Source organism: Betta splendens, chromosome 2 (assembly GCF_900634795.4).
Source record: "Betta splendens chromosome 2, fBetSpl5.4, whole genome shotgun sequence".
Taxonomy (NCBI): Eukaryota; Metazoa; Chordata; class Actinopteri; order Anabantiformes; family Osphronemidae; genus Betta; species Betta splendens.
In genome coordinates this window covers 2,422,669-2,566,847 of record NC_040882.2, presented here as the reverse complement: position 1 = coordinate 2,566,847, position 144,179 = coordinate 2,422,669, and the positions used below count along the sequence as shown (strand labels likewise).

Genomic DNA, 144,179 nt, shown 5'->3' with positions numbered 1-144,179 from the left:
AATGCACAGACAAATGGGAAACTGTGCAAAAAAGAGTTTCAACACAGTAAAATTCGTTTTTTCGCCCCCTGTTGTGCAAAAGAACTCTGAAAGAAAGTCCATAAAACAGCTCACATTTGTTTGGTTTGGAGCCTGTTGAGGACTAACATCCTAAATTCTCCTCGCATGCGTTTCTTTAGTCGATTTCTAATTTCTGGCGTCGTTCTGTCATTTTCTCGTTCTACCTAGAAGATCTTTTACTTTTAAAACCACATTTACTCATGTTGGACACACTCTGCTTTTTCCCACTGCCATATGTTGTTTTTCTGCAATTTTTTGTTGTTCATGGTGCCGTTCTCTGCTCCGTTGAATAAAAATGAGCTTTAGCAAATGTCACAAAGACTATTTGGTTAATTAAAGGGTAAAGAAACTTTCTATTTGGTTTGCGTCGTCGTATCTAATATGGAATTAGCACCATCATACTTCTCTCTTGTTTTAATGGATCTGTGAAATATCTATACTTTACACCAAATGTATTGCCATTCTACAAGCTGTGAAACTGTGGACGAGAGTAAAGGTGAATATTTGCACTTCAAGATGTGCTTAATTTGGTCTAGAAACAGAACAACATAAAATATGGAGTTCACTCTGAGCAAGGCAGGTCTTAGGGCTGGTTCCCAAAACATGGCAGTTCTTTAGCTATGCATGGCTGGCTTCCCCCTTCATGAACCTTACATTTACATATTAGTGTGTAGTACCTGAACATATAATGTTACAGAAACTTCCTCCTCGGCGCTAAAAGCCTTCGGTCTCTCTCAGGTGTGTGTATCCAGCTCAGCTGTAATGAACAAAATACAAATGCATATTTCATTAAACAAAAACCTCTAAGCCAAACCTAGATATTAGTCACTTTAGTAATTAAAAATGTATATTGCTCTGTGCCGTCTCACTGCATTATTAAAGACGGATTTTTTTTCTCTCTCCTCTTCTCAAACTTACAACGGCTCAAAAGGATTTTTTAATGCAAAACACTCCCTAAGAGTGTCTGTGTGCACTTCGCTTCACTCCTGCGGGTGAATTAGGAGACATGTAGCAGATGAGAAAAACACGGTGAATTTGTATTGGCAGGAGTTGCTGCACAGGTGCCTCAGACAGGGTGTAAATACAGCAAGTTGCATTTGCGGAGGTGGAAAAGCTCCAGATTGTGAAATGCAAAAGAAAGACAGAAAGGAAAATGCAGGTAGTGTCATAGTGGCTTCATCAGTCAGAATAAAGGTTATGGTTGCCCGCTACTGTTTTGTTTTAACTCTTCAGACATTCTATGAAATTATTACTATTATGAATTTCCACTCTCCTACATCCTCACAAGGACCAAGGACTTGATACTGGTAAAAGATAAAAGGTAAATGTGCTCATGGAAAAAAGGAAAGATCTTAAACCAAAAGCTGAAATTAATGGATGAATGATGAAAGAACCTACAGTATTAGAATCAGTTGTCTTCATACAGCAAGCTGTGGAAACCAAATTAGTCAAAACATTGTGTAAAACGGAAAAAAGAAAAAGATTTGTAAGTGCAACAAATGTGGAAGTTGTGGAAGTGGAAAAAAAATGATTTGACTTTCAAGACAACGGTGAATAATAAATTAAAAAGCTATTCTAACACTTTTTAATAAATTGTTTATTAATTATGTCAAATCATCTATTTTTTTATTTTATGGCCCTGATTTGGCTCCATAGACCCTGCAACAATTCTATCTACAATAAATTCCAAATGAATTGCGAATGTGAAATGTGAGGTTAATATAACTGTGTTAATGCACGCTAACGCTACAGTTAAATGCTGCCATGTAAAATCTAATTAAGTTCTACATATCTTTGCTGTGCATTTTCAAATTAAAGTATAGAATTACAAGCTGCTAATTCCTTCAAAAGACGACCAATTATGAATCAAAGTGAGCAGAGCAGCACAGATGCTGGCACTGAATCTACTCACTTAACAAAGAGGAGGTGATAACACTCACTCTCTCTCTCTCTCTCTCTCTCACACGCACACACACACACACACACACACACACACACACACACACACACACACACACACACACACACACAAACACCTACAGAACTGAATGATGTACATGTAGTGTAAATGAGTGCACGTGCATGAAAACACACAGCAGTTTTGCTGCAGACTTTTCATAGCGTCACATTAGTCATGAGGCGTCTTCCACATAAAGTTTACACAGCCTAATCTATTACCCTCTAAATGGGATTTTAATTGAATTGGCGTCAAAACGACAAACAATGACGGCTCTGTTGCAATTAATAAAATCACAGCACAGAATCTATGAGGCTTGATATGAACCTCCATTCAAATCAAGTTCATTAATGTAAATGCAAGCCATTCAAGGAGGCTCCCAATTTTTCAATCTCACCGCCCTCCCCTCTGTGGTGATTTGGTTTTTGTAAAGAAAGCCCAACAACACGGGGAAATGTGGGGTGATCACATGTCACAGCTTGGTTTTGATAAAGCTGAAAAGAAGTTTATGATACCTTTTTATCAGCGTTTGGAGAGTTAATGCGATATAATCAAAGGAAAAATACATAATTAAACCAGATTGATAAAATTCAAAATTGAAGTTATTATTCTTAGAAAATAATTCAAAGTCCTAATAAATTTCTGATTTAAAAAAGCAGGCTGCTCCATCAAAATTGAGAAATAACTATCATCACTCTTCCTCCAAATCAGTTAGTGTTTTTTTCCTTAATGAAAGCCCTTCTGCTACCGAGGCCTGAGTAAATACAATGAGGTGATTAAAAGGGGGGAATGCTTTAAGTACAGCGCTAATTAAATGGCTATGCTAATGCTGTCATACTTAGCAGATGGAAGAAGAATCACTTAAGTGTAATGCACATGTTATGGTATTTTCTACATGACGTGACGGCCCCTCGCGGGATCAATGCCTGTCGTCATGTCATGTTTCACAACTACTCTAAACGGCATGAAACACACACACACACACACACACACACACACACACACACACACACACACACACACACACACACACACACACACACACACTACAGCGACACTATTCAAACTGCGAACTTGTGAGCATGTGACTGTAGCTGATTCTGTGCCTCATGCTGTCGCATTGCAACTTTTCTGTATGTCTTTAGAAGAAGGCATCTTTGTGTGAGAGGGAAAGTTACGTCAGCCCCAGTGTGATTAGTGGCATGTTTCATAACACACTGGGTTTTTGTTCAGTTCTATTCTCTCTGTAAACCAGAACTAGCAGTTATCTGCTAATTTAAACTCAAGTGTGTGGCATCAAAACCGTTATTACTTATTTAAAGCCAGTCCAGGCGTCACCAGGTGCTTCGGTTTGTGTGACATGCTTCATGTCTTAAGCATCTTGCTTTGTGTTTCGTTTTCAGGAGGACTTGTTCATGTATGTTGATGTTTCCTCAAGCAGAACCCTGAACCTCATATTGTTCCTGGTACATGAAAGCAGCAATTGACTAACTAAATGTTTACCAACTACATACAGTAATGTGCAGCAGTCGGTTCAGAATTTGACAGTAGGTTTTTATCTGTGACTGAGTAAATGTATATTAGCAATAAAAAGTTTGTCCACGCTTGTTTTAATATTGCATGTAATATATGAAACAAGTAGTCATTGTATATATTATACAGTAACTTGGTCTATTTTAGCTTGATCAAAGTATCGTTAATTACATTTAGTTTAGTCGCACTCTTGGCAGCCGCTCATCAGGTTTAAAGCCGCCTGGAAGGGTTCTTTAAACATCATTCACAAACTACCTTGTTCATAAACTAGCAAAGCAAGAAATGCAATTCAGTGTGCTTTACATCAGTTGTGTACATCAACTGTAGCGCACTAATAATCTAAAATATCAAAGGCGAAGCTGTCACCAAACTTTTTTGTGATGCAACAAGACAATTCTCATTATTTGGCTGATAGAAAAATTGATTGCAACAAAGAGTCCAAAACATGAATACAGATGTCGATGGGGAAGGAGATGCACCTGTTAAGCGGTTCTGTGCTTTGGTAAAGAACACTAAACATGCACAGATGTGTTAATTTAAGCTAAATGCTTCTCTCTACTTCCACGGAACTAAAAAGTGTGAGTGAAACTGTTATTTTTGTGCAGACTCAGCTCTGTCATCTGGCTTTAAAAGGTCTTTTTGTTACTGTCTTGCCTCAATATGCACAATTTGCATTCAGAAGCAAATATCAGAGGCATTTTAGGCCGGTTTATAGAACAAATAGGCAGCGCGACAAACCTCAGTGTTGAATTCTGGCTTTAGATCAGTGACCCGGATTATTAAAATCAGGTGTCATTTTTATAGGCATCCAATATGATGCGCAGTGCCTCCACAGATACAGACCCACACTGGCCACATCTAAAGGCATAAAGAACAAAGATAAAAGGCAAAAAGAAAAGTCTGAAACCTCCTAAGGAGTCGAGGAGAGCCAGGGGTCCATCAATCCACTTTTAGTCCAAATTTAATACGCCTTCATTATCGCCATTCCCCGCCCTGAGACCAGTCCAGTCGGCCCACCATCATCACCGCTCATCTGCGGTATCTGCATGTTTTCCTAATTATGGTCCATGTTTATTCCCTGGAAGACCAACGTCCAACAGAGATGGCAGGTTGTGTAATCAAAAGTCTTACTCTCGGGGCTCCCAAAATGTAACCGCCTGTAAATGAAAATTGAATATTTTGGAACTTCATCTGGGGAGACACCATTAGCCTTAAAGTATTCTGACATGTTTGTTTATTCGTGGAGTTTCTCCACACACTGTTGCTGTCAGATGAGAAGCCAAGCCGCCGCAAAAGGTACACTTCTTTTAATAGCAGTTTAAAAGCTGTTAGGGAATGAGGGCGACACAAGACAGTTAATGCACTAATGACCGCATCACGTTCAAGTTGAGCTAGAAAAGAACATTATTATAACGATTGTGAAATTTGTGCGACTCTATATATTGTTTAGACTTAAGCATCCTTAGACTATACATTACACTATTTATACAGAAAACAGTCCAGCTTTAATTGTCCAGCACTCAACCACTAAAGCCTTTTTATGGTTTGTGTTTCTCTTTGAAGCTTCATCTATTCTCAACAAGACAAAATCCTATATTCGGTGAAGTTTAATTAACAACAGAATTTCTGTTCACACTTTAAATCTTATCACATTTTGGGAAAACTGTAGAATTAATAATAATTTAATTCCGACTCAGTAAAAGAGATGTTTGGACAGTGGACAGTGCGTAGGTAGTCTTGTGAGACAATTTGATCCCTAATTGTATCATTTATAAATAAACTGCTGTTTTGATGACCTATTGATGTTTGTTATTTCTTCTTTCTTCTTCTACTATTTTTTCTTTTTTCTATCTCCTAACTTATGTTTCAATAAAAAAGTAAGTAAATAAATCCTGTTGTTCAGCAGTTGCACACTGCATCACACGCTGTGTTTTGTTGTAACATGAACCACTAGAGTTTTAACACGTCCAAACTTTTGATTGTTGGCCTTGAAGTGAGTCGATTTCCACATAACATACGTAACAGAAACAAACTTCTTTTATTATCATCGAGGTATTTGAAATGTTATAGCTAAAACTGTCAAAGGCTGCTTTGATAACTTTGCTGGAGAACAGATGCACCATAATGTCTGCATCCTCCAGCCATCTGCTGCACTGTATTATTATCTTTTCCCTCCATCTTGTTCCTTTTTCTTTATAAAACTTACAAGAAGAGAAGCCATGTTTTCTGTCAATGCTTAGAAGAAACTTTGTTGGAGCACACAAACCTGTAACTCTAGGGGGCGAGGGGAGAACACTAATTATACCAGATTCATTAAAGCGTCTGCCTGCCTTGACACTTGGACCCGATTTTGTTTTCTGGGACAGTTTTGCAATTGTTGAGGCTGAACGACACTTATCAACGTTGCCATTTTTTTTATTTATAGCTCTATTTTATACATGTTCTTCCCACAGTGATTGGAAAAATACAGACAATGAACATTTTACTTCCATCAATTACTGCGGAAACACTGGCTCAAGCACAACACTCTCCTATCAAATTGAACATCACAGACTGATGAGATCAAATAGTGGATGACAATCTGAGGGTGGATCTTTTCTTTCAACTGTCAAACTCTGGGTGTGCACTTTGTCACAGCGTTCGCTCCCACACAAAGCGAAATGAAAGGGAAGCAACGCGAATCAGAGACGGGGAAGCCTCCAGCGCTGTGTTTTTGTTTTGTTCTCACGTCGCGAGTACAACCTGGAACAGAGGCTTAACGCGGTCAGATCAGCAGCTGCCTCCGTGTTCGGGATCAAACGAGCGCACAAGGTGAGAGAACTGCAGTAGCGCTGGATTCCCCCTGAAGAAGAATCGCCTGAGGCAAGAAAAGGGATGAAGAAAAAAAAAAACTCACAAATTGAGGGGGCAAAATGAAGGCACATTAAAAAAATGTCACGTTTTTAAACCATTTGGAAGGGGAAGTTAACTAAATATGAGTGTGGCGTAATGTTCCTTTAAGATGTCATTTAAACTTATACCTATCATCACTCGCGGCCTCAGCGTGCGCGGGGGTACTGATGATCCAACAAGGAGCACACAGTTGATTAACTGCGCCCCATCCAAGCGTTGCTTTCTCTATTTCTGTCAGGCCTAATGGCATTAGATCAGTAATTATAAGATTATTCACAGTTCATGCGGGCCTCACTGTTAACTTTTGAGATATGACACCATTATCTTCTTCTAATCTCTTTTTCTCCGAATTACAGCGCACATTCATATCACAGTTTTGACGGCTCGTAAGTCGCACTTGTCCTCAGACTGCGTCTCTGTTCAGGTTTCCTTTCACAGCTTTTGATCACGGGCAGCTCCTCTTTTTTAATGGAGCCGCGCAGAAACGAGGGGAGTCTCTAGCGTCAGATTTACAGTCCTTATTGTTAACCGTTTAGCCCCTTATTATTGCACTTATTATTGATAGGCTTTACCAGGAAAGATACTAATAGGGGACATTATGTGTAATGTAGCTCAACTGAAGCACCCAACAGAACTCATGAAACATATTCAGGTCAAAATCAGCTTTACTTTATGAACGATTACTGGCTTTTTACAGCATTTTTATTCTTGTAAGAGTTAAAGTGCCTGAGTTGTGGCTTTTGCTGCAGTGTGAACAAGATGAAGCCATATGGGTGTCAGACTTGGTTCCTGTTTTATGTTTCAGGAATGTGATTTGGACTAAACTACTACCAGCCACATTATCAAGTCCTCAAGAACATTTTTCATTGTGTGAAACAATCTGTGCAGAGTAAAGGTTGACACTGACCTGCAGACATCAGCAAGTGATGAGCTTCATATCATGGAAAATGTAAGCAGTAGTTCCACAAGCTGATTTCTACTGGGGAGAAATTCAAATGTCCTTGCGTGACCAGATGTTTAACCTGATGTACAGTGAAAAGCAACCAGCCAAGGTGTAATACTGGCATAAGTCTGATCATTGTCAGGTCAAAGGTCAGGGAAGGTGCAGGCAATGGTCTTTTCACTGATGTGATTTTTCCAGCAGCCTGAAACATATGTAGCCTCTTTCAACCACAGGACTGTAACAGCTGAGCCCAGAGTCAACATGAAAGACCCAGAGGCAGCCAAAAGCAGAACTCGGGGAGGTACTGTATGGGGAGACGCCTCATTTCACTTAAAACCTACCGCAACTGAAACACAGGGCCGGTCAAAAAATGACAAAGCTTGGACGGGAACAAACGGAGCCTCTGAACGAGCTCCAGCTCCATCCACTCGCTCACACAGCGCAGGTTAAGTTTAAGGTCACCCGCTTTAAGCCTCCACCTCCACCACTGAGCCCCACGCTTCTCATTTATCGACTCACGAGAGAGGAGGCAGGCTTCTCAGGCTCCCCTGTAATTAAACACCCAAGAGTAGCACAGTGGGGAATGGCGGCTTGTCGCTCCCTGGGGTGAGGCAGAGCCACCACCCAAGGACGTGGAGGAGAGGAGGAGATGAAGGAGGAGGCTGCAGCTAAAGGCACCCTCGAGGTTTCCACAAATGCACGGGGCTTGAAGACTAAGGTGAGAGTCCAGGTCTGCACATTGTTGTGATTTGACAAGTCCCCTTCAAGAAGCATGGAGTAAGGTGCTCAGAGCGAGTGCTTCCAGGCTCCAGCGTCTTGTTTATGTTGATTATGTCTTTCGCTTGAACCCTCTGTCCCTTGAGTCACCCCTCCAGAATGGCCTCTTCACTCACGGCCGGGCGTCAGCCGCGGACACCGAGCAATAACAAAGAAAACACAAGTATTAAAATGAATATGTCCGCGATGCTCTCCGCGGACCTCGGCGAGTGAACACGTCTCATCCGTATACTGATACAAAGCAATTAAGCAAATTACATTAACAAAGGGCTGGAGGGCAGTTTTGCTAATGGTGTATCTGACAACCTCTGGGCAGACACAGGACTGATTCACATGTAATTTATGATGCTACGTCATGGCTTGTAGCGTAACAGGATCAGCGCCTGTTTAAAAGCATTATGAGGAGATAGATAGATATATAGATAGATAGACAGTGTGTCCTCAGGGACATCCAGTGGCGCCTGCAGCATATTAAAGCGCAGCATAATGAAAGCAGGAAGTAAACACCACTTTGGCCTCGTAAGGCTACTTTACATTGAAGTAAAGTGTTTACAAGCCTAATGGCAGCAGCTGACTCTCTGTGAGGTTAAATGCCCTCAGAGGCAAATAAGCGAAGGCCCTTGTGAGAGACCGAAGGAGGCGAAGAAACGGGTGAAGGTAAATCTTTAACAGCTCAATCAGCTCTGAACACATGTGGGTTGACAGTGCTGGTTTGTCTGTGGGGCTCGGCTTAATTAGCCTGTGCTTTATTGTTAATGAACTTCATGCAGTTGTTTGCTTGTATAATCAAGGCGAAGAAGCAGAACTGCTAGCTAAGGTGCCAAAAATAAGCTGACAAAAGCACCGGGGCCCTCCTCGATTACCCCTCCCCCCCCCCCCCCCCCCTCCTCACCCGCTCTCAAATGGAAAAAGCCAACTGCCTGCTTCATAAAACTCGCTTAGCAAGACACTGAGACAAAATGGACTGTAAAGTTCGTTAGATGGAAATATTAAAAAAGAATTAAGCTAATGGAGATAAAATTAAAAGAAATGAGGCAACAAACACTCCGCACCAAAAATGGCATCACCATGACAGCTAGGATTTCTAATGACGAACTGCATTTGGGACGGAGGAAAAAAAATTAAATGGCATGCCGTGCTTAAATTTCTTTGAGGAGTAATGATCCGAGAACAATGCTCACTCCTGGCGCTCGTAGGGAAGAGCAGGGAGGAGGAGGGAGTGAAGGAATCGGAAAAAAAAAGCAGGAGTGTGTCCTGCAGTGAGGTCTAGGTACCATGTGTAATATGAGATCCAGAGTCTGGAGGATTCAGCCCGACAAAGTGGATACAGCAGCTTGTGTGGCAGACAACAAAAGATAACAACGCAGGGAATAACGCATGAGGGGTGGCTGCTTCTCAACATGGGGTCTGGGGGCTCCCAGGAGGCCTCCCGGGAGACAAGGAAGGTCTTCTCCCGGTGGACTTCTGTCAGTGTTTGCTTAGTGCATCGCTCCTCAAACCAGTTTGTGTGTCTGTGAGGGTGAACACAGGCGGATCATCAGTCAGAGGACAGTCAGGAAACAAAGCGAGCAACTTAACTCATGTTCCTCTTCTTCCAACTTGGTGGAACTTCCTTTGACTGTCGCCACACAAGCATTTGCATAGGAGGAAGCGGAGGAGCTTCGGAGGGAGGCCGTCCTTCTGCCGTCACCGCGCAACTTTCCCAGTCTCTATTAAAACAGGCCAAATTTATTACCAAAGTTTCTGAAACAGGATTTCTGCAGTACAGCAGAGGGATTAGGCCACTCCTGCTTTAGGATCAAATTGCAATAATTAGGTAGAACACGAAGCCAAAATACGTGGAGCACGTTGGAACTTGACACATGCACAGACGCACAGCACAGCACGCACACACAAACACACACAAATCAAGGAAAATATTCCATTTCAGGCAGATTCTCGGAATGGGCGAAATCCCGGATACTGCACGGCCTTTTCAGCGTTGCCAGTTAATCTCCTCAAGGAGAAATGCAAGATGACAATGGCAAAGCACCTCCAATAATTGGTTCCAACAGGCTTACCGTATTAAAACCTGAAATGAGTTCTTCCCCTTTTAAGTATGATCCATTATTTCAATCCGGGGGAGAAAATTCTGTCTTTGAGAATATTAATAACTCCCAACCACGCACTAACGTGACAAAAACAGCCCCCTCGTCCTCACCCCCTCTCCCTAAAAGCTATGTACCTGGCACCACGGCAAAGGTCCCACCAAGGACGGGCACTTGAAAGCCTCGGCCCTCCTCCTTACCCCCCCCCCCCTCTTTTTTTTATATTTTCTCCTCTCCGGCTTCAGAGCCATCTTGAAGAGGACCTTGAGGCCCCCTTTGTCGTCTTCCCTTGAAACAAAACAAATAGAATTCAGGTCTTTTGATTGGCTTTAGCAAGCAGATCTCGCCACGTCTCCCTCCCGTCATGTGAGCCAGAAGTTGTGACTTCAGACGAGAGCCCCGATGCTCCTATCTCTGCATTGAAATGAGACCGCAGGTCTTGAGAGGATGTCTGCTAACTTTCTTCCCACATTCAACCTTCTTACAAAAATACAGAAAGTCTTAAAAACTTAATGCTGTTGCTGTTTTTACTTTGCGGCAGAATGGCAGACGGCTTATTATATCGTCCTAGAAAATACACCTTTGCAGGATTGTTCTCCTTTCCCCGTCTGACTGGAGGGATATTTGAATATTTTTGATTATTTCTTGCATAGAACATACCGCAATCTCCTTTAACCTCCCCAGGGAAATTTGAGCTTGAAAAGGCTAGGACAGAATTGTTTCTTCCCATTCCGGTGCATGGATTGAAGACTGTCCTTTTCCTTTGCACCTCTGCAGGAGCAGACCCAAAGTTAATCCTGTGTTTAGATCCAAAACAGTGAAGATGAAACAAGGGCTAATGAAAAGGAAAAGAGAAAACATTAATAAAAACATCAAGCACTGGCATTTGTTGTTTGACTGCTGTGTACATCTTTACACAAGCCTGCATCATTATGGTTTGTTTAGTCTGCAGATCAAGCCAAAAATTGTTCAGATCACCAGGCATCTGAAAAGCTTTTAAGCACTTTATTTGGATAAGCCCTCTTTGATAGAAGATCCATGCATGAGCGAAGGAAAACCGCAGAGATAAACACAACAACTGACATCTGCTAACCAAGTTTTTGTCTCCTTTTAGTGGCAATGTTGCCAGCAGAAATTGTCAGTTTTGTTTGTGTCGGGGAACCAGTAGCGTCAGTACCGACGACGGCGCACGCTGCTTATTTTACTTCTGTGAGAGGAAGATTTGTGTGCTTTACCGTTTGATCTAATCTAACGTAGTGTAGAATACCTAGCGGGGGTGGAATGACAGGAAAGCTAATTATTGGCTTCAGAGTAAAGTTGCGTTTGGCAGCAGCTGAAGAAGAAAGTGGACTTTACAACTAATGATGCCATTTGATATCTACTGATATATTATTTGTACATGTCTTTGAGCCAAAGGCAAGATTTTATGTGATTTAAGATATATTTTATATTCGTGCTGGATCCTCCAGTAATGTCAGCTAAGATGCAATTTACAGAATAGAATTTGACTTTACAAGCCTTTAACAGACAAAAACAGATCTCTTTCATAGCTCGCCTACTTTGTGGTGCCAGCCAGCTGGTTAATACGTGGCTGATTGTAAACAGGTCCCTTCCACTTGGGTCTCGTGTAGGAAGACAGCAGGATCCCTGTCCCCGCTCCAGCGAGTTGCAGGTTCGTGGAGCAACGGAGAATCTACTCTACTCTATTAAAAACTGGCAGCGATCAGCTTATCATTACACCAGGCGGGCGAAAATTAAACACTCCAAACATTAACGCCCAGAGAGCAATTAAGCACAATGTGGTTGCGCGCGCTATACCCTGCCTTGCACCAGGTAGGGGACGGAACCGAGGGGAGCTCGATGGCTGCACACTCCGGAGGGTAATCGGCCATGTTATCTGCAAAAAAAACACGGGGACTCCAATCTGCACAGGTGCTGTCCTCAGCTGTGCTATATTGGTTAATTGAGCAAATCTCTTATTTCTTACCCTCCTATAACTGCAATTATCCTCTGGCACGAAAGCACAGTCGGCTGCTTATGGCCTACGTGGGAGTTCCGACATCTGAGGTGAGCGCGGCTCGGGCTGAGCGAGTCTTTGTGTGTTAGCAGCGCCAGCACCTGCCGGTTCAGTAGGTTACGAACGCTAAAAGACAACAAAGTACCTGTTTTCAACGGGTTTCGTCTCAAGAAACAGAAAGGTGGAGCGCAGCAGAGGTGGGGTCACTTGGCTACTTAGCCTGTGGTGGAACAATGCCTAATTTTTCCCATGTGAATCGACTCTAAAGGCCCAAATCGCATTACCAGCAACAGTAATTTAATAAAGCCACAATATGCAATTGCTTTTGTTAATCAAGCTAGTTGTAGCATGAAACCCAGTATCACCCAGAGCATCAAACACTGACCCTGGATGTACGGTCAAACCTAAGGAAGGATCTAATGTGAGGGGACAATGGTGGAGAACCTTCCAAAGTGTCAAACCCAGTCACAACATTGCTCTCCTTCCACCCAGACGTAAGTGGCTCTGATTGCAGCGAGCGAATTCTCCACCACCTTTCGAGCAATGCTCTCTCCGAACGGCGGCGCCGCAGCCCCCTTCTTCCTGCCGGCGCCGTGGCCGGGCTGTCACATCATATCAGGGCATCACAGGGACGAGATAATATGTCAGATTAAATATGTATGGGTGAATTAGGGCTATCTCCAGTATTGTATCATTTAAATTCAAATCGCTCCGTCTCTGGGTACCTTCTCATCATGATACTTGAGAAATTAGCAGATAAAAACACTGTCACACAGGCCTCGCATTAAGGCTAATTTGCCCCCACCCCACTTTTTGCACGCTGTTAGCACTTTATTGTAGGATCTGAGAGAAGAGTTACCTATCAAAGCTGCTTCATAGTCCAGATTTGCTCCCAATTGAGACGTCCGACATGCTGAAAATTTGTTTTCGTTCCTCAACCCAAATCAATCCCCTCCGCAGATTATTAGTCCCTTTATGTCTGAAAACCTATTGTGTGTCATGCTGCGAGGCCCACACAGCCCGTCGCTCATCGGCAGCTACGTACTCGTCAAAATCCTGACATTTCCACCTCCGTAGGAGGTTTAACCTCTTCTAGTCAACGCGCTGTTCTGTGCTACTTTGCAGCCGGCGTGCGTGTCTGAACTCCAATTATAGGTACGAGAGCCGGGATGTTTTTTTGCCTGTATGAAACAGGAATTAACATCCATTAATAAACAATTAGCCTTGCTCATTTATCATGAGTTTTGCGCAGACAAGGCAAAGAGAGAAGTGAAGTGGTCTAATGTGAGTGAAATGGTGGATGGAGAGACTGGCTGATACGCGGTGAAGACGACTGACCTGCTTCTCAATCTGGGTGACGTCGCTTGGAGTTTATCCTTTCTAACAGAACACTCGATGGATAGATTTGTATCAACTCCCTTCATAACATGTGAATCACTGCTTCTTCTTCTTTTTCTCATCTCCAGAATCCGTTCCAACAGAGCCCCGACCCCTCGGATCTCCCTGGACGGTCACGTGACGGCGCCGGAGCCTCCATCCGTTTCAGCGCTGCCACTTTACCCACCAGCGCTCCTTTCCAAAAGGTCACACAGCCCGTGTAACAGCTTAGTAATAAAGTCCACAAACAAATTACCAGCAAAGAGCCGCGGTTCAGCCGGGTACGGCTCCAGCTCCTTAAGGTGAGGTATTAGCAAAGCTTATTTATTTTCATTTCCGTGGCTTTTATTTGCTCCTTTCCCCCACGGTACAGCAAAGGCTGATTTTATGCCATGATTCCCTCCTTAATTTTAATACCCTTTTTACTCATCATACAGACATTACACCCCCCACCCCCCACCCACCGATCCCTCCCACCCTTCATCTGCCTGAAATAATGTAACTTGGGCTCACACAGGAACACGGGACGACCACAGGGAGGACTGTAAACTAGCTTTCTTTTCCTTTTTTCCCCCCTCGCAATTAATTGGTGTACAGCCATGTGCATATATGATAACAGAGGTTTTTTTTCTCAACCTCCCCCCTCCCCTGCACGCACACATCTCCCCAACAAGGAAAAGGGAGGTTAATTAATGTAAGAGGCCGCGTGTTCACCGAGATGCAGAGTTTACTACGCCGCTGCCATCGACTCCCCTCCTCCTCCTCCTCCTCTTCCTCCTGCTCTTCTCTATCAGCCCCCCTCTACCCCACATCCCCTGCCGCCTTAAGAGCCTTGATTCTTCGCTAATGACCTAGTTCTTTTAATGAGCGGTATTAACCCCTGGCTACAGTCGCCCAGGTCTTAATTGTCAAGCCAGGCTGAAACGCAAGGAGACGAGTCCCTCGCCCATCAGCAGGTAGAGGCAGCGCAGGCGGCGAGCTACATTAACGCGCCTCATCATCAGGGCCCCGCGAATAAATAATGAAAAAAATAAATAAAATTAAAGAAGGTTGCCGAGGCAACTGTCAACCGGCATCATCAACTACGTTACCCCGCCTCCTCCACTTACTCTCACCAACATCCTTCTTTTTACCCCTCGTGATGATGGTGATGATGATCACCTACCTCACCCCGGCCTCACTCCCCCTTCAACCATCTCTCATTTTGGACTCTGTCTCCTGCTGAGACAAGAGTGGCGAGGAGATACAGTGCGCACAAAAAAATATAATCAGTGTGTGTATCTGCTTAGGAAGAACTTGCAAACTCATTAAGACACATTTTGAGAAAAAAAGAAGAGGAAGAAAAAGCAGATCGGGTCCTTTCATTTACAGAAACGTGATTAAAAATTCCCCTTTATGTTGCACCCAAGAGGTGTGTTTTAAAATTCAAACACTATTTACTATTAAGCACAATATAAAATAAATTCAATAGCAAGATATAGAAATATAGACACCTAATTAGCACAAGGATGCTGCACAGCCTCATGAAACACTAATGGCTTTAATGAAGAAAAGTCCAAAATAGTCCAGGATTCGTTCAAATGCAGAAACATGCGGGTGCAGCCTCGCTGGCTGCAGGTTTGTTGTCAGATACATTTGGTTTTGTTCACAACCAGAAAAAAGATCCTAATATGAGTTTAATTTTTTTTGTAACAGTAGGTTTGATTGCTTTTATTTTTTAAATTAAGATTTGACAGATCTTTTTCTATTTTGTATCTTTTTGTCTTTCATCTTTCCTTTGTGTATTAGAGATAAAAACAAACTATCGCAAATCCTAAATGTTGATCAACTAAAAAAAATGGGCAGTGCACACTTGGACCAATAAAGAGAAGGTCAGACAGATTAACCGCCCCCGTTGACCAAATATGGGCGTGTGCTGCACCATTATACTTATCATGTTAGGAAATGAGTCCATTTCCCATTAGGATGCTGCTGCTCTGCCTTTACAGCTGGGAGTATTAGCTGCAATAAACATCAATGTCAATCCACAGCAGAGCGGGGGCTAGTGTGTGTGTGTGTGTGTGTGTGTGTAGTGTAGCAGCAGTCAATTTGTGTGTGGATTTCGGTTCTTTCAGTGGGTGTGTATTGTAGGTTGTCATTGGACCAAAATAAAATGCATGTGTGTGTGTGTTTGCATGAGAACAAGCCTGAAGACTCAGCCAGGGGTCGAGCGGTTGACGTGACAGCCTGTCGGTCAGAGCAGGGGAGGGGAGACCTTGACCTGTGCTGTCCAACCAGCAATGAGCCCTGCAGCACTGGGACCAGTATGACAAGGGCAGTGAGAAGGGCAGCTGAACACACACTCGCATGCACACTCGCAGACAAGCGCAGCGCTGTTGTGCATGTGGGTTAGAGACAGAAATGACTCAAACAGTGAATGTCAGTCCTCTTCTACTGGGAACAAAAGCTGCCTCACAACTGGGCAGCACAAGAAGACACATGGAATAATGGGTGAAAGAAGACGAGCCTTGTGTAGGCTAAGGCACAGACGGCCATGATGAGCAAAGGCTCCATCATCACATCCTGGCAAATAAAGCTGAGTCTGATACTGTACAAGAAGCACAGAACACTGGGAGCAGCATAAATCAGCTCAGAGCTGTTCTGCTGTGAAGGTCTACACAGGCCTGTTCTGCAGGGCCTCAGCCTGATGTGACGATGCTGCGGTTCTCATGCGTGACTCACCTGTAGCCACGGGGCCGCTTGATCCCTCGTCCTGTCAACTCCTCAGCTCTTTCTGACTCGACAGCTGGACGACAGTTTAATGTGAGCAGCAGCTGTAGTTAGTTATATGTAGTCTCCGCTTTAACAACACAGAGGTCGATTCTGGCCCACTCAAAAATACTGAAGGCTTTTCAGCATTGATCATTGAACATGTCGTTCATGTGATCGCATGCAACAATCAGAACATTAATAACCAAATCTATTTTTTTATTTCTATTATTTAGCCTTGATTTTGTTATACTGTCTAACAATTTCTGTGACAATTCATAAAAGGAAAGTTATTGACAGAGATGTTATGGAAGCTGTACACATCTGACAGGGTCTAAGGGACAGTAAAAAAAAACACACAAAATGCTGCTCAAGCTTGTTTTTATGACACATAAAATAAATCCATATGTAATAAAGTAAAAAAAAAGTTTAACTGCCTCAAATTGAGCGAGCGAGCAGGAAGCTGCCGTGATGTGCTGTTAGTTCATTCGACTAAAGCTTGTCCTCCTGCATCGCGCTCTCTACCTAAATTATCAGCTGTTGTGTGCTGCTTTCCGTGACACATAATAATTCATAAGCGGGGGAAATAAGGCCTTCTCTGTGACACCGTGCTCCTCTGGGCTCTGCGCTCCAGAATCAATGACACTGTACTTTTGTGAGGTTTGTCTTCTAAAAGCAATAAACGGGAATATCCTGCTTGAATAGCGAGTTTAAGAACCTTCACGGTAAATTTAAGGAGGGGAGATCTGCGGATGCCTCAGGACCCACCAAATGCCTTTCCTTAAGCCCTTGGCATTCAGGGAAACAAGGAGGGGTGAAAGAGAAGGAGACACTATTTCCTTTCAACCCCACCCCCCCACCCACCTCACACACACCCCCTCTCCTCCTTCCTTCCTCCCGACCGCTGCCTTTTCATATCTGTTTGAAGTAACACAAGATGAAACAGCGCGAGGGCCATCATTACCGCCATCGTCACCGCGACTATCATCATCATCATCATCATCATCATCACTGCCGCCGCCGCCATCAGCATCATCATCTAGGAGACCCCTCCAAGTCCTGCCGTAATATTGCCTGTCATTTTTCCCCCGATTGTCAGCACAGGTTACAATCTGTAATCCATGACTGCCTCCGAATTAGAATGTCCCTCCTGAGTTGTATTCTTCGTTCACCTTCTTCTACTCTTTTTTTTTCCCCTGTTTTTGTTGTTGTTGCCCTAAAGGCTTTACCAATGCTCTGCGGCCCCGATGTTTATTCCTCCTAATCTCGGTCTCATCTCCAGGCTAGCTGTGACAGATGGTTATAGGCACACAATAGTATTAAGAGTTAGATTTTTTTTCTCTTCTCTCTCACCCCTCTGCCTCCGCTTCCTCCCCCACGCTGCCTTTTTTTCCTTTTTTCTCCATCGTTTGTACAACAAATAGAAATCATACAAAGAGGCCCGAGTCTTGTGTAGGTAAACTCCGCTTTAAACAGCTCTCCGTGCACCGTCTGTCAAACGGTGCCCCCCTTCCTTCCCCCTCCTCCTCCTCGCGCTGCTGTCGGCACTCCAAGGTAAGCTGCATTAACCTCACTGACTGTTATTAAAAAGATGTATTTCCCCAGGTTTTCCCTGTGCCTCTTCTCTTTCTCTTCTTCTCTGATGTATTTACTACACACACACACACACACACACACACACACACACACACACACACACACACACACACACACACACACACACACACACACACACACACACATCGAACAAACAAATACTGGGACGAAGCCATAAATTCTCTGCGCCAGCCGCAGTCGGTCTAATTTCAATCCCACCGTCACTCGTGTCAGATGAGAGCCGCTGGATGATGCATAGGGGTAAATAAGGTGGGTAAAATTAGCCCCGCCTGTCATTACCTACCTTTTATACCTCAAGGCATCCTGGGAAATTGACTGCATGCTAGATTTTGAAAATTAGGCCCTTAATGTTATCCAGACAAGCGGGGTTGGCAGGTCTGGGTAATGCTTTGCCGATGTCACCCACAGCAGATTAATTACAATTTTTCACCTCATTTTGCATTTATATCATTCACCGCATTCTGTAGAAAAAGGAGGAGTAATTAAATGCAGGTAATGCATGAACATTTAACCCCGTTTGCTTTTCACGCATGAAAAAGAAAAAAATAATTATTTTTTTCAGCATGTCAGCAATAAAAGAAAAAATAGTAACACATGGAAAAATGGGAATGAACTGTATATGGGTAGAAGTTACAGTAAATGATGTCAGTTTACTCAGCATCATAGAAAAATTGCTGGGTGTGAAATCATGCAGGTGAGGAGTTTGCAGTCTCACTCTTCTTACCTTTGCTTCTAAGCTTTTTTTTAAACATCCGTCCACCTCCACCTGCCTGACGGAGGGAAAGATAGTGATTTGATGCACTGATGGTGGGGCGGAGTACAGAGGTCACAGAATTGGATGTGGGCCTGCCGGGACCTGCCAAGGATTAACACAAGCGCTGTGCTCAGGACATATGGCATTTGTCATCTCCCACTGGGAAGGAGACTGTCCCTTGGCTCCGCCGCCCCCCCCGCTCTCTCGCTCTCTCTCTCTCCTGTTGGGATTTAAAGGCTTGAAGTGCTTTAGTTGTTTACTGTGCATTAAATGACCCCTTCCTTCACCCCCCCCCCCCCCCCCCCCCACCCCCAAACTTCACAGTGTTAGGAGAAAATGGCTCAGCGGAGGAGAGGCTGCTGACGCAGTGAAGCCCGGTGTCATCACAAGAAGGTGGGAGCTTTTAATTCCATGTGAGGAAGTCAACAGGGCAGGCGTGGCAGAGACACCGACAGACACAGCAGCTGACGTGGAGCCGCATGCGCTGCGCCGCTGAACTCAACAACACTGTTGCTGCTGTGGACCGGCACATTTGTTAAACACCTGAAAAGTTAACGCTTCTCATAATGAACTGGCAGCTAATTAGCAGAGTGGCGTTCATGCTACGTAACCCCGCGTCCCTTCCCCGGCTGTGAATGCTATCGTTCAGCTTCACGCTCGCAGGCAGGTGCGCTCTTGTCGTCCTCCATCTCCATAAACAGGCACGTCATTATAACATGATGGAACGCCGCGCTCTTCCCTCAATACATTCTTTAAAGGGACACCATAATATGCTGAGAATCAAAGCTTGTAATTCGGCAGTTGATGTTTATTGTGCGCCTCCTGTGTCTAGAGACATTTGATAAACAGCATGTTGCAACAGCAGAAAAAAGGTGTTGGAGGATCTTGTGGGAGCGTGCCAAAAAAATACCCCATTCAGCGCAGTTACCGTGTGAAAATACCTCCCCGCACTGACTCATATTTCACCGCCAGAACAAGCGCTTTGCCGTATGGGCCCAGTGATGAATTACACCAAAGCACATTCCTTATGGGAAATCTGGATGGTGCAGGAGAGAAGGGGGAGCGAGCTCCAGCGACAAATTGCCTTCACTGCCAGTTAGTCCAAGTACCTTTCTTCTCTGTGTTGTTGTTGCTGGAGGTACAGGGTTGAGGGTTTTATTTTGTTAGGTGGACGTTATTTTGTCTTGTGCGACATTTGGAAGTCTCTGCGCTAGAGACTGCCAGAACAGGAATTTCCAACCGTCATGGGAGCGAAAGTAGGCAAAGCAACAGCAGCAGGAGAAAAACTATGATAATATGCCCCATCGGCTCCGTCGATACCTGTTAGTAGCAAACAAGCAGCGGTGGGCCGGGGGCCAGACGAGCTGCCTAGCTGGTTGGTTGGAGGGTTGCCAGTTTGGATCTCTGGGCTGTTTCTGGGAGGAAGCAGTGCTCACCCACTCTGATCCCACTAGCTGGAGTGCCAACGAGGGCCGAAGGCCACGAGAGTAGCCCGCAATCTGGAGGATGAACTCTGCCTCAGAGCTGGGCTCAGGAGGAGATGAATTCAGGAGAGACCCAAGGGTTGAGTCTCTCCTCAACCTGATGGAGTGTCCTTCTGCAGTGGACTAATTCTCTATCAATTCCAGACGCTGACCCTTGACCCCAGTGTTAGAGAAAGGTAAAATGACCTGTCTGCTTTCAGAAAAGGTGTTCTGAAGACTCCTGTTCCTTAATGTATCACCCTAAAGCAACACAGCAGTCATGTGCCAGTTGTTTTGTTCATGATTCAAATAAAGATGCTGTTTGTTGCATTGCTTTTTTTTGCAGATCCCAACCTGTATCCTGCATTTGGATGTTTAACACACTGACAACAACAAGCTTATAGGCCCCATGAATGAGGAGGGATTACCAGGCAGGGGTGCTTTCCCCTTCAATCCCAATTTACCTCTCACTAAATCCTAATTTATGAGCATGTTACCAGCCTGGGTTTGCTCGTTGCAGGAACAAGAGTGGAAGGATTAGCAAGCGGGTAGTTGTTAGCGGCGCTAGAGGAGGTGGCCAACAAAAGCCAGAGAAACAGTAAAACATGCAACAGTGCCTCACGTGAGGCTGATGTAGCAGACGAAATAGGTGGTCTCCACTGTTGGATTGTCTGATTTATTGATATTACTCACTGGGGAGCTTTGTCTTTCGTCAGTCTGTCAGGGCGCACGGTGGTGACGAAAGGAGGGGGGAGATGGGAGAAAGAGAGAAAAAGAGTGGTTATTTCTGCTGATGGGGCATATTTTCTGTCAACAGTCTCTGGCAGATGAGTGTATGTGATAATACCGCTGCCAAGAAAAGTCTCTCAGCTCTTCAGCCTCCGGTAGAATATTTCTGTTTCAGCTCAGGGCCACCGCTCCTCTCTCTCCTCCTTCTGAGCATTTATATTTCAGCAAACTGAAGTAATTACCACAAAGGCATGCTCGATAATTACAAAACACTCTGTCACCGTCGTGTAAGTAATGGCGTGTCCCGCTCTGCTGGCTGTGATAACACAGGTGAGACGAATCTCGCGAAAACAGATCTGATAGCAATGTTATGCTAAAGAAATGTCATTATGATGGAAGGTGGCGGCGCAGCTGGGGGGTGCACCGAGTGCAGCAGGTACCGCAAACAGCTGAGTGACAGATCCGCCATACACTGTTACAAACCACAGGCCTAATATTAAACAAGTGAATCGAACGGAATACAAATATAAATTAACATAAATCTGAACTAAAAATATGGCAGCAAAAACAAGACTAAACATGTACTATAAAAGTGCAAAAACAAACTGTAATGATGATGATGATGATGATGATTATGGTGATGATGATGATAAGGTGAACGAGGTTAGTATGAGAATGAACCAGGCTGTTATCCAGCTTATTTAATATCTCGCCTTCAACAAATCAGCATGGAATTAGTTTAATCATTAGCTGCATATCGCCGAAACATTAGGTGTTGTTGACTGTAATCCCGTTTAGCTTAGTTGAATTTCCTCGACTCTTCTTCCAGCGGTGTGTTTACTGACGATTGGACACGGCGGTGTCCTGCAGATTCGCAGCCATCCCGAGCAGCTTCCGCGAGACAGTGGCAAAAAATGCGCCGCGTAATTAGCAAAATGTGGCTCTAATGCTCGTCTCCTTGAGAGTTTGACCCTATTTGTTTATGCCGAGGTAATTTCATTACGCCTGTGCGATTCCCAGGAGCTGCCACGAGTTAACGCTAAATGCTCACCAGAGAGAGGATAAGTATTTGGCAAGGCATCAGCAAAGAGAAGAGAGGGAGCGGTGGAGCTCAATAACTTCTTTAATGTTGACAAATTCCATTAGTGCCCAAAGGCTGGTGTTTGGGCTCTATATTATTTATGATAATGTTCAGGCTTTGAGAGGAGTGGTATTCATCACCCATGCCACCTATGTGGCCCGACAGTGTGTGGCAGACGTCTGTGATTTGTACCAAACACACTCAATAGTCTATGAGAAAGCGTTTCAACATTGTTTCTGTGCTCGCGCTGAAGTGCTGCATTTTGACACATGAACATAGATGATTAACTTCAAAAGGTTCTTTTTGTATATGATACGTTTCCTAGAAGGCTGTAGCTAATTGTTTAATGGTGTAACATTTTATGATCTACCAGATAAAACTACACATGATGATACATAAGACACTGGAAAGTGAACGACTAGGACGAGCCTAGAGGGAAGTTGCGCGACTGAGCTCTTACTGGATGAGGGAGGAGTTAGAAGGTGTAATAATCAACGGCACCATGTAAGTTCCAGGAAAAGGATGAATCCTAAAAAAAGGGAAGACCAGGTGATGAGTTTGGCAAGTGATTCCTCAGGCATAAAAACAAGATGGGAGGAATGCAAAGCTGTGTGGTACTGAGTTATTGGGGTCAGGTTATGACCAGTTGATCGGCGAAAGAAGATCCCAAAGAGGAAAGGAGTGATGGGAGGAGTGATGCATGCGCATGCATAGCCACCGCACTCGTCTTCTATCGCTAACAATCAAGATGAAATGCTAAACACACCATGACCTGACGATAATGGGCTGCATATGCCTGTACTGGCATCCAGAGCGTGCTGCTGATGAGGACCTATGGACAGGAAGCCTTTCAGCCGCCTTCTCACCCTGGCTGCATGTTTCTGCATGCACGCAGGTTCATTCCACTGTGTTTCTGCGCATAAGCATGTTTGTGGGTAACTGGTGGCATCCCATGTGATGGTGTGTGTGTGTATGTTTTTGTTAGGGGGTGCACAGACACACACACACACCTACTGTACACACACACAACACACTGAGGTTGGAAACATTCTGATGTTGAGAGCAGAGCAAGAAATAGGAAACGCATTTAAATCTCTGGCGCTGGGGACGGGGGGTTCAGGAGCCAGACAAAATCACCGCACAAGCCCGGCATCGCGTGTGACAGGGTGCATCATGGGATAGCTCTTTATCCTCTGCGCGCATAACAGCAATCCAGAGAGGTAGGTTCCATTTGAGGACACAGAGTCGGCGCAGGTTGTACCTATTAGTGCAGCTTAGTAACTCAAGAAGCCACAATTTAGGAGCGAGAGCAGGGGAGGGAGGACCGGCGAAGAAAGCAAAACTAATGCCGTAACTCCGAGGGCTCTCGAAAGACAGCTTTGAGGATTGGACTGGATGACAGAGAAGCTCGTCATCACAGAGGTGGGCATGAGCCGTGGTAACGTGGGGCCTGGTTCCAGGGCAGGGATGCCCAATAGCCTGCTGTACGCTACAGCAAAAACAGGGAGATGTGACATTTGGCAAAATGCAGTTTCAGTATCGAAACGCTTGTTGTCAGGCACATGGAACAGTCCAGTCCACAGCAAAGGGGCACAGCAGATACGTACAACCTACTGCGCTATTTTCCCCTTTCAGTGTTTTGTGGTTGGCAGTAGGAACATAACCCAGGAAACAGTATCCTATCACTTAAACGGTTAAGTATTTTATGAGTAAAACGCTTCCAAATGTCGCTGGAAAACCTTCCAGACCACACCAAAGGCCAAATGAGGTAATATTACGTTTCTGAAAAGTCCCCAGTATGATACCCCGACTCTGCCGTAATTGCATCAGAAAAAGGGCGCACGCGTCTCTCTGTTACATGTCAGGCCGCTCGACTCGGCCAAAGCCGCGCTCGTTAGCGAGCGTGGGACAGAAAACGTTGAGGGCTGCGTCGCACAGTATCATCCATATGTCATCAATATACGGTTGGATCAACAACAACGGTAGCTTTAATGTTAATGCCCGCGAGACAAAGGCAGCCGACGCTCTGTCATTCGAGGGCTGCGACCCTTTAATATTAGCTGCATTTCTTCTTTTAGCTTGTGTGCACATGTAATAGGAGCCCGTCGCTGCCACCTCCTCGGATCAAACCGTGAAGGCCTGTTACTGTACCAGTAGCGGTCGTCCAGAAGCGTGTTCCGACCCTGTCTGCACATCTGTGCTAATGCTCTGTTTAACAGCTGGCGTAGGGCGGGCGCTCCCGTCTCCGTGGCAGATTCATGTAGACAGGACTCACGTGGGGTTTTAGTGAAACGTCATGAAGAAGGATGGAGTGGTCTGTCAACAACGCTGAGTTGGTCAGAATCAGGCCATGGACTGTATCACTGCTCCTTTTGTGACGAGCAGAGAAATCCTCAATTGTTTGTTCTAACAGGAAAATGCTTCAAACTGTTCAGTGGCGTCTTGTTCTTGTCCTGTGACATCACTTCCTGTCCCATGCGGTATTAGTTAGTCAGTCACCACGTTTGAATGTGTATTTGTTGGTATTTCATGCATGTTCCTGCTGAATACTACTTTGTCATCTATCACTGTCTTTGTTTATCAGTGTCATTTACTGAAACCATTTCTCAGTATCGGTCCGTTGTGGTGGTCGCGGCATGCAGTGAGCTTGTCAGCTGCTCTGTCTGAAACACCACTTCTAAACTCCCTGGTGTCTGTCTACATACACCCAGAGCTACAGGCATGTATAAATGTGTATATGATGTAACATAAACTGAGGTCAACAAAGCAAACAGCAACTCCAGCCCTTAAACAAATATAATTGACCTGACAATTAACAAAAAGGAGGCTATGCAAAGACAGCAGGGGGTCTAGGAGAGTGTATACAAACTAGCATTAAAGGTAAATATTTACACAATAAAACAAATATGAATCAAATAACACTAGTAAACCAGTGCTTATATGAGTCTGGTCAGTTTCCCCTCTTGGGCACAGGGAGTTGGCCCCTTCCACCTCCTGTTCAGTGTATAAACACGACGTGGTCACAAATACAGATCTCAGTGAATCTCATCTAAGTTTTTTTGGAAGGAGAGAAACAGACACTAAACGAGAGCAATGCAGAAATGTGAAGAACATCCACAGTCCAGACAGAAAGCCATGGTTTAGGCTGAACCTGCATGCTGTGTCATGTCTCCACCTGTGGACCCACCGTCGCCATCAAACCCTGGACGGTGGAGGTGACACCAGCAGATGCATCAGGGCTGCATCTCAGTTGCAGAGTGAACAGCCTAATTCACACAGTAAGTCACTTAGAGGCTCTTTACCAAGCATTGCTACTAAAACACTGTGTTACAGTATATGAATCTTTAATAATCCTCTGTGATTTAGAGGTCCCACCCCACCCTGCCACCAGCCCCCTCAGTCTCTATGGCAGCCTAATCTACAGCAGATTAAAAAAATGGCTATCATGAAACAGGCTTTCCCTGTAAGTAATCCTCTCGTCTCTGAAAGGGAACGGGGGGAGGGTGGAAGGGAAAAAAACCTGCAGCAAAGAGCCTTTTTTTGCTTCTAGTTATGTCAGGCTGTATTTTAAACAGTGCTAATCATATACCTTTGTGGACACTTAATTAAAATTACAAAACCAATTTTAATCGGTGGTCCAATTAATATGTAAATGAATGCAAATGTACTAAAACAAGGTGGTGATTAAGTTAAGGACACTCTATTTCATGTCTTCCTTAAGTGTGAAAACAAACCTTCTTTCTCCCCCTGCCACCGCCCCCCAACTCATGTTTACTGGCCACGAGAGGAGACATTCTGGATGCAGCTGCTATTTCTCGTCTCCGTTTTAAATCTGTGCAACAAAATAAAACGCCCCGTTCGTCCACTCAGCTGAGGTCAGTGCAAAGTTACCGAGCGCGCTGCGGCGTCTGCCGGCGCCGGGCGGCGTTTGAAATCCACCGGCAAAAGTTTTCAGGGCTGAGGTGAGAGTTGACGATTGTAAATGAGACGACTTTCAATTCTAATTAGGCCTCGGAGATACAGCGCGGCGGCCTTTCAAAGTCGTATCTGGCAGGGCTAAGAAGGTGGGAGGGGGTGAGGGGGTGAGCAGGTAATAATGAAATGGATTGGATATTAAATAACTTTGGGCAGAAAGGGGGAAAGAGAAAGAATAAGAGGAGGAAATTAATTTACTTTAGACCAGAAGCCTGCAGTGCCAGAGCCATCGAGGTGCAGGTCATTAAAGTCGGTTGCTTCTGAATTTATGCGCTCAGCTAAATAAATACAGTTAAATAATTCTTAATGGATCTAGTTAAAGGTTATGCAACGCTACTGATGCTATTTTTTTTCACATATGTGCCATTACAAGAACATTGGCGGGTGAACTTTTACCGCACAAAATTGTGTTTATACTGATTCAGGTGTTTCGTTTGTCATTAGTCTCGCACGGCCATGAAAAGAGCAAGGAAAAACTAAGGAATTCGGAGACACTGAACCAGCAGTGATGCGTGGGAATCAGGGCGGTATCTGTGCATCGCTGCAGTGCAAGACTGTAATGCTTGCTGTGCATGAGCGTGAGGTTACTACTGTACATCTGGATGCAGCACGTTTGTGGGTTCAGTTCACACGAACGACATCTTACAGCTCGTGTGTACAGGTGTGTGTGTGTGCGTGTGCGCCTCAACCTGTACTGCACCAGCGAATAAGTCCTCGGCGCACGAGGTGGGCGAGTGGCTGGAAACAGCTTGTGTCATCAAGTGTTAGCAACCTGTAATCCCATCTGAGCCACGGGGAGGTGCCCCCCACACCCCCACCCCCCCGCGCTCGCAACACTGCGCCCTGCTGATACCTCGGCTCGGCGGGCCTTCCAGGTGCCTGACACACATAAACACTAGGCTCAGCTGTTGGGGAGGTGAAGCTAGTCCCAGAGCAGAGGGAGATGATGCTCACCATCACAGAGGACGAGCAGGTAGCGGCGCTAGCAGCCATTATTCTGCCTCGCGAGGCTGCGAAGAGGCAGCTGTGTTAGAGGAATGTAACAGCGCTACGCTTTAGCTAGCATCCTCTAAAAGGACTTAAATCAAGACTAATGGACAGGACTACACATCTGGAATGACTTTAGGGAAAGGGGGCTGGATCAAGGTGCTGCTGTATTTCCTTTATTTACTGGCAAGTGATGCATGTGAGCTGAAACATGCAGGAAGCTTCGTTGCACATACGTCCTGATTGTCTGATGTGACTAAAACACAGGAATGACTGAGATCTGTGAATGCCTCACCCCGGCAGCAGGTTGCTTGAGTCAACTGGGATTCAGGAAGTGGCCTGGATTTCATCTGTGTTCTGAAATTCTTTAAGCAGAATTTCATAGAAACGCTTTTGTAAATCAATTAGGACCGAAGGAACATGTAAACGCTCATCTTTCCTCAGACACGTGTAATAAGATAATATAGTTTTGAATTAAAGCGGAGGTGATGTTTTATTCAACGCTGCCATCAAACACACTGACAAAATTATCACCTGCAAAGAGACACGGCGTGGTGAGAAAAATGCCGCGGTACGAATCACAAATAGCAGAATTGTTGCTTTTCTCGAGTGGCAAGTGTTGAAAGGTATTCTTCTGTCTCCGAGAATTAAATGTAAAAATGACAACACTTTAAGAAATAGACAGCAGCGAAGTTATTCCGCCAGGAAAAAGCACCTGAACATATGGAGCCGACTTGAGCTCGCTGTCACAGAGTCCTACTGATTTCTGAGCCGCTTATTATAACACCTCCAATAAATTCCACTTTTTACTGACGTTCAGCAACAATCCCTTGCTCCTACAGTTTAGATACATTTATGGCATGTTTATCTATGAAAAGACTTTATGTGCCTGGGGTAATGAAACGGTGCCTGCACGTAAACACAGACGCCATGATTTGTATCTTTTGACAATTAAATTAGATGTGGATGTGCACAGCGCAGAGTAAATACCTTAAACACTTCCTCAGTGAAGAAGCTGCTTGAAGGTGATACTGCTGGTAGGCCGGCGAGTCCGCAGAGATATCCACTCAATAGGCAATTTAAAAATGGGGCCGAGAGGTTTGACTAAGCAATAAAAGTGTTGGACTGCCAGCGAGAGCAGGAACACGCGGCGGCGGCGTCGGGGAGGGAGCAATTACCTTATTTATAAATCAACGGCAATTCCACTGATGACTTGATCTTAAATTTGATCAAGCTGCACGTTTTTGAAATCCCCTAACCAAGAAGTCATTGATCTAATTCCCTTTATTGGTAATAATCACAAGTCTCCCCTTGGCCTGCACTAATCAGAGTCGCATTGATTTCCGGTGAACTTGAGGACCGCGAGAAAGAGAGGCCGATCCGGCTGACTTCACAGCGTTAACCAGGACCGGGCTCGTGTTGGTACAACACAAGCTCAGCTGCTTGGACTGGAGATTTAATAAATGAATAATCCATCTACTAGTTGGATTGTTATCATTCTAAAAGCCAACTTAGTGCAGAAGTAGAAGCAATTTGCCAGTACTGATTGGATTCATCCTCTGGGGATCATGAACGGTATGGTTATAGAGAATATAGAACATATACTGTATATTAAAATGTAAAACGATATATGAAACCTTTAAGTACTGTTTGTTACTTGAGTATAAAGCCACCTTCATGCATCAACAGCAAACAACTAAAACGCTCATTCTGGTAAAGGAGGTTACCAGGTTACCCCAGGCTTCATTATGCAGCTGCGTGTCACTCTGACACATCATCAGCGGCATCACCAGCCTCATTAGCGTGGTTACTTCTACAGGTGATGTTACTAGATCAAGACACCACGATTCCGCCATGAGTGTGACGGTGCTCGGCCCGGAAGAAAAGGAAGCACCCGAGACAAACAAGAGATCATTAGAGCACATTAAAATCCACATTACAGCTTTTACCGCCTCCTCGGGAGTCAAACGCTGTGGGTGAGTCATCAGCAGGCCTAGCCGCCGCTCCACGGCCTAATGGCAGCTCGCGTGGACGCCTGCCCGCTGATTGCAATTTGGCAGCAAGACCAAGATCAGGAGCCCACAGAGGTATATGATGCTCCTGCATGTGGGCAAACACGGATCAGCGTGGCGAAACGGAGCCTTGGAGCCAAACGAGGGCGAAACGTGCATCTTGAGCTGACCCTGGGTTTTACGCGGAGCAATCACGGCCACAGAGAAGAAACCCCCCACTCGCCCCACGTGTTCTCTGGAGAGCTTTGTGTGAGGAGAGGTTGCAACATGAGGGGGAAGGAGCATCCATGCCTTGACAAAGTCAACTTAAAGACTCAACAGGAAAACAAATCTTAAGAATTGACAGAAGTTTTATTCCTCTTAGTGTATAAATGGCGCAATGAAAGTTCATATCTTACGGTAAACGGTGCCTTCAGGAACACAAACTCATATTGCTGTAGTGCAATATGAACTGTGGGCCGCGCTACGTGTGTGAAGACATCCCACAACCGGTGCAGCAGCAGCCACGGGTTCAGAGGGAGAATCCAGAGCAGCACCGTCGCCCCCCCTATGATAAATGAGTTTGTATTGTCTGTCAGGGCAGCTTCCTGCAGCCCAGGTCACTGCTTATTAAATTACTTCTTGTCAATGTCCTAAATCCTGATTGATGGATGAGCATGGCAAATGAAGGACTCCTATGACTTTTGTTCCCCCTCCCTGCTCACCCGCTGGAGTGGAAACCTATACCAGATTGTTATTGACACGTATTGAATGGAGGCTGGTGGCCTGGCTTTATGTTTTATGATCATACCAAAGGAAGTTTTCTTTCATTCTTTTAAAACGATTCTACACTTTTGTTTATTTTAATCTAACTAACTGATTATTGAGGTTTCACTTGCACTGCTGACGTGTTTGGTTTTTGTTTTTGCTTTGACCACAACAGACAACAGAAATCCAGGCGACTCTGTCCTTAACCGTGTCCTCGTGCCTGGCTTTGTGCAGCCCCTGATAGCGGCTGGTGTGTAGTCATGTGGGATATGTGTGTGTGTGTGTCTCAGGGGCGTGCTCAGGGTTAGGGGCATTGATGAGTCTGTGGTTGACATTTGAGTGTGATTGAGGGGGAGCGCAGCTACTAAATCACTGCATTGTTCTGCTGTCTGCGCGTCCTGTCGCTGCTGCATTTACTGACCAACATGATGCCCCTAATGGGATAATAAGCAATTAAATAGAAGCACAGAAACTTGGCACTTTGATTAGAAAAAAAACAAAGCCCGAGGTGATCACGAAAATAAATAAATGAAGGAAAGGCAGAAAGATTGCCAAAAAGTGGGGAAGTAGCTGTTGAAAACGATTAACTGTGTCTTTATTCAGTAGTCACAAAGAAGTTTTTTTTTTTTTTTTTTTGGCTGCAGAGCTCCGATGAAGGCGTTCCCTATGAACAAGTATTAGCTGGCTGTGTTTTTTTACCCACTCATTGTTAACTATGCCACATTTGTGTCTAATGATAAGGTAAATGAAAGGATATTTCAAAGCGAACTGCTCCCTAAGCATTCTTTTTTTTTTTTTTAAAGACTGGACAAACTGGAGCAGTTTGGAAAAGGACCGCAGGCGTGCCGAATGATTGTCAGCCATGCAAATAATCACTTACTTCCACTCAGTGAGTTTGCTTGGGATAAGGCAAATTACCATTTGAAAATGAGCTGAAAAACACTCTGGGCGAAACACTTGCATCATGATTCTTAGTTATATTACTGCGGATATGTGAGCACTGGCGTATGCACACAGATGCTGACAAACACGTCCAGCCTCTGAACTGGCTGCAGGGAGAATATCTGAACGCTCCGATCGGAGGGAACGCTCGCTTGCCGCCACGTCCAGAGTCCATTGATTTAACCAATAAGTGGCTGCTGCAGGTTTGAGGCATCCTCTCGTACATGCACATACACACGTAGTGTAGTTACTGTGCAACCAACCACGCTTTCAGGTTTCTCCTTGAGCTTCGAAGTCATGTCATGCTCTTCAAATGTTCACATTTTATGTCACATTTATTACATTTTATTGACACCTGTAAATAAATGTCTTCAGCTTGTAGCAGCAAATCAGACGAGACGTCGTCACACCGTCGTTAGCCAAGAGAACCAATCTGGAAAGCAAATATGATTAGGTTGGTGCTAATGAGAAGAGTTGATGCGCATCAATGCTTGAGAAAGAGAGCAACAGTGTGCGGGCTTGCAAAACAAAGGGTGTTTAATGAGAGAGACCCGGCTTTCGTACCTTAAGCGAGAGAAAAATACGAAACATGTAATTCGCCGTCAACAAATCTGCTGGATTTGGAGACGCATCTTCATTTATGCGTCTCCTTTGTCCCCGCGCTGCCTCCGCTCCCGTCCAGATGCTTCACACTGTCTCCTGGACTCACAGTGTTTTAGGGTCAATAGCCAGGTTTTAAAAAGCACTTTAAGCCCATCTGATCCTTTTACTTGCTGAGTCTCTGGTTGAATTCAGAGCTACTGTCAACAATATGAAGTTCCAGGCCGGTAAGCAAAGTTTAAGCTACAGTGGTGAACTAATGCCAGTTTGATTAAATGCTCTGGATACAAACAGCGGGAGGCTCTGATCCTTTCACCGTCATAGTTTTCAGGGCTTACAGAGCTTCCCTCATCTCTTTTTAACCTTTTTCAGCGGAGCCTAATCTATTATATCATCTGAGAATAACTATAGTGTATGATGTGGAAATACAGTGGGCGTCGTTTTAGGTTGACGGCTGTGAAGCTCATTTTTATTTCTAGCAGATGCGTGACAGAGAATGAACATTTGTTTACATCCCCAGATACATTAAGCGTTTATTTGATAGCAAACACAATCCAAATTGTCACTTAGTAATGCCAGCTCCAAGTCCAATAAACCGCGGGTCTTTAAAAGTCACAAAGTGCTGCCATGTTAAACAGGGTTAAATACACAAACAAAGATGGATTGAATGTGTAATTTGGAGCATTCAAATTCAGTTGGAGGCAGAAAAAAAAAGCCAACAATACTTCTCTGGGAGCATGCCTTGCTGCATATTAATTCTTATCATGGCGATGAATAATCATGCTGCTTATGAAGAAGAGTCAGTAGAATACAGCAACATTCTGAGCTGTCATAATTAACAGACTCACTCAACAATGGGCACATTCTCAAAGCGACTTCTTATTAACACAGACATAATGGGTAAAGTGCACATTAAAATGGGTTTTTAGAGTGGAAGGGATCAAAACTACCAATGGAAAGGCAGTTTTATGGGCGACATGTTTCATTGTTTCGGCGTCAAACGAGCGCCATACTGTACGGCCGCCCCGAGGAGTCCGAGAGCGTCAGCGTGACACCGCCATTACCCACGGGCCCAGTGCACACCTCATTAGCGACAGAGTATCCTTTGGCCACCCATGGGCGAGACTCAGTCCCTCGGTGGCTTAACAAGATCACATTTAAATCTGCAGCAAGACCGGGAGTCGCTTCCTGATGAGCGTTCATCAGCAGCACGCAATTATTTCCAGGCAGCGGATTCGGATTTCTGATCTCGCTCCTGAGAGATGTCCTGGCAAACACGTGTATGAGAGGGATTTGCGATAAATATGTTCCCATGTCCTTTCGGCAGGATGTTGTGTGGAATGAAAGGTTGTCTGCAGATGTGGGAACTTCAACGGGGAACTTTTTCTTGTCCTTGAGCTAATCGTTAACAGAATTAGGCTTTTTATTTTTGGTAGAGCTGAAACACATGCAGGTAAATCAACCTCCATTGAACAATGAAGCGTCTTCTAAACGTTCTTTTGCATCACGAGAGACATGATTAAAGTCCATAATTCAGCGATGAGCCCTGGGTTCTGACTGAATAGCATGTTCCACAGTGTGCCTGTCATGGGTGATTACAAGCTTAGCAAGAAAAATGAGAAACTGGTTGACCTATTTCTAAACACTTTGTTTCACGCGCCCCCCTCAACTCCCCCCTTCCTCCGTTCCCATCCTTTATTCCAACCAAGTTTGCCCATTCCTTTGATTTTTTTTTGTATTGCAGCCTTTTTGACCACCAGCTCTCCTTTAGTGGAGGTCAGGTCAGAGGCCACCTGGCTCATCCATGTAGCGGAGAGTGAGCAACCTGCAACAAAGACCTCTGCTGTTGAGGATCTGTTGCCTGGCTCCAGACTTTCACCTTCACCCCCCTCCCTTTCAGCCTGTGTGTGAAGCAGACCCCTGCAGGGACGCTCCGGCGGGGGGCCGCGAGCGCTCGCCCCGCCGAGGGGGCAGAGTTTGGATGCTGTCACGGAGGAGTCACACTCATCAGGAAGAAAAAGGTGGGACATAATGGAGGCGACGCACCTCTGCGGACAAAGACGCCCAGAGACGACGCAGCGATTTTTATGGTCACCACTTCTCAGCACCTCTTTGAAGAGCAGCCTCATTTTCCAAATGGTCCAAACTGCCGCTCGACTTGCTGTTGTTTTTATTGTTTTTTTTTTTATTTTCTAATCAAAACCAGATTTTCAATCAACTCATAAAAACTGCTTAATTGAAACAATGCGCTATGAAATTAGATGAAAGTGTATTAGTTTCTCTGCGCCACTGATGTCCTCAAAATCCTTGTGCGTTGAATTTTGCAGATAAGCGCTAAAGAAGTGCAGTCTGGCAGCGGCGCCTTCTCGCCTCACATCTTCAGCAAAGCAACATGGGAGACCAAGGGTTTGGTCTTAAGAAGAAGTAAGTAGAGTTTGTTATTTCACCGCCTTTGACTAAGGTCATACCAAATTAACAGACGACTGCCTGAATAAAAATAGCATACCATTAATTCTTTTTTTTCCTTTCTGCTCATAAATCTTAAAGGTTGACCTGATTTTTAATGTTAAACTATGTGGAGAAATTAAAAAAAGAGGAGGAAGGGGGGAAAACATTCAAATAAGCAGCACAGACTAATTTTAACCGTATCGCCAGCTCAGGTTTCATGTGGGATCTGCGGGCACTAAAAATACTTTTGGTCTTTTGTGGGGAAACAATTTGAAAAATCTCACGAACACAATGGTCGGTTGCTGGTTTAAAATGGGCATTTTTCAATTACGGTGGCAGAGATTTTGAAAGTTTATGGTCAAGCAATGCTGAGAATTATAATCAATTTTCAGGTGATAAAAAGCATAAACAGTGGTGGTGGTGGTGGTGGGGGGCATTTAATTGGCACCACATTCGTTAACAAGCTTAGCTCTTGTCTCAGTGCTGCGCATCACACTCAGCATTCAAATAGATTCTAATTATTTCTAGTTGAAGGTCTTAAGATTGTCAACTCTTGTGTTGGCCGACGATAAAACATGGCTCTTTCAAACTTAATCATTACAAGTACATTCAACGAGCATAAATGGCTCAGAGGTTAGAGCGGCATTAACTGGCGTGGCCATTTTTGCTTGAATGGCCTGGCAGCCGCAGAAGCAGATTACATCCTCGAATCAAACCCTAACTGATGATCGCGCTCCTGAACAGTCAATTATAGAATGTTTACAGTTGTGTTTTGTGGCATTATTTGTTTCTGTTCGCTTGATAACGTGCTAGGCCGACTTTAGATTGACAAGGATTTATGGGGGGAAAGCGGCGAACAGAGTAAAAGCCAATCATGTAAACACCAATTACAAGTCCACTGAGGAGAATTAAAGCAGCTGAATCACGTTGTTTTAGTCCTTTTCTGAAAACGGACGAAAAGAAGGAGAGATATCGAATGTTTTAATGAGGAAAAGGGATGATGGGCACTGCTCGCATCATAATATGCAAATCAGCCATCTCTGAAACTGTGTCTGATGCACTTCTGTACAACAGTGGATATGAATGGAGACCACTGCTGGAAAGTTATGATGATAATTAAGGAGTTTGTGGAGGCTGAGTGTCACCAGAAGAAGGGAGTTTTGGTGTCAGTGGATCTTGTCCTAAAATGACGCTTACGCTAACGTGTGACTGGAAATCCACAATGCAGGACATGAAGAAGCGTCGGAACTTGCTGGTTGGGGACGCTCTGCAACGCTGTCCACGTCGCTTTAACACTCGCAGACTCTGGCTGTTAAAGGCAAACCTGGATCATGCGCACAATCATTCCCCACATGAAACGTGCATGTTGTCCAGCCAGAAATAGAACTGCAACTTATGTTCCAATGTGCAATAAAAACCGCCTGCATTCCTCAAACTGTAAACTAATCTGAGTTTCAAGTTCTGGGCCAGTATCAAGTGTGGGAATAGATATGTCACTGAATCTAAGCACTGTAAATGGGTTTATTTAAATTCCTTCATTCCTTTTCTTCAGTTATCATCTTACTAATAATTGACTGAAAAAGCACATACAAGACCTCGTAAAACCCTGTTTGTTAACTTTGCAGCAAGGACATCTTTAAATGCACTTGTGCTGGGCTTTTAACAAGGTGGCAAGTGAACCAAAGTCTAATGAAAACAAGAACAATTCAACAGTAAGTCCTTTAATTGCCTCCCTCGCGTGTAATCAAGGTGTATTTTGCTCTCGAGCTTTGAAATGACTCTTTTCATTCTCCCCCCACATGTAATGACTGCAGCACAATGGAAAAAGTTAAGAGGAGAAACAACTGGCGAATGCTATTAATAAAAGACACATCTCGTCACTCTCAATATGGCAGGCCAACCTAGCGGGCTTTGAAGTCCTCTCACTTAACTTAACCCAGTCTCTCTCATCTCCTGCTCAAACGCTGCCTTTAATGTGGCCTCCTCGTACCGGCCCAACCATCACGTCACTGGACGTCTTCACAACCAGGATTATTTGCATTTCCTGGTCTGTTTGAGCTTCAATCACACAAAAAGGACCCAGGACCACCGAAAAATAGCGGGGGGGGAACCCACCCCGAAAGTAATGTGGTGCTGCAGAACTCAAACCAGATGAATCTTCTCTATTTTTACCTTTTCCTTTGCCAAGGAAACATCAGGCACATCCTGTACGCTCCGCTGAAGACGGCCTGACTAAGGCTTTCTTAAGAGCAGAGGGAACAAAGATGTTTAATCCCCCCTGCACACATTTCTCCTTCCAATGTTTGCTTCATTCTGTTGTGTATGATCTTAGAGTCGGGGATATTGAAAATGATATGACGCAAACACACACTCACGTATTCACACACTCACACGTTGGGATGGAACCAAATGCAGGAACTGCAACAACTTCCCCTGCAGCTTGAAAGCAAAACGGCGCAGCTGAGCAGCTGCAGGGTCGGAACGAATCCGAGCAAGCGCAATGCACCTTCATGCACACTTCATCTCTTTAGAGCTATTTATTAGACTGGCAGGTCAACTTGATGCAAGACCTCAAAACTCTAAACGATTCCAAGACCTTTAGTAGTTCTGGAACTCATCCTCTATTAAGATGTCTGCCGTGACTCAACTAGTATCAACAATAAAAGCCTGATGAGAAACAAGAAAACTATGAGTCATTAAAAAGAAGTTTCAATCTTTAAACAACCTCTTAACACATTTAAAACAAATAATGTGAATGATTTTGACCTTGACATGCCGGTACTGTGTAACAAACAAAGCATTCAACCTAAAACAAGCCTTGATGATGAATAAGTCATTCAGTAGAGGTATTAAAGCTGCTTGATTAGCATCATAGCGCTTGTGAGCTAGCAGGTCATCAACAGGCACTTAGCCTCCTGTACTAACTAACCACTGTACGACTACTAACTAACTAAAGGACCCAGTGAGAGAAGCCTCCAGCTGTGGCTTTTTAGCACCACGCCTGGTGGAAACGCTGCCGCCGGCCTTTAAGTCACGCTACACAGACCCAGCTCCATGTCCCCGCCCAGCATGGCTTGACTCAGCCAATCAAATCGCTGCTATTTCTGTAAAATATTTGTGCAAATAAAGCTCCATTCTGCTAATGACCACATAACACGCTCGCGTTGAATACACGTTTGTGTGCTCTCCTCCGGCACACTGGAAATATAAAAGGCCTGCTTGATGCGAACAACATGGCACCTGTGACTATTCAACAAGGGCACTTTCCAATTGCCTGTCATCAGTAAAAGCTGCAATTTCTGTCACAAAATAGGGAATAAAGACGCAGCGTCGATGAAAACACACACAGGCCCACGTCGCTGTAATCAGGTGGAAATTGTGAGGCGTTCGCACACCTGCCTGCTGCTGATGGCAGCGCTAATATACAGGCTGCGTCGCGTGGATCCTCTGAGGATATTAGGATCCAAATAATTATTGATTTTTATCTTTGTCTTGTCATATTTAGATTAACCCAGTAGCACAGAGGAACCTTCCTCCATAGAAACACTGACTGGAAATGCACACACTCATTCCTATAATTGCTGTTTCATACTTTGGTAAATGGGAACATTAAAGAAACACACACGCATAAACTCTCATATCGATAAAAATGCACGCGAGGAGCAGAGATTAATGTGTTGTGCTAAAGCCTAACCTTTTTTCTGTAAGTCAAGCGTTCTGCTGGGTTATTTCTAATTTAAAACTGGAGCTATACCGGCCCCTTAACATTCTCCTCCTTATTAAAGACATTTCAGGACGCGCTGTAGCCAGGAGGCACAGTTCAAATATATATGATTCAGAGTCATTTGCAGAGGAAATCTGGCTTTTAGAAGAAGATAATTCTGCTTTTTGCGACTGCAGCAGTGACAGATGTAGTCTGTGCTCCAGAGGGATTTTTTTCTTACTGTTCTAAAGAGATCCATGTTGAACCTGTGGTAATGATTACTTGTGTCATTTAGATATTTTTATCAGGGTCCTACACCTGGTCAGACGCACAAAACAGCGCCTGGCATTGTTAGAAAAGCTGAAGTTTAATGGCTTAAACGCTGCATTCTGCAAAACCAGGTGGATTTTGTGCTGCCACAGATTTTCTTTATGTTCGGATGAACAAAGACCACAGGCTTATACTGAGGTCAGAACACAACCTATGCTAATGAGTTTCCCTGCAAGCAAACTAGTTCATCACATCAACAGTATGTATGTGGATACTGTGGAGTATGTGGAGAACTTCTTGACTATTGCAATGGCTCACAGCAGTGAGCAGTGTTTCAAAGTCAAAATTACTCATTTAATTTCTCTAATCAATATTAACATGTATAACTAACAAGGCCAGGGGTCTTCAATGGACTTAAGTATAGTGTTGCAGCAGCGGCTTCGTTATGGATGTTATCATGCCATTCAATGGTCATTATTAGTGGTTATCAGCCCATACGTATGGGCCGGTAGGTGCCCACCTACCTGCTGACAGTGGTGAATAGGTGCAGTAGATCGCTGTCATTGATTCGTAAGGTAGATCACGGCTCGGATGATTTAACCAGCAGAGTCAGTAGGGGCGCTATTGAGCGGATGTTGTTCAGACGGGAGGATAAAAGTTTTAGATTTTGATTTATTAGCGAGCATAACTTAGCAAATAGCTAGTTGCTGTATATGTTGTATTGTGTTAGCTAACCGTAACCTGAACCCCCCACCCGTTATCCAGCCCTAACCCTAACCACAATAACGTCTGAAGCCGCTGAACGTAGCAACTTAGCTAGCTGTTAGCAAGTAGGCACAACAGGCACCTACTGGCCCGTACGAATGCGCTGATAAGTTCTGATCAGCCCATTCGTTATGGCTGATAACATCCGAAGCGGGTGGTTGCAGGGTCTTGACTGATCAAGGTTTCCAGAAGCTGCCAGTTGTTTTCAGTTCTGATTTACGCACACTGTTTGCCACATACAAACCAAGCAATGACCTGGTGGACGGTTTACACACACTTGGTGTCGACCAGAACAGAGCCATAAAAAAAAATAAAAACTAAACTTGAACACTTGTTTTGAGTCTTCTCAATGTGTTTAATGCATTCAATAAATACATTTCCCCTAAAGTGGCAAAAAATCAATGAATGCAGCTGTAACTAAAGTGTAAAAGTAACAATATCAACTACATGCCTCACAGCACTATATACAGTAAGATAATACCTATAATAAAAATGAATATAGTGCATTATTAGTAGTAAAATGAAGTACAGTAAAGATGCTTGACCGCTGGACTGTTACTTTCCACCTCTACCTGACAAAGAGCGACTCAACTCCTGGACCCCTTTGAACACATGCTCTGAATTATTTGCAGCTCCTATTTGTCCCCGCTCTGGTACAAACCCAGAGTGTTTATTTGAAGCTAAAGGGTGTGGCAAAAGCCGGGTAATGAAAGGCAGCTGTAGGACACAAAGACACTGGATGGCTTCTCGCACAATGCCAGCCAGAGAGCGGGGGGGCGCGTCTCAGAGCATAACACAACAAGTAAATCAAAAAAATACAAACAAAACGAGTGATTTGCACACAAACCAAAACTGAATCAAGAGATGCCCATACACCAGAGAGAGGTTCCTGTAAACAAGTGGCCGTCCTAAAACAATACAGCTGGAGTTCCTCTTGGTAAGCGTTGATAATCACCACTCAGTGTTTACCACAGTGGAGAGAGGTTCCAGCCCCAAACAGCCTCCAGTCCCTCAGTAACAGATTCACTAACATTATCTTGACGAGGATGCGTTTCTACATGACGTTCTGGCACAATGTGTTTTGTTACCGTCCAAACAGATCAGGAGAAAAAAGTGATTCATGTGTGATTTTTTTCTGCATTGGGGGGAAAGAAAGTTTAGGCTTGTGTGCACTTTTAATCAGGAAACCTGGGTTTAAACATGATTTTTGCATAACTTACCAGCTAAGTATGACAAAATATTTTCTCTTTTTTTAATGTATTCTAAATGTCCTTAATATCCGAGAGCCTGAAACACTTATTCCCCAGCAACATCTCCCAACCATTCCAAAACTAATCATTCCTCTTTATGGAAAAGGAGCTTATCATATGCAAAGTGCTCAACATCAATGTCTTCATATTCTCGTTTGAGAAATTCATTGCGCGGTGAATTCCCTCAGGAATGCTGCAGCCAAGTTTCCGCCTCGCAAAAGTTTTTTTTTTTTGTTTTATTCTCTTACTTTAATTCAACTTGGCACGTTATTTCTCAGAAATACCATCAGGCTCAAGGGAGAAACTTAGACGTGGTCTCAGTTGTTAGTGCGGGTTTTAGTGCTGAATAAGGATCAGACAATGGCTGAGGGGAGCGGGGCTGCAGCCTAGCGAGGTATTGACACAGGAGATATTGCCTGAACAAAGTGGATCCATGAGAAAGGGGAGCGAGCGAGCGTGAAGGGAGAAAAAAAGAGAAAGATTATCTTAATTATCATTCAGGAGCTGCTTAGTGCAGCACCTGTGCATGAATAATGTCATTTATAGACACATTGAGATGTGCATAATTCCCCCTTAAATCATACACATTAGCAGCATAACAAGGGATGAACAAGTCGGCCTCTCACAGGCTCAACTAAGAGCGCCGGGGTTCATTGTCAGCTCCTCACCTCCTCAATGAGAACGTATTTCTTTATTCAAAGGCCCCACTCCTCCCTCATTTAACACTTGCTATTCGGTCGGCAGGAGTTGTGAGGTTACATATCTTGCTTCATATTACGGCGCCGGGCTTCATTTGTACACCATATGACTTCAAAATAGAGGATATGGCTGGCCTCAAAGTGTGCGTGGCACGTGTTAAGAGACTCCAGCTCATATCAGAGTAATGACCTGGATTTGCCTACGTATTGAAGATTTTCTTTTTCCAACAGGCTTCATTGTTGCCTTGCTTGAACTATTATAGAAAGTATTATAGGCCAGAAAAGATTGCAAAGTTCTAGTTAACCCTTCAAAGACAAAGCTATGAACTGCAGGAACCTGAGTAAATAACACAGTGGCTCCATCATTTTAATAAAATAAAGCATTTATTCACTTTTTTAAACTTTAGGCGTTTTGTGTGTTAGTTTCCAATCGGCATTTTTTTTTAACCTTAATGTTCGACACCATTTGAGGCTTTGGCCTCATTTTAAGCAACAGGTTGAAGCTATCACTAAAATGTAGCGTCGAACTCCCACTGGAGTCTTTTATACTGTATACTGTCCTATATTGGGTATATGGTATAAGCTGCAAACCTGTTGTAACAACTTGATAATTGTTGTGTAACTGGCACAGATGAAGCCAATACACATTAAAGGCTAGTGTAATTCCAAACCTATGTAATCAGGGGAGTCATAAACATGCATAATTACACAAACAACAAACATACAGACAGAGAGTATATATAGATTTTATACAGGTTTCAGGTTTTAAAATCATCAAAACGTGAAGTGTCATTTGTTACGTCAATCATTCCAGTGACGTGTTTTTTGCAAACTAGAAAACGCTTCCTGGACTTTTATCCTCACCATGTTCACTGGTGCGCTGAGGAATACGACCACGCCTTGCATTTCTCAAATGATGCTTGGAAATAATTGTTCAGGCCTTGATCGAGTTAAAGCTAGGTGGAGTTTCCAAAAGCAGTGGACATAGTCTCCACAGCCGGAACGTATTTGTCATCCAAATTGGATTTGTTGATGCCATTAGAGATGGGGGTTCAAACAGAAAGGATGCACACAGTCCAAGATTGAACAAAGTTGAGTACTAACAAAGCTGTCATCACGGAGAAATGTCAAATATTCTGTCTCGCTGCTGACTTTTCGGTGCAGCCTGCTGCTGTTGAGACCCAGCCCACGCAGTCAAAAGTTCACCATAACAACAGAGGGCATTGTGGGTTTCGTCTAACCATAAGGGCCTTCTCGTTTGAGCTAAGCACTTGTGAATTCTAACTATGCCAAACGAGATAGTGAGTAGGATTAAACTTGTAGTGAGTGGACCTCCTCTCTGCTGGGGTCAATCGAAAAATTTAAAACACTTTGAGCGAGCATTTGTAATCAGGGTGGGGGCTGGTGGGCAGGCGTTGTCATTTTCTGGAAATGTCAGTTGGTCACTGCAAGAGTTTTGATTGGATCTTATATAAACTTGCAGGGGACAGTAACACCTATTCTCTTGTCTTATTCTGAAGGCCTATCACCAAATCAAGCTTTTTCCGAACCCAACAAATTATCAGCACATTCCTTTTTGAATATAAGCAAAAGACTGTGGCAAGTTGCACCAACTGTCTTATTCTTCACTTCAGAGGATAGAAGAAGAAAAAAACAAGCATTCAGCCAGTGATACAGTTTCTCCTAAGATGTCAGAATAACCTCTCTGCTTTTTGAATTTGAAAGTACAACCAGGAAAAAACTGAAATGTAAACACAGAGAATTTAAACAGCTGTAAACAGTTTGGACTTAATCGTCCAGTTATGATAAGGAACACTGGTGTGCTGGTGGTACAGGACAAATACTCACAGGACATGATGCAAAGGTTATAGATTTGGGTTCAAATTAGTCGGTTGGTAGAACTAAATTTTTGTGCAGTTGCGGCGACAGAACAGACTGTCACGGTTAAAAGGAACATCGGATCTTTTGAGACCAGAAACGAGACCCATGTTTTGTGGATGTGCCTTTTCGCACCAACCTCTAATGTTCTTTCTTAGTCCCCAAAGTAACACCAACCTGTGTTTACAACTCAGGTGTAAAAGCCCCATTTTATACCTAATAACATAGAAATTGGACTCATCACTAAACACTCTCCCTCCCCCAAGATAAAACCTGACTGAACATCCTGAAGGAGCAACATAATAATTCATATTCAGATCATTATTCTTAATACCTCTGAGTATTCGGGTAATATTTGATAATTGCAGTGGAGTGACCTTAGGACAAATGCCATTATAAGTTTAAAGCATGACGACTAATCTGAAAGATGTAATTCCCTCTGAATATTCGGAAGACCCTGTTGACGCTCGATATCATGTTTGAACTCAAGTTTTATTTATCCACCGCTATTTGATATCTTTAAGATACTGCAATACAAATAAATTATTCATGTCAATTAGCTTTTCATCTTCCAAGATACGAACTTGTGTGATCCCTTTAACAACTATTTATTTCATGCTAAAAAAGAGCTCTCCCTGGAAGCCCACTGCTATTGCCTGAGGACATGTCTTTTAAATAAAAGCATCAGAGCTTTGCATACCTACAATTTGCATATTAAAGGCACTGGGAGACAGATGATAGAAGAATTGGATGAAGCAATCTAATCATCGCTCAACTCTGACTAGAATCCCAAACTCTTTTGGTTTGGCCTTCAGAGACGCAGCAGCCGCAAAGAAACGCACACAAATTAGCAAAAACCTTTTCAAGTTGTTATTGTTGGGCTTCGTTGAAACTGTCTCGGTTGTTTCCTCAGTTGTGTTGTTTTCAGCAGCCTTTCTGACAACTCTGTTCCGTTAGCTGCAAGTTGAAAGCACACGTTTTTGGGTGGATCAAAAGAGACAACGTGTCAAAAAATTTCAAATCAAACCTACTTAGAAAATCTTAAAAGGGCATTTTCCAGTTTGTTACACTGGAAACACAGTTATGATAAAAAAGGTGACGGCACAAAAAATGTCTGACAAAGTGCAATTATGTAAAGCAATATGCTGATTTTGCACAAGAACCACCTGCCTCGCAGGCTCAGGGAAGAAAAGGAACAACACAATTTTATTTGTCAAGTTAAAATCAGTCTATTATTTCTTCATCACTGTATGTCCAACATGCCAACTGCATATGTTGCACCACCAGTGTTTGGATGCCACCGCAGGTAAAACACATTTAAATGTTTTTTTGTTATGAGCATACAAGCTATTGGTTGGAATATGACATGGTGACACATAGAACAGCCACAGTTAAACACCGACAGTGGCTTCATTCTATGTCAGTGTTCTGCAAGTAAAACAATGTAATGACATCTGGGACACGGTCCATAGAAGCAGCCTGTGACCTGCTGAGGTGTCTAATATCATAGAGCAAAAGTATTATTAATCTATACAAACTGCAATTTGAGTTAAGTCTTGGTAGCTACAGTAAGTGAGAGAGGTTGTTGAAAAGTGCCTTGACGTTATTACATTTATTACTTTTAACATATTATTCTAACCAAGGTTGTCCATTTCTGCACAGATTCTAAATTAAACGCTGCAGCAAACGTGAAAGCGTGACTGTGTTTGTGTGTGAGTGAGTGTTTGTGTGCCCTCTCAGTTTACATCATGCTATTCACCTCTGATATGCTGCTGCCCTGTGGCTACACATGCCCTGTTTAGGCCGAGGCAAAAAGACACCAGCTAATATCATGGTCAAAGACGTCCAGCTCTGCAATGAAGCCAACGCACCTCAGATCTGGCTGGAAAAGAACACATTGATCCTGACACTGATGTAAGCTTTATATTATTCTAGGTTGTGTTTCTTACGTGTTAAGGCATCTGACTCCTGTGCTACATAAACACAACAGGAAATCAGGTATAAATGGAGCGAATGATGGAAAGGATTGGACTTCCTCAATGCCTGCACCAGAAACCAAAACAGAAGTTTAGCACTTGGGACACTGGTCACCAGCACAAGTGATGCTCATTACGCTTTAAGAGAAACTACAACAACAATGGGAAAAAGCGAGAGTCCACTCCAAGTGCGGTGAAGTGCAGAGCAAACTTTTGTGCCAGTGTCACGCTGTGTCCCTCTGATTTATTTGCCCTGTGGCTGCCGGCGTCCTGCATCGACTGAGACAGACAGGATGAGCGATACCCCGAGTCCATCCAGCCCACTACTAACGGGTCACATAACATGCCTGTGTCAGTCGTTGCCCACTCACTGCAAACCTGACCCACTTCATCCAGTCCAGCCACCGCTGCTACGCCACCATCACCATCATCATCATTATCCTCTCCGCCTAAGCCAATAGACCCTGACACCCAGCAATCTGAGCTATGCAGCTAATTAAAGCCTTCATACTCAATCAGAGGCACAGGCTATTTCACTGACATCATTTCCGACAGCAGATTGATGCTTGGTGAGATCACGCAAATGAGGGCGGCGGGTGTTTATGAGAAACAGATCATTGTAATGAAGAAAACTTCACTGACAAACTTCTCCGAGGAGGCCGTCAGTGATGGGCAATGATGAACCTGGATGATGTCGTAACGTAAGGGCCAAATACGAAGACACATTGGCGACGTCCTCAGCACACATGGTGTCAGGTTGCACCCCCCCCCCCCCCCACCACCCCTCCCACCCCCCATCGTCAGTGTCCTCTGCGGCTCCGTTGAGAGGCCTGATCCCGGAAGGTTCCACCTCACTTCACCCAGGAGACGAATGCGAAGCCTTACAGTGAGCCCGGCTTTGTTACAAACACTTCGCTCTCACTGCTAGCACGCCGGCTGGGCCCCGCTGAGCGCCGGTGGCCCTGCCAAGGTGGGCCTGAACACACACACACACACACACACGCACACTCCTCCTCTACACAAGATGAGAGCACAACTTTAAAAATCTGATGGCGATGTCATCTGATGACTGCGACTTTGATGTTCGAATGAATTGAATGACTCAATTCAAGTTTGACAGGATGAGAGACTTCCACTGTGCAAAGATATTTAAGTGGTTTTGTGTTTAAATTTAAAATCATATGCACAAACAAAGTCAGTAAACTTTGCATTCTGCACATTTACTGTGCATTTTATATACTTTGGCAGAAAGTGTATTTCCTTCCCTAAGCCAATCATTACTTTGCTTGAAGAAGACAGAGGAAAATGTGTTTTAGCTCAAAAGGCTTCGGGAGGTGATTTGGATCTTGGGCATTGGAGATCGGTGGTAATCAGAAGTGTGTTTTGTCGGAAAAAAAAGCAGAAAACACCCACACGAGTTCACATGGCTCTCCCCTTCCCCCTGCCTTCCTGTGCAAATTTGGACATGACTACAAGTGAGAAAAGCCGAGGGGGGTCTAGCTTCACAGCAGAGATGGAAGATACCACAAGTGTGTGTTCCTACGCATGGGTAGTTTTGCATGCGGGTGTGTGTGCGCAAGAGGAAAAGAACCTTACACATGCATACACGTGCACTGCAGCCACACGGAACACGCAGTCCCAGGAACCAAATTCCGAGCAGATTTAATATGCACAGTTGCACAAATGGCATGACTCGGAAAGCCTCCAAACCTCGCTTTCTGAGGTGAAAAACCTCCTGTAAGTACTTTAACAATGGCATTTTCTGGTTTAACATACCAGTTATGATTGAATAATACATTCTCGTGAGTCTTTGATCTCGGAAAAGCAAGGCAAACCTAAATTTTGTACAGATTAAGGTTGTTCAAAGCCGCAAAATGATGGCAGCTTCTTTTTTTTCATTTCCCTCTCTCCCTCCACCTTTTAAGTCGCCTGAGTGGAGAATCATTACACTTCAAAAGTCCTGGGCCTCCCTGTAAAATCATTAAATAAAAACTCAGGGAAGAAATACACCTAATTACGGGCAGACAAATGCTCATAATTCTCCAATTTCTTTAGAGCTCAGAAACGCTTTAAAACGCATGTTGTCAACTGTTTGGAGGATTAAAACCTACAAGTGCTCCAGCAGTTTTCACTTTACGTGTCGAAGTTTCAACTGGTTTGAAGAGGAGGAACTAAATCCATGGAGGACAGGAGTGGTAGTCAGGCACGTGCTTGGAGAAGTGGCACAGCTTGAGCCTCTGATGAAGCTCGTGGCTGACTCATCTGTTCATGCATTCAGACAGAAAACACCACCAACAACAAGCCTCAAAAGTTAGCGTTACTTTAACTGAAACAAATCATTGCATGTGACGCGCTCAGCCCAAAATGCTAACGTTAGCATAGCTCTACGTTCCTAGCCGCTCCTAAACTATGCTGTAATTCACGGACAAAGCGTCCGTACTGCTTCAGACTGGGCTGAATGTAAATCATTTGAACTGCAAGGTCAGCACCTTCTGGTCGCCTCTGACCTCTGACCTCTGACTCACGGCGGCGCGTTGTGGTGGTTAACAATGTTGCCTCTCAGCAGGACTGGTCGCCCAGTTTGCACGTCCTCCTGCGCCTACGTGGGTTTTCTCTGGGTACAGTGCACCGGTTTCCTCCCTCAGTTCAAAGGCTGCAACCCTCGCAAGGACAAAACAGTGAAAGGTTTTTCCCAGTGGGGCTAAATAAGTGAAAAGATACAGTGAAAAGAAACTAGCTCCCTGTTATCAGGCAGGAGGTGCAGAGCTTGATTATTTCTAAAAGTGCTCTCCTCACTCAAGCGACATTTTAATTAAATGTTGGACAAACACTTGCCTGTGTCTTACAACACACCATGTGCATATCACAGTATTGATTTCATCCATGGGCCATTAACCTCTGAACTCCTCAAAGTTCACCTAACCCATTATTCCTAGCCCACATGCCCGTTTTTTCAAGATATTAAGCAATTTAATTACAGTTAAGAGCATTAAGGAGCAATTTTAAGTATAATTTGCAGTTCATGAACTGTTTTTGAAAATTACTCTTAATATAATTAACTTCTGTCATTAGGCCTAATCCCTGCAGGCTACAGAGGGAATGCTTCCTTTAAGAAATTACATACATGTAACGCTGCATTCATTCCTTTTGCACAGGAACGATGGCCTGCAAAGGTTCTCCTCCTCAATGGAGTAATTATCTGTTTCCAGCAAGAGAGTACAAAACAGTGCTAAGTCCATTAACGGCTGGGACTCTCTCTAGCATGAATAATCATAAACCAACAAAAAAAGTAATTGGCCTGTTCAGAAGACAAAAATACAGAGAGCGCGCGAGAGAGAAAGGACACATTTGAACTTCATTTGCTGGAGAATTTAGTGGAAAAAAATGCAAAAAAAACGAGGGCAAAGGGCAAGAAATCATGGATTTTTTATGACCACATTAAGCTTGTGTTGAATTGCGCTGTCTGATCATCCTCTGGTGAAGTATACCGCTTAATTAGAGCAGATATTTCCTTGTCGAACATAGTGGGGGCCAACATCTAATTAAATCAAGAGGACAGTCCCATATTAGTGATGGGAACGCCCAGGCAGCCATCCACCATCGGCCATGATGCCCTCATAAAAAATGCATGCGGCTCCGTGAAAAGAAAGCTCTAATTCTGCAAAAAAAAAAAAAAAAGTTGAAAGAAATTCATTGGTGGTGGAGGGTCTCAGTGGGGCGAACCTTGCACCTTGACGGGTAAGTGATGGTTTACTTAACGTCTCCGCTGATGAGGTTAAGGACTTGTCACTTTGTCTCTGGTCCAGCTTTAATCAGGCTCCGACCTGCCCTCTGGAGGCTTCGCCTGCGCGGAACTGACCGGTGATTTAGAATTATATGATTACACCTTCACCGGCACGCCGCGCAGCGGTGTGAACGAGCCCCCCTCATACTAGAAAATGTGTAATGAGCAATGTTCCCTGCGCCCAGCTGGGGCCTCGTGGATTCGGCCATGAGCCGGCATCCTAATCAGCTGTCAGCCAAAAAAGCTGCTGTTGCCGGCGCATTAGAATCTGTGTTTGTGCATATCAAAAGATTTTCCACAAACGCATTGGCAAAACACATAATCGCTTGCCCCTCAGAGGGAGAGGAGCGGAAGGCTGGCGGAGCGGCGGATGGAGCGGCGGACGGAGCGGCGGAGAGCGTTCCCTTTGAGTGCTGGGAGTCGCTGTCAGCTGATGAGCCCACTAGTACTGGGAGCGTAATGGAGGGAGTCCGAGCGACACAAAAAGCAGAGTCAAGACAATAAGAGCGCGAAATACTCGGAAGGACTGAAAACATGATGTTTTAGCAGTAAAGCCTGATTTCTTTAGCTGATCGATAGCGCCAACGTGTCAGCCAGCAGGGGGCCGTCGCTAGGAACAGGCACATCGCATGCCTTGTTGATTGGACGCCTCTGTTTTGTTTGTGTCACTCTTTATGTTGAGACTCTTTAAACCACATTATTGTTTTTTCCTGTTTGTCTCGAGCCTCTGCAAAGACCGCCAAACCTGGCGTTTCGGGAGGAGCGAGGGCACAAAACGATAAATGCAAATTAATAATATTCCACACAGGGGTCTTTACAGAGCTGTCCAACATCGCCACAGTGCGCCACACCCCCTCCGATGGTGGCACCATTGTTGTCTTTGTGACGCTCTGCAGCTGCTGTATTCACTGGAAGATGCAGCGATGGCTTTCTGTCCCTTCAGGCTCTCGCTGCACCTCCACTTCCCAACTCATGTCTACATGAAATGTTGCTGCTTTTCTTTTATCCAAACATTACGACTTCTGTGAGTTTTATTAAATACTGTTAATACACAGTTGAAATTGTACAGGGCCCTATTATCAGCATTCTGGGAAATGTAGGAATGCTGATACAGGTCTCATTTTCATCAGTTTTAAAAAGTAGCTTTTATGTATGTATTTCATTTTTACATACATAAAATATGAGGGGGGGGGGGGTCTCTAAACACAAGGTTTCCTCCAGGAGATGGTGGCTCACCTCTGAGGAAACACTGATATTCCTGTGTCCATGGAACATGTATACATAACAATCCTGGACAGGCACAAAGTAACAAACCCAAATCGGGCAAGGGTGAGTTTTTTATCGTCATCTTCTTCTTCCCCCTCCTCTGTAGCACCGCTGGCATGGATCGGCACCACCTGCTCTGGGGCTCTTTTCGCTCTGGCCAGAATGAACAGCTGGCTGCTCTTCTGACGTTCTGATTGGCTAATCCCTGCTGGTCACTTGCGCTTTTCCTCCCTGCATGTCATTGAACTTTCTCTCGCTGAGTGCCAGGTCCAAGGAGTGCTCTCTCTCGCTTTCTCTCTCTCTCTCTCTCTCGCCTTTGCCCAGATCTGTCCTTCATGTGCCCTGCGAATGGTCGGGGTGGCATATGGGGATATGTAAATAATTTAATGAGGTCAAAAGTGTGAGAATCGCCTCTACTTTAGTTTCACCGTAGGTTGCAATAAATAAATGCAGAATGGTCTGAGGGCATAATGTGGAATCGGTTCTCAATGGGTCCCAGTGAAACTTAAAAAAAAGTTTTACATGTAATCTTCAGCATTTCGCGCACCCAGACGTATTCAATGCTGCCAGTCTTCTTCTTCTCTGCCGTTAAAGGTGCAGCTCTACACCCACATGGTTCAAAACAGCAGAGGCGCCGGCACGCAAACATTTCTCCGCAGCGCTACCAGTGATCACAAATTCCATGTTCTACCTTGAATGTGTTGTGAGTCTCATTAAACAAGCAGCTGTGTTTTGGCTGACTGATGTTTGACCCAAGTATTCACATATTCAGTACTGGCAATTTCAGTGCAGAAATATTGACAAATTCTGTCCTAAAATTTTAAAGTCTGCTTTGGTGCATCGTGGTGATAGTGTGAAATTAGGGAACACATAAATGCTTAATGAAACAAGCCAGTAACACTTGGCCACTACACTGAGACACAAAAATAAATGGAAAATGAGAAGATACCTACAGTTACAGTATAATAAGTAGACTAGGTAGGACCAATGATGCTTCCACCCACCGTCCACACTGCAGATATTGGTTTTCAGCAGGTAGAGTTGTCTCACTTGCATTAAAGGTAACTAGTCTAGTCACACAACTTAAATATAAACCTTAGGTCACATGACAACAAGTGGGCTCAAATGTTTCTATGACAACAGAGCAAACCCCATCTGTTGAGGAAAATCACAAGAAGCGGGAAAGGTCATATATTTATGAAATGACAAGCAACTTGGCACTGAAGTGGAGTGACAGCATGGACTGGCAGGAAGGCTTGTTTTAAGCAGGACACGCTGAACGAAAAATATATTAATCCGCAAACCTGTTGCCTTGGATTGGTTGCAATCACCTGTGAGCAATTTCTTTTATTGAGTCACTCACTTTTTTATATCTCTGGGGCGGACGCGTTCTCCAGTGCAGCAGGAAACATCTCGTCACGTCCTGAGCTGCAACCAAACCTCAGACCTATTTCCACTCATTATAATGTTTCTCTCACGCTCTGATGCTGCTGTTTTGTACTTGTTTTTTTACGTGCGTGGCCTTTTTTCCCCTCCTACGTCTTCTCTCTTTAGTTGCTGATCTTTCCTCGCTCTCTAATGTCAAACTATGCGAACTTTTCTCGGTCTAAAAATGATGATAAATGCAGGTGGAGGAGTACGACTGAAGACGTTGAATAAAACATGACAGAGGTGTGTTTTCAATGCAAATGAGTTGATGCTTCTACTAAGAGTGTCTGTGGAGGCAGCGGAGTAGCCCCAGGCAAAATGTACACTTAGCTTTGGTCTATACAAGGCCCAGCAGTGAATCATCAGAGCTCAGCTGTCCAGAATACACCACCAATCTGGCCCGGGCATATGGCCGCATGACACTCATATGAATTACTACTACATGCTTGTGTTGTTGTTTGTACTCCCCTTTACATGTTCTAAGATCTGGGCAACCTTTGCGTTCCCATTACACGGAACGAGTCTGGTGCATTTTAGCAAAGGTGAAGGTTTCATCTGACTTCTTACGCTGCATATGTATCCAGAGACACACAATTATCTAATCTGTTAGGAAATAATTATTTTTAATGCATAAATGTATTCAAATTGAGCTCATTTCAAATAAACATCTATCAAAAGCGATTCAGTGGGCGTCATTTTGGAGTTTGGTTGGAATTAAAAGCCATCCTTAAAGCCAAGCAAACAGCCTAAGACAGTATTGATTAACACAGCACATGGATGACTAGACTGGATCAGCATCAGCCAATATTCAATTCAAGCAGTGACAACTGGAATTGATACAGAAAGCAGAGAAGTAGTGGGGTTATGCAGCTACCTTTAACAAATAAGTGACATTTGATCAGCATAAACAAGTTTTTTTTTCAACTTTTCCCTTTACATGATCAGTACGTGTCATTTCTCACTGCTCTCTCTTTTTTAACTGCATCCTAATTCAGCAATTCCCCCTCCGCCTGCATTACTCTTGGGTTGCAGGAATGTTTCATCACATCCATCTTGACCTCTGACCTTCCCATTAGTTACTTGTGAAGTTGGAAACTATTGAATTTGAGCTTTTAAGCGAGTCAAATGAATGTAAAATGTAAAAGCAGAGGAAGGTTGAAATTCCTCTAATAGCCGTGCACTCCAGAGGATTCCCTCGTCGTGCTCATTTTTTGCATGTGTAATTGTCCAAGGGGTTCACAGCACATTATCAGATTCATCAGCTAATCATTTAAGACCCCCTCTTTTATCTGAGAGATGATCCGATGGCACGCAGATCGATAGGAAAATTGGAATATGCAAAGCGCGTTCTGATGTTTGGTATCGTTCAACCTTTGCCACTTTCATCTCTGCCTTTTGATGTTGCTTTGAATCTGCATGATGCTGTGTGAGTCACTAATGGAGTTGAGCGTATCCTTCAGCGTGGAGCTCCGGTGCTGGAGTTCACCTGTCAGGGCCAAGTAAAGTTTCAAAACGAGATTTGAGAAAGTTAAGTATTGGTAATGGTTAAAAGAAATGAGAACATCCCTGTGTCGGGCGAAGGGGAGATGAAGACTCCCTGGGCTTCATTCATCATCATCACCTTTTTCTTTTATTTTGCCAGTGTTTTGGTTTAATTGTATCAAATATTAATACTTGTAGTGATACTACTGAGAACATTTGCTTCCTTGCTAGTATAACTATACTATACTATAATATTTTAAACGTCTAAGAATTTGCCACCAGTTGTTGCTAAAGGTTTATCAAACATTAGTTCTAACAGTAACACAATCATGAACTGAGAAAAGTGTGTTAACTTCAAAACAAAAACTATAATTTAGCCCTGTAAAAATAATATATAATAATAATAATAATAATAATAATAATAATAAACATAATAAAAAGAACCATTTTTATATTTAGTAATTAGGGTTTCATTTTTATTCTTCTATGAAAATGTAAAAACCGATTCTGGCTTAATGCTTAAACTTTTTATAATCTGTAAATGTAAATTATAGTGTTACATAATCAGAACAGATTCTGTATGTATGAAAGTATGTCCCAAAAAAAACTTCTACTACGACACATTTAGTGAATATTCCAAGCAGCAAGTTGATGCATGTAAAATTTAATTCTAAGTAAAAAAAAAAAGGTTGAGTTCCTTTTAATGAGATCTGCTGACTAAAACAAATAGAAAACAAACCCGCCTTGTCCTGTTGTGTATTACAAACCCAGGTGAAGCACAGCACATCTAAATGACCTAAATGAGACATAATAAGCAGCGAGGACGGGGTCAGTTCACTTTGATCCATTTGGAAATGTGAATTTAAACCGTATGTAATTAACATAATAATGTGAAGCACTTTGACTTGGTCCTCTGTGGTTTCTGGAGAAACTAGATATGAGAAGATTTTCTCTGAAATTGAAGGGAATTTAAAGTGACTCCATCCTGACGTTGCCAAGCAAATATCACAGTTAATTCTCTGTGAATAAACATGAAGCGCTGACGGTTTGGTACTCTGTAATTTGGCTACTTTTATTCGAGCAGGGTCATTTTCAAGAGAAATTACAAATTAAGAATTCAATAATACTTTTACAAAGACATTTCAGGAAAGATTCTTCTTCAGTCATGATATCATACATAGTATTTAACAGTCCCTCTTCATTTTTTAGCTTAAAAAAAGAAACAAAGATGAAGAAAGTGGAATTTTTTCAGTCGAAAATACAGTGTTTTCACAATTGTATAAAAGTTCCCAAATTTGGAATTTTCCAGTAAATGGAAAATAAAGGAAATAAAATAAGATTAAACTTCGCATTTCACAATGTTTCAAAACACAATAAATGTTCTCTTTACGTAAAATTTGCCCCTATGATTGACACCATGTTCCTTTTTACTAAAATATATCTATATATTGAAGAACTATAGTACTGTACACAACAGTAGGAAATAAATAAAATTAGGAAATATCAAATGGGCCACATAAATAATGTTTTTATCAACCTACAAATAAAATGAATGCAATTGGTTGTTTTCAAAAAAAATGGTTTGGTGTAATACTGACGAAGTAAAAAGAAAAGAAACTGAGAAAACATTGCACAACATAATGTAAACTAAGGAACTGCTGCCTATAAGTCTTAATACTGACACAGGTGCTTCAAAGAACAACGGTGAACCATGTTATAATACTGAAGCTGGTGAAAAAAGTAACCTTCCTTTTACACAATACGAGGGTGGCACTTGCAGAAAACACACAGGTTAAAAGGTTTGCATATAAGGCTTCTTTTTTCTTATCAAAAACACCTTACAAAGGCTTTGTCCTTCTTTTTTTTCCAACATACCACTTGTCCATAAACTGTATTTTCCCTTAAAACAAGGTCTCTTCATCTCAAAAAAACAAAACCCTCGAAGCTCCGTCTGGTGAAATTCCTTCATGTGAAGTCGATTAAAGAGGCCTAAAACAGTGTGGCTGGAGATGGTGGAGTCCGGGCAACATGGCAAAACTAAAGACAACACTGCAGGTAGGTAGGTGATAACGAAGGTAATATCGAAGGACTGTAGTGCAGACACTACTGCTCTTTTCCAACACTGTATAAATATATACATAGGCGATACTTTTTATTATTTTTGTTCATGACTATAGAAGCGGAGTGCAATTTGTACAAGTCACTAGTTGTGCTATAAATACTATGGAACACAGGGGGTTTATTTGAGGAGGTTAGCACCACACATATTTTTAGGCCTTAGTACTGTACATTTTTTTTGAAATGTATTCATTTATTAATAGTTCGGTTTGCATAATGCAGCTTATTTCACAAACCCATGCCTCCCTTCCCTCAATGCCTCCTCCAGATTGATTTTTGTGTCCATGTCTTGTTCGGCAGACATCGTCCCACCTCCCCCACGTTGAGGAGTCTGTCGAAGAAAGCTTCCCGGAAGCTTCAGGCACGTGCACGTACAGCTCAAAACACAGCGTGTGTTTTAAACCGAGTCGGTAAGAATACTGAACTCAAAGAGACAAACTTAAAACGTTTTAAGATGGGAAGCGTTTCACCTATTACATGCCGTCCTCAATCGCGTCCTCGTGATCTGATTTGGTTTCCGTTTTGCCGTCCAGCGAGCTATCGTCCATCGAGTGCTCCCCGTTCTCCTCATCGTCCCTCAGTGTGTCCGGGTCCGTGTCCATGCTCTTGCTCTCCTCCTCCTCTTCCTCAAACTCGTCCTCCCTCCGACCGATCTTCGCGTACGTTCCGTCTACTTCCTTGCGTCCCTCTCTGATCCCTCCGTTCACGGCGTCGTGCCTCAGGATGGCCTCGCGCTCGGCCAGCTCCGGGTAGCCCTGAGGAGTAATGCCCTGCAAGTACGCCCTGCTCATCAGCAGCTCCGTGGGCTCCAGGTGGCCCTTCTCGCGGGCTTCCCTCTCGGCCGCCTCCCGCTCCTCTGCCTCCCGCTTGCAGTAGGAGTAGCGGTGGTTCATGTGCTGCGAGTAGGAGCCCGAATGGGAGAACCTCTTCCCACACTTGTCGCACTGGTAGGGCTTCTCCCCCGAGTGCAGCCGAGAGTGCTCGATGAGATGGTGTTTGTGTTTGAAGGCTTTCTTGCAGATCTGGCACTGGTGTGGCCTCTTGCCTGCGGAGACACAAAACGCAGAATGGGGACGTGAGTCGGCTGCCTCGCACGCACACTACACCACAACAAGTCACACAGTCAGTCAGAAGAAAGCAAAGACATTGAAGAAAAACTCGGATGAATTGAATGGCATGGAGCAAAATGATGTCACAGAGTTAAAATCCAACTTATAAGTTAGCGCTATTTGTTTATTCCAATCGCGAGCTAGATGTGAAAGTGCGCTCGCATTATGGAAATTCCCTCCCGTGGTTAAAGCACGGAGAAACTCAACCATGACTACTTAATTTTAGGCCTGCATGCCGCACCGATGAATGCAACATAAATAAAGTACGGCAAAGCAAACAAACAGCGAAGGCGCGACCGAGGAGTAAACACATCCGAAAGGCTCCGAGGGGTCGCCCCGTTTATCTGGGAGCACAATTCAAGTTCACGGGTATGAATGGCTCCCCGCTCTGCTTTGGGCCGGGTCTCCTACGTCTACCAAATATGACAGGACGCTTCAAATGCCAAGGCAGAAATGAGAAACCCAAGCTGGCCACAAGGACAGGGTGAGATAGTTTTATGGCACGAGGCTATAAACTGTCTGGCTAAATAAAAGTCCTCTGGCTTGTAATGTGGCCACACGGATGCTGTTATAGTTAACAGTTTGTTCCTAAACACTTACTGCTCAATAACCTAAACTTCACCACTCAGGACTTCTTTTAAGACCCAAAGTTACCTGTTGCTTTTAAGAGCTTCCACTGCTAATAAGTCTCCAAACATTAAAATTTGGCATCATTTTGCCATTCACTGCTGCTCACCACGTGTGGAAATATGGCCGCCTGCCGCGCACAAATCACATGACTCCCCTCTGACACTCGCGTCCACCAGCCAACGGGCTTTTAAACTGCACTTCTGCTCAACATCTGGCAAGTTCCGCTGCACTTCTGAGCGGCGCGATAGTGTTCGGAGCAACATGTGGCGACGCGAGACGTGAAAGTGTCACGTCCTGAGCGAGGCGCACAAACGCGGCGGAGATAACATCCCCTGCTTTAAAGGGTTCAGACCGCGCGCCCTCCCTCTCTTTTATGTTTGACCAGATAACATGAAGGCTGCATAAAGTACCGAGCGCGCTGCTACAGATAGCAGATAAAATAAATGATGCAACCTAGTGAAAGAGGATCTCTGTATAATAACTATAATGAAAGACTTTTTATCAGGGCTCTGAAACTTCTGAGCGCTACTCTGCTGATGCGATCCATCGCCAATAATTGGGCCGATAAAAGCATCAGGGCCTCTCTATATATCTAGGTGTATTGCCTTTAAAGATAGGAAATGGTTAATAAAGCATGATATGATGAAAATAAAGTATAGATTCACTAATAACCCCCCTTTGCCTGCAATAATTACACCTTTCACTTTTCCAAAAGAGCCACTGCCACTATTTAAGCCATCAAAACTTCTGATATTGAAGGAAAGAACACACACATCTTTGCACATATTACAATGTTAGCAAAAGTTAACTTTAAAATTGGAAAACTATTCATTCGCTGGCATTTCAACCCTGTCAATGAAGAAGCACGTTAGGTGTTGGTTTACATACAACTGAAGGGTTCAACAGAGAAAGAAATAAAGAGAAGAAAGGGGTAACATAATAAATATATATATAGAGAAAGAGAGATATACTTTCATACTGATAGAATTTGGCAACACAAACATTTAAAACATAAAAAAGCATGGGGTTTAAAATAAGGGTCTAGAACAGTATATACCTGTGTGTTCATATTTGTGTCTTAGAAGGGAACTGCTCTTCTGGAATGTTTTGTCGCACAAGTCACACGCGTACATACCACTTTCGGTCTTCTTAATCTTCTTCCGCGACAGACAGGAGTCGGGGTCTGTCATGTCGTCCAGCCCTGACATGTAGTCGGGTGTACCGTCAAGCAGGTCCCCCTTAAAACACACAAACAAAAAAGGGGAGAACAACAACAGTAATCAATTACATGCATTTATTAATAGTGAGGTGTTATTTACTGTAATTTATTACATTATTTTTTTAATCATTGCTAGATTAATTGAGATAGGAGAGATGCGTTTACATGCTAATGCTTAACATGTAGCGAATGCTAAACGCTATTTTTTCCTTCCAAGGTTTAAAAATTAACACAAAGTTACGTACATGTTTTGTTAAAGAGTACTTGTAACATGTTTACTTGCATTACAAGACAGAATGGTGAAATCAGACAGTCACAATATGCTCCATGTTCTCATGGATTTTTGATTAGCAGAAGCTATCAGCGTTAATTTCTTAAAAACTTGCAGCTGTGGAGTAATATCGCCCATCTGTAACTGACACGCTCTTCATTATGATACTCAACCATAATGGTGTATTCAGTGTGGTCTAATTTTGTACATGAGTGTTAATTCTGCACATTCCTTTAAAATTCTCTTTTATGATGAGGATTAGTCCAGAACATGAATTGGTGAAGAACAATATTACAACATTAGAGGAGGCACAGTGAGCCATTCTTGAAATTGCGAACTCATATAATGATTAATATCAGAAGGTGCACCTTAATGGCCAATACTGAGCCACCAAAGCTTCCTTTAATGAATATGTGTGTGATAATGTGAGGACAGCTGTGCACTATGTTTTAAGAAGGGACCACTATCACTCTGCAATCAATTTGAACTAAACGCCTGTAGCTGTATTTTTAAAATCTAATTTAATAACTTAGAATAGGAAACATTATTAATACTTTTTTTTCATCAGAATGGTTCCCTCTATGTTAAACAGCCTTCAGCACTCACTGGTAATGAACATGGAGGCTGCATTATTAATCCACATATAGAAGCTCATTTTGGATTTGGCTGTGTTTAAAATGCGAAAAAGTTGCAATGGGGAAATTTGAGGCAAGTGCACGGCTCCGGGGCTCACCTCTGTCATTTTTACAAAGGCCTTTCACCAATACTTAATAACAAAACATGTGAGTGCAGGCCAACACTGCAAGAGGATTCAAGTCAAGAGGAGTAATGTATTCCACACATAGCAGCGGGTGAATTTTACAGTGAAGAGTGGTTACAATTAGATGTGTTCTGAGATGGGCTTTTATTGCCAGTATCCCTGTTCTTTATTTGAACCTGATGCTGTGTGATTATTAGTACCAGTGCATTTTGCTTAAATTGGAAGAGATTGAGATAATAAATAAAATAAGCACACAAACCACAAGGAAGTGATTTAAATCCTTGCTCTAGAAAAGATTCGGCCTTTTTCATTGCTGGATGGACGACGTTTTGTGTCTGTTTAGTTTTACTCTAAAAAGAAACTGAAGAATATTAAATTTAGTAGCTCACTCCATCTATCATTTACTAATCTTAGTAAACTATCACTTAAATACTGCAAACTTTCTACATCAGTCCCAGCGCACTTCTTTCCACCTTCATGTCATTTCACAGCTGTTGCTCATTGTCTACCTCAGGTGAGCGCGTCTCTCTCCTGACGACTGTCCCTTCTTAATTAGAACAGAAATGAGTTTATCTCATTTTAGGGAGCCGGAGTGAGCTTGGGGTTCACAAAACCGCAGGTGGCTTATTTACCTGGAAACCTGGTTTTCGCTGGTACTTTCTTCTCTGCTGCATCTCTGCAAAGGTAGCTGCCCCTGCTGCATAAGTGTAGGCCATGTGTGGTAGGAAGCCCATTTGGTCCATGCCCGGATAGGGCCTAAGACCTGGTATGCTGGCCTGCATTGGGGGCATGAATGTGGCGGGTGGAAAAGCGCTTTGAGGTGGAAGTGACGTGTACAAGGGTTTGGCAGCAAATGGATTAATGCCAAAAATGGGGCTAGTGCTTTTTTCAAGGTTCCCATTGTTGGTGGAGCCTGAGAAATCCTTCTTGAGATAGGCCAAATTCAAAGGCTCTTCGAAGTGCTCTCGTGGAGAAGGGATGCTGCTATGGTCAATGGTAACGTTGTTGACTTTAGGTCTGCTCTTGACTGTCAGTGCGTGCTTGGGTTCCTTCATGAGTCTTGGCAGAGAGAGGTCCAGTGGCTCAGCCTGCAGGTCTTCTGAAGTCAAGCTGTTTGGAGTGTAGGAGCTGCTGTGAGAGTTTTTGGATGACGTAGAGGACAGATTTAGTGGCGAAGGAGTGTTGCTGCGAGAGTGGTCCAACTTTTCACCCGTGGGTTTGGTGCTGCCACTGAATTGGCTTTTCAAATGTCTGAGTGAGTTGTCACAGTTGTTAACGTTGTTGTGGAGCTCCGCTATGGAGGGGGAGGTGATACGGTCAGTAGGTTTGATCAGAGACACAGGTGACCTAGCTGCCATGGAGTCTTTTGGTGGCGTGTGGTGGTTATTTGTACCAACAACCATCTCTGTGTTGTTCCTGTGCTCTAGCGGTGGGGTTCTGGTAGTGCCGTACTGATACATCTTCCGCTGCTCGAACCACTCCTTGACAAATTCCTGAGGAAGGCCGACTGCTATGGAAATCTTGAGCAGCTCCTCCGAGTTGGGCTCCATGTTCATGGCAAAATACGCCTTTAGCACAGACATGTGGTCCCTGTAGGGGTTAAGTGGCCCAGTAAGTCCCTTCTCAGACAACATGGAGGAGGATATGTGGGTGTTCTTCTCCATGAATATGGCAGGTTTGTTGGCCATCAAATTCTCACTGGGCTGCAGCACGGCTTTGATCTCTTCATTCATTTTGCACAGGTAGCGTTCGTGCTGATGCAACGGTATTGGCCCAGGAAAGGTTTCTTTGCAATATTGGCAAGCGTAGGGTGTAAACATGTTCTCCTGCATCTTCTCATCCACGCTTCCTTCAAGCATGTGGTTGGACTTCTCCCGTTTGATATTGCTAATCTGTCTCTTTGAGTCTGTTGTCAAGCTCTGGAGGCAGGCTTTGGCTTCGTTCACTTTTTCTAAGGTGTAGTCAATGATGCTTTTGGTGGCGCCATTGTGATTGACGAGTGGAAGACTAACCTGAGTCCCCCCTGGTGATGTCAGCGCCTGTTTTTGCTCTTCAACTTGGGAGCCCAGATCCTTCATGTAGGCCTTAAGCTTAGACAGCTCCTCTGGTTTGCAGTCCATTTTCTGCCTGCACACAGTGTTGTCCACGATCTGAAGAACCTTCTGTACCTCGCTCAAGTTGTTCGCCAGCGGCCCTGGATAACCCAGGAGCTGAGATTCCAGGCCGGCAATCCCAAGATGCTGCAAAGGGCTCTGTGCTGCTGAGTTGTGGTGGACTCCCAGCGGGCTGTTTCCTCCCATGCCGCCATTGATGAACGGTCCAGGAGCCCCAAATCCATGTGATGCCATCATCAGCTTGTAGTCGTTGAAGTCCAGTGGCTCTGTCTTGATGTGCAAGTGGTTGTTGTGTTCAGGCAGGCCTAGTGGCTTCCCGTTCTCCAGCTTCTGCCGTAGCTGGGTGATCGCGGAGTTGGTGGGCGAAGAGGAGGCTGAGGTGGGAGAGGAGCCGTTCTTCATGTTGCTGCGCATCCTGCCATTGACAGCGATCAGTCCAATGCACTTCTTGCTGCTAATGTGGGAACTGTAAGAGCCAGAGTGGGAGAAACGCTTCTTGCAATTGGGACACTCGTATGGTTTTTCACCTAGAGAAAAAAATAAAACATATAGATTAAAATATATTATTAGATGGATAACTCTATCAAACATGTAGCCGCTAATTACTTGTGTAACAAATTGCAAATTATTTGTTTGCAAAAATTATTATTGTTAATAATTTATATTCAGGTAATGAAAAGAGCTTTATATTAAGCAAATTATTTTATTAGTGCAATCTTAGAATTTAAGCTGTATTTTAATATCTGCTCACAATGAAATTAATAGTAATGCCTTGTTTAGTTTTTCAGTTGATCAATAGAAATAGTCTGTGACAATTTCATTAATAAACATATCGTAATTTTTTATTTGCTTTGACGCAGATTTCTAAGGAAATGTTGTACTTGGCAAATAGAATGATCCTTAACACAGCAGAGTTCAGTGTCCATTAACAAGGAGCAACAGGAAAGGTCCAAAGTAAACCGAAAGGAATTCCTGTAGATTCATGGTGTTCTTAAATCACAGTGTTGAAAATCCAAAGCCCAGAGTCGCATTCCTTCTGCTACTCACCGCTATGAATCCGGAGGTGTTCTTTCAGATGGTGCTTGTATTTGAAGGCCTTGCCACATTCGGTGCATTTGAACTTGCGGTTGCCGGCTGCTTGGTTCAGCAGTTGGTGCTGTGAGATGGAGAGAGGCAGAGAGAGAGAGAAAGAGATGCGTTCGCCATGAAAAAATGCACAAACAACGTGGGGTGAGAGTTCAGTAAATAATCGCAACGTCGGTCGGCACGACGGCGAGCGAGAAGCCCGGCGGCTCCTGTCGCCAACAAAGCATCGCCGCTTACTACTTCCACCTCCGCGGAACAACTACAGGCAGCGGCCGTGATACCAGGAAGAATCGCAGACCTTTTAATTTCCTGCTCTCTGAGCCAAAGGAGGCATGCCTTTAGAATTTGGCAGCAAAAAAACAAGTACTATAAATGTCTTTTTACAGCATTTTCCCTTCATTAGCACCAACAATCGGATCCACTGTTAATTCATTAGTCTAAAAGGTATTCAGGAGGATCTGGGAGCATGTTCAGCCTGCGTACCTGTACTCACACTGATTGAAATGCCCTTTTCCACCACAGCTGCAAATGTGTGCAGCAATAGGGACATTTTACTGCCTCAAATGTCTCTTAGGATGCGGAACACATCATTTAGGACCAGTCTTGATTTGCTGTTCAAATGCAAATGCATTGAAATTTGCAATTCAAAGAAGAAATGTTATTTGAAAGGGGAAAAAAATATATATATATAAGTAATATCAAAATATAATACCCTGCAACAACACTGAGTGTGTACCCTGGCTCACCACTTATAAAACATTTAATTCTAAGTGGGAGGTGAGGATATTAAACGCTTAGTAAATAATAACAATATGAAGAAAGGCATTTTCTGTGAGCTCACTAGGGGGAAAAGCACAGCGACTCCTGACAAATGCCGGGGTGTTTGCTGACTCTACCCACATTCCTGGGGAGACAGATGGTGGCGCACAGGACACTAGGAGGACTGGAAGGAATTGTTCAAACAGCCCCAACCTTCAAAGATCAAACAGGGAGAGTCAGGGGCCCCGCCAAGCGCCAGAGACAGACCCCACCACTCCAATGTTGCTGAATTGCATAAACAAACAGCAACAGCTGCTTCGGCGCCTCCCCCCCTCCATCCTCACCGCCATCCTCCGACTTCCCCCCTGAGAACCCCTGCCCAGTAAAGTTTAGTCTCGCCACCACCGCTAATAAGACACAGTCACTTTGTGCTCCTAATTGTGAAAGGCACCGGCTAAATGCTCCATCTCTCCTTTCTGGCTCATTGTCGGTGTGAACGCCGTCACTGCTACTTGTGGGCGGGGACCAATCTACATGTTTGCATATGTATAACCTCTAATTAGTCATATTTGGCTAATTGGTTAAGAGGAGGAGGAGTATTAAGGCATGTAAACATGCAAGACAGTAGATCACAGCTCTTGTTTACCTATCAGGATATTATTCTTTATGCTAATCCGATCTCTACAAAGTCGGCATTTGTTGTAATTTGCCAAATGTGTTTTCATTTCTGACTATGGACAGGAAAAAGAGAAAGTGATCAGAAAAAACGTTGATAAAAAAAACGCCACCTACAGAAAATTCTCTTCATTCAAACAGAGGGGGAAAAAAAAATCAAAGGAGTGAGACATCACCTCGATCTTATCTTGGGGATTAGCACTTACACAATCCAGCTAATTTACAAATCAAGATAACCAGCTTTGTGCGAGGACCTGCAGTATTTGAAAGGGAGTCTTTGGCCATTGGCTCGACTCTGGAGGGGAGCAGCGACAGCATTGTAATATGAGGATTGGGACGCAGGCTCACTCCGCCGGCCCATCTGCTCACGTTTACACCCAGCTGGTAGATCAGGTGAAAGTGCTGGCTGCTGTCATCTGATCAAATCAGCCACAGTCTGAGCCTGTCATCCTTTCTTCAGAGAACACGACCTGGGACTCAACACAGCTGAAGCGCCAGGGTGGATGATATCATCTGTGGTTGGCTCAATGCTCCAATCTTACTGTACTTAGCAGGGTTCGGTAAAATAATAATAAGGATTGTATAATAATTCTTATTATTATTTAAATGAATAAAAATATGAAATGAGATGTGATACAAATATTTTTCTCTTTTTTAAATGGGACATAATCAACACTAATTTAAATGTGTCCATACACTTTTTTCCCTTTTATTTTTTGTATTCTTAAACAGATGACTCAATAAATTGCTAAAACATTTCTGTTCATATCTTAATCATAAAAGTAAATTTATCAGAAGTTCATTTATTGCTTCGACAAAACTGTTGCATTTTCTCAACAGATCCCTTACTTATAATCATCCTTCAAAGCCCTAATGCACACTCCATCTACTTTAAAATATACTACTCCAATTTTAGTTCACTGAGAAGTTATAATTATCCCCCAATGTGTGAAAACTCTGAAAGCGTGCAATTTCTTTTTTTGCCACAATCTATCTCACCCCACATCTTCAACTTAAAGCTGACAAGCGAGTTAAACACCCGTGACTGCTGGATGTGTTTTCACCTCACAGGACTTTAAGGTGATTCATGCTAACTGCCAGCAGATTCACATTATATTTCAGACATATAGGATATAAATCGCTCGAGAAAATTCAAGTATACACAGATGTTTATGCAGTGCATGAAATTAGAAGTGGGTGGGGAGGTGTGGGGTTTGATGGAGTACTACCACTGCAGGCTGCACCACAAGAACATTAAAGGCCAGGAGTGAAGTGAAGTTAAGGAGCTGATAAGGAATTTCCAAATTGGAAATTAACACAATCATTCGATCGTGAACACGAGACTGGAAAATCATATCAGGGAGGGCCATCAAAAAACCATTTAGGGCCTCAATTAAAGTTATTACCATTAAAGAATCTGCATCTTCAAAATGCCATGAAAAATTAATAATGATTGCCAATCAAAAAAAATGATCTCTCTTCTCTGAGGGATCAGAGCACATTAGAAATTAAATAGGGGACAGGAGCACGAGAAGGAGGAAAGACGGAATGAAGTGTGAATGCGCCCTCACCTGATCCCTCGCAGGCTTGTGTGTGGCCATATGCCTCTCAAGCTGAGTGCGGTAAGCAAACGTGTAGTTGCACAGGGGGCAGGCGAAGTTCTCCTCATTCTTCTCATGGCGGTACTTGATGTGCTCCTTCAGCGAAGTCAAACGCTTGTAGCCCCGATCGCAGTAGGGGCAGGTCAACAGTTGGGCGAAGGCATCTGGCGTTCCAGGTGGCAGGTCTGCACGAGAGACAGCGGGAGGAGGAGGGGGGAGGCGGGGGAGACGGGGGAGGAGGTGGGAGGGGACGGGAGAGCGGGCCAAAAGGTCAGCGAATCAATGGCAGCGAACGGGCGGCCTGCCCAAAGTGCTATGGGAGTTATCTGTGCAATCTGCTCCACATGAGAGCCTGCGCGTCCGGCTGGCATCCGTCGCACAACCGGCCAGAGCGCACACAGTCGCACACGCGCCGCTCCGCCGCCGCTGCGCGACAACGCACCCACGTCCTTATTTCTGCTGATGTGTCACGTCCGTCATGTGCGAGGCGTGAATCCCGACCCCCCCGTTCCAATTATTCAGCTCCACCCCCCAGGTTCTCTCCCTCTGGGGAGCTTCGGAGATGCACTATCTAATTTCAAGCCCCTGCCCAGCTGTTGCTGAAGGCTGTAGGTAAACACCAAGGCATCCGGTGAATCTGTGGGACCAACAGCTGCCTGCTCATGTCAGTGGGAAAAGCTGCTGCTCTTTTTTTTTTTTTTTCATTTTTGAAACACTTGCTGGTAGAAGGCAACTTAGCTGAGCAAGCAAAGCCTACTGCTAATAATATTTACAGCCTGACAATAGAAAACTATGTTACGCCTTCACTTTTCTAAAGCGTCTTGTGGAGCGGTGATCTCCCAGGATGCAGTGTGTTCGTACCGTTCTCCTCCGGACCGGTGGCCTCCGGCGTCCCGAGGCGGGACAGCTCCTCCGGCGCCTCCGGGTAGATGATGGCGGTGTCGCCGCGCTGCAGGTACTCGGCGATGCTCACCACGTGGCTGTCGCCGTCGTCCAGCTTCCGCTTGCTGAAGAAGTCCTCGAACTCCGAAGTGCAATCAACGCTCTTGACTGAAAAAGAAGAGAGATGGTGAAGGAGGAGACCAATCGAGAGAGAGGGGGGAAAATAAATTGGATTCATTTCTGTCCCTGGAGAAATGTCGTACAGGAGGATATTGGGAACATGTTGGTGGAAATGCGATGAGGACGGCCACCCTAAAACATTACAGCCGCTCTTTGGGGAGAATACATCTAAATTACTGGCTGTGCTTGTCACGCCATGCCAGCTAAAATAGCAACTGTAACTTAATCCGACCAACAGTCCGATAGAAGCCCGCTACCATGAGCAACGTGTAGAAAAACTTCACTGACCTACTTCAGTCATGACATAAAACCTGATTCTGACTTTGGGAGAGGAACAGAAACATGCAAACATTCGCAAGCCGGAGTTAATCAGCAGCAGAGACACGTTTCTTTGTATCGACTTTCACATATAAGGTCAATCAAGAGACTGTGGCTTTTGTTGATTCTGCGTTGAACAGATTACCGGGGCCAGACCACAAACCAGTGCACAAAAAAAAAAAGCAAGACAAATGCTGTGCCACAGCTGAGCAGAACGTATCTTAAGCCAGTCGAAGTGCTGAGGCCACACAATGCTTTTCCTCAAATTATTTCCCAGTCCCCTCTCTTCAGGGAAACTCCTAAGCTGCAGCGTCGAGATAGCTGCCTCCAAAACCAACCCGGCAGCCTTAATTAGCAAAGGCGATGGCTGACTCTCAATTACACACGCGTGTGCGTACACACACTGTTTACAACCTGCAGAGCGTCTGCGTCAACCCAAAACCTAGTGACAACATATCAGATCTCACCCGCGGTTAATTAGGCTTTAACGCTGTGAGCCAAGGTGAGGTTCGCGCCGTCGTTTGTTAGGCTGTGATGACTTTGCAGTCCAATTTGCAAAAGGTCAAGGTAGTAGATATTTGGTTGTCAAAAAAATGGCACCAAAATGTCATGGGTGCCAATGGATCGCTTCTGATAACAATGATTGCGCGATTTACAGCGTTCTCATTAGATTCTCTGCGCCTGTTGAAGACAGTTTGTCAGAACGCCCATGTTAGGATTTAAGTGGTTTGAGTGGTTATTTCAAATGGGCTGATGATTATAACTACAATAGTGCTTGGTGCAATCACTTTCTGGACGTAAATCTCCACACTAATTACATGCTTGCGCTTATTTTATATTTTGTGTTTCAGTCAACGCAATCTACTGAGCGCTTCTGTCAACTAAGGGACGTGAGTGAGGCTCACTCCTTTTTCTTTTCGGGAGGAACGAGTGACTCCTCTGCCAGCGATGGGGGAAATCACCTGGATCAAAGTGCGCTCTGGCACCGGGGCCGCGATAAGATCACTCACGCCTCTAAACGGAATCACATGTGATTTAGTGGCAGGAGCTTCCACAGCGGTGCCACAGTCCAAGAAAGTCCTGCGAGCAGTCGAAATGGAAAACATTTGCTTCGCTCGCGCTTTCGTAACGGGGAGAGAAAAGTGTAGGAGAAAACACCACAACGAGCTGAAAGTAATAATAATTAGAGGTGAAGGGAGGCTTTTTGAGGCCCGGGTAGCGCTTGGTTCTGTGGGGCGACGTGGGTTTACCATAGGAGCGACCGGGGCCAAGCGTCGGTGTGGCCAGGATGATATCATGCGAGGGAGGGGTGAGGATCAGCCTTTGGTGGCTTAATGAAAAAAGGCAGGTAGGGTTCAGCTCCAGCAGGAGCAGGCACACACACACACACACACACACACACACACACACGCATGTTAACAGCATGTGTGGTCAAAGGTTAAAGAAATGAGAACCACCTCATCTGCCAATAAACAGAGCGGGTTTTTCCCTCAGTAGTCACTGTGTCAGCACAATGACATTTCTCTTTAATCATAGCTCACTGTCAGCCAATAGATCTGCTCCTCTAAGTGCTGGCCAACCCGTAAAGGGCCCAGATTACTGGGACGGCAACGCGCAACCAGGGGCCACTGTCTGCTAGAACGCTGCGAAGCACGTGGTGTCAGTGAACTCACCTGTACCGTTTCCAACCGCCTGCATCGCGGCATCGGACCCCAGGGCGTCGAAATCATCTTTCATTTCATCTGCACAGAAACAGGAGGAGAAGGGAAGGGGGGGGAGGGAAGGGGAGAGGAGGAGAGGATGAGGACCCACAAACGCAGACAATGAGGCCTTTAAGATGATGGTATGGAGAAAGCAATAAAGGCACCGCTGAGCGTCACGGCGCGCCCCGGCTTTGTTCGGCGCGGTTAATGAATGCTATCGTCGGGACCAGACAGTGACTTATTTACCTTTAACATGACAACAAGCAGCGGGGGAGGCGAAGAAAGCTTCAATCGCCAAACACAGCGATTAAACACAACACGGAGCACATCCACCTGAGCAATCACAGAGCTCCAGCCAACACGCAGCCTGAGCTTATTACTCCCTGGCTGTGACGCCGCTGCAGCTCCTCCGCATGCGAGATCACGCTTGTTTTATCACATGTCATTTGGTGGATGCTTTTATCCAGAGCTGCTTGGAGCATTGTGAGTGTGCGCGCGCGCACACACACACACACGCACACACACGCACACACACACACACACACACACACACACACACACGCAAACACGTGCCTTGCTTTTTTCCCACAACCCCTTGGCAGGGAGCTGGTGCCTTGCTCCTAACTAAAAAGAATACAACCCTTAACCACAAATTAAGAGTTTTAGTTGCATAAACATTTCTCAGGGGCCGAGCTGTTCTGGAGGCAGAAATAACCTCATTGGTCGGGGTAAACCTCAGGTGGGTGTGGCCTAGGAATTAATGTGCTCTGGCGAAGTATGCAGAGACTGAAGTTAGACAGTTAAACAGCAGGAAGCTATTATCTCTGGGGCTTCCACATGTGATGCTGAAGGGGGAAGTGCCGTTCCAGTTTGAAGACAAAAGTGCTAGTGTGAAATATAAAAAATGCTTTTTGATTGTGGCAGAGAACGCCCTACTGTTAAACTAAGCCCAATAATCCAGTGCGTGGCGGCATACGCGAGCCGACACGTGAAAACTGGGCTACGTTTGCAGCTTTTCGGCGATTTGCTCGCACGAAAACCGCTATTTTGACTTAGATATGAAGCAGCAATCAGAGAAATGCTGCACAGACAATCATTATAAACAAAAGTAAAGACTCACTTAGCATATTAGCCGTCCCGTCAGGTTTCCCACCGTTCTGGCTCAAATGAATCAGTTTGACAAATTTAATACAAGCAATTCAAGGTTCTGTCTGTGCAAACATCGGGGTTTTGGGTCAGGTTCTTAGTGCCAATCAGGATAATGGTGCTCAGTACGTGCAGGAGGCCTGATACCGTGCTGGCACAGGTGAGGCAGCTGTAAATAAAAGGCAGATTGACAGGCTCATAAACAAGCGGCGGTCTGACAATAGCGCATCCCTCCACGGTCAACAGGAGGACACTGACTGGACAATCAGCTTAAGGAGTCCCTGTCCCTCCTTCCTGCCTCGTCTGTAAAAATTAAATCAAGGTGCTTCCGAGAACATGGGGGCTTTGTGTTAAAAAAAAAAAAACACTGCATTGTGGACTTTACATGCGTCTGCTCCTGCTCTGCTGCTCCTGCAGGGACGGTACAAGTGTTGCATTGTGAATGCTTTTTTTTTCTCCTCCACAGCAGGATCTGATGTGTCCGACCGTCCCTTGGCTATTACACCAGGATGAGCGCCTACATTCAGAAAGCTGGCTGAGATACTACAGGAAAGGTGGTGGGTGTACTGTTGATAATAATGTTATCCTGCTTACATTGCTCTACACAAAAGCCAGAAACTAAATGAATTTTTTATTTTTAGTTGAAAACAATGGGTCTAATAGTTGTGGAATGCTTTCTAAGGCTTTGCAATTCAGGCTTTTCTTCAAATTAAAGATTTGTCTTCTGTGGTGAAATGATAAATACCCCTGTCAATGGCTTCAGACAATAATGACAGACTCTTCTGGAGGGATATGTCCTAGTTTAACTTTCTCCGCGCTGAGGCTTCTTTTTTTCCTCGTCTTCTTCTTCTTGCCTGTGCATTTGATTGCACGTCTGCCAAACAGCATCAAAACCACAGGCGCAGAATGAAAAAATAAATGGGTTTGAAACAACATAAATTAAGCTACGACAAAACAAAACAGATCGAGGAAAAAAAAAAGCTGCACCACAGATTAAAATATACCCACAAGTATCAGATATCGGCGCGTATGAGAACCTCCCCCTTTTGCAGCGAACAGGGCAAAAACTCCCTCGCGCGTCTGTGTCCTCGTAGGCACTGGGCTCGCTTTGGGTAATCAAATTTGGCTGCATACTTTTGGCCTGACGCGAGGGGATGACCAGTGGGATTTACTGGCCCACTCTCCCCTATTTACCTTGGAAAACTTGTTGTTATCTGTGGTTGTGGAAGGGAGGGACGGCTGCTTCCAGCAGGAGGTAGGCTAATACCGCGTACACCTCTGTGTGACGGCCCCTGGCCCGCAGGCACGCGGGCAGGCAGGCGGCCGTGCCAGGCCCGACCCGACCCGACCCGACCCGACCTGCGCTCCAACCGGACAAAGTGCCATTGTGTTAGGCTTCTCATTCCATAGTAAGGAGAGATGCCCAAATCTCACCGATTTGACAGGGAATCAACACTTTGATCTCCACATTTTCACGAGACAAGCGCTGGCGCTTCAGCTGGAGTCATTTATGCCACAAATATGCGACTCTTCCTGGTCATGGAAAGCGTTTTTGGATGAAAGCGCTGGCGAAAGGCGCAAAAAAAGTGTGTTTTGTCAGCAGTAAATCAGCGACAACGCGAGGCGGTAAGGTACACACCTCCTTGAAGAGCGATGCTGTGGTCTGAAAGACGACTCCAGACTCAGGAGGAGTCCAGAGTACCTTGGCCAGACTGTAATTCCACCTATTTTCATAGCGGCTCTGATGCTGTTTATTTTGAAAACATTCCTATTTTTATGGCCAGTCACCGCAGTCGCTCTAAACGTCTTGTCTGTGAGCATTCGGCCTCATTTATCCTCACTCTGTCATGACTGAGTGAGGCATTTAACACACAGTTTCCCTAACAAATGCTTTGGGAAATCTGAGTCAAATCTTGTGTCAGCGTTCCATTCCAGGCAAATTTGGGCATTTTACAGCCAAACAACGCAGTGTTTCAGGTGAAATCCGATTCTTGGCTATTTTGAAAAAAACATATACCTCAAATGTTTTGCTTGTGGAAAAATCTGGTAAACGGAGGCGGTTCCGTGACAGATTATTAGCTGCTAAAAGTTGATAGACACGCAAAGTTAACAGCAGCCACTGTTTCACTCAGAACAGAAGGCATTTGCGTTTGGCAGAAAGGTCCAAAAACGCGAGCAGAGACGCGGGGGTTCCACAGAAACGCTCCGCGTGCCCTCAGGAACGGCTGCGAAACGGGGCGAAGGCAAAAAGCAGGTGATTTATTTGAAAACGTCTGTCAGCGATAATGACGTCGTGCTTTTCCAGCACATCGCGTCCAGCCTCGCCGTGGGCCGGAGGAATGTCAAGGACGAGGGCCAGACGCAGGACTGAGCGATAACCCCCCCCTCGCCATCGTAGCGTACAGCGGTTATGAAAGAAAAACGGCGTCGCTGAATAAACATTTAAAGCATCACAACTCGTGCCGTGACTCCTGAACCCCCCCCCCCCAAACCCCCACCCCCCGCACGCCCGAGACCTGTGTGAAAGCCCCAGATAGGGGAGTGACGGCCGAATCAGGAAGGAGGGAGGGTGTTAACTTATCTCAGACCTAAGTTATGTGCTGAGGTATCACTGTAGACACTTAGGCACCAAAGAAGAAGAAAAAAAAAACACACACACATACAGGCTGGGAAACACAGCACCCGCAAGATTGGGAAAGAGACTCCCAAACGCTCTAATGAACTTGACTTGCTCTCCGAAATATGTCAGACACTTTATCACACAAGAAGCATATTATCTGGGAATTGCAACATAGTTGAATTACAGACATTATGGCACCACGGGTCTTTATCAAATAAACAATTACCGTATGCAACGACAGCTTGTTTATCCTTTATCTTGATTTATTTACCAAACTGTCTTCTCCCCCCTCGCGAGGAGACAATATGAACCGTTATTTAGAAGAAGAGAATGTTGATACCCACCAGGCTTTTTTTTTCAGCCCTAATAAATGTGCAATTTTCCCGCGTATTAAAATTTAAGACTGCCAAACGTTCCCCCCGTTTTTCGGCACTGTGCACAGCTAGTTCATTAGCAGAAATGAATAGCGAAGCCCAGCTCATTTAAATAGGCTGTCTTACATGACTTCTCGCCATACTCTGTTCCTGTCACATGCTTCCAAGAATCATTGACTCTTATTATACATGTAAATGGCTATCATAAAAATAAAAATTTCATTTAAGATTGTTAATGACTTTTTGCAGCAGTCTGGCTTCCTTTAATGATTATACCCTGCCCTCTAATTAAAAGTATTTATCTTTCAAGCATCCATGACTGGGGCCCCTGCGAGCGCAGTTGCTCAACAAAAGACAATCAGTCAGCGAGGTTTGGGAAGGTGTCACCTGCCTGGGATTAAGCAGCTTGTTAAGGAGGAGGTATTACAGGCCTTAGTCAATGTTGGAGGTTGTTGCAATAAAAAAGGTTACAGTCTGCAGACGGAGCCACATGGTTGCTTTTCATTTTCTGCAGCTTTTTTTCTTTCATGTGGTTATAAATTACTGTAAATATTTTCCGTTGTTTGGCTCAGAGCGGGACTTTTCTCTAAGCGCGAACCAAATGGTCGCCCGGTGCCGCGCAGAGAAACTGTTTATCGCGTCTGTCTGCCGAGGGAGCATCATCGGGCCTCCGCCGTCAGACCTGGCTCAAGCTTTGTTTGCGAGACGCTCCGCGGGGTTTGTTTAAGTCTGCTCGGGCACCAGATGGGTGGGGTTTACGGCACAAGATTGGAGCATGAGTGGCAGGATGTGCACACATTTGCTGTCAAGGATCTGACAGGCAGCTTAGCCGTGGTTTTGGTGATTGACAGCTCACCTGAACCCCGCACATTTGGCGGCAGAACAATAGTTCCTGTATCATCTAAGCTAAAAATGAAACTGTTGAATTTTATTTTGGAGGGGTCCCTAAGGTGCTGGGTCCACAGACACTCACCAGTACCGTCCACCGAGGCGCTCAGCATGTCGTTGTCGGGCCAGATGTGCTCCACGCCGCTGTCCCGCATCTCGTCGTCCTCCTCCTCCTTGCTCAGCAGGCCCTGGCTCTCGGCTCGCGGCGAGGCGTCCGGGTTGGTGAGGCTGGCCGGGCTGCCCGTGCCGTTGATCAGCGGGTCCTCCTCGGACACCGGCAGCTTGTCGTCCTCCTCCGTCTCCGATCCGGTCTCCACCACATTCTCGTAGTTGAGAGCTGCGAGAGGCGGAGAGACGACGTGGGGTTTAGTACAGGAGAGCCGTGACATTGTGTTTTCAAAAAACGGCCTTTTTTTTTTTTTATTCCCACATTAAAAAGGTCACCCCACATCACTGCTCGGCCCAGGGCGTGGGCGTGCGTTACACCCCAATTACAACATGCGCGACTGGAATCTGTGACTGCACCACAGCGGTGGGCAGACAGCTGTCCAGAAGATACGAGCCAAAATAGCCACTAATTTTCGGCGGCGCTCGCATGCCTGGGATGCCAACGAGCTGCACCTTTCAGGACGGCTCTGCTCCACAGCATACCCATCACATCTGAGATGCCTCGCATAGCACACGCACTGTTACAAATGTCACCGCCGCGCATACAAAACGCTTAACATATAGTCATTTAGATTATTCATTTGGTGCAGCCCTTGGATGTCTTCGCATTTGCATTGCCGGTGAACCGTGAACATAAATATAAATGATTCCTAACATATGAAAATATAAAGCAACGACAGAACCTTGAGGCCCATTGAGTAACACCACAGTGAGGTAGACACACACACACACACACACACACACACAGTGAAGACTCCAGAGCAACATCAGCAGGACCCGCCCGGTTCCACAACTCTCCAGTCCCAGACGTACGCCGGCTCCTCCTAAAATAGCCGCCCTGTAAATAAGGGCCGTGAACCCAATCAAAGGTGGCTCGCATGCAAATGAGCCGCCCCATCGGCAGGTTCCCCGCACGTTCTCGCTGCGGCGTAATTGGCGGCGAGCGCGTTTTAAAAAACATGCGAGGACGTCAGAGGGCTTATTGGAAAAGCCACAAGCGTGGCATCACACAGGGACACACCTCGCTGGCAGCTCCTACAAGAATGTTCTGTGGCAAGAGGCGCTCATGGGAGGACCCAGAGTAGGGTTTCAGCCCGAGGAGACGTGTTTGTGAGCAATAAAGAAAACTGTGGCGAGCCGTAGCTTAGCATTACTAACAGTCTCAAGATGCGGGCTCATGCTTCAGTATCTGCAGTATAAATGGAAACCTTACATTCTGACCCTTGGAGACATAAAGACGTTTAATTAAAGCTATTATTGTTTCAGAACTTCAGCTAATCAGGCCTGAAAGAGTCGCTGCCTGTTGAACTTTCCCAGAATCAGCAGCGCCGAGTGGACGGAGTTCATGCATGACATTTCTGAAGACATTATACATATCAAAAGATAAGCCTCCCAATACCTCCTCCTAACACGTCTCCCTATGATTGACTGGTCTGCACTTGCCTTCAATGAACAACTGCACAACAGGTGCAAATTAAAATGAAAACAGGGCTTTCAAACGTGGGAGTGGAGCCGGCGGGGGCGGCAGGCAGGCAGGCAGGCAGGCAGGCAGGCAAGAGGGTGGAGGAGGAGGAGGAGGAGGGGGGGGGGGGGGGGTGGGAGCATGGTGACCTGCCTCGAATACCAATCGACGGAGGAAACAAAACCTTTTCAAGAGGTGTGATCACAAGGGTTTAGGCAAGTTCAGACTCAGTAATGCCCCTTAGAGATGAAAAAAAGGCAAGCGAGTCTGAAGGCCCAGGATGTGGAGAGACGTTGGAAAGTCCTGGGTGGTCCACATCCACCTTGGTACAACTCCCACTGTGCCTTTTACTGGGAAGAGAGAGGTCTACCTGCTTAACTTCAGTCGTCTTAAGGACGCCCATTCTCTCAGACGGTGGTTTTTAATTCGGCTCAATCCTTGTATTCCCAACTTCTCTGTGCAGAGTCCCATCAGCTCTATGTCCCCAAACGTCCAGAGGAGGGGCGGCGCGGAACAAAAGGCCAAGAGGCTTGGGAAGCTATCAACCCGTCCCTGTGAACCTGATCTCTGGATGCAGATTCAATGACAGCGGAGCAGGGGCCAGCTGAATGAAATTATCTAAGGCTGGAAAGGTTTTAAAGGCCCCATTCTTCCCCAAAGAAAGGCGCGAGGGCGCTTCTTTTTGTTTGGCGACACATCCGCCGGAGCGGCGTTCGCCGCTCTGACTTCACTTCAACTCGCGGACCTTCTGCAGCAAACTTTCTCAGGAGCCCGGATTCTCGTTCCGTCCCCCCGCTGTTTCTTCCTATCTCCCTCGACGCCTCGTCCCCAAGTTTTCCCGAACAAATTTAGGCACGGGGGCGTTGAACTGTCTCCGAGAGCCACAGCGAGACGCACTCTTCTCTGAACGTCAGCTGTCTCCTCCGCATTCAACGTATACCTCCAAGAAGGCGAAATGACAGTGGGGTGCTCGTCAAGTCAAACGCGTAGTAATAACGTCAAGAAAGCCGCCATTGTTTAGGTGCCACCGCTGACAAGAGCCTCTCCCTCTCTGAGCACGAAGCATCTATTGGTATTGTGTCACGCAACAAAGTAATTCTAACCTACTAATATTTCGCAGGCAGTTATTTAGTCTCCCTCGAACCTCACTCTTAATCAGCCTTTTGTGTTGCCGAGGAGAGAGAAGACAAAGGATAGATAATGTTTACTTCTCCAATGCTTCTTCTCGTCGCTCCTTTTCATACCTTAAGTGTCACCCTCAACAAAAGCAATTACGCCTGACATCTTGCTGCTTCTACCTGCCTCGCGCTGCTCTTTTTTTCCCTTGCGTCTCCCGCCGTTTAAGGTAAATAAAAGAAGTCGTTAAGACTTGGGGTTTTGCAGATAATTAAAATGACACGTGCAACAGTGCAATTCTGGTTTAATATCAGGGTTTAGACTAACTGACATAACCCTTTCACAGGCCCCGCATTAGCCTGTCATTCACAAAACAGTACAGAGCAGGGGAATATTGTATATCGATTGGTTTGACTGGGAGCATCAGGGGTGACAGCCTGAACCAGAACCAGGCGCTGCATTAAAAGCTAATCATTTCTCTGATGAAGATAAATCGAGGCAAAAACAATAGCGCAGGCAGTGCTTGTGTTGTGACAGTTGTGTTCTGCAGGAGCCGAGAAGCCAGTGGAATTCATTTAGTGCTGGGGAAACAAACTTCACAATCCAAAATGACTATATTTACAGAGTGTCAGGTTTGACAGCAAACGAATGTCTCCAGTGATCAAAAACGCCCTTAATGCGTGGAGTCATAATCGAGTCCCGCGAAAACTCTCCTGACAACTGTTGTGGGGCCACATGCTGCATTCAAAGACCCAGCGGCTGGCGACTTGAACGGTGACCCCTGAGCATCTGTTTGGTCAGAACGCGTTTCTGTGTGCGCTGAGTATGCCTGGATTCTCTTTCAAGGCCCTGAACAAAACCTCTTTGATATCACACTTTACTTTCAGGTCTAAGCGAGGCATGAACAGCTGCATCGGTCGCTTCTGTGACATTTTTGACACGCGAAGCTGCTTTTAACGGAAGAAATGTGTTGCATAAATGCGTCTAAACCCGACAGGGGAAGGAAAACTTCATGCACTTTGCCTTTTATCACTCCAACCTTGAATATTTGGCCCTTCTGGCTGTTAGAAGCCAAGTTCAGAGGTGGAACACCTGAACTCTTCTATAAGGTATAATCACATTTATTTAAGGGTCCCCCAGTAGTTGAGCAGAGCACAGGCTTCCTGCCTGAGCCTCACAGCCACGCAGAAGCACAGCGCTTCCTGCTCGGCAGGCCAGCGGTGGAGGTGATGGCTGCAGGGGGGAGAATGACTAACACCCACGTTGGCGCTCTCACGCTAACCCCGGCTGACTTTTTAGTCGAGTGTCGAGGCTTAGCTCCAGGTGACACGCTCGGCCTCCTACGCCGATAATGAGCCAAGACATTCTCCCTATTGGACGATAACTGCTCGCGCTCGCTCCCTGTCTCATGAATGTGAGCCAAGCGGATCACCTGGATGGCTGCGAGGGAGAAGGGGAAGCAGGAGCGCCGGGTTAGTCAGCGTGTGTGTGTGTGTGTGTGTGTGTGTGTGTGTGTGTGTGTGTGTGTGCGTGTGTGTGTGTGTGTGTGTGCGTGTGTGTGCGTGTGTGTGCGTGTGTGTGTGTGTGTGTGTGTGTGTGGGAGGGCATTAAGGTGGAAGCGAGGTCGCTGCCTTGTGGCTACGGCCAGCGGTAGTGGATTCTCAGGATGACCTTTTGTCTGGCATTGTTCCTGTCTGCAACAGTTTAAGCACTTCCCCGGGTAAGTGAGTCTTACTCCTGTCTGAGGGAAACCTCGCACCTACAGCAACACACATTTGTTGTGCAGTTACCCCACTTAAACGTTACCGGCCAATATTTTTTAGCTCGTTTTTAAATCAGTTTTATAGTTTGAGTTATATTCTCGTATTTGAAAAGCTGCAGATCCTCAATCAAAACACTGTCACCTGTATGTAAAAGCTCCAAGTCATGTGTTTTCCATGTTTAGAGTAACGTATTCACTGCTACCGGTTTTCCTTCAGACACAGCCAGTAAAGACTGAACTCAAACCCCAGTCGTGGCAGACAAAAGAATAGCATCCTTGTTTGGATATTTTGTGCTATCTTGTCTCAGAATAATGGTGTGATCGAGCACAAGGGGCAAATCAGGGCCAAGTCAGTGAAAGGACGGTGGCAGAGGGCAAACAAAAGCTCTGAAAAGAGACAGAGAAAGTGAGGGGTGAGGGCCAGGGGAGAGGAGGGGGGCGACTCGGGAGAGACGATGAATGGTGAAAACCCAGTGAAGTGTAAACGCAACCTGGGAGTGTGTGTGTGTGTGTGTGTGTGTGTGTGTGTATCTGTCTGGGCAGTGGGTGTGTATGTGAATAGGCGGCGAAGGGGGAGGGGTGTCACTGAAAAGTGAAGTGAGAGTGATTGATAGAAGTTGTCGAGGGCAACGGTGTTTTACAATTTAAGGGCATAAAAGATGGTTTATCGCTAACATGTTTATTTGCCAGAGGAAATGTCACCAGAAGGCTGATAATTCCATTCAAAGGTGATGTGTGGAAACCAGTGTTTTGGATAAAAGAGATAAAAGAGATTTTTCAAAATAAAAGTGTTGGATGCATTCAGACTTATTTTACTATTAAAATATATGAAAAATAAAAGGGTATTTTTTTGTTTTCATTTAAGTCATGAAATGTTGTGTTTGTGGCATCATTTAGATGAAATCAGATTATAAAAACAGTCTAAGCAGAACAAGAGCCTAGGCTGAATAAGAAACATGGAATCGCTGCTGGGTCTGGTCCGAGAGGAGGCCCTCGCTGCAGCTCTGACTCTAATTCAATTAAAGTCCGATTTATTTGCGGAGGAGGACCGTGGAACAGACTGGGGTGGGCGAGGGAGCCACAGAAAGCTTTAAGGTTTGCTCAACAGCTCAGAGGTCCCACCTTTGCTGGGTCCTGCATGGATTCACCATCTGTGCCCCCTTCCCCACCTCCCCTTTCCCCTTTTCTCCCCCACCTCCTCCCCAGTTCACACATGTTCCTGCCTCCAACAAATGTTCGGAGTGAACCTCCCTCCCTCCCTCTCTCACTTTCTCCCCTCTTCCACCTCCTCCTCATCACACAAGCCAAAGAAGAAGAATAAAAAAGACACACAAAAGCTTCCCCTGGCTGCCCTCAGGACTCCCAGGCCAGGAGAGTGGGAGGGAGGAAGAACAGAGGAGGGGAAGGTTGGTGGGGGAGAGAAGGCAGAGGGGGGAGGGTTGGCGGATATTTATATTTTCTTCCAGCTCAGGTGAGCATCGCTTCGCTGCTAAACGTTACAGTGACACACATCAGGCAACAGGAAGACGGGGGGAAAAACGGTTAAAATTAGAAAATTTAATTTATTTGATAATTTCCCAGAATAATTAGAGTTAATATGGGTTAATTAATATGCAAATCTCTCAGCAGATGTTCGGCAGCGAGGCTGCGCACGGCTGAGGAAAAACAGACCCCTTCTACTTTCTCCTGCCTGGTTTTGGCTGTCAGTTATTGGGCCGTAATTACTGTAACTAACCAAATACACACACACAGACACACACGCACACACACACTGAGGAAAAAAAGAAATGCAGGGTAAACTGCACCCAGTGTTGGAGTCATTGCTTCTCACACACGTAAAGAGAGACCATCGCTAATTTCCCCTCCGCTCTAAAGGCCTCCTTTTATCCTCCCAGCTGAATGACTGCAACGAGCACTTTAAACTATTTGAAATTTGCGGCGCTTTGTGTGTGCAAGCGATGCGTAAATGTAAATTGTAAAGAAGAAGCGGTGGAGGCAGCAACTTCACTGACAAGAGCACCTGCACGTTAACGTCAAGCAGAAAACACAGCTAATGAAGCAGATGTGTGGGATCTGTCTTGCTGCGACAAAAAGGCCAGGCACATGTTTGTGTGTGTGTTTTCAGCTAAATATTAGCGCCTCACAGGCGAATACAGTATATATAAAGAAATCAGGTAAAGGAAATATAATTCATCTGTTGTTTAGATTCAGTCTGGACATTCTTTGTGTAAGTTTTGATTGATTGTTGAACACATTTTAAAACATTCAGAATGCATCACCATAAATCTTGAAAGTACAAAAGGCAATTAAACGACTTTGGCTGAATGAAATAAATGTTCTGCAAACACTAGTTGCAGGCCCACAATGAAATATATGCGGCTCCTTGTTTGTATTCTGACGGAAGGGAGGGCTACCTTTAATAGAAAGGTTTAATTCATGAATTCATCCCTGGGGAGGGAGAAAAATATAAGTGCCTATCTCAGGGTGCTTGCCAGGGTTCTCATGTGGTCAGCTCTCTGCTATAATAATGTGTTTCCGATAGCACTGAGTGTGTGTGTACGTGTGCGTGCCAAAAGCTGAGACTGTTATCTAAATCGTTGCTCTTTCTCTACGACTGCGAGTCTCTCTCTCACTCTTCGTTTCCACTCCTCCTCCTCCTCCTCCGCCTCCGCCTCCTCCTGCTGCTGCCCAGTCTCAAAGGGACACTGTGGCTCCATGCCATTAGTCCACACCCCAGCGCACGCACACACACACACACACACACACACACACCTACACGGAACACAAGCGTTCTCAAACACACACATGACGAGAGGGCGTGTTGGACACTTTATCATAAATAAAACGACACATGTAAAAACACATGTAGAGGCACGCGCACCAGCAAACACACAACATGTTCACACATACTTAGGCGATGGAATCTGCTGACATGGCTTCTTATCAGGTTAGATTTTGAGGTGGAGAGAGGAGGGAGGGGCGCCAAATTGATAGTCACAGCCTTCTGTTATCAGGTTTGGGCTATTTAATATGGAACCTGGCTTGTGTGCATGCGTGCGTGCGTGCGTGTGTGTGTGTGTGTGTGTGAACGCCCCATAAGAGCCGAGGTGGCCTTGCAGTACTTTGTGCGCAGCGCCACCGTGATAACACATCTGCTTTGGGTTCATCTGTTTATGAATCACTCTTATCTGGTCTGGAAGTGTGTGTGTGTGTGTGTGTGTGTGTGTGTGTGTGTGTGTGTGTGTGTGTGTGTGTGTGTGTGTGTGTGTGTGTGTGTGTGTGTGTGTGTGTGTGTGTGAGTGTGTGTGCGTTTAAGTGTACGCCTGTGTTTCTGCACGCCTCACTGTGAGTATTTACAAGGAGGGGAAAAGAGGAACGTGCCCGAGGATGAACAAACCAAAGGTGAAAGTCGATCTGGCGTCGCGCGGAGCCGCAAATGACTGATCAGAGCGTCGGCTGACAACAGGTGACGTATTAGAACAGGTGGCGTGTCACTTCTTTCCTTTGCAGGAAACTCTTTCCCTCGCAGCACCAAGAAGCAAAATCCAGCAATTCTTCATCCCTGACGGCCCCCGCGTGCCTCGTTTTAATAAAAAAGAATCTATAAAAATAAATTACTTGTGCTAAGTATATGCAAATTCAAATGTAAGCAATCATTGCAAAATTAATTTTGCCAGAACTGATTAAAAGCTTTAATAAATCTATATACAGTATTGCGCCAATCTGATATTGTAAATTTATTACGCTCCCTGTAAGATTAATTAGAAAGCTACGGTAACATATTGCACTGCCAGGACAGATTACTGTACTTTTTTGTTAATAACGGTTAAGCAGAACCTGAGCTGTAATTACAGGCTAACAGAAGCTTTTGATGCTGCTTTCCAGGAGGAGAGAGAATAAGATCCAGCTGCATCTATTTTGTGCCGGAAAAAAAAAAGAATTAATCACTGCTTGAACTTCATCTTTTCATAAAAATCCAATGAATCCCAGCTGGATTTCAATTTGGGACGTAAGGTAGAATAGCCCGTCCCGTCGGGCCTGCGTGCGACCACGACCACGACCCAACAAGGGCGAGTTATTAATGCTCCTCTCTCTATCTTCCACCTTGACTTGTCAGCTGTGCAGCTGTTGCTAAGACGTCAGGTGCTTATCCCAGACTCTTTCACCTTTCTCCGCAGACGCCAAAACTGTGGAGCAGGCTGCCAGATAATGGCGGAAACAACTGGTTTGATCTGGCCAAGGTTGTTTTGCATTCTTGTCCACAGTGACGGGGCCATGGCCGTGTTTATCTCAGCAAAACAGCACCTGAGACGGAAAACAAGCGTTTCTCACTGTCGCCACCCCGGCCTCAAACGCGCCGAGGGAAGGTGTGTTTGCACCTGCTAATAAGCGCCCGACCGCTCCTGGGTTCAGTAAAACTACACGAGTTGAAGAAATAACAACCTCGTCTGCAAGCCGACAGCTGTTTAAAGGCCGACCCGCGTGTGTGTGGGGAGGAGAGGGAGGGGGGGAAGTCAACGTGGGACCTCAGATGGAGTGGAGATCAGACAGGATGGACCAGCGGCATGAGGGGGTCCAGGTGAGGGGCCACAAGGGTGAGTGGGGGGTCGAGGGCTGGGTCCTCTGTTTCCTCTGTGGTCCGAGCCAATCTGGGGCCCGCAGCCTCATTCACATGGTAATGAGTGTGTAAAACCACATCTGTTACCCCCTCACACACGCGATTCCACACACGCACACACACACGCGCACACACAGCAGATCTTTGTCACCTGAATGGCATCCCCACCAGGTACCCGACGAGCACCAGGAAATGAGTGAGTGAGCGCGTGTGCGTGCTTGTCCCCAGCAGGAAACCGGCGAGCTGGGCTCTCCAATCAGCAAATCACAACACACACACACAGACACAGACACACACACAGACACACACACACACAGACGCTGGGCCCTCACAGAGAGGGAGTGCCCTCTGGAGAATGGCGGCTCCCTCTGACACTGTTACCATCTCCCCAATTAGCTAGCAGCCAGCCAGTGGGGGTGTGGTGTGTGTGTAGGAAATGGAGGATGGTGGGAGGAGTCTGGACACTTAGGGGGTGAAGCTTATTGTCGTGGCAACGACCTTGGCGTCAGAACCACCTCCTGGAAGCGTCTCTTTTCCACACTGGGTGAGCGTTTTTAGTCAGATCTTGACAACTTCTAAAGCCTGTGTGATGTGGCTGCCTTGCTCAAAGGCACTTTGGCAGCACTGGTGACACAAAAAGTCAAATAGTTGATCCACTATGACGATGTGTCAACACACAAAAAAAATCCTCATTTACTAAAAGCCATATTTCAGCATTAGGTAACAAACATTATGCTAATGCTTTTCTGAATGGATTTTTGTTGCTGCTCTCACCGTGATCTCCCGGTGGATGTGAGATTTAGCCTCACCTTCCTTCCACTACGCCAGCGTGTGTGTGTGCGCACATGTGTTAGACAGCGCTAGCGGCGAGGTACGCCAGGTGTAAAACAGCAGCGAGATGACACGACTTAACCTCGCTCTCGATCCGGGTAAACGGCACAAAACAGACAGCGCTGCAGTCAGAGGCCCCAGAGCCCCATGACTTATACGTGACGTGGGTGGGAGTAAACAGGAGCAGAGCAGAGCTGCTTTTTCTTTCCTCTCCTCCTGGTTGGAGAAAAAAAAAAATCACACCGTACCTGTGTTTCTTTTTCATGTAGCCGCAGGATGGTGAAAACTCCACTTTTAATTACATGGTGGGGGTGGAGGGTGGGAGCGGGGGGTGGCGATACCTAGGGCTCTCTCTGAGCAACACCTTAATAAGAGAACGGTGACCTCATCTGGAATATTCAGAACCGCAACCACCTCCGTGTTTAAAGGTCCGACCCTTAAGACAGCAGTCGGACTAGTTTCCCTTCAAACGTATAAATAACGCAGCCCAGGTGATACGTCAGGCACACGTTAAGCGCATATATGGCTGAAGGAGATCAGCGCGATGGGGGTGAGGCCGCGGCGGCGCTGTGTAAAACTACCTGCTAGAAAATATTCAACCTTTTGTATCCGCGCCATGATTAAGGCAGCGCTGGAAGTGGCTAATGTGAGAAGTTTAAGATGCTAATTAATCTGGCTCCAAGTAGAGAACACAGAGAGGTTAGAGGCAGCGGTCTGCAGCCAGCTCGTATGCAGCGTGTGTGTACATACAACACATGCACCGCTGAGCCGTCTCCATATACTCTAAGTAAAAAGGAAATTTTGATCTAAGGCTTATTCCCCCCACCTACCCTTGGGTTCTGCCTCCCCGTGTTTCTGTCAGGCCTCTGCTGTTTTTTGATCAGTGGCTTGAAAGAGTGGAGCATGTGTGAGTGCTCAGGTACCTGGGGTACGCCGAGGTGCTAATTAGCTCGGCGGGATAATTGATGTGTAGATTACACCGTTGAACAAATGCTCCAACTTGTTTGTTCTTCGCACTTCTCAGCAAGAGAAGGGGGGGGGGGGGGGGCTTTCCTGCAGCACCTCCCACCTCCGTGTTACCTCGGCCCTAATGAACAATTTACCTGGCTTGTAAAGGAGGTGGTTAAGTCTGCCAAGGCAGAGGGGAAACAAAGAGGGGGTTGCGCTGGAGTTCATTTCCCACAGGTGGAACTACTGTCTCCCGTGCTTCCAGACCTGCCTCTTTTCCCTGGTGCTGCGGAGGCTGGCTCTGGAAGAGAAGTATGTGTATATACGCTTTGCCAAACCCTGAAGGAGAGGATGGCGAGCATACATAATTCCAAAAGGGAAACAATTTTCGAAATGAAAGAGCATGCCATTAAGAGCGCCGGTAGGCTTCCATTGTTCTGCCCCTCTTGCTATAATGCTATTTCCTCCATCTTTTGTCTTTGGGACGCTATTATTAGCAGAGTACGCACGCGAATAACCCCCCCCCCCCCCTCCCTCCCACCCGTGTCCGTTCAATAGGGTTTGAATTTGCTCATTAACGGCTAAGAATCCGCAAACACATTCGCCGGAGCTTTTGGTACAGCTAATAAACTAATCATGCCCTTTCGTCTAATTGGGAAAGAGAATGAGGGGAGGAATGAGAAGCTTTGCCTGAGGATTTCAGAAGCCGGGGCTCTTGCGGGCTGGCAGGGAAGTGGAAGTGAAGCCCATTAGCGGGACAGATGTAGAGGCAAAAGGTGAGCGTCTGAGACGCGGGCTCGGCGCCGCGCCGCCGGACCGCCCGTAATCTGTCACCCGCACTCGTTTACAAGTTAAACACATTATTGTGCTTATTGAGTCTGGTTCCTCGCGTGCACAGCACCGGCCGTCCTCTCTCTCCCCGTCTCTCGCTCGCTCTTTCCTCGAGCACTTACGAACCTGCCCGTGCACTGTCACCGTGTGCAGGCTATTACCATTTTTCTCCGCTGTCCTGATTAGTGAGGCAGGCAGGGCAGGGCGAGCGAGCAGAGAGAGAGAGAGAGAGATGGGGGGGGCTAAGCCAAGATGCAAAAGCTCACGCTCATTGTTTCTTGATACTTCCTTCACATGCCTCAGAAATGTTGTCTCAGAGGCTCAAGAAACTCCCAAATGGCTTCACAGGTCTTCAATTTTCACATCTCCCGGAAGTCATATAATTGCTATTTTCCCGCGTAAGGGGCGAATGATTTGCACAGTGTAAATGAAAGGAAATGTGTTCTGCAAGATGTCCAATATGTCTGTTAACTCTGCGTTTACCCGTGAATTAAATCCCGCCAGGACATAGTTCAGCCATGAAAAATGCACTCAATACAGCCTCCCTCAAGAAGATCATTTTATTCTCCTGTTATTGTGTTAGTGGCCTTAGGCCCCTTCGGTTTGCTATGTCGCTGTGATAAGGGAGAGGAAAGATGGGCTTTCTTTTTTAGATCAACCCTGAACTCCCCAGCACAGATTAATGCGTCATCAAAAACCTGGGCTGGCATGTTTTGACTACACCGGACCGGGTGTCTCACTGACGAACTGGCACTTTCTGTCGCCAACCTGATAGCTCCCCTCCAACATCCCTCACCCCGGCTCGGCCAGCCAGCGAGGCAGCCTCCTTCCCTTTCTTTTTTTTGTTTTTTTTTGTTTTTTTTGTTTTCCCTCCCTGCCTTTTTCCTGTCGCCATCTCGGTATTTAATCTAACACCGGCAGGCGGCAAGAAGGGTTTACTTTCCCCCCTCAAAGACAGCTTTGCCAGGCAGAGAAAGCAAAAGTGGGAGGAAGAGAGCCGAGCACTCGGGCTGGGAGGGACAGGGGAGTCTGGGCTGGTCACAGGAAACCTGGGCCAAGCGTCACTTTTAACAAAAGCCTTTCATCTTTGCCTGCGCTCTCCCCCACGACAGGCAGCTTCCAGCAGCGGTATCCTTTTAAACCTATACCTGATAAGGAAACTTTTTTCTTCCCTTTTGAGAGTGTATAAAGGGAAAGTATCCCCCATCCAGCCACACACACACACCCCAGTGTGGTTAAAACCCTCTCATCGCTTTGAACGCCAGATACTGTCCCTTTTATCCACAGTAAACGGGCTTCCTACGGCTATTAGATCATTCAAAACAGGTAATTATGGTGGGCAAACAGAGACGCCGCTGCTAAGGCCCACTCCACCTTTGCAATCAAACCAGACGGTGCTGTAGCGACTTAACAGGATGGAGGTATTCGAGAATCCATTTGTGGATAACTGCGGCTAATCCATTTTAGTCAGGAGTTATTGTGGCTGGGCTGTGTGAGCACCAGGAGAGGGGCCCATGGGACGGATCTGATGGAGAGGTCATAAATCACACGAAAGAAGTTGAAAAAAGTTGAGATGGTTGGCGGGGGGTGGGCGGTAGGTGGTGACGCTGGGACGTCCCTGAGAGGAAAACAACTGAGTCTATCATCACCTTAAGTTAAAATATCAGCAACCTCAGGCACCACCAAACAATGGCTGCTTCCCTGTGGCTGGAGAGGAGCAAACCCTCGGATGGGTGGTTGTTATTCATGGGACAATTCCCTCCAGTGTAGTTAACATGGCGTGAGCCAGTTGCTCGACATTTCTATCCGAAGCTGCAGTCATTTTTAGCACGGCTGGTTCCAGTGGGACTTGGTAGGACCTGAACCTTTAACCCTGCCCCAGTCCCTAGCAGACACCCAACCCCGGCCGTTGGTTCGGGCATTCAAAGTAATGAACCAAAAATGTTTATATGAGAAGATGGAACGATACAGGACAGAGGAGAGAGAAAATATTAAGCCAGCCTCCGGGGCCAAGTAGTCCTCTTTCACCTATCTTCTCATCTACCCAGGAAGCAAATGGCGCCCCCGGGGAGCACTCACTCTTTCCTTCCTTGTCTCCCTTTTTCCTGAACTGTTTGTTGATTCGGGTAATGAAAACAGAGCGGCTGACGGAGACGTTCTCATGTTGTTTTCATGACCCAGACGACGTGCCAGAGTCTCCTGCAATGCTCGTCGGAGTCAGAGGTGAAGTTTGACGAGATCCTTAAACAACCTCCTCCTTCTTGTCTCCCGGCCGCCACTTAAAATATGGAGAAAGCTGTTACGTAAGAAACTCTGTATCTATGGTAATGGGCAGCTAATTGATCCCATGGGGTTCTGCTGGCATGGGAAGAACTTATTTACCCTTGCGACAGAGGGATATTTCAGTTCAGACATTTTTTCTCCTCTTAAGCCTCGCTCTAATGTGGCTGTAACTCAGGAATTCTCTTATCTGTACAGGGCACAATAAGGCGCAAAGGGGGCAAATGTCTCCACATTTGAACCAGTCGACCATTGCACAGCAGAGAGGAACCAATCAGGCTTTAACACCTTGACTCTTCTCTCTGAATGTGGCTGCTGCTGAGCCGCTTCGCCCTCCTCGATGTCAGTACTACAAATTGGCTTCCAACAGGAATCCAAGGTGCCAAAGGGCCATTAGATGGACAAAGGCTTGATGTCTACCCCGGGATTAATGTGTCAGGATCCTTAGTCTGCGTGATGCACAGAAATCAACCCTCTTCATTAGGGGCCTTCTATAAAAGAAAAACTTCAGATTCTCTCCCTGCCAACATCAGCTCACTTCAGCGAGCACTCCGCTTGTCAAGCCAAATCAACTTTTTATATATATATATATATATATATATATATATATATATATATATATATATATATATATATAAAGTTACATAAAATGTTACAGTGGGTTCAAAACCTTGAGGGACTCGTTAGAACTTACGTTTTTTGACGTTCCAGGCTTTTACCTGACCCTTTTATTAGGAGCCGTGCACCACAGCAGGCTCCTCATAGACACACCGTCAGCGTCTTTGTAGCTTCTAATGCAAGAATGACAGCAAATCATATTCTATTCTTTCATTTCAAACACAGGCGTCATCTTAATGAAGCCGCACCAGAACACCTGTGCCAACAGGCAGCACCAGCCTCAACTGACAGAGATGAGCGTCTTGAATCAAACAAGGTCGTAATCTACCTCTAACGGGGCAGATTAGGTTCTGTCCTGGTGGAAGGAGGGGGGTCTTCAATTCATGTGAATATGCCCTTGTATCGTCCCATGGACTTACCTGACTCAGCGCACTGGGCCGGCCGGGCGGCTGACTGGCCGTCTGCTTGTAGGAATCAAATCCTGCCTGAGATAACAGCTAATCATTTGTCACCCCGAGAAGCAATTCCCTCCAATCACCCGGGAAGAGAGCGCCACTTTATTCTGCGGCGCTGTCAGGATTGCAAGAAATTACATTCAGCCGCGCTCCCCCAATGCCCCCCCCTCCTTAAGTCCCCACCCCCCAAATCTTTCCTGAGCCACGTTTGGAACGACATAACAGCTGACAAGACTGGAAATGACTTTCCAACCTCACACAAAACTGCTCATACTGTATTGTATACCTCAAAAAACATTTCCTCAGCTCCAACCCAAACACCAGTTTAACCCTAAGCCCAAGTCTTAAACAGACTGACGACAAAAGGCTCACAACGATTCTTTTTCACTTGTGAAACAGATGTGGTCCAGTGATACATTCACACAGAAGCTTTGTGAAACTCTGGGAAAACACATGGTGCCAAATACATGCATGCAGGCCTGCATGAGACACACACACACACACACACACACACACACACACACACACACACACACACACACACACACACACACACACACACACACACACACACTAAAGCCTGCGCTGTGCATGCAGCTGTTTCCTTTTGGGATTCCTCAGGTTGTTACACTGACACGCTGCTTTCTCAGTTGGACGACCATTCGAAGGGAACAGCTTCTAACAACCGAGCCTCGGCGTTGAAAAGTCTGAGCGGTCCACAAACTGACACTGCTCACTAGCAGCACATCCAGAGGAAATTAAGCTATTGTCTAGCACAGTTTACATTACTGAAATATATCACTAAGCTTTGTGGGCAACATTGAGAAGGAAGGCAGATAAGGGCACATGAGCTAGTTTGGGAACTTCTTCTTTGTCACAGCAAGAGCTGATCAGCTTCTGTTCTCCCCAGACGGCAGCAACCACCTTTTTCCAAGTGAACTTTAGCTTTATCCTGTTGCACCAATCCTCTTGTTCTTAAGCAAGGAATAATTTCATCAGAGAAATCTTCAACTTTGTGTTCTTGGTGTTAGTCAACTCCTGCTAACTGGGCACGCTGCCAGCTTTTGTGAAACTTTGTGTTGCCTTTTAGTAAAAAATATGACTTTTCTCTTGGTGCTCTGGCAGATGCTCCTGGCTGATGCAAGCTGGAAGATGCATGGACAATGCACACAAATAGAGTCAGGGTACCACAATATGCTTTTCTAAGTGATAAAAGACTAAAGAGATTCACATTCAAACATCTCTTCAAACACGTAACTTTTTCCTGCATGCTGCATCACTGCCACAGGAGCCGAGCGAAGGCAAAGCGAAGCAGTGGCGGTTCAGAAGGGTTCATTTTGAGTTAGCAAACTGACTGGCTCTGGGATGGCTGCCCACACTGCATTGGCCATACTTAATTACATTATGCACGGCGCAGGGATATTCATAGCATACATGAGCAGCAAATTAAAAGCAAAAAGAGACAATATTGCCAGTGTGGAAAAGGACCTCTGACATTAAACAAATTTGGTGATTTATTTAAAAAAGACACCGTCCTATTAGATTAGAAATGCTAAATTAACAACAATTTAGAGAGAGGAGAAGAAGTCCAACCTGAGAGGAGATCGGCACGACTGTGGCGTCTGGAAGACTGTAGCTTGTTGGTGGCATAATGCTAAGTCTGTGCGTTGAAGATAAGAGTAGCATACAGCAGGCCCTAGGCCCAAAGAGTGTGTGTGTGTGTGTGTGTGTGTGTGTGTGTGTGTGTGTGTGTGTGTGTGTGTGTGTGTGTGTGTGTGTGTGTGTGTGTGTGTGTACGTGTGTGTGTGTGTGTGTGTGGATGTCTTGTATGCCAGAATGGGGGGAGGTTGGGTGTTTGCACACAAATATATATGAGCATATGTGTGTTAGCGAGGAAGACAAATGAGAAAAGGTGCTTGACAGCGTGAAGTGATGTATCTCTCATTATGGGGAACAGTGGATGAATAAGGCAGCCGCTACACAGGAGAAACAATTAGAACCAGCATCCAGGGCTGCGTAGAAATCGTCAAGGCACAGTCTTAGGTGCGTGTGCACGTGTGATAGGTGTGGAGCGAGGTGGAAGGCGGAAATGAAGCCCAATTACAGGTTTAATCAAGATGAGCAGCCAATGAAGCAGCTTAAGCTTTGAGTCAGAATCTGCCTTTCATGCCCTCGCTTGCCCATGTTTCAAAAAGAGTGGAACATTGGATAGCGTTTCCTCTGCTCAGATCAGGGTGATGTCTGATTCTTCTCAGGTCCAACTGAATAATGTATGCATGCGTTCACATGGGCATGATGAAGCAATTCTGGCCTCCATAATGTGCGAGAGCAGCGCTGAGCTCGACTTCCTGCCTCTGAATAATTCAGACGGCCAGGTGGAGAGTCTACTTTTCTTGGAAAGTAAAAGGAACTAGGCTTTTATTCAAGATGAAAGACTAAAATAGGTGTAAATATAAGTGACAGGACTGTGTTGTGTTGCGTAAACAAAACGTGGGATGTCTGGAGTGATGCATCCTCCCTGACACTGTATGAAATTCAATCCCCAGCAGCTTTTTTAAAAAGATTTCAGGGATCAAAAGGTCAAAAACCCACCGCCTAAATCTGGACAAATACTGGAGATTTTCTTTTTTTTTGTTTTCACCTACATCTGAACATTCAGGTTCATTCCACCGTTTCACTCCTTGCAAGTCATTGCGGATAAGCACGTCGGCTAAACGGCGGCAGCGTAAATGTAAAATGACAGGCCCTGGAGATGTGTGCGCCCTGGATGTGTGCGCGTGTTTTCCATGGAGTTCAGGTTTGCCCTTGATAAAAGAGGGAGAAAAAAGAAAGAAATATATTTGTGCCAAAGAGGACAAAAAAATGAATAGAGGGATTTGGCGTTATGAAAGTGTGTCTGACAGGTTGAAGGGCTGGAACCGCCAGCGAGCGGACACCTTGGTGGGTTTCCTCAAGTGGCAGATATGAAAGGCCCAATATATGATATTGGGAACATTGCAGGGTTCAGCGCAGCATGTGCCGACTGTGCAGAAATAAAATCAGTACATAACAAACCCTAAGTGAAGGTTTTTGTTCTGCACTGTAACTCTCTAACAGCCCTCCTTTGTATTTCAGAGATATAACATGTATTTATTGTGTTCCACCTTCTTGCTGACACTTAAATTTCCCTCTGGGATAAATAGACCCTGTATCCAGCAGAGGCTCCGCTGTTTTAACACACAGGCGCACAGCGAGCCAGCGCAGAAAAGCCCAGGTACCGGTCCCTGCAGATCCTTCAAATTACTTCAAATCGATGCAGTAAAATAAAGCAAAATGCATAATAATGTAGCAGCGCTCCGGTGGGAAGCGCAGAAGAATGGAGAGAGGAGGAGAAAGAGGCAAAGGTTTCCAGTGCCAAGCAACGCTCGTCTTCTTCTGTGGAACTCCGACGCTGCTCGCTCCCTCGCGCTGCCCTCGGTGGCCAAACAAGGAGGAAAATGTTTGCCAGCAAAGTAACGGAAATCGATAAAAGCGAGACACCACCACCAACCACCTGGCCAAAGGCTCGGCGCGCTCGCACGGGTGCAGGTCCCTTCCTACGCGAGCTGGAGCCGAGACCAAGGCGCCCGGGGGGCGGCGCGGCCCCTCCCAGAGCGCTGCCCGTGGGCTGGAGGAGCTGCACCCGCGCTGAGGCGGGAGGGCAACCGGGCTCAAAGCAGTTGGACACCGCGCCAACCTACAGCTGCTGAAGACGGAAGGTATTTAAAGTAGGCAAAATTCTGCTCTTAATACCGCGCTTCCATCTTTGGCGCGAAGCGGTCCCTGCTGTTGGATGTTTTTAGCTGGAGATCACTTGGCAGCCTGACAGTGTGGGTGGTGCTGTGTGAACTTCATTCTGCAAATGAAAGGTGGGTGAAGTTTGGGAATTTATGATGGTTTACTTATCGAAACCAGACGTCCAGATAAGTCTGAAACTTCTGCAACAAACTTTTTCAGGACCCCGTGGAAAATTGGGTTATCGAGTGAATCGTTACATCAAACTCACTGCAGCTTGATTTTAGAGCGGACTGTGGAAATCGAATCAGGTCCCACGACGGGCTGCTGTACGTTACGCAATATTTATCTCATTTGACAAAGGGCTTTTGTGGTGCAGATGGTTTGTAACACCACTTGTACCATTGTCACCCAAGAGTCTACATGTTTTTATTCCGACCAAATATTACCACAGCTGATTTCACTTAGTCGACTCATATTCCGCCAGCGAGACAGGTCTCTATTTCAACATTTCCATTATTGTTCTCTATCATTTCTTATTTGGCTTCACCACCCAACATGAATTCTCGTCTCAAACCCCAAAAGCCATTTGAGCGTGTTCCTCTGTGACATCATTCACGAGGTTCTGTGGATCCCAACATGAGATGAATGGTTAAAATGAAAATATGACTCAACGCTCCCTCCCTCCTTTAAGCGCTCCCTCGCTCTTGGTCTGACACACTGTTCTGGCAACGCACGGCAAAGCGACATAAAGCTCCTAATGCGCTCCAACTGTGGCTCGCCCTAAAGCCCCGCTGCACCCTGCTAGAGGAGCGCTTGTTTTCTCCCACGCAACTCCAAGGCGACTTAATCTCAATTACCCCCAGAGGTGAGCACCGCTCCCCCTGCCCTCACCTGAGTGGGAAACAGTGAGCTGAGCGCTATTCTTTGCTCCTCGACCAAGAGAACGAAGAGGGAGGAGAGTATTGCAGTTGAGATCAGCAAAAATGGTCCCTTCCTACCTCCTAATCTGTATTAAAGCGACTTAAAGGAAGGGCTTTCGTATTTTCCTCCCTTTTTTCCCCATGGGCTTTGCTATGGATGAGCTACACCAGCAATGACAAAATCTCTGGGACACTGGTATGTTGCAGCCCAGGCCCAACTGGATGGATAATGGGAAAAAACACATATCATGAGGTCACTGTTAATGTAATCACTTTTAGGCAGGTCCAACTCGTCCCATTAGCGGAAACCGCACTCATTACAGCCTCTGCACCTCCTGCCACCACCCACCGAAGACAGATAAAAGTCGAGCATGATGCCTAATTGCAGCCTCTCTCTGCTTTTACCTTACCCCCCCCCCCCCACCAACACTCAGAAGAGAGCGGAGACGTGTAGGAACAAGGACAGCCGCGTGTTTTTTTTGTGTATTTTAAATAAACATGACCCTTGTGGTTTCTCCCAAGGCGAGACATGGAAAAAAAAGGAGATGCCTGGATGAGAGCGAAAGGGAAGGACTCTCGACAACAGCGATACCTCAGCCCGAACACAAAGAGGCTGGAGGAGGTCGAAGGGGGCTCTCTGTGAGGCAGGAGTGCCATTCACTGCCTCTTAGACCTGTACCCGCTCTGTGCGCTTTAAATAGCATGACGTTGGTCTCACGGTACTCGCTAAAAGAGAAATTAAGGACATAAAGCCTTGTGCTTCATCATATCCAAAAATATTCCCCTTCATCTGTGCTGTTTGAACTACAGTAGAGAGACGGAGCTGCACTCTGTGTCTGGAGATAAAGTATGTGAGACAAAATAACAATCAGAGTTCAACAGGTAAAAGTTCAAGCTGCATGAGACCAAAACGTTCTCTCTCTCTGATTAGTTTAACGTCCTAATCTTGATTTCAGGATAATTTGTTGCATCTCTTACATTAAGCAACTAGGTCATTGAGTCTATAAAGTCATTTTTCAAGTTGCTAAACTGTTCGGTTTGGGGTATTTTGTGATAAGCGGCTATAAAACATGCATTTGTTACATCCGATCTACAACACTAATGCACAGGCAGAGGTGGGAGGAGACGGAGGAGCAGGGGTCTCACTCACTGAAATCTTCCAATAAGGGACCATCACACAGATCATAAATATACTCAAGCTTATGAATATTTGAGCTTGGCTACTCCCCTTGCCTAATGTGCTGTACAGGTCCTAATTAAGCCGGTATCTAATAGATGCCACCGCGTAATGATGCGCTGGTGTCTTGGGGTGGGGATGAGGATGGGAGGCTGGGGCGGAGGTGGCCGGGGTCAGAACTTCGTAGTAATGCCACGACTGCTACTGCAATTAAAACTACTTAGCTGCTACAGCAACTGAACCTGAGCCAGCGGACGGTTAGAGTGGGGCAGAACCCTATTGATTTGATGTGTTTCACTGCAGCAGTCGAACATCTTCTGTTTCAGGACAGCGTTCCACCGCACCTATCTCTAAAATTTCCCACTAAATGTTGTGGCAGTGAACGCAACTCGGAATATTCTGCTGATGAGGGCCGTTCGCCACACACAACTCGCTTTGCCAAGCATTACATGCGACCCAGGTCCCCGTCTCAACCCGGGTCACGTAAAGAGGACATTTCTCACTCTTGACCTAATGTTGCACCAGTAAATGATTCTATTAAAAGGGTGATAAAAGGTTAGGAGACAATATAGGTTTCCATTTTTAAGCCGACATGTATGGCTGCCAGCGTATGTGCTGAAAGCTTGGAACAATCAAAATAAAGAGAGGAAACCTGGCCTGGTTTTCACACGCGTTCTTGAGACGAAATGGATGCATAAAAGTTAAATCTTTACAGCGCTCGGGGGAGCAATCCAATCTGGACCAAGCTAATTCTTCTGAGCTTCCCCTAATTTAAAGACTCGACTCGTAACCTCATTAAGACCCGAGACTGACTTCTCACCTCGAGTTCAAAACGTGAAGCCATTGTCTGGTGAACTCCCGCTGCCACAGCCTCTGCGTCCGAGGCGCGCGGAGCGAAGCGGGGCCCTAAAAAACTTCATGACTCAATTATTCTGCCATTTGATTCATGTGCTAACCAGATGATCAATGCAGATTAATTATGTAATAGGCGTCTTGGCAACGGGCCACTTGCAGGGAGTGTAAAAAAAGAACGATGGAAAATAAGCTATAGACTCTTGGCTTGGAGACAGAAGCCGCGGAGGCTGTGGACTTGCTCAGGTACTCGGGACTTATTCAATTACTGAGCCACAGAGCTGCACTGGAAGCATAATTTCTGGGTTTTAGCCTCCTCCATTTACACAAACACTCCCCCACTCCACTGCCCTGGCCTGCTTCTGACAAGCTCTTATTACTGAGCAAACACGCCTGCCAAGTAGCCATGAAGCAGAGCCTAATGAGCACATTATTGTATTTACCTTAGATAAGGTGAGCTGCACGAGGCGATAAGAGCCAGATAAAGCCGTGTTTGAACAGCGGATGTATACAGGGTCTTTTGGTATTTGTTGGTTGTATCAAAACACGGCAGCTGCTTGAAGAAGGGAAAGTGATACCAGAGGATCAGACCAGTGGAAGCGATAGAAGTCTGGACAAATCAGACCAAGGGTCAGAGATGCTGCAAGTAGGCTGAAAAAAGGGGGGGGGGGGGGGGGGGGTTGCGTGAGGTGGCCTGATGACATGGGGTAAAAGGTCGTCAGCTGGCCTGTTGTAACCATCCCCGGAGATCTCGCATTAAAAGCCCTGCTCTATTGCAAAGCAGGCCTCTCAGATTTATCACCTATTGACCATAGTTCATGGCGAGCTCATGAATTTAAGCTCCAGCTTGTGCAGATGGCTCAGTTAGCTCTGTAGCCCCAACAGGATACGAGCAGAGAAGAAGAACAAAGCCCCAAACTGTCTCCCTCTCTCTCGCTCGCTCGCTCGCTCTCGTGTGAAAAGGTACCCACCGCTGTCAATCCTGCACATTTCCAGAGCCCTGATTCAGAGTTTTTTGTCCTCCGGTGGCACCTATAGTGTGCCAGATGTGTGTCCCCCCCAAAAAAGCTCCCATCCTCCTGCATGTGACCTGAGACACGCCCGGGGCAGAATTCTGGGTAATTTCTCGCTCACATCCTACACCGTCGATTGCGGCGCCTTTTTGAGGTAAGAGAAAGTGACAGCGCCGACTCTCCAGGGCAGAGCTTCCCAGTCGAGTGGATCAGCAGACTGAAAATCACTTATGAATAGTCATTAGGCCTTCATTACAAAGCCCCTCACTACCCACTTCTTCCTGCGCAACCAAATGTCTCTTGTCATCTTCACAAGGTGTATCATTTAATTGCCAATTGATTTTTCTCTCCTCCCTCTATATGACAGCGTGTCACAGCAGAATGCAGTCTTGACCAGCCCAAGGCGGCCTCTGAATATTCTTCACCAACAGACAGGATGCTCCGGCCCGACGAGCGCTTAGGCTCCTCACATCGTAATTAAACAGCGCATGCGAAGACGAAGAGGAGGAGGAGGAGGAGGATAAAAAAGGTGATTCTTTGTGTGAGCCAGCGTCCGTTCCCCTGTAACGTTCAGGGTCACACTCGCCGTCAGAGCATGTGACACACCTATTCTGTCTCAAAGTCAATGTAGGACGATCGCGCCTGATCGCAAAAAAGAGTGAACTTGTGAAACGGGAAAGAAGGGAATAAACAAGCGCTGGCAACATTTCAATGACAGCTCGACACACGTCCACTCGCATCTCCTCTGCATACGTTGTCAGCCTGACTCTCTCCCCTCAGGTTTGAGCCCGGAAACTATGGAGCGTTCGGTGTCAGAGTAAGGACACGGCCGTGTCACTTCCTCACATTTGGATTTCTGTGCTGCGTTTCACAGCTGCTCTCTCTCTCTCTCTCTCTCTCTCTCTCTCTCTCTCTCGGATCGCCCGTGCGTTGGAACGGCATCCCAATCACCGGGGTTATCTGTCAGGTGCACTTCGCCTTGGGTCTGACTCCCGGGAGGAGCACGTATTGTGTCAGCCAGGGCGAAAGGAATAAAAAAAAAAAAAAAAAAAAAAAAAGCATTACACGTCGCTCGCATTTACAGAGCAATTTCATCCCGCCTGCATGCATGGAGGATTGAGCCGGGAGCCTTGTCTAGCCTTCAAATGTGGCAAATCAGCACAGTCGCCCCCTTTGACACGAAATGCGGCGCGATTATCAAGTTGGTGCAGCCTTAATAAGCTGAATAATGAGGGAATTTCAGAAATGCCCAAGCGCCATTATACCCCAACAATAAGAGCTAGTAGTGAGTAAACCAGTGCGGGGCAGAAGGTAGGCGTTGGGGATATAATGAGGCTACTGTGTAAGTAATGTAGTCTCTATTGTATACCCATGTAAATGCCCATTTCTTCACATGCGCGGCGACAGAGGCATTAAGCCAGTCAGAGCTTTCTGGAAGAATGGAACACAGCGATGCTCTCTCCTCTACGGCGGCGGTGACAGCCAGTGACGGCGGCTGGCAGCCGCCCGGCTTCTTGAAGGCAAACATTACAGCGAAAGATGAGCTGCAGGTGTGCCAGACTTGTAAACACGCGCTAATTACACATTTTTCCAGCGGATGACAATGAGGTCACCGAAATAATTGCTGTTTTTTTTGGTTTTTTTGGGTTTTTTTTTTCGCTTTTTGACTCGGCGCTGTAATCTAAGTGAGAACAACAGGCTCACGAACCGTCAGGAGTGATTTTTGAATCTGCAGATTCGGTGGCCTTCGCATTCCTCGCCGCTGCCGCCTGTGATGTCTCGGTTCCCTGTAAATTCTGTCGAGGCTGCAGATAATCTCCACTGTGTGTTTCCAGCTACTGATTATTTTACCTTTTAAAGACTTCTCCGATCTAATCAAGCGGATAAGGACTGACCTTTGGAACACAAAAGCATCTCTTTAAATGCACTAACGGGTTAAGGGAGCAAACAATTTCTGCATAATCGCGATTGCAATTAATTATATTGGCAGTTCATTCAATATGGTTTGTCGTCGTTGTTTGAAATATGACCGGCCTGGATGGTAAATTATGTCAGGTACATTGCAAATCATGCCCGGGGCCGGCGGAGCCGCTTCAGCTGGGAGACCGTGGGGGAGGTCAGTTTGAGGGAAACAATCTCTCTCCTGTGTTGTGAGACAGACGGGCAAAACCCGGCGAATAGGCACATACATCAAAGCAACTGCCAAACAATTGTCTGTTTTTTATTAATAAGCTGCGAACATTGCTGCTGGACAAGGCCAGGAGAAGTGCCTGTCTTGCACTTTTTTTCTGCAACGCAACACAGGTGCAGAATTTAACAGCCCCGCTCTCGGTGAGGTGTATTTTCACGTGGCTTTTAAAGGCTTGTAAAGCGTCCCGATGTGTCGGGCTGCGATCTGCGCAGACGGGAGACGGGAGACGGGCCCCCGTGCGTCTCAGGCTGAGGTCACAGGGAAACCAGGTGGACGGCGATGGCGAGCCAAGTCCCCGCTGTCGCTCCCTTAATGCAGCTAAAGACATGAATGCGCATCCACAGCCAGGCTGCTGCGAACGATAAAACACGGGGATTCTTCCAGGACGCGATCGGATGAAGATCAGGAAGCCTTCGTTACTGAATACCTGGGTAGGCATTCTATTGACAACCGACCCCTCCTACTGAGAAGCATCCATCACCAGCCTCGGTGCAAACGGATCCGTTTCATCTGTGCTTCCTGAAACCCACAAACCACCAGGACAACTTTAGCAGGACGCAAACACTGCGACCTCCTCCTCCGGGGCTCCGTCCGCTGCACTTTGTTTAAGTATCTCTTTCCATTCGTTTGAGGCTAATCTTTTGCTGCACTTTTTTTTTTTTTTTTACAAGCTGTTAATATTGATTACGGGCGTGGACAAGACAGGGCCGGCTCAATCTCAATAACGGCATTCCATTATATGGCAGACGACAGCCGTGCAGAGTGTGCATCTTCCGTGCAGCCACACATTTAGGGTATTATCAAATTGATAGTGACTCAAATTGATTTGGATAATGAAGGTCGCTGCACCTTGAAATATAATGGCCACTTATTGTAATTACCATCACAATTACCAAGGTCACAGAATCAAAAACAAAGGGGCTGACACTGTGACCACAGCAATGGAGCCTGAGCAGCCTTCATTACTCAGTCTGATCAGAGTGGAGATGCTGTTTAATATTGTAGTGGAAAAAGGTCAAGTTGTATTCACAGCCATTCATTGTCTGACGTGTTCTCAAAGAGGCAAAAGATGCCGACAGTAAGTGACTTGACGGATGTAGAAACACTGTCAGCGGAGCCCAAGCGCTGGGTTGATTTTGGCGAAAAGGTGCCGAAAAAGGCCGCGTGACACGACTCCTGTGTGCTTTTTGCCCTTCACCCACTTGCCCGTCAGCGCGTCAGGAGAAAGCGGCGACGACATCCCAACACGCGCGAGCTGTCACGCTCGACACCTCCACCGCGGCGCTCGCGGGCGCCGAGCGCTTCGAGGGACGTTCCAGCAGACGCACGCGAAGGAATCGCAACTAAACAAACCTCTATCTTTGTGCTCAGACGCAAACAAACCTGCTTGATAGTAATAATATGGTAGGAAGCGGCGGGGATGGCTGCCGACTATCTCTGGGAATCAAACAATGCCGCGGCGCGTTTCCTTTCACACAGTTGAGCCTGCAATAAACCCTTGGCCTTTGTTTCGACTGCACTGAGCAGAAGGATGACCTCAGTGCAGAAACAATAAAGGGCCTGTAATGGTCTCTCCAGAGGCCTGCTGCCTCAACTTTGTTCCTTCTGAATGTGTGAGAAGAAGGGCAGGAAGACAGAATAAAGGCTGGGTTATAAACTTTTCCTGCTCTTTAAACAACTGTGCAAATTGATGGCAATAAGGGTTCCACCTACGAAGGAAAGACTATTATTTACGAGTCAAATAACAGTGAAGACATGTGCTCATGAAAGCGATGGCGAGAGGTTCGGTTTTACCTGAAGACTATGGCCGAAAAGTCATTAAGCGTCACTTCTCCGCAACGTGGGAAACCCCACCCGTCTGGCGCACTAGCAGCGCTTAAAACAAACACGCGGGATCATTTGCTCAGAGACAAACTGGTGAGAGAACCGAAAGTAAAAAGGGCAAAAAACAAACAAAGGAGATTATGGGAGAGTTGGAATGGAAGTGGCAGAGTGTGTGTGTGTGTGTGTGTGTGTGTGTGTGTGTGTGTGTGTGTGTGTGTGTGTGTGTGTGTGTGTGTTAAAGGCAGTGGTAATAGTGGTGGAGGGTACAAAGGGGGCGTATGCATGGCAAACTGCTAAGAGGATCAAATATCCAAGCACAACAAAAGCTGTGTCACAGGCGCGTTCGAGTCACAAGTCTCCCTCTTGATAACCTCCACCCCCACCCCCGTCCCCCCACTACGTCGTACCTCTAACCTCCTGTTACCACGACAGCGCTCCGATACAAAGACAGCCCCTGATATGACAAAGAACAAAACAGCAGACAGATGTAGGTATTGTCATGCAGAGTGTTCCCTCCCTCCCCCCGCTCCGTCCTCCCCCCTTTTCCCAGACAGGAGGAAAAACAACCTGCCCCTGCTCTTCAGCCTCAAACACCTCTAAAAAAGAGCAAGCGCGTCGCGGCCGCTGCTGAGGCTGGAAGGGCCGCGATGCTGGGAGGAGGTTGGCTCCACGGTCACGTCCCTGCGGGCCGGGCAGGGTGGACTGAGGGACTTAAATATCTCCACAGCTTGTTTTAGGAAACTGCCAAGGTCGTAGTTCGCGTTGATATTTTGGTCCATGTAATCTGGAGCGGCCCAAAAAAATCTGGAAGTTCTTTTGTTGTTGTGGGTTGTTTTATTCTGGTCCCGATGGAAAAGTCACAGCATCAGCTTCTCCACTGAACGCTGCGCTAAAGAGGAGCTAGCAGCTTCCAACAGCCAACTGCTTCTGGTGCCGGGTCGTCTGCACAGGACCGACCCGTAGCCGAGGTGGGCCGACGGGTCCGAGTCCCATGGTCACACCTGGGAGACTGATTCAGACCAGATGGGTCCCGACACGTTGCAGTGTTGTATTGTGCACTTTATGGCAGTGAGGGGAAGATCTACGACTTCCTCATGGGGGGAACCTTAAATTTATTACCAGAGTTGGACGAGCAGTGATGTTCCTATTGCTGTTCGTAAGCAGGCTGGGCGCGTATATACAAGAACAAACGACTGGACACTATGGGAGCTGAAGTGTGCGGAGAGGTAGCTTAAATTAGCCAGGGGTTTAATCTAATTGGTGAAAGTCAGCTGCTCCAACCTTCACAATGCTAAATCCCCCTCTGCTCTCCAGTCTAGACTGAATTCCTCCCGCACTAACGTCCCGGGCCGACAACGGCAGCAGCCTCTGTGATGGTGGTGGGACAAATGCAGAGCAGCAGGCCAATCTGACATGAGGGCCGTCTCCCGGGCTTTAATGCGGCATGGCAGCGCAGGCCTCTTTTAAAGGGAATCAATTAAGGTTTAAAAAGGTGATTCCTGGACGCAGTGTCAGGCTTTATTCCTGGGAGAGGGGGGGGGGGGGGGGTGGCGGTGGTGGAGGGGAATTGAAGAGGAGAGGTAGGAGCGGGAGGGGGCGTCCCAGGGGGGTTAAATAAAAACCACGCGCATAATCACACACTTCACTGGTGCTATTGTCACAGGCAAACTGCATTACTGTGAATCTGTGGTGACATCTTTCCTGATTTCAGCGTTTCCACTCGAAACCTGTTGTTTCCCTCTGTCCTCGCACCGCTTCCTTTCCTTCCTCACCTCCGTGCGCTTCTGAACTTGCGCCGCCGCAGCTTTGAGCAGAAAGTGGCTCGAGGAGCAGACGAAATCCAAAGCAGCTGAACCCATTTGGCACAGTGTCTGCCGGTGCTAAAACCTCTCTTTTCTCCTCCGCTGTGAACTACATGAACTGCCATTCACCCTGTCACCCTCCATTTAAAACCGCCGGCCGCGTTCCAGTTGCCCTCAGGTCCTGACGGTGCCGCGTTCATTAAAACTCACATCTGATAGCACTCTATCACTCCCCACCAAAACTCCCAAACCTGTGGGTGCGGATGGGAATCGGCCTCAGTCCCACTCTGCACCGTTTAGCAATGAGCTTGTTGGATTTCACTCGGTTACACCATGTATCAAAGGGAAAGAGTCTTTATCAACACAAAGGTGCCGCTACACCTTAGCATCGACTTTAATCTCTGCCCCGCGGCAAAAGACAAACTATTCTTCCCTCAGCGAGGCACCTTGCATAAGATGTCGACATCAGCTTACAACATGATCTTTTAAGAGCGCTCGGCTTCCAGACGAGGTGTGTGCACTGCGAGATGAGCGGCGATGGAATAAATGCCATTGTGATCTATGAAGGATCCTCCTCACCTCCCGATCCCGAGCCGCCAGCGTTCAGCTACACACAAACAGATCCAGGGACTGAGGCTTAATGCATAACTCTTATTTATGTCATTCAATTTAGCCTCGGCCGCTTGGCAATTCATTTTCATGATCAATTACAAAACCTTAAGGCATCTGTAATGCATTTGGCTCGACAGGGCCCGTTCACAGGCGCTCACTCAAACACACTGCTGGAAAATATTCAACCCCGACGCCTTTGAGAATAAGTCGAACTGGCTAATTTCCCTCCTTTTCAGCGCGTATTTGTTTGGATTTCTCCCCCGGGAGCCAACGGTTACCTACACCTTTGATGCTAATAGCTGCAGTAGCGCGAGGTGCATCTGCAGCTGACTGTGCTCGCGTTAAAGCGATGGGAAACGCGCTGAGCGAAGGCTCTGCTATTATAAAACAGATCCCAGTTAAAGTGTCAAAATAAGCTTTAATTAGCAGATAACCAGCATTAGCATGTATAAGGGGAAACGACCGGCTGAGGACAGTAGGACGTGTGAAAACGGCTCGGCCAATGGATAAACCCGCTAATCATTAACAAAGATATGTGGCGTCACATTTAATGGCTTTTCAAAATCTTGACCTTTCACCCCTTGACCTCGCTTCGACCTTTTTTGTTGGATCCAGCACTCAAGCTGTAATATAAGCTGGCTGCTGACATATTACTGCACGCAGTAAATATCAGGTATCAACCAGCCAGTGCCCCCCCACTGGTTTCAGGTTGAAATTTGTTTAAAACATATTAATTAATGCTACTGAGCTTCTAATACGAGTGGAGCATCGGTCGTCTTAGAGGTGTTTGGTTCCAGAGGATCCGGAGGAAACATTTGCAATTTAAGGCCGATAAACGCCAGGAGTTAAATTCACTGAAGCTCAGAGAACAGTGCAGCAGAGAAGCTTAAGTTGCTGATATGAAAGGGCAAAAGCCACAGCAGATCCACGGCAGATGTCCAAAAACAAACAAAACATTTGAAAAGCACAAGTTTGTCCTGCATAATGCTGCTGTTTCTCTCCTCCTTCAAACAGGTTCGATTTTATGAATCACCGCCTGCTCCTCGAGGGAACGCATTGTGCATTCCTGGAGCCGAGGCCTCGACTCTCTCCGCTCATATACAGGGAAAATTCATTTCAATATTTATCTGCATGAATATTTTTCCTTCTTCCTTTTCCACTTTTTTTATTTATTCGTGGGGAAATAACAAACCGGGTTTGGGGGATGCGCGCCGGGCTGCGGCGTGGAGGTGGGACGCTTGAAGGAGATCATCAGAAAAGGAAATTGTGCACAGCGGGAAGAAAAATCATTGTGTTACCCCAGGTGAAAAATATTGTTGCTTTTCTTAAAAGTGCATGCAAGGCGAGCTACATTATTAGAATGTTTAAATATTAATTCTTCTGCTGGGTAGTAAAGATGATGGAGTCACCGAGTCAACTACTTTGTTTTTCCTCCCCTGCTCATGGGGCCACAGCCGCATTATTCTCCTTCCCCGTTCCTGCACAACAACACGCGTTTGTCTTAGGGTCACTCTTTAGACTCCGGTTACGGTTTAACATTTGAATTTTTGATGTTTAAACAAAACACGGCCCTGCATGTGATATTACAGGAAGCATCCAGAGGGTGTCGAATGTCATCTGAGCGGCTTTGATCTGAGGATCGATGCTCCTCGTCTTTGTCTTGACTGAAGGTGAGGTCACTGCTGACAGTTGAAGGTGTAACAACACACACTTGATGTAAGTCTCCTTGTGAAAACAACAGCTTTGCATGAATAAGGAGCTTTCTGTGAAGGTGACTGTCTTTAAAAGTGGACACCAAGAGGTTTTCACTCGGAAACACTAGGAGTAAATTGCAGAAAGTAATTATCACCTGAGCCGTACAGTGTGAGATTCTGCAAAATGTTAATGCGTCGTCGGTAAATGGTTGAGGGCGGCCGATACGCAGCAATTTACAGCAAAAGGCGAAGCAGATCTTGAAGCGAACCTCCTCGTGCCGGCGGGTGTTACCGGAGAGAATGGAGGGGGGGGGTGTTTGCCCAGCAAAGCCAGGTGCGATTTACAAGGATCTTCACTGGCACTCAGGTAAAGTGGGGAAAAGCTGCGCTCCCTTGTTATGTCAGAAAGAGATTTCAAAGCTGCCGGCTTAAAGGTGGATATTAGGCTGCTCAGATCTGAAACACTTTGGGATCCTTCAGACTGAAATAGATAAAGATACAAAGAGCCAAGGGCACAGAAGGGAGGGAGGGAGGGAGGGGGGAGTTAGAGGGGCTCCATTCACACTGCAGCTGAAAATGTGATTGTTGAACTCCTGTTTTCTCCTTTGATTCCACTCGTGGCTACTTTTTGAACCCAGCTAAATCTTTTAATGCCACTTATTAATGAGATAATCAGGAGCAGACCCGTCTAATAGGACACAAATGGAAATGCATAAAAAAAGGGAACTTCAGTCTAGTGTTTTTTTTTTTTTTTCAGTAATAAAGTTGTTGCGCTTCGGGTTTTGTGCGAGCGTTGCAGTGACACGGTCCAAAGCAAAGGGCGGGACTGAGACAAAGGAGGCGGCAGATAGAGACCTGAAGGCCCCCAGTGCATGAAAGTGAGAGTGCTGTCACTCTTGGCTGCTCCTGCCAGCCCTGCCCCCCCACCCCCCACACCACCACCACCACCGCCGCCACCTGAGAGCGATTGCAATGCATGTTCTAGTCACTCATGCACGAGAAGCAATACACAAGTTGGGTGTAGAGCCACTTTAAAAGCTCATCAGGCGCATACTCTGCTTGTAGGAAATACCTTATTCATGACTGAGCCGGCTGAGGTCTAGGTAATTACTTGAATCAAGGTGGCCTCGGAAATGTTTAAATCTACAAGGACCGGGAGAATGCATGAATAATGCAAAATAATTTGCATCTACATTTTTTAAGTGTGCTTTATTCAACAAAACTAAAACGCGGGCTTCGATTAAACTTTGATGAGTGAAAGCCGAGCGCACGCGCACGCTCGTCCGCGGCACGGAAAAGCTCCTCGTTTGTAGAAATTATTTAGAAAGGCGATAAAGGGGACAGAGGAGGCCGAGCAGAGGCGAGGGGAGCCAGAGGTGGTGCCAATAAATAATAATTAAGAGAGAGAGGTATTACACGGGCCGGGTGTCTGGAGGACGGTGTGAACAGAATCCACCGCCGCGCTGTCAAACAGGTTGCAGCCGCGCTTTTGCATTTACGCCACCGCGAAGCGTCTTGTTTGGAGAGTTTTTTTTTCATTTTTTTACCCCCTTATACATGCGTTTTTACAGCTCCACTCATATTCGGCTCGTTGAATATTTATGAGAACGTGTTGTTCACAAAGCAACATTTCCCTCTTCGTTACGGCTTAAGAATTCATCGGTGCTTGGGCTGTAGACGGCAGGTTGTGTGCGTGTGTGTGTGTGTGTGTGTGTGTGTGTGTTATAGAGATGATGGCTTATCAGATGACTGGCGCGTGGAGGGAGGGGCTACAAACACATGCACGTGTAAAGAGGTGGAGTTTGAACTCTTACCTGTTTGGGAGTGAAGAGGAGCAGGTGATGGACCGGAAAAGAAAAAGAAGAAAAGAAATTATTAATATTGGTGCAAACCTCAACTGACAAGCATCACATTTTCTTGCCCTCTTCTAGAAGATTTGAAGAATCATGCATTTTCTTGTCAATAAAACCTCGAACCGACTGACGAAGAAGAGCGTCTTTGTTAAACAGAGCGTATATCACTCCCCCCCCCCCCCCCTCCTCCTGCCCTGGACTGGGAGGTGATAGAAATTAGGGGGGGGGGGGGGGTGAGGAGAAGAAGCAAAGGGAGGAGGAGGTGCACACTGGGTCGGAGGCTGCAAACAAAGGCCCCTCCTGAGGCCGGCCCCCCGCCTGCAGGATCACCTAGTCCCAGGCTCCGCTGCTCCACTTTTCCCACGCTAACCTCCGGCCTCATTTGCATCCGCCGCTGCCCCTCGCAGCGATTATTTTCAGGTGAGCTGCTCTGTATAGCGCGTCGGGCTCAAGTGTGCGCGTGAACGTCCGCGTATACGTGTGTATTTATGATTGTGATTTTACGTCTGCGAGTGTGTAACGGTGTGTGTGCACCCCCCCCCAACCCCGGGCTCACTCTTAATTACGAGCGACTGGCACCAGACACAATCGGCCTCTTGATTCGTCGGTTCACCCCCCCCCCCAACCGCCCCCCCACCGCCCAGCAGCCCGCGCTGACCCGAATCATCTCCCAGCAGCTGGAGGAGGACAACGTCGCCTGCACACGATGACAAGCGTAGACAGTGATAACCGAGACAGACTCGCGCTGTCTCCCTCCCTCAGCAACGCGGCGCTGACACCGCTTGAACTGTTGATACTATTATACAGGAGCCTCTATGGGCTCCAACAGTTCTCTGTGTGCAAGCGTATGATGTCAGGTCAGCGCAGAGACAACACGGTCCTGTTCATTCATTAGCCGCGCGCGCTAACCGCTAACACCCGCCGCAGCTCGCTAGCACAACAGCTACGCTACACATTCAATTCACTCAGTAAACCCTCTTTTTACTACCAGACAGGAGATGCTAAAACATTGTGGGTAATAAGTAATCAACATATATTGCACTATGGAGCAGATAACATTCTAATTAAAGGCCGCTATTGACCTTGAACATGGCATTCGGGCAAAAGGATCCGTCTCCATCTGCGGCCGACTGACTCAACCCGAGCCACATCTGCCACAAAGGCCTTGAGGTGTGTTTGAAAGCTCTGCAACGAGGCGAGTAAGTGGCCCATTATTTTGTGGAACTGCAGTAAATTCATGTAGAAATGTTCACATCTTTAGCATTCCCTCTCACCCCAGCTGAGTTATTGCTCTGTTCCTCCCACTGAGCGACACACACTGTACAGTCAGCCCACTGATCTCTGCCACAGCGGTTCTCCACGCAGAAAGCAAAGGGACAAAAACAATTTCTGTCCTGCACACATAGCTGCGCCTTATTATTTCATATCATGAGCTCCGGACTAACTCTTTCAGCTGTGGCGAGGGGAAAGGTAGCGACAAGGCAGCGCTGGAAAGCAAACACACACATCCCTAATATAATTGTCAGCGTCTGTCCCTCCCCGTCTCAGAGTGAAGCCCCAGCGTTCACACAGAAGGGTAATTATTGTGTATCCGAAAGGGAGGATGCAACTATCTCTGGCTCTGATTAGAAGGGACAGGAGATGAGTGTCGCCTCCCTTCTGCAGGCCCGGTTTACAGGGAGGCGCACCTTTCGCTGTCCAAACAATGTCCGCCGGCCGCTATCAATAGCTGCAGTGGGAGGCGACGGCCGCCGAGGCGCCGGAACCGACGCGCGGACTGAGAAATGGATATAAATTGGGTGAAAAGTGCATTACGAGGCGGCGGTAACTCTACAAATCCCAGTGTGCAGGTGGAGCGCGGCGCGGCGCGTCGCGGTCGCAGCACATGTTTGACAGCGTCCCTTCGCGCTCGGAGCAGGTTCCTATCATGAATCAATGTGTCGGCCGCTACAAAATGCCGCTCACATGAGGTCCAAAGGAGGGTTCTGTCAGAATCGGCGTCGACGGATTCTTCAGTGCTTCACTCCCTTCACCTCGTTCCTCCTCCCCAGAGGTTAACATCTGCACCTCCTCCTCACAACATCTCAGCCTCGTCTCCCAGCTCACCTCTCCTGTTTTCAGCCTCCCTTTCCTGACACTTCTCCATTGATTGGGGCCTAATTTCTTGATGAAATTCAACATCTTTGTGCCATTAAGAAGGTATCACAGTAGAGAAAGAGCTCACACACACATTAAAATGAGCGAGGGACGTCGAACCTAATGCGCCGACGGCCTTTGAAGTCCAAGAGGAAGGAAGTTAGCTGCCACAAGAGATGTCATAGCTAATTGTCCATTGCCGACGCATGTGTGATCATACAGCAAAGTGAACGCGGCTAATGACAAAACAGGGAGCGGGCGCGAAAGAGTGAGGGAGCAAATGCAGAGACCTCATTTAGTAAATAAATGAGCTAAAAAGGAGGAAAAAGCAGCCGAAAGTAAAAGGAGGAGGAAGGAAGGTCTTCCCTGCTTACACACACACACACACACACACACACACACACACGGATGTGTTAACGCATCGTGGAAGATGATCGTCTCGACTCAATTTCTGAAAATTACCCCCCCCCCCTCTAAGAGAGAGGGAAAGAAAAAAAACTTATCAGCAGTTACTCCTCCTTCATTTTATTTCATTTATGAATTACAAGGAAAGATGCCATTATATATTATTAATTCTCTGCTGTTGCTTTGGCTCTGGCTGCTGCAGCGGTGAGCTGCGGATGTCGGCGGCGGTGTAATTACGTTCTAGCCGGGCAGCCATCCGTTTCCTTTCAAAAATTTACAGGATTCTTAATCACGTTGCTCATTTGGGTGCACGGTGGCGGGGACGGCGAAACACAAACAGGGGCACGTCTGTTTGCACGGGAACACCTGCTTAGCATTGATAGCAGATGTCAGTCAGTGAACTGAACAAAAAAAGTGCAGGGAGGGGAGGGGGTGGAATTAAAAATGCAAGCATCACCAACTTCTTATTATTTACTTACTCCAAAAATGAACTAGTGGAATGGGAGAGGGAAAATCCTGGCAGGCGCCGAAGAAGCCGGGCCTTGTAATTGTGCTTCCTCCTTTTCCCCCTCTGTTCCGTCCAATTCCTTCTGTCTTTTCATAAACGCGACTACAGAGTGAGCATCAAGAGGGATTTTTTCTAACTTTCCTTCCCGTTCCTTTGCCTCCCCACACGTTTCTCCCTCATTCCCCTTGACGTATCCAGCGCTGGGGTCTTATATTTCTATCCGTTTGCATCAGTCTTTGCTGCATTATTCATTTGCATTATAGCACTGGATGGTAATTAAATCTTGCCTGCGATGCCGTTGTATTTAAATGGAACGTGAATATTTTAGTGAGGGAAATGCAGAATGCTTAATCTGCCCCCTCCTCCCTGTTTTTGCCTTTTAAAAGCCCGACTATTGGCCGAGCTTTGAAAGCGTTTATTGCTCGTTCTAAATGGCTCCTTCTTAAGAATAATAGTGTTGAGTCAACAGCTGCATTGACAAACATATTTCAGCTGATGCATTCGCTTCGACAGGGATATTTGATACTTCTGACACCCACACACACACACACACACAAACATCCACGGCTTCCTCGGCTACAAATTCATACTTACAAAGACGTTTACGGAGGAAACGTAGAAAATGGCCACTGAGGACCTTTGACTCGCGAATGGAGAGACATAGGAAGATAAAGCTCGATAAACATAGGAGAGGAGACGAGGAATTAGGGAGGAAGAGACAGAAAGATAACACATGGAGGCAAAATGGCAGTGAGTCATGGTGGGAGACCTTTGTCACACATGCAGCTGGGGACAGAGTGAGAAAAAGCAGAGCAAAGACAACAAGGAACAGACCAGGACGACGATCTGCACGTTTAAACCCGAGCGTCTCGATAACAATGACGCAAACGTAGGACGCCACAAATCTGCTTGAGTTTAGGCTTTACTGCCTATGACTCACTGTGATGCACGCGGTGGACCTTTGTTATTCTTTTGCAAAGCAAATGTGAGAACATATGCCTTTTTTTTGAGATTTAAAAATGAAAAATAATCAAGAATTTAGTGGACGAACAGCAGCAGGAGAGATGTGCAGATTAGAGGAGAAACAATAAAACACGCAGATGAACAGCGACAGACTTTTAGCATACATCACCGGCACAGAGAGGGAAAAAAAGGGGGACAATGGGGGGAATCAGAGAGAACGTGATGGAAAGAAATGAGACAGGATGGGAGTGATAGAGAGACCCTGCGAAGGAGGTGACAGAACGGAGAGAGCGAGGGGTTGGGAGGCAGAAGGATGAGCTGTGCCTTTAATGCCCATCTGGCCCCGAGATGTAATAAAATTGACATATTGATTCTTTTGAATTTACGAATGCCTGTTTCATAAACTCCATTTCCAAAGCCGAGGCCTCTTTAGAGCCCTGTCATTTTTCCCCCAAATGGATCAATTATGTGCCCACGTAATCCTGTTACCTGAGAAACCCACGCATACTTCTCCCATTTGCGGCGCTTCACCGGGGCGCACAGACTCACATTATGTGCACATAAACAAACTCAAGGCTTTTTTTCTTGTTCTTTGTGTGTGAGCGCCTGTGTGTGTGTGTGTGTGTGTCCCTCCTCTCTTCCTAATATTAGCGATTGTTTTCTTCCCCCCGGTGTCTTACGAGCGTCTCCCGGAGGGCTTTAAGGAGGCTTTGCCTCTGTTTCTCTCTGCCTTGTTTTTGAAGTTGTAGAAAATCATTTTACCTCCATAAACCGCAATCATAGCACCAGTACATCAACACAAACATCACGTGAAATCCTGCTTAAAAGCCCTAAAAACATAAATAGCAGCGGAATAAAAGAACAAGGCACTGGATCCACTTTGACCTTTTAGTTAAAGGGTAGAAAAACACACCTACTGTATGAACTACGCCATAAGTAACTAACAGAGGGCGACACACACGCGTTCCCCAATGGCCTAAAGTAAATGCTGGAGAATGAGCAAGGCACTGAGGAAAACTAAAAGTTGCGGGTTCTCTTCCCAAGACTGTCATAGGATAAAAGAGCATACTATTTTGTTACACGCAATGAAGAAATCTATTTGCTGATTTTCTCAATGAATGGATTCAGTTCCATGAAGTTAAGGTGTGTGATGCTGCATAAATATAACAAAGTAAACTATTAAAATCCCACTTGAGGACACAGAGAAGGACAGGTCTGCCTGTAGTTTCTCCATCACCAGCCACGGTTCAGCTCAGCTCCTCCAAATGTTTAGAAAGGCGCTGATGTCAAAGTAGAACCCACTCAGAATATGCCCTTGTGTCACTGCTGAGTTTCTGACCCGTGCTGGCAGGCGATGGGATGCCTCGCATTCATAAACTGGGTGGAAACAGAGGAGTCAGTATGGCCAGCGTCTGGGCGCTAATGGCATAATAGACGGCTCCAAGTGGTCACGGGTCGGACCGGTGCAGTGTAAACGCTGGAGCGCTGCAGCGCGCTGTCAGGTGGAACCGAAATGGAGCAGGAGCGACAGCGGCCACGGAGCACGGCGGCCGCGCCAGATATCTGTTTTACTGTCTTACGCCGTTGTAAAACTAAAAGAGACACAAAGAGGGAGGGAGGGAGGGGAAAATGTAGTCCTCGATCTTATTTTCCACACTCCGGCGAGCTACAAGCGGCTCAGTTACACTACACTTGCAGCGAACAATCAGCCTGGCGAAGGTTCACAAAACCACCAAATACCTTGTCACTTACTGGCTGACCTGTGCAGCCGACTGACTCCGAGGGGGGAGAGAGAGAGAGGAAGACGCCATCACATAAAATAATCATGAAGCAGCTCTGCTGAGGGCGCGCGAAAGAATTCAAATGAATTCCTTTGTATCCGTATCCTTGTTTGCTGCAGTAAACAAGTGGCTCTGGCACATTTGGACTCCGAAACCAACTCGACATTGGAGTTTTCGGACATTCGGGGATGAATGGGGTTTTGTGCGCAGAGGAAGCGGGCGGCTCTCTACCAGCGAGTGGTTTTAAACTTTTGGTGCGTGCAACCTGTGAAGAATGGGGCCGCGCAATAAGCTGTTTCAGCGTCAGAATGCGTGATTGCTCCCATCGTAGCTGTAGAAAGTTGGAGCAGCTTTGAGGCTGAGTGCGAAAGGAGATTGTTAAACAGTGGAGGAGGAAGAGGGGGGCTTAGCGGGCTGACAGGCAGCCCGGTTCTGCTCACTAGACTTAATCTAAAAGAAAAAAGCCCCAGTTATGATGAAAGGTCGACAGAGTATGTCTCAGCAAATTGGCTTTACTCCTTTCTACACCCAGCGCTGGCTGAGGTTTCCAATCCACTGCTGTGGAAGTTTGAGAGTCTAATGACCTGTGGCCCGCTGGCCCGACCCGCTCGCGTCACTCACTCCGGGCCGAACCGCGGGCCGCCGTCGTCAGGGTCACCAGCTCACGGGTGAGTCAGTGACACTAGCAAACCTTGACAGATGAACAAAAGGGAACGGGCGGATTGGGGGGATTCAGTGGGAGAGGGGTGAGACCCAGTGTGTGCAGGACGTGATGGAACAGCTCGAAGATGGACACCGGCAAAGTCCAGAAGAGGAGAAGTTCTATATTAGTGTGTGTGTGTGTGTGAGCGATGCCCTCACGTGTCATTAATCAGTCTCTGGCGTTTAGTTCAGCACACAAACTAACGGAAATGGAACCAAATATTCAATATTTTGCAAACAGCCTCACCTGCATGCTGGGAAAGCGGGGATGTGCCGGGGACGGGGGGCTCGGCTGCGAGGGGGGGGGGGTCTGCGTTGCAATCTCTCGTGTTGCACAGCCTCCTCGGTGCTCCCCTTTTATAAATTACCTCATCAGTGACTGAAATTAACACCGATTCTTGCAGGCAATTTCTCAATTTCCAATGCTAATTAGCTTTTTCTCTTTACTTTTAAATTCTGTAGCACCTGTTTAGGGGGAAGACATCTTAGGCAGTGCAGGCGCATTTAATCACAATTTTAATTAACCATCCCCGTAGATGTGAAAGAGAAGCAATTATAATGCAGATGAATGATGATTTTTCCACATTAAATTGTTTTGTTTCTTCGTTATGTTGATTGCATAAATACTCGCGCCGTTCAATTTTTATCTACTGTAATTTTGTAATTGTTTTCAAAAAAAAAAGAGGAAAAGCAGCGGCAGAAAGGGGTTGGATACAAAGTGTTTGACGGAGTTAACCTCTTCACTGCCAGCGCCGAGGGGATTCGGCAGGAAGCCTCTCATTTCTTCTCTTTCCCCCCAAAACAGCTGAGGTCAGCGTCCCGGCGCGTCAGTCAGCCTGTGGTTTTAGGGCTGCCAGTCGAGAATTACACTCTTCTGATCTCCTTTGACCTTAACAAACCATTTAACCAGATGAAAGTCACGTCCCATCTTTCCACAACCTCCTCTTTAACAACTGGACGTATAGCTGCAAATGAAAGCACAGATGGGTGCTACTGGAACCGACTCATAATCTTTACGCGCCCATGAAAATATCACTGGGTTCGACGACAATGCTTTTCACTGTGTTTATTGGCCCTGCTCTCTAAAACTTGGCTTTTATGTCAATATCAGATGCACTGTTGTAGTAAAAACAACAACACACACGCGGCCTTGGCTTGTTTGCTGGAAGCGACGCCTCCTTCCCACAGCTGCTAATGGACGGGGGTCCGGCTCAGAGGCCCAACTTCCACTCGAAGCCTGTTAAAGGTTGTGATCGTCGCAAAGTGGACAAAAAAAGTCCCAGAATCCTCTGGGGCCTCTGGCGTCTGCCCTCAGCCACCCCCAACACTCATTCTAATCCCACTGAGCAGTGCTTTCAGTTTGCCCAGAGACCATGCAGGGGAACTCCAACGGACCAGACACACACACACACACACACACACACACACACACACACACACACACACACACACACACACACACACACACACACACACACACACACACACACAACACACACACACACACTTGTTTTGTCCGTCCAATATGAATATCCTAAATAAATAATAACAATAAAACAAAACTCACCCTGCTAAGCTATCAACTTGTATTTATGTCTTATTTCCCTTTCTGACGCACAGAGAAAACAACCACGAGTCACAAACTACAGCCCTGCCTCTGCAAAGCGGCTGTTTTTATGGATCCACCCTAAATCATCCTGAGGTGGGCTTAAAACGAAGACGCTTCTCTTTGAATATTAGTGGTGATTGGTCGAAAGTAAACAGAGCATTAAATCCTGCAAAACTGTGGCAAGGCCAGTACAGGCACGGGACAATGGCTTGGCCCGGCATCTCCCAGCCTTTGTTCTCGGCTTAACAAAACTCTGCCGTCACACCGCTTCACCTCAATGCTGCCCTGTCGAAACGGCCATCAGCCCATGAGAGCACATGCAAAGCTGAGGGGTGGGAGGGGAAGAGGAATAAAACCAGGGGAAAAGGGAGAAAGCGAGCGCCAGGGACAGAGGGGAGGTGGACGGAAGGAAGAGGACGGGAGGAAGAGAAAGCGACAGGAAGCGTAATAGCAAAGAGAATAAAGGGACACAATGTGTAGAATAGACTTAAATGTCCTCCGAGGACATTAAAGAGGCAAAATATGAGCTTGTGGACAGTCAGAAGGGAGAAGAAATGAATAAAAACACAATAATACTCACCTCTCCCACTCAACCTTAATAAGAATATATAGCAGCTGCGAGCAGGGGGAGGGGGGTGGTTGGGGGTGGAGCTCGGTGACGTGGCGGCGTGGCGGCGACAGAACTGGAGCAGCGAGATTCACTAAAAGTTTCATCACAACGTCCTTATCTCCTCGTCTCCGAGGGCCACGGCGAGGTTCAGGAGGAAGAAAGAGGAAGAAACGGCACATCTGCGTCTGCTGTGACCTGCCTGTCTACCAATTAGCATGTGTGTGGCGCATCTGTGCATCTGGCCTGTCGCATACATACAATATATATATATATATATATATATATATATATATATATATATATAGATATATATATATATATATATATATATATATATATATATATATATATATATATATATATATATATATATATATATATATATATATATATATATATATATATTGTGCCATTGTTTGCATGTGTCAGCCATCTTTAAATTAAATAGCACATAAACACTCAATTGCAACTCAGCACCCTCCACCGGCCAGTGCCCTCCTTAAAAAATACCAAAGCCTCACGAAATAATGTCGCCCATTCCAAAATAACACCAGTCTCGCTTTCCAAATGGACTTTTTCCCAGCTGGTGATTTATATTCACGGCAATTCTGGAGCAAAGTTCCCGTTGGCAGGTCATAATCTGGAATCCCTCGTATATTTTCTCCCAGCGTTCGGAGGCAGAGGCTTGTACATCACGGCCCCTCGCTAATGCTGCGTGGATTTTTTTTTCTCCAAAGCCCACACTGTGAGGAAAACTGCTCGTCAGCCTCGTAGTGATTATGAGGAGGAGCCTCAAAGAAAATGTGGGAATTCTTTGGCACTTTATGATTTTGCACCTGAATTGCAAACACGGTCAAGAAGCCCACAGATGTTGGCAGGCAGGAAAACACACCGATCTGTTAGTTCTGTTCCCAATGATGTGAACGGGTCTACCTGGAAAAAAGGCAACAGTCAATTAGCTTGGGTTGGAAAGAGATTTAACTCCACTTAACCCTAAAACTTGACCCTGACGTCGCCGCGTTGAACGCCGTTCAGGCGTCTAGTGCTCCAATTTGCTTGCTTTTGGTCGCCTTCTCCCTCCCTCTTCTTCTCCTCCACTGTCAGGTTCTGGCCTGCCAATTTCCACTTGAAGCTTGACTGGGCCTGATTTGATGCAAACTACCTCGGGGTGAGGTGGGGAGCCGGTGAGGGAGGGAGGGAGGGAGGGAGGTAGGGAGGCGGGTGGAGGGGGGGGCTGAAACTGATGAACAGTTATGTCAAGTCGATTTTGCACCATTGGGAAAAGGTAACCTCTCCGTCGGGGAGGAGACGGCGGGGGAGGAGGAGATAAAGGTAACAAAAGAAAAAGACAAGGTTAGTGGAGTGGAGGGGGGTGGGGGGGGTAGTGGGGTCTGGCCTAGTGGCAGAGGGGGCGTGTAATCGCACCAGGGTGCACCCACCCTCCACCGCTTCATCTCACCTCCCTCTGCTTACCACCCCGTGCAAAACGCTAACTGTCAGTGTGAGTACTAATTGCAGATGTGCCAGTCTGCCATCATAATAAAATCAGAGGCTGGGCGGACATTAACCATGGCTGGCTCATTTGTGAGACTGCTGAAAAGGTAGCATAAATGAATATTTCATTACCTTAATTACTAAGGAATACTCCTTTCCGCTAGTAGTGGAATGAGTGTTGCTGTAACTAATTATGAAAAGTAATAACATTAGGGATACTGTGATTGCCAGTTTAGGAGGCGGCGTCTGCTTGCTGTGGAGATATAAGCCGTGTTGGAAAAACATATGATGAGCGGCGGAAGGAAGGAAGGAAGGAAGGAAGCGAGGGCTCCATCAAACCCACACATCTGCGCAAAAAGAAAAAAGTGGGGTTTGTGGGGATGAATGGAGCCCTGATTATCCACCCAGGGATGCTTGTGCGTGTTTAAAATTGCCAAGTGGAGGTTTTTAACAGGTATGATGAAGCTAAAAGGTTGTGAAGCTCACTTGTAAATGACGGCTCTCGGGCGCCGCCGGCAGCGCTGCCTCCGCTGAATGCCAACGCGGCGCGTGGCGGCACCTGAACCGCTCCGTGCAACTTGACAAATCCGTTAGCGCGCGGCCCTGAAGTACCTGCGAAGCCCCGAAACGCCCGGGCCGCAGCAAGGCGCCGCCGGCGCCGCATTTGCATCACTTCATCATCCCTCAGAGCCTTTGATGTCGGACGCATGGCGTGATACCTTTGTCCGTGATTCACCTCTGCACCCGTGGGCACGTCCCGCGCACAGCTGTAATGTATGACCACTGATAAGGTCGCGAGGAGGGGGTGTGAGAAAGAGAGACGCGGTACAAGGCCTGCTTTGATGGCCATGCTAATTCCAATACCCCTAAGTAGTAAGAATAACAAAGTGGTGGGGAATTTATCTGAGGAATGCCGGAGCAAGACGGCCGGGCGATAAGGAAGCAGCTTCCCCTGGGTGGGGGAGAAGTAATTAGATGACTGGCTGCTGGGATGGATGGATGGAGGTGGAGGTGGAGGTGGAGGTGGGGGGGTGGACTACAAGGCACCAAAAGCCCAACTTCTGCTCTGACTTCTGCAAAACTAGCGCCTTTGAAGCTGTAGTCTTGTATCATGTAACCACAGACGTTATGGTGACAGAGTCCGTGACTCAGCTTCACCACCATTGATAAAGTAAACGCCAACTTTATTCACCAGCCGCTCCTTTTCAACCCCTTGCCTTTGTAAAGAAACGGAAACTGCCCCTCGATTCTCACCAAACGACGACCACAACCGCAGAAGGAGCTGTTCCGTCGACCTCCAGCCTCCCCTGTTTCGTTTAGCGCCATGTGTTCAGGACGCTCCTCCTGAAGCGCTGACCTCCAGCCCGACCACCTCCTCCCGGACGCCGCTCAGGCTCGTGTCAGAAAGGCTGAGGACAGGCCTGTCGGTGTGATTATCCCCCCGCTACCTGAGGAAGCGTTTGTTTGACATTCGCGTTTGACAGCGATGGGACACGCGGCGTTTAGGGGAGGGGGCTCCCTCTCCAGTCACAAGCCATTAACACGCGAATTCACCTCTCCCAGTTTGTAACAGGCTCGACTTTGCTACACATGTCCACCGACTGCGCCGCACATGACATTTAGAGGGGAGGACCCCCCCCCCCCCAACCCCTCTCTGCTCTCCTTGACTCACTCTTGCCAAAGGTTAAACGTATGTTTGAATAACAAAGAGATCCGAGTGTAATTCTGACCATTTCCTCTTTTTCGCTGCAACCGCCGGTTAAGAAGGTGCTTGATCAACGCGGAGATGAAAGCGTGGAAGTGAGTGAAATTTGTACAACCGCAAAATGACCTAATTTGGTCCTAATCTCGCTTGGCAATCGGGTGCAATTAAAGTGAGATAACACATCTGAATTTACTTCCACGCGAGACTGGGAAAACCGGAGCCCAAATGAAAGCAGACAGGTCCTCGTTAAAAAAAAAAAAAAAAAAAAAAAGGTAGCAGAGGGCTGCACTTAGGTGGCAGGGAAGCGGGACGCCTTCTGAATAATGAAGTGCACCAGGAAAGCGAGCCCTGATCAAATAGCATGTTCTATTATACTACACGAGGTGAGGAAGAGGAAGCGTGCGTGGAGGGGATGGTGGGAAAAGGCCTGGATTTCCAGATGTCACCGAGCCTTAATCTGGTGATCTGTTATTGATTGTTTCACGCGGCCGTGACCTTGCCAGAGGAGCTCCTGCACCCGACAATCAAGCGCACATCAAAGCGTGGGCGAGCGCGGGCGCGTGCACGTACGCGCGCCGACGCCGGAGCAGAGAACGTGGGGCTGCTTTCAACACTTGTTTGCACAAAGGTGTCGTCACTGAAGCAGCAGCTGCCGCAAAAAAAGGAAAAAAACATTTAATGGGCAATTGAGGTGATTACTTTTTTTCCCCTACTTTTCTTAGGAAACATCATGAAGCTGCGCCCTGCTTTACGGATGACAGCCGCGATAACACACAGACACACACACACACACACACACACACACACACACACACACACACACACACACACACACACACACACACACACACACACACACACACACACTCAAAGCAGCTGGGATATGCTTGTTCTTTTGGTTTAATCTCTATTTGTCTCTTTGTTGTTCTATTAAAAGACAATCCTGCTTGTTAGCACTTAAATAAATAAATCTGATTTGACAGGTTGCTCTCTATTATGATCAGAAGCGCTCGGTTTTCCACACTGCAAAAAAAAAAAAGAAAAAAAAAAGCTAAAATCATGTAAATATCTAACCGTCCGCGCTGTGAGAGGCAAATCTGCAGGATGTGCTCAATCTGAAAGTGCATTAGGAGCTCCACCTAATGTGGTGGAACATCCAGACGCCCCCCGTGCATCCACATGCACACATACACTATAGCATTGTTAGACAAAAGGTGTTTTTCAACTTGTTTATTGCCCCCCCTGCCATTTAATTATGGAATCTGAATGTTAGTTTACACCTGCTCAGCAACCTGTCGTCTGTCGCGCCCAGACTCCCTCGCAAATGGGAAAAGTCGACGCGTGGAAAATCGAAAGTCGAAATCACAGGCGAGACGTGGCGCAACAACTGAATAAGTGCAAACAGCAGGACGAGACGGAACGGATGGGCCAAATAAAGACTTTGCATTTTCACTTGAGAAAGACTCAAATGAGGCATGATATTTCAAAATGCATCTTCCTCCTACGCGATGCATAAAACATGCCGGCTTAGCGTAAAGAGTGTACACGCGCAAATGAAAAGTCCAAATGCATGCAATTATTTGCCAGGCCGCTGAAGTTTTCAATTTCTAGCTTTTTGTTGAAAGGAGGAAAAAAAGGAGAAGCAGAAAAGAAAACAAAGGGATGAAAATGAAAAAAAGAGAGAGAAAACAAGCACGAAGGCATGAAATAAAGTCAGGGAAGCAGGAGAAAGACATCTGACTGCACGGCAACTTTACTGCAGAACATGTGCACGGCAGCACAACAGGCGTGTGTGTGTGTGTGTGGGTGGGGGGGGGGGGGGGGTTCAACATGTCAAACCATGAGGCTGAGAAAAAAGATGGTGGGAAGAGAGAGCAAAGAGGAGGCAGGTCAGCGCTACAGCAACCTTTACGTCTGTCGCCTCAGCTCCATCACTGTCACAACTCCCCACCAGCGCCGCCCAGTACCAGAACCGCACGTCGGCCGCATCTCAACTTTTCCCGCACTTTCCAGTGGCCGCAAATCGAGCCCCGATTTTCATATGACGAGCGACCCGAGACCGGGAACGCCGCGCGCCGCCCGGCCTCCGTCTCCACTGCAGCTTAAACATAAAGAGAAGCCGCTGGAGCGAAGTTGGCTCACGATTGGCTGATTCATGGCCCGGCGTTAGTCAGGCAGCGGATCCAGCCACCGCTCGCTTTCATCGTCTCTGGCAAACGCTTGGTGCGTGTGTGTGTGTGTGTGCAGCATCACACCACACACACACACACACACACTGGAACTTCCGCACCTCTTCCAAACCCCACATGTCCCACGACACAAACCGCAGGACGCGGCCGTGCGGTCGGTCGCAGGAGGTGCTGAGGGAGACGCACAAACAGCAAAGGCCTGTCGCACAAAGGGTTAAGCCCCCACCCACCGCCCACCGCCCCGACGCCCCGCTCCTCCAAAGCACGGGGTAATATCACGGCTGCCTGGTAAGGCATTATCCAGAACCCCCTGGAACAAAAGGCCCCTTTTCCAAACAGACTCCTACTTTCCCCCAGTGTCCAAAGGTGTTTGCTGAAGTAAATCTGCCTAAATCCTGCGCAGCTTGGCCGGGAGGAGGAGGGAGGGAAGGTGTACCAATAATCCCTCTACTTAACCAAAAAGAAAGAAAAAAGTTCTGGGTGAGGAAAAGGGAAGAAAGAAAACCCCGAATCCATATCACATGAGCCGAGCCCCCTCCCTCCACGCGCCCCCTCCCATCTCCCTATCTTTGCTTAAGATTTGCATACATCCAGCCTGGGAATCGGACGATAAAGACGTCTTGCTAATCATTTTGATTAAGCAACAGATAAACTGCATTGTGCGTGTTTGCATAGAAGGACACGGTGGATGTTCCTCCTTTTCTTTCCTCGTTTGGGTTTCGGGAAAAAAGATGGAGACGCGCGGGGACAAAATCGAAGGCGCGCCGCTGAATTCAGCTTCGACGCCGAACAGAAGCGCATCGTGAAGACGCTGCTCCCGACTCTTCGTCTTCGCCTTCCTCCTTGTTCTTCCTCAGCGCGAGTGGCCACGAATAGTGTGGGCATGGCATCTCGTAACACTATCTGTCTGTCAGGAGGGGCCCGGGTCCCTGCTAGAGTAAGGAGGCTATAAAAGGCTCGTAACCAGGGGACGACCAACAAACAACCACAAACACCCTAGAATTTCTCTCCAACACCCACCCACCCTTTCTGCCTCTCTCCCAGCTTTTTCTTTTCCTCCTCTTCTTCTTTTTTCCTCCTCTCCTCTCTATCGCTCCCGTTTTTTTTTTTTTTTTTTTTTCTCCCCTCTCGCCCCCCTTTTCATCTCTGGCCCTTTTTCTGATGCTGAATGCAAATGTGTAGTCCTGCTGCTGGCAGCGAAAGGGGCTGAATTGTGATTAAGAGGGAGAAGAAGAAGAGGAGCTCCTTTCTTTGTTCTCCCCCCGGGAGATGTTTACCAGGAGAGACACGGCGGATCAGATATGAAAGGCATTCAGGTCAGCATTGATGTGAGCGAAAGTGAAATCGTACCTAAGGCATTCCAAAGACCTGCGGTGTCAGGGGTCTGGGCTCGCGGTGCCTCTGCGAGTGTGTGTTCTGTGGCCGCCAGGCGAAAGAATATCTTCACACAAGCAGGGCGGTCGAGGAAGGAAGAGCGAATAAAATGGAATAATAATGAAAAAAGGAGAAAATGTGTCAAAAAATATTTTTTGGAAGGAGGAGGGATGGATGAAAGTTTTCTGTTCAGTGTCCAGCGTGGAGTTGAGATGATCATTAGTTTTCTTCTATTTTTTTTATTTATTTATTTTCCCGCATGTGCGTGTTGGGGGGTGTACAGCCACAAGCCATGTTATTTGCTTTTATCTGCCTTATCAAAGTCTGAAAAAGTGTGTGTGTGTGTGTGTGTGTGTGTGTGTGTGTGTGTGTGTGTGTGTGTGTGTGTGTGTGTGTGTGTGTGAGTAGGGGGGGGTGCATGGAGCTGCAGAGCTACGCTCCCGATTTAATTCCTTGTGGAAAGCACATATTAGAGGATTTGTTGAATAGCCCATCAGCTTGAAAGCCCAAGATATCACACTGCGATGACTGTATCTGTATCTTTGTCTCCCTGTGACACACTATAAAATAAAATTGAATAAAACCACGTGAATTACAATAACTGTAAATACTCCAGGCCCTTTGGCAACTGATCCTGTGAAAAAAAAAAATCCTCTTCCCTTTCAAAACTGACACTGTTACCCGAAGGGAGCGTCCTCTTGCTCCCGTATAGCGGCGCCACACTCGAAATCACAATGATCTTGTAAGGGAAGTCCATTCATTTTTATGTGCTTGGCTATATACACTTGACTCACACACTTCGAGCAGATGGATATATTTAGCCTCGCGATGACTGCAGCCGAGGAGGGAGAGGAGGGAGGAAGAAATACACGAGTGATGCAAAAAAAGCTAGGGTGCACTCTGGGAAATAATAGGGCCTCAGCGCCCAGCAAAGAGCAGCGCGACGTGTCGTTGTGACGGGACAAATATGGCTCCTTATTAGCTGCGTTCAGGGAACCTGCTAGCCGCTTTACATGGGGTAATTGCAACGTGTCTATTTTGATTCCACGATATAAAAATACTGGGCCGGGGCTCATCCACCGGCGGCGCGGGGCCGCGCGGCGGGCCCTCCTGCCGACCGAGTCCCGCCAGTAATTATTTCACTTGCTTAAACAAAATAATCCCGTATTTCCATCAACATGAATGCGCCGCACAACATTTCTCTCTGTCTCTTCCTGCAGGGAAAAAAAAGCCATCAGGAGAGTAAGGTGTCTGCTTTGGCTGCTCCACACAATTGCCAACCCGTATGGGAATGGCAGCAGTGAATGGCGCCGTGGACAACCCCCCGCCACTATTGACGGTATAAACATGTAAATGAAACACATTACCACTGACAATCAATTGTCCGCGAGCACCCTGCGAAACCTGCCCTCCTCCTCCTCTTCTCTTTTTCCCTGCGCCCCCCCCCCCCCCTCCTCTGCTTGTGACGGTGGCAGAAAACTGCCCCTACCTTGTGCAGGGAAAATCTGGGAGAAGGAGGAAAAGGAAGGGAGGGAGGAAGGGTTGGCGGATGGGACACGGGAGGAAGGAGGAGGAGGAGGAGGAGAGGGAGGAGGAGGGGGCTTGCTTGGGAGCAGAAGGGGAAAAAGAAGAGGAAGAAAGGGAGCACCTTGTCTCACCCCCCCCCCCCCCCTCCCATTCTCTCCTCCGCAACTTTAAAAAGGCAGAGGAATAATAGAGATGGACAAATTGTTTAGACTGGCAGAAATCTGGCATTGTTTGGGTCTGAAAGCAAGGCTACCCCCCCTACACACACACACACACACACACACACACAGCCTTTCCCCTATTTTATTCCACTTTAAGCGTGAATGTATGATAGCCTTAATAACCACATTCAGACTATGATATCAAAATCCAGCAGCCTCACAGACACAGGGAGCGAGATCGGCCTCATCCTCGCTGCCTTTTCTGCTGCTGCTGCTGCTGCTGCGGGTTATGTAATCAGTGCATTTCCTACGGTATATCCCGACATCCAAATGCCATCTGGGGCATGAAGACAAATCAAAAAAAGGTTTCAAAAGTAGAAGACGCGTGGCCCAAAGTGCACAGGAAACAGCTCAACATCTGTATTTCCTCTTTCATCTTCCTCCCCCTTCAGACAAAAGCTGCCACACAATCTGAGGCAGAGACACCAGTGCAACGTCCAAATCACAAAACACAAAGACCAAAGGATTTTTCCTTCATCTGAGGAGACGTGTTTTTGTCGCTCGTGCTGGTTGAGTAATAAGAAAATAGGAACAGGTGTGTGAGCGCTTTTTCTGCTGGGCGCTCGCACACAGCTGGATGTGACAAGCAACACCTGGCGAGGGCCAAACTCTCAAACGCTTCACTCAGCCGAGATCAAGTTTCACACCAGGAGAGGAGGACGCTTTTTTTTTGTAAACAGTGGGAAAGAGGACGGTTTAAAAATAATGCCATTTTTCAGGTTTTGTTGTGGAGTGGATCAGCTGTGAGGCAAAGGCGTGCTAGGTTGGGGTGAGGGGGGGGGGGGGGGGGGGGGGGGGGGATAAGTCATGAACTGTGGTTAAATACCACATGACAGACTGGCCAGAGAGTGAGTAAAGCTACTGTAGCACCTCCAACCCTGAAGGCCAAGAGTCATCTGGATGAGAATGTCATTGGTTAGACAACTTAGTGAGCAAATGCCTCATTAATACTAATTGGCACAAATGCTGAAATGCCCCTTGTAATTTGAAAAAAAATAAAAAAGGCAGCAAAATAATGGCAACAATTCCACCAGTGACGAAACACTGAGAGAAAATCAACTCATCCTCAGTCACAGTTAAAAAATAAACACGGAGCCAGATGTGGAAGAGACAACGCTGCAGTTTTTGAACACAAATAATGACAGGTGGCAACAACGTTAGAATTTACATTAAGACTCAGCCGCCCACACGTCACCACGTCCAGAGGCCGCCGGGTCAAATTAGCCGCAGTAGTGTACATTTCACGTTTGTGTAATTTGATTTGTTTGTTTAAGGGAGAAGCGGGACTCTGCTCGCGTTCGCCGTCCATCTGCTCAGAACGCTCCGAAAAAAAAATCCCCGCGTCTCCGCCTGAGCGTGCCGCGTGCTCTCGTTTTGGGGGGCTTCGTTGGCGCCGGAGGAGCGCGCCGGCCGTCACACGCCGCGTGCTGCCCCGCCACCGCTCCGCGGAGCCGGGCAGGAAGAGGACACGCAGCGAGGCGGGCGGGCGGGCGGCGAGAGGGAGGCGGAGTGGCCAAGCCTCGATGAGCCCCTGCATTCCCAGGGGGGGAGGATTCGGGGGTGAGGAGGGGGGGGTCATCAGACAGAGCTAGTTGTTATGGTTGAAAAGGGGAAAAAAGAGGGGGGGGGGGGGGGGGGTCACGTTGATATTTTAAAACTATAATGAAGCCTTCTTACGTTTTAATTTTTCGTCCTTTAAATTCACATTTTTCTCAACGACGGATTTTTTTTTACAGGAGATATAAATATTCTTTACACCCTGAGCCAAAGCTTTCCGTCTCCTGTCAGGTTTAAGGGTGTGAAAATTATATTTGCTTTGCTAATATTATTTTATCAAATTCTGCATTTTGGTACAAAAGCCTAGCCTGGTTTCCTGCCTCTCACTCTCCCTTTAACAAAACAGGTGGCCACAGCTAAACGGGCTGTCATCTCATAAACGTGTCTTATTATTCAGATTTTCTCTTTAGCATTATTACTATAAATAAATAAATATATACTGTACATATACGTCCCCAGTGTTGTGCTCTTGTGCTATTTAGTGTGGAACAAAATGCTTGTCTGCTATCGATTGTATGGAATCAATAAATGAAATCTGATCTAGATAAATAACCTGTGGGGGCAGAGATTTAAAAAACAGGGAGCGAGCAAATGAGATCGTCTCGTGAGCAGCTCAAATCACAGCTTTGATATTTCCTGCGAACACTTGCTTCGCCACTTCGTTTGCAGCCTATATGGAATAATCAGGAACAACGGGGCCAGAAAATGTCACTACACGTTTGCCTCTTGTGGGAAAGTGTGCAGTCGAATGGAGAAAGGAAAGCAACAAATCTCCACCTCCAGCGCTCCGGTTCAGACCCAATTAATGCCCAGCGTTTATCGGACGTGTCATCCTATTTATATATTGTTCCTCCGCCGCAATCAACTTAACGGTGAACTGAGCGCACAGGTTTAAAAACTGAAACAGCAAACAGATGCTGTGTCTTCAGTTAATTACCGCCCCCCCCCCCCTCCACACACACACACACACACACACACACTGACACACACACACACACTTCAGCTTGTCCCGAAAAAACGCCACGATGTTTACATAAATGACTTCAAAATATGAGATTTAAGGGCCTGCGTGAAGAAGGAACCCCGCGGATAACGCACGCCAGCGCCCGGATCACAGCAAGAACTCCAAAGTCACGAGACTGTACTTTTACAACACGCAGCACGCGCGTGTCCCCGCCATGGCCGCTCTGAGTGACCGCCGCACGGTCCCCACGGCGGACCCGGTCCCGGCGACCAACCGGCCGGCAGCGCCGCGACGCTCAAACTTTCGAACATCCACAAGTTCCCCACCGAAATGATCCCGCTGTTCTCCTTCAACTCGTGCTACTTTTCCCTCCGTTATTTTACACCGCAGAAGCCGCAGTTGGCTCGCGCGGCGGACGCGTTTACGCGCAGCTTCTCCGCCGGATAGCGGTCCCTTTATTCCTGCGTAAAAGGGGAAGGCTGATGAGCGCACCGTGCCCGACCCGCGCTGGAAGCCCTCACACCCCGCTAACATCCAGTCGTGTCCCCCGACTGCTCGCGGTGTCTCCCCCCTGTGATTTTCTTACCGTTTTTCCGTCTCGGGTTGGCTTGTTTTCGCCTCTTACACCTGGGGCCATCCGCCATGATCTCTTGCTTCATTGATAAGTGTGTGTGGGATCAGATGGCAGCTCGCATGGACTCGATTCCTTGATTTCAGCTCGCGTCTGACGGGAAACACACAGACACAGAGAGAGGGAGCAGCACCAACAACGTGGTTATTAGCGTGGAGGTTCCACTCGCGCCGGACGCACACAAGACAGAGCAAATGCAACTTGGATGAAGGGACAGATTGTAAGAAAAAAAAAAGAAAAGAGGAGCCGTGGGTGAAAGTACGGGAAGGAGCGGCGAGGGGGATCCGTGTCCATCTTATTTGGATTTTCAGCTGATCGGTTCTCAGTTTAGTCACTTCAACAGCAACGCAAACGTCAGGGGACAGAAAGGGAGAATAATTTCTCTTATTTCACTCCGCCAGTGAAAGCAGCAGCGAAACGTTCGAGTTTAGACTTTCTTCTAGCGGAAAAGTTTCAAGGTCCGGTTTTTATTTTCTCCCAGTTTCGGGTCACTAAATAATTAGAGTTTTTTACTGATAACACCCGTTTACGTTTTACGCTCAAGCCTGACTCTGACACTGGGAAAGAAACAGATTAATAAATCAAATCTATGACATTTTTTTAAGTCAAACCCACAACTTAAAGGCGACTCCACCGAGAATGACACTAAGCCTGGAATAAGTCCCCACTGCGTTGTCTGATTAAAAGTCCTAGAACTTTAATAAACGTTTGGCTTCGCCTGAGAAAACTTCACGTCTAGCTTTGATAAACTAAAGCCGAATCCAGTTGTCAACAGTTAATAAATAACAGATTGGAAATAATTGTTCAAATGTGCCAAGTGGCTCCGCGATCCGGGAAAAAATCTTTAAGGCACAAACGGCGCATAAACAAAAGCGATAAGGCTCAAATCGCTGGATGTTCGGTTCGCCAGCCAATTCATCAGCGCGGATATTGTTATTAAGAGAAGTGGACAGAGATTTTTGTTCGTTCTGGTCACTTTGTGCGTTTAGTCGAATCACCCAACAAGCCTTAATATACGCGACGAACGAGACGCGTTATCGCCTTTTTTCCTCCGAAGGACAGCGGCGTTGTGCCGCGCCAGACGCCCGGAAAAGAGCTCAATTTCCCAGGCGGTCAGGAACCGACAGGACGCCTCGACGTCGCGGAGGGTCGAGAAGTAAAAGGAGAAAAAAGCACGAATCAAACGCACCTACTGTGCGTCCACCTGTGCAGGTAAGGCAAAGTTGGGCTCCAACTCTGTGACGCGGGCGCACGGAAGTTTAAAATCCAGGCATTCCGCGAAATAAAGGCGGCTATAAATAAAATAAAAGGGAGAAGGCACATACCTGCTTTTAGAAGTGGAAAGAGGTCGCTTGCGGAGAGGAGTCGCGAGGAAGGATGATACCGGAGCGCGTCGGTGAGCGGATCCTTTTCCACCGGTGATAATAAAGCCTTAGAAATAAAGCCTTAGAAATAGTTGGGAGGAGGGAGGGACCGTTATTCCTGCTAGGGCAGGTTTACAACTGATGTCTTACACCCACTCCAGGAAACAAACCTGGGTAGGGACTGGCGTGTTACGCCTCTTCTAATGACATTTTTTTTCTTTCCACCTCTTTTTCTTTGCCGTGTAACACAGAGGAGAAGCCCCCTGAAACGCACGCCACCTATCTTCACGGGAGGGGATAATTGAGGAGCGCCAAACGTGAGCATCTTCTGGGTTGAACGTGAAGTTTTTTTCCTCCCCTCCCTTCCTTTCTCTCGTTTCTCTCCCCCTTCCTCCACTTCGTTTCTTTCCCTTACTCCCCTCTCTCTTTCTCCATCTCTTCTCTTTTTTGAGTGAAAGTGTTGGGCTTCGACGCGGAGCAAAGAACGGGCGACAGTGTTTTTTTTTTCCTTGCTCGCGTTCTTCGTGTGAACGCGTGTGTGTGCGCGCTAAAAGAGGGGAAAACTTGGAGCGCGTCCACGCCGGCCACAATCATGTAAGGATTGTTACTATTATTATTATTTATTATTATTTTATTTCTACTTCCACTCTATCTAATTTGCAGAAATGACATGGTTGATGCAGCAGGATGTAGTAAAGTAGTTTGGGTCTCCAGCCAATTCTACGTATTCATTATTGTAATTGGCTGCGACTGCAGAAGGTTTGGACGCGTCCGGCTTTTCTACGCAAAAGACCTTCAAAATAATGCCCGCGTGCACGTTGTCATTAGTCTTAGTGCCGTAGTGTAAATGTTAGTTATTCATTCTGCTCTATAATTCCACGTGGAAGTCGACGGTGTTTCTTAGTTAATTGTATTTGAGAAATATGAGAAGTCTTTGGACAAAGTAGCATGAAGCTGCACACGTCGTGATCTCTGAGAAAATGAAATGTTTTATATAATTTAAGAAACGCAGAAAAATGATAAAGGTAAACACCATAACAGGAGATAATTGTCGTTATCACCTGTTCTGCAGGTACATCTGTGTCTGTGTAGGCGCAACAATGTGCGTAAACTCCAAGCCGAGTTACACTTTCTAAAAAAAACTCACTCGTTTTGCATTTTCTACTTCAAACCCGAAAGAAACCCCAAAATATGACCCGAGTGTGATTCTGCACCGTTCACCCGGCAGAAACGGAGACGACTGCAGCCTCTACAGGGACATTCTGCCAAAGCAAGTGAGAAAATGCCGTCAAATAAAATAAAGTGTCTGTAAAGTGTCTGCAGAGAGACGGGGAGACGCGGGCACCGCGAGAGTCCCTGCAGGAATATCATAGGAATATTCCAACATTATTAAAGTGATTTGTCCTTCTGGACGCCACTTAACGGGATGAATCCCGCATTTATTAAACAAGTCAACCATCTCAGCCATGTCTGACTTACAGCAGGGATAGAAAGAGAGCGAGGGGAGTGAGAGAGAGAGAGAGCGCGAGAGAGAGCGAGAGAGAGAGAGAGGAAGCTCCACCTTTGCAGCGTCCTGATTGGTTATGTAAATAAAGTATTATTTTGTGCACTGTCGTCCTGCAGCTCGCCACTGTATGGCTAATTAAATCATCAATCAAGGGGCTGAACTGGTAGATGCCCCCACCTCCCGCCCCGGATAAATAACCAAATAAATAAAAGACGCAGACAAAAAGAAACCAGACTCACGCTTCAAACTCGAATTTAAAGCCTCTTGTAGAATTTGTGAATTTGTGAAGATAAATTGTTTTTCTGATTTATTATTTAAAAACAATAGAATTATTTTAATTGTTATATCTTCTTCAACATTTGTATCGCTCCAACTTGTGTGCTCGCAGCATGAGCGCTCCGCCAGCAGCAGCAATGCCAAAGTGAGATTTTTGTTTTTAAATAATTTTTTCCATCATGAATTGCTATAATTTCTTCTTTTTCTCCCCCTTCGACAAAGAACTAGAGGCCAGAAGTGCGTAAGACCAAGCGGGGCGAAGCAGCTTTGGTCCAAAGTGGATCCAGTCCTGGGTGAATTATTGTCATGCGTAATTTACTGCCACAGCGCGTGCATGTAAACGAATCGGTCCAGCTCCTTCTCTCTCTCCCTCTAAAACACACGCGCGCTCGCTCGCTCGCACACACACACACACACACCCTTGAACCCATAGCTCTATCTCCGCGTCCTATTCAAGCGGCTGAGTGGCACCTCTCGCCTTTTTACGCACGCGGGCTCTCCTACGTGGGGCCGCATATTCACCGTGAAAACGGATTACAGTCGTTGTGTGACCTTTAAGGGGACCCTGTGCTTAATGAATATTTTAATTAGAATGAGGGGAGGCGTGGATTTATAACAGTTCACTCCTATTTATGTTTTGATCATTTCAAAGTAAATGCGCAAATACTGTTGCGCTGCTGCCAGAGATTCGCTTCACGTGATGAGCGGATTGTTTCCAATTTAATTGGAGAATCGTTATAAATGAGGTGATATGTCAAATGAAACATGCTCACGTGTTTGTTACCATTTCTAAATGTTTCAACTGTGCTGCTGATGTCTCTTTTTTATTTCTCTCAATAAAAACCTGAAGCTTTTCCCAGCACACTACTGCTTTGGCTCATTTTGTGCAGCTGAAACGTCACCGCAGAAAACTCAAGAAGTGGAAATTCATTTGGCTCTGATGCCTTTTAATGTCCAACACCTAAATTGGAGCTCTGCAGTTCTGCAGCTGTCTGCCTCAGGCATGACTGCTGATTACCAAGATTATAATCCTAATTTTTTCTCTCTCTCTCTCTGCCTCCGCTGCGTTCGCGTGTGAGACCAAATGCTCACTTTTAGCTTTTTGACAGTGTAAACAAACACACAGAAGTTTGGTGAAGTCGGAGTCATTCTAATTCTACAGAGCGGTCAAGTTGAGCCAGATTAAGTCTCTACTCTATGACTAAGACTCTGTCAGTGACATCACAAACACAATCTGCTCGCTTGCTCAGAAATATGATTGAATTACACATTTAGTTATTTTGGATTTTAATTTAATCACAAGGTAATAATGTAATCTATCAAGACTGGAGGTCAGAGGTCATTGCAGCTTTTGGAGAAAATACGTATGAATTCTTCCATATTTGGGTAAATTTATAAAAAAAAGACTTTAGTTTCTGCTGCACATTTCATAAAGAGTCAAAGTGGAAAATCTTCCAAACAGACCTGATGGCATTAAAAGGAAAAGACGGAGAAGCAGCAGGTTCGACTGCAGCGCAGAAACAGATCCGCACTTCAATGATATCAGGAGTCGACGTCTCTGGCCATCTGATATGTGATATTTATCCGCACACTGATCCATTCATTCACCCCAAAAGACACTCTGCTCCTATTTGCTGCAATTAATGGTTTTATGTAATCATCCATCTCTGCTGCCATCAGTGGTGTAAAGTAAAATAAGAGCGCGACCGACAGACAGACAGACAGACAGACAGACAGACAGACAGACAGACAGACAGACAGACAGACAGACAGACAGACAGACAGACAGACAGACAGACAGAGAGCGATGCCACTGCAGAACACGCCTCAGGACTGACACACAGCTACATGTACATGGTGTGCATTCAACAACTCAGCCGCCAGGCGTCCCTGATTATTGGCCTAATTTAGATCTGCGAGAGTCACATGACACCGCGGTGCATCCAGTGATGAATATCTCTGCCCAGTCCTGCTCAGAGAGGGAAAAAACACACCCGCAGCAAACCTGTTACTAATATGAAGAATATTCATTGTGATCATTTGTGCTGAGTGACAATGGATTCAAGATCTTTTTAATTACTGTTGCTTGAGGAAAGAGACTGGGGCTCATGAATGACACTGATCAGAACCGCACATCAGTGTCTTCATAGTAATGTTCTTTTTTTTTTAATTTTGTAATTGCTTCCTAATAAAGGAACTAGAAATGGTGGAGTTTTCCTCTCGCCACTTCCAGGTCTGGATGTCAGGACACGTGTTTATAGGCCGACATCAAAGCACGGGGCTGGAGCCACGCGCTTCAAGGACCTCCCTCGGCTCGGCGTTTTACTGGAGCTGCCTTTACTGACTCACGTTCCATGAACACGCAGGTGAGAAGGAAGAGCGTGTATGAATTTACATAGTCATCAAAAATAATGCACTAATACAGGCAGGACAGCGAATTGATAACAGGCTCATTTACAGCCAATGCAGGGCAAAAGCTGCGTCGTATCCGATCGGACTGGGTGAATTCTGAAGCCGTTTAGCATTTGGAGCAAAAAGGCTGAGGACACGGAGGTGCCAGCGGTGTAACAGCAGCCCTTCCATCATATGGGCTGGGTGCCGCTACTTTTCTCACAGGTTGCATCATGTTTGCATGTGACATATGACACATCTGTCAGACATGAAGTAAGAGGGGATTTCGTTGCTGAAGTGAGGTGAAACACGTCATCGGGATGATTCACATTTGCCTACAGCAGTCGTCAATTTGTCACCACCCATGAAACTATTACAATAATAATACTGGCCTAATATTAATCTGGGTTGTCTTTGTGGTGAATGTATTTCATACTAGACTAATAACAAGGTTTTCACGATTTGCCCTGAGCTGAGGTAGCTGTAGATATAACTTGAAGCTGGTTTGACCGAAAAGAGGCCTAAAAAGACGAGGAGGGACGTTTTAAACATTCACTGGTACAATTGAAAGCAGCTGCGCCTCTTGAGTGTTAAAACCCTCAGCGTGCAGCTTGAGCTCCATTCCTGAAAGTGACTTTCCCCTCCTTTTAATTAAAACCACGGCCGCCGCCGAAGGGCCGCGCGACAAACAAGCCGGGGCGTCCAGATCTCGCGGCTCTGCGCCTGTTTGTGGCTCCTCCAGCCTCGTCACATCAAACCCGGCGTCTCTCGACGGGGCCCGGCCCTGTGATGGACACGGCGAGAGCCTCGGCGCCACGGACCGACAATTAAAGGCCGAGGAGGCGAAGGCGGAGAGTGGGATCGGCGAGGATCATGCAAAGTGAATTTAGTTTACGTTGCCACGAGCGAGCGAGCGAGGGGGGGGGGGGGGGGAAGGAAGATTAGAAAGAAAACACTTTTCTGAGCATTTGTGATCTCGCTCAGTCGGACGAGAGAGCTCACAGAGAGAACAAGGCCGACTGCTGCAGAAACAAATGCTCCCACCGAAACAGCATTGATTTTTTTTATGTTGTTCTTGTTAGCTGAAAACTGAGCAGAGGCTTCTACAAATGACCACTTATTCAACTGAGACACTCACAGGAAAAAACAAACGCATTACGTGTCGGGCATGGTTTTTTCCTGCGGAGAGAGGTCAGACGCTCCTCGTCTCCCAGCGCCAATAAAACAACTTGTTATCTCTGATTCCAGGTCTTTGCATGAGTCCACGTTTAAAATGGAGAAATGCTAACAACGCCGCCGGCTCATGCTGGACTCAGTGGCCGCTGTACAAAGTGCGCCTATAGTGTTGGTCCACACAATGTGACCCCAGCGCCACCGTAAACAGTTAGACAGAACCTAATCACATAGAAGCTGGATGAGGGCCGACTGTACAGGTAGAGAGTGTAAGTGGATTAATTAGGCCTTCGTGTCTGGCTGCTGAGTCGGTTTTACTCGTCTTGATCGCTGCATCAAAGTGCAGCCTATTAGCGTCCGCGTTAGCGTTCGGCGTCATCTAAACACCTCAGCGACTGTCTCTGCACCGGACCCGGTCGCTCTAACGACGTGTTTGTGCTTCCGAGGGGGGTTGAGTCCGCTGTGTGATGGGTTTGTGCGCTAACCATTAGTCCAAACGGTCTGAGGAGCTTGGAAGCAGACACAAAAGGGACCGTGTGCATTTGTGTGACGCGATACGTACAGTCTAACTGTCCGCCTGATCCGGTTGCCGTCTCTGAACCAGCGCCACCAAAACAAATCCGGCTCGTTTACTGTACTTGACAAACGAAATGGTTTTGATTGGGATTCTGATAGATCCCACAAGGAAACTTTTTACTCACAGACAGAGACGGAAAGAGAGAGAGAGAGAGGGGAGAAATCCTACTTTTCACTGGCTGAAATAAATAATTGACGGAGCTTCCGATGAATAATTAATCAAACATTTGAATAATTGTTGTAGCTCTAATCTCGACAGACATTTGCATATTGGCATGCTCTTAATATGTGCCTGCGCGCGCGCGAGTGCGCGTCCTCCCAGGACACAAAGACAGAGTTAAAAGGCTCGCATCGCCCGGTAAGATCAGATGGCCGCTCATCAGCGTGCACGTGCACGGGCTGGAGCAGAGAGGTGACGGTGGAGAAACGGGGTCTGCGATCGCGTGCTTACTTCACGGAACTACTGTGAATCACGGTCTCGCAACTCACAGGAGGTGGATTTTTATTTTTCGAACTTTTCAACCAGAAGTTTTGGCCACAGAATAAGAAATAAAAAAAAGCAAGGCTGCAAACAGGTGCGAGCTGTGAAGTCGTGGCTCCACATGCAGCCACTGTGCTTTTGATTGTGCCATATGTCACATAAATGGTCGGCACAGTTCAGTAATTCAGACCGAATCCAAGTCTTCGCCTACGATCGTTCAAACTTCCTATCGCTCAATGAATTGCCTCCAAACATGGCTACAGCAAGTGTGTGTGCGTGTGTGTGTTTGTGTGTCTGAAAAAAAGATCTCTAACTCTAACTAGACAAACTGATGTGTTGGGTTTTTTTTTCTCCGTCGACTGTGGCAGAACTTTTTTTGCAGCGGAAGCCGGCTTTGAACCCTTGGCCTCTTCGATAAGGCTCCGGAGTTCGCAGTTTGCTCGTTTGCGGTTTCAAATGTTTGCATTATTTTTCAGCGCTGCCTCAGACAAACACATCCGTTTCATCCTCCGCTAAAGTTTATGGTCCTGTAGGACTTGGAGAAAGTCCGGTCCACGGCCGGCTGCACGCGCCGCGCACCTCGGCGGATCATTTCGCACGCAGCAGCCGTCCGCCTCGTCGTCTGCGGGGTTTGTTATCTTGACACTCATAGGGATTTGATGGGAGCTGGCGTAGGAAGTAAATTGCCCTCGTGTCCTCCACTTCCTGCCACCTCCGTCCTTACGCAGTAAAGCGTCCACTCTCGCCCGTCCCCGTTCGTGGTCGCCGGTGTTACCGTGCGCGTGCGCGCCGGGAGGGAGCCCGCGATTTGTCTTTTGATCCCGGCGCGCTTGTTGTCAAAAGCCGCGCGGATTGAAGAGACTGTTGGCCACAATTGACTGTGACAATTAGGGGACGATCACAGTCCCCGAGTGGAGCACTTAAAGGCTAATTTACATGTCACTTTGCAGAATTAAAAAAAAACGAGAGAAAAGACATTCTGCTCGCGCTCGACTCTCCCTCCCACCTTCTATTTTTCTATCTTTTTTTTTTATTCCTCGGTGCCTTGTAAACTGTAATTTGTACGCTGCTTAGAGGAACCTGGCAGAAGAGAGGCGACTCGCATTTCCATTTGAAAAGAAGCAATCACCGGGCCACTGCTGAGCCTATTGTCCGGCGGCGGCGGCGCGCGGGGCGGTGGCGGGGGCGCGGCGGCAATTTGCGGGCGGCGGAGTTAACCTTCTGCCAAGGTGCATTACGACGCGGAGCTCCTCGTGTTTGACGATACAGTGATACAGTTCTTCTCCGGACCCGGCGGCGTCGGCCGCGCTCCTTCCGGGAACGGCGGGAAACACGTGTCACATTCCCAGCGTCAGTTCGTGGATTCGCTTGTGATGACAGTAAAACAAATATTAGATGCATGGACCTGGTTGCACGTGCGACTCTGGGTTATTCCATCAACCCAGCTGGTCTGGTTCTGAGAGTTGGTGCTCCTCACTCAGGTGGGATTTGATGACTAAAAAATAATTAGACTTTGTTAATATAAAATAAATATGGCATTTCTGTCTGCAAATAGATCCTTATTGGCGTTTGGCATTTTCTTTTCTTACATCTTTGTATTTTTCTCACTTGGTGGTTCCTCAAAGAACCAGAATTCTGCCCAGCTCCTTGTTACTTGGCCACATGTTGCCTGTTTTCAGACTATCAGAAAGTGCAGACACCTCATTTATTTGAATGGGACGAGTCTTGGGGAAAAAAAAAAAAAACAAAAAAAAAAACACACCACGTCAGAGTAGGAGCTCTGTCAAAGACAAACTCAACCTTAGTTGGATGTTTTGTCCAAGAAGGCAGCGAGTCGGTCCAGCATCAAAACAGCTCACTAATTGGTCCAACTCACAGTTTTCCCCCAAACAGTGAAACGCCAGCTCGCCTTGTCTGGTTTGTGGACTCTAATTCAATCATGTGCGCTAGCAGAAGTTCAGTGATGTCACATTAGCGACTGTATTGGCACGCCCTGAAAACTCGGTGTGTTGTGAGGCTCTGAAGGCAACACAAACGCCGGGTTTTATCCGCTGAGTCGGATCTGGTGCTGCTCCGTCCCTCGTGGCTGAAGTTTCTTTTCTCCTGTTCTGACAGGCTGTTTGTGACAGGTGCAGAGTGTGTGTGTGCGTGTGTGTGTGTGTGTGTGAGTGTGTGTGTGTGCGTGTGTGTGTGTGTGTGTGTGTGTGTGTGTGTGTGTGCCTCAGTGTGTGAAAGGGCCCCCTCCACACACACACACACACACACACACACACACACACACACACACACACACACAGCTCCTGCTGTCCTTTCAAAGAGAACACGGAGGGGACAGAGTGTGTGCAGAAACAGCAGGTTGATGGGATAATGTCCATCATCTGTTGCACTGTGTCATGTCTGTGCTGCTGTAACCTGCTTTTGTAACGGCCATTTGTGCCCCCCAGCACACACACACACACACACACACATTTCACCGTGAGGAAGACAACAATAGCACCTAAGCAGTGATTACTGGCCGTGTGTGTGTGTGAGGTACGAGGTGCTCAGGCATGTGTCGGTCCAGCCAGGGATTGTTGTGCAGCTCAGCCTGCTCACAATAATCATTGGACTAAATTCCCTCCTCTGCTGTGAATGACCTAATCCAGATTTGATGGTCATTATATCAGGCCTGCTTCATTATGCTGTAAACATACAGCAGAGATTATCCTAATCTCTGTAATGCCACTGTAAATGAGAATAGCACTGCTGTTACACTGAAGCCACCTGGCTGTTGTGTTTTTGCTTGTGTTTCGGGAGCGCGCTGAAATTTGACGGCACCGGGACGGTTTAAATCCAAAACCATGCTTTTTGTGGCTTCTCCAGTTCAGCCTCTGTACGAGTATCAGGTTGGCATGTAGGTTACTAATCCCGGTGATTGAGCCTTTAATTAATTGCACAGTTTTGTAATAAAGCTGGGAGGATTAGTGTGTGGACAGGTGGGCAGATTTAAACCTCGCTGGGCCGGACACATGTTGAGGCCGACGAGGAGCCATCAGCCCCAACAAAGAGGGATTTCGCTCTGTTTCATGGGAAAACTCTCAATGTGTTCCTGTGCTGCATCCACTCTGTTGCTTTTAATTATACCTCTGCTGCGTCAACACATACAGGACCTTCACATTTGCTGAGCACTGTGTCAGTTCTAGCGTACCATCTTATGTTGTGGGTTTGGGCCCTGCAGAGGTGGAGGAGCCAGCTCTTACCTGTACCAGAACCAGAACCAGGTACAGAAAGTAAAATCAGTTTATTAAATCAACAAATGAATAATTGCACAAACAGTTTGTTTTGTTAGCATTCTGTTGTGTATATTGCTATAATATTAGCAGCAGTATTACTACTGACCCTCCTACGCACTCTATGTCATATGGCAGATATGCACATGCTGTTGCCCATTACCCTACATCACACACACACACACACACACACACACACACACACACACACACACACACTGAACACATCCCAGCCCGGTTACCTGTGTTTTATGTCCTTTCCATCCGGAGTTGCAGAGATGTGAAGAGACCTGCTGTGCGACTCCACGGGGGGAGACGAAGCACATATTACAGAGCGAGAGAGAAACATGACTGATTTATCCCTCACCTCTCCGTCGCTCACACACAGAGTCAGAGAGGTAGAGAGTGAGAGGAGGCAAATTAAAGCAGACATTTCCTCTTTTTTTCTACCAAATTATACCCCCTCCAGTTAGAAAAGCCGAACGCGAACAAATGACATGATAAAATATTTGCTGCCACATTGCAAAAACAAATTTAAGTTCAGCAACAAAAACATGAATGAATTGGCAAATAAATTGCTGAGTATTGGCAAATAAATGATGATGTTGCCTGGACACGATTCACCTGATGAATGCTTGGAAATCACACAGCTGTGGTGACTTCAGATGCCCAATTCAGAATCCTGGAAATGTACCTGCTGACCTTCCATCTGCATGGAACATGTGGAGAAATACAAAGTTACAAGCTGAAGGGAAAAGGCAAGATCCCAGACTGCCAACAGATAAAATGCATGCACGGAATGTTTGTGGCGATTATTACCTTTTAGAAATAGTCGAATCATTAGTTTCATCCTTAAAACTTTTCGGTGGTTTCCTTACTTTCACACCAGTCACTACTTTCCAAGAAGAAGTGTTAATTCAGTTAAATAGTGGATGTTTCAATTTAGAAAAAGAACCTCTTCATTTATCTTCAAATGCCAATTAAATTCAAACCTAATCAAATGTATCTTGATGAATAAAACATTGCGGTAGCATGTTCGAGGATGAGCCGTCGCTTCTCGTGTGCAACCTTGTAGTTTCTCTCTCATTATAAGCAGCCTTGAGCGTTGTAGCATTGTACTGCAAGTCCCCCCACCACACACACACACACACACACACACACACACACACACACACACACACACACACACACGTTTTGTGCTAGTTGTTAGTGGCCCCAAACAGTTTCACAGTACTTTTAGGGTTTGATCTTCTGCTGGCGACGCGATGGCGCAGCATGGCCAAGCTGGCTACTGCAGACTGTCTAGAGACCGACAGAAGGCCACTCAAAGCTGCGTGGAAACTCACCTCTGTGGAAAGACTGCAAAGAACTGCTCTATGAGGCCATGATGTCATCAAGCAAACATCTATTTATTTTTTTTGTTAAATAAGAGCATTCGCCGCCAAAATCACAGCTCCATTTACATTTCCAAATTTTGATCAGTTGGGACACAGTTTTACATGTTTTGAAGCATATATGAATATTTGGAGGTTTTAGGTTTTGTGTTAACCTGATTATTTAGTTGTTTGTGTTTTTTGTGCATTTCATTTATCCCTATTTAAACTACATTGTCGTACATGCACGTCTCAGTAAAGGCAACATTTCCCAATTTGAAATTTCTAGATAACTAATTTATGAATCTTTAAAACCTTATAATAAAAAAGCAGTTGCACCTTGATCCTGTGCTGTTTGCATGAATGAGTTATTGTATTCTGACTAAAGTTAGCTTTACATATTAGCAACGTTCTCCCTAAACCTTCCATGTGGGATTTCCAGAGACCATAAATACAGAAGCACTGGAAGAAAGCCCCCAAAATCCAAAAATGAAACCACACCTCAGGGCTTTATTTTGCTCCAATCAGCTTTTCCTGCCTGTTTTTTGGGGTCAGAGGAAGGAAGACGAGGGAGGAGCCTGTGCTGGAGTCGCTGGGGTCCATCTCTACAGAATTGTCTGTCAATAGGTGCAGCCAGTGTCAGTAGTCCTTCCCATCAAACCGGGGCCTGACAAAGAGGTGGTGGCGCATGGGAAAGGGGCAGCAAGGTGAAACTAATGCCATGGATGTTTGATTCATCAGGGCCTCATTGTTGGCGGCCACGGCTGATTGTGAAGGTTCAGTCAAGCAAAAGGGTGCGGAGTAATCAGTTGGATTTATGGTGCCGAGGGCCTCGGAGAGAGGCAGCAAAAGGCAGCGGATAGAAGCTGTTTGCAGCCAGAAAATGGCGAGGTGAAATGAAATGCACACAGAAATGCTGCTTTCACACGCGAATCCTACACCTGTTCGTTCACACGAGCACGTGTGTGTTCTTCCCTCTCCGCTCTCTTCCTCCCATGTCTCCTGTCTCTACCTCCCACCCTCTCAAATTCGCCCTCACCCCCATCTCCTCCCTCTACGAACCCTTCTTCCCTCCTCTCTGCTGCCTTCATTCCGTCATCCACCTTTCTGATTGGTCGTCGCAGAGGGAAGACAGATGTAGGGTGAACAGCAGCTAAGCCGTTGTACTCTTAAGCCTAATGTGGAAGTTTTATATGCAAAGAGGTGAAGCCGGGGGAGGAGAGGAGGGAGGAGGATGGAGTTTGAACTGATTAGGATAATTCCTGCTTTTAATACAGCTGTCCCTCCAGCTTAAGGTAAACCAAATGTTGCCATCTGAGATTAGTGTACCTTGCCTGGTTATTAGCGACCCCCCCTTCTTCCTGCTCACTCACTCGCTCTCGGGTGCACACACACACACACACACACACACACACACACACACACACACACACACACACACACACACACACACACACACACACACACACACACACACGAAACGTCTCTAAAGCCGCTCACGCTGGCATTAATTTGAAAAGGAGAGAGGAGGGAAGGAGTGTGTGTGTGTGTGTGTGTGTGTGTGTGTGTGTGTGTGTGTGTGGTGGGGGGTTTGCAACTTGATCTTGGTCTGCACCTGTTGTAAAACGATGCGTGTCGGGCAGATTATTGTGCGTGTTCTTGGTTTGGGCCGTCAGAATTTCAACAGAGAGTTTTAAGGACAATCACTGTAAGTGGTGCCATTTTAGCTCTTTGGGCTTGAGTTACAGAGTAGTTGTCATCAATTACAGTGTTTGTCAGAAGGAAGACCAAGTGCAACTTGTCTCATGGAAGAGTAATGCTCCCAAATCTCAGCTTTTTAAACCTCTTCTGCCTCAGAGCGAACCTTAAACACGGGTCTAATCGCACTGAAGCGGACAAACAGATGCAGCTGTGAAGCGCTGGGAGTGTGGGACTTTCTTATACCTGTGCATCTGTTCCGAGCCGTCACTCGACACCATCCCCACTGATCCCGCCCTCGCTTTAATACCTTGGCACCCTGAGGAAAACACAAACGCACACGCTTCCACACCGGGTTTCTCCCATTTGGCAGCTCATGTCAAACATTATGTCACCCGCCCCGAGCCGCCACGGTTAACGCATGCATTAGCGGCTGAATGGAGCAGACTTGGCTCCGACTCTCATTCAGCATTTAACGCTGGCCTGGTCGACTTCAGCTGGACACATTTAAACAGAATCCAGGAGCACACCGCTGCTGTGACTTGGGAGTCTTGGCTGGAGGAATTTCCCACCAAGATATAATTCTATTGCAACATGACCACACTCAGATCATCATCACTGGCCCTGTGCATCACCAAACCCTTGGCCAAACAGATGCTTTGCTTCCATTCGTCTGTCAGACACCTATGCAGCAACGATGAAGCCGTGTAGGTTTGGCTTCTCCATCTCTCTCACTAGGTGGGCATGAGTAACCTCTTTAAGCACTGGTAAGTATTCTAAATACTATGTGACCTAATTCTCGCACGTGTAATTTAGCTGTCACAGAATCAGCTCCGATTTCTAAAGCGAGCTTTTGACAAACAGGGAGGACGAGTCCCTCGCCTGGAGCATCGGAACGCGAACGTGCGCAGATTTCCTCCCAGACGGAATATCGGCTGACAACTGACGCCGCATCAAAAAGCGCCACTTTAAGACAAATGATGGCACTTGTCCACAGACTGTAGGTGCGTCTGACAACATGATTCATGTGCCGTGGGCTGCAGCAGAAACACCTGATGGAGCTTCTGGTACAGAGTTAGACACAGTCAACACGGTGGGGCCTGTTTCCTGTGCTCTGGGCCTGGACAGCTATGGGATTAAGCTTTCTGCAGGGAACAGTGGGAACATGACCCCGTATGTAGCCGTGACAGCTTGGAGGGTCTGGTCATCAGGGAATGTGTCCCACTCGTATTATATTACAACAGGGAGAAGAAGGAAAAGGAGCCGGGCAGCGACCTACAACAAAAGACAGAGGTCGGAAGTCTCGTACTGCAACTGATGGAGGATGTTCTAGACATATGTTGTCCTAATTGACACCATTTTACCTATGACTTCAGAAGATGGGATCCACTTAAACTAAAACACGTTTGTCAATATAGATGTTACGAGGCCTGACTTGGTAGAAGTGTCTTTATGGAGCCAGCAGGCGTCAACATCCCACTGGAGCGGCTTCACTGGATGCGTAAAGGTACAAGCCAGTGCTCATATGCAGAAGAAGCAACGCTTCAGTGACAGCGAGGTGAAGGCGTCAAAGGCCATAACACCGTTCATTTCTGCCTCCCTGACACGCGATGAGACGGTTCATCGGCCGATGCTCAACAGCGGCAGACGTACGGCGAGACACGCGAACGCGAAGGTCAGGGGGCAGAAGTAAAGAGAAATCATCCCAGACACTGACCCACACAAACGGACCATTATCTCCACGACATTACGCCGACGGATGCGGAACAGTTCCCATCATCGAGGTTGGGTGCTTAGAAGCCATACAGCTACGTGTTAAGTAACAGGATGCAGCTGCCATGTGGCAGAATAATCCCGAATAAAGAGAAACTATGAAATAAAAATGAAACATTATGTGTGTGTGTGTGTGTGTGTGCGGGTGTGTGTGTGTGTGTGTGTGTGTGTGTGCGCGTGTGTGTGTGTGTGTGTGTGTGTGTGTGTGTGTGTGTGTGTGTGTGGGTGTGTGTGTGTGTGTGTGTGTGTGTGTGTGTGTGTGTGTGTGTGTGTGTGTGTGTGTGGTTGTGTGGTGTGTGGGGTGTGGTGTGTGTGTGTGTGTGTGTGTGTGTGTGTGTGTGTGAGTGTGTGTGTGTGTGTGTGTGTGTGTGTGTGTGTGTGTGGGTGTGTGTGCGTGTGTGTGTGTGTGTGTTTTGTGGCCGTTTAACACCTCGCCGGTGCTGCTGGTGTGAGTTCACAGCCTGGGTGGAAAAACAAAGGTCTAGCAAGTTGTGGTTCTTGCTACAGAACCAAACCTTCCCGTGCCTGTTACCACACCACGATGGTCATTAACCGGTATATTTGGGCCTAGCTCCGATTTTAAGATTAACACCGTGAACAAAACAAGAGGATTCCACATTTCAAAGGCCAAAACAACAAAAGAGGGTTTCAAAGATAAAACCAGGTAAATAAAATATGAGAAACCCAAATATCGAGGAGAGTTTTGGACTCGTTACAGTAGGTGGGCGAAGTTGGACAAGTCCAAGCTCAACAACTGTACGAAGCCACAAACGAAGGCGCTCATGCACACGAGCCGTGGCCTCGTTCCCGCATTTCCTGCCTCTTCCTCCCATTACTCCTTGTTTCACCACGTCCTTGTTTGCATGCTAATAAATAAATCGGACTTGACTTGTGCACAGTTCCAGTTGAGCCGAGTGGGAAGCGGAGGCGCGATGGCTGCAGACGGGTCAGCGGGTTAATCACGCTCGACTCCGAGCTCATTGCCATTGTCTGGACCACTTTAGGCGCCGAGCGCGGACCTTTCAGCCGCAATCCCATTAACCTGGCGAGGAGAGCGTTTAAAGGCGGCGGCGGCAGCGGCTGGAGGAGCGATTAGGTCCCATTTGATGTCGCCGCCAAGCGGTGCGTGGCGCCGAGCGGAGGAATTCAGCGTGTGTGAACTTCACCCAGGCCTGAAAGAGGAGTCATCGGGAGGAGCGCGAGCACGGCTGCACCCGAGAGCGAGCGCAGCATTTCAAAGGAAGACGGTGGAAAAGGTACAGTAGGTAAAGTAATAAGTGGAAGTTATTCCTCCCAGGGATTTGCTCCAATTACAGAGTTCCAGCAGCGCCTGAAGCTCAAAGTTTGCACCACTGCACCGCTGCTCATCGCATCTAGGACACAGACATGAAGGTAAACGAAGGAAGCGTCGCTTCACTGCAGCGATCACACATTGCAACAAAGGAAGGTTCATGCTAAGACACTCACTCACTCACTCACTCACTCACTCACTCACTCACTCACTCACTCACTCACTCACTCACTCACTCACTCACTCACTCACTCACTCACTCACTCACTCACTCCTAAGGCTTTTCAGCAGGTGAGTGACCTGCTGGAGCATCAGAAACCTTCAGTGCAGGACGATGCTCAGGGCGGCCGCTCGCTCGCTCCGCGTCCACGCTGTCTCTGGGCCACTGCATCAAAAGACGAGGTTGTGGGGTTACGAGGGTTATAAAAGATGAAATGGTCACACATCCACGCTTCGAGGTGGAGCGACAGCTGCGGCGCTCGCGTAAAATCACCAATGGCGTTTCATGTCCCACATAATGAAATTCCTTAATTTCAAAAGGCATTCGCTGCTTTTCATCTCACGTTGGAAAAACTTCAAAACATTTTCTGGATCTGTATAAAAACGTTTTATGAACTTTCCGCTCTCCTCAGCTTTTTTTTTTTTTTTTTTTTACCTCACGGAACAACATGAAAATCATTGCGGCATCTGAGACTCTGCAGTCAAACTCCAGCTCAGGTTTGTAAGTTTTAGCATTATTCAAAGGGGCACGACAGGAGCAAACGTGCATTTAAAAGTCGCAGACCTGCCAAAAACACACACATTCTTTCCGTCCAAATTAAATGAGTGTTTGCTTGTGAGAGAGTCATCATTTCACCGAGGACCTGCCAGAGGAGCCGATTGTCCCCACTTCACCTGAATCTGTACAATTAAGCGGACAATGGGAGCATCCTCTGTGACTGCTCGCTGCATCAGCGCCTGGCGGGGGGGTGGGGGTGGGGGGGGGGGGGGGGGGGGGGGCTCTGACAGCCTCGACAGTTGGGATGGGCGACTGCCAAGCCGCAGCTAAATATACACAGGGGTCAGTCAGGCAGTTCCCCCGCTTTCAGGTTTTCTGATAAAAGGGGGTTATGGCGGCTGAAGTCGAGTGACAGTTGTGACAGGGGAGAG

General features: G+C 46.4%; 1 protein-coding gene and 1 long non-coding RNA gene across 4 annotated transcripts; one reads left to right on the top strand and one right to left on the bottom strand.

Annotated features, from left to right (window-relative positions):
- Nucleotides 1-53,292: 53,292 nt before the first annotated feature.
- zeb2b (zinc finger E-box binding homeobox 2b) lies at nt 53,293-125,950 on the bottom strand. Of its 3 annotated transcripts, none has more exons than XM_029133814.3 (9): nt 125,814-125,950; nt 72,785-73,036; nt 67,642-67,710; nt 65,450-65,638; nt 64,559-64,773; nt 61,515-61,623; nt 58,986-60,994; nt 57,161-57,341; nt 53,293-55,409 (listed from the first exon to the last, which is right to left on the bottom strand). In XM_029133814.3, the coding sequence occupies exons 1-9, from the start codon at nt 125,884-125,886 to the stop codon at nt 54,838-54,840; spliced, it is 3,669 nt and encodes a 1,222-aa protein (XP_028989647.1). In that variant the 5' UTR covers nt 125,887-125,950; the 3' UTR covers nt 53,293-54,837. The 3 variants fall into 3 exon arrangements, with proteins under 3 accessions (XP_028989647.1, XP_028989658.1, XP_055362447.1); XM_029133825.3 differs by having other exon boundaries at nt 57,239-57,341; XM_055506472.1 differs by lacking the exon at nt 125,814-125,950 and adding an exon at nt 105,444-105,583.
- LOC114846171 (uncharacterized) lies at nt 125,951-129,867 on the top strand. The gene is made up of 3 exons (XR_003783982.1): nt 125,951-127,070; nt 127,474-127,816; nt 128,402-129,867. It is a non-coding gene; the product is annotated as an uncharacterized LOC114846171 (long non-coding RNA).
- Nucleotides 129,868-144,179: the final 14,312 nt, after the last annotated feature.

Bases quoted from the DNA above. Each gene is read 5' to 3' on its own strand.
- zeb2b (XM_029133814.3), bottom strand. From the start codon at position 125,886: ATGAAGCAAGAGATCATGGCGGATGGCCCCAGGTGTAAGAGGCGAAAA. The intron at 60,995-61,514 runs GTGAGTAGCAGA...TTTTTTCTCTAG, and splicing joins ACACCTCCGGATTCATAGCG to GTGAAAAACCATACGAGTGT. The intron at 57,342-58,985 runs GTAAATAAGCCA...GTGTGTTTTAAG, and splicing joins AGCGAAAACCAGGTTTCCAG to GGGGACCTGCTTGACGGTAC.